Consider the following 144179-nt stretch of genomic DNA (forward strand, 5'->3'; position numbering starts at 1 on the left):
GGAATCAACTTCAGATATTTTATCTGCTTCATTTGTCATGGAAGAAGGGAACAGGCCTAATCTGGCCATCAAACTGCCTGTCAGTCAATTGTCTAATTGATTTAGAGCTTCTGCAAATGGGATAGTGTACAAAAATGACTGTAATTCTTAACTCATACATACATTTTTGTTAACCCTCTTGAATTAAAAGCTGCAGTGGTGTACAGAAGCAAGTCTGCAAAAATTGCATTTATCCCACTATAACTTTCATTAGAGCCCAGAAAAGAAATGCTTCTCTAGTAAGCTAAAGAAATATGTCATCGCGCTTCGTTGAGCATAAACTAAAACATATTAATGTTTAAAATTACAGAAAAAATTCATGTAATAATAAAACTGAATGTTTTTGTTAATTCACGAAAAATGTCTGTTTTTAAATCACTGTTTTGCCAAACTAACAAACTCATTAAGTTAAAAAAAAATGTGTGTAGTAATGAAAAAAGGGAAAGGTTGCTGTTATTTAATTGTTTATCTATCACTTAATTACTTTGTTGTTCTTTGGCACAGTATGAACAACTGTGGAGGTGTTTAAACAGAAAGAAAAGCTACAAAATCTGTGAAAATATAGTCAAAATTCCAAAGTTTATCCTCTCCTTCACATTTCCCAAAGCTGTCCACAGGGCCGATGTTTGTTGGGTCGATTCTGGCCCCCATGCCTTATGTTTTACCCGCCATTACCAACTTTATGCAGAACTATAGAAAATTATAACAGGTTTTAAAGCGTTTGTCTGTCAAATATACAAACTTCAAATGACTACAGTAAAGCCAGCAATGCCTCCTGTTTAATGAATAATAATGACATTTTTGTTTAGCCTTCAAAACACGTGCTGATGATAACCAAACAGGCACGCCACACATGCAGGTTGACGTGTTTTTCACAAAAAGACGAGTATTTTCAAAGAATTGATCCACAAGACTAGAATGAACCAGTTTTTTTATTTCTTTTATTTCTTTATTTTTGTTGTTGCCATCATCCTGTAGGAGCATTTTGTCATCAGTACGTCTCAAACACCGGAAAGTGTGCACACATCTACAATTTTTTTAAATCTTTTTTTTTTAAATACACATACACAGGCAAAGAGGGGGAGGGATATAGGAAGCACAGAAAAACACTGGAAGGGTAGGTGACATCAGGAGGGGAGGTGGGGGGGGGGGGGGGGGGTCTCATAATGGTGAGCAGAGAATATGCTAGAACATTTTTTTATTCTTTTTAAAAAAAAACTTCTAAAAGCTGCAGGTTTGTGGGGTATTATTCCCATTCTTTACCTTCTTTATCTCTGCAAACGTTCAAAAACTTCTTTCAAATGGAATGTTTTCATATAAAGCTTCACACTTAACACTTTTTAAAACAAAATTCGGGGCTTTTACCCACTCAAATACACTACACAACCCAGTCTTTGCAAAAGGAGCAAGGTCACAGGGGCCCGTGTGGTAGAATGCACCCGGGCCATTTTACACCCACACAGAAAAGTCGAAGATCGCTCCAAATAGATCTAATTTATTTATCATTTATTTGCCATGCCAGCATAACAGCATTGTTGTAGCCTAATAAAAACCACAGCGCTAATGTAAAACCAGAAAATAAAAAGAAGAGAGGGTGGAAGGGGCGGCGCAGCCCGACGGCTGACGAGAGAAGAAACTAAAACACAAAAATCTATTGGAAAGCTAGCCTTTTAGCGCCCGACTCGACAGAGCTGCAATGGTTATCCACATTTAAATGCTAATAAGCCAGAGCAGCCACAGGGAACGTACAAAACTGTAAATACTTCCAACTACAGTGACATATATTTTTTATATATTTATATATAAAAAGAAAACAAGAGAACACAAGTTTGTCCAACAATTCAGCACAATTCAGGAAATCCAACAAACGCAACAAAGAAAAGTTCATGTCACACACTTTTCTTTTTTATGTTGTTTTTTTGCAGACATGCTCATCAGCCATTCTTTTGCAGGTCAGTTAAGTCTCTCGCTTATCTTTAAGACTAGCACCTACTGTCTAGTAGCTATATCTTGCATTCAGTACCGTATAAATTCTGAATGGACGTCACGGTCCAACTTGAAATTTTTAGCCCCGTGCGAGTGGGAATGTGTTGGTGTTTTTCAACGCACCAAAGAAAAAGAAGTAAAGATGAACAGAAAAAGGACCAAAGAAAAATCCTGTACAATCGTAAAACCACCTTCTTGAACCACTTGAACCTTGGCATTCAGCTTATCTAAAACAGAAAAGTCCACGTTTGAGTGAATGAGAGGATAAAAAGCAGACCGACAGACGGGGAGTGTCGATGAAGATTTATGAAGAATTCAGTTTTTTTAAATCCCGCTTGGAAGGGCCGGAGGGATCGTTGATTGGATGAGACGGTCAACCAGCTACAACTGTAGGGGTTAGGTTAAACACTGGAAGCTTGTGATGGGAACGATGGGAAAAGGAGGGGTGATGGTGTGGATTTGTATTTTTCTTAAGCAGAGGCAGCTGGCTCATAAGCCCTGCTTGGCCAGGGCAGCGGTGACATCCTGGGCCAGCGTGGAGAGCTGGGGCGACTCCAGGAGGTTGATGCTGCCGGAGGAAGACAGGCGAGGAGAGGTGCCTCCCGTCTCGATGCCAGGGGAGTGGGTGACGATGATTTCCGCACCGTGGTCCACCCGAGCTTTGGCCGAATCCCGGAAATTCAGCTTGTGGCTCTCGATCTGGTGAGCAGGGGAAGACGGTTTAGGTCAGCGCTCTTTTTCCTCTTTAACGTGAACTGACAGTGACATTTGGTATAAAAAGAGGCTTCCTTTTACCATTATGTTCCCGCCTCCAGGAGTGTGGCTGGTGTTCTCCAGAGAGTTGACCTTGGCGTGGGCCTTCTCTTTGAAGTCCAGCTTCACATTGTCGATACGCACATGTCCTCCCCCTGGGAACAGGACAGCAAGGAGGAGAAGAGAAGTGTTAAACCCACGAGGAATCGCTCGCCTGCAGGACATCACTTCTCCTAGGCAATGCTCAGGGCAAAAAAAATCTCAGTCTGCACACTGCACAGCCTGAAAAAGGCACAAGTGCCAGCTTTGACCTGATTTATACAGTTTATATAGTACCATGTAAGACTGGATGCAATATTCAATTTCCTGCTTTGACACTTTCTTGTAAATATCATTGAAATGGTGACATTATGGGGGCAAAACTGAAGCTGTAAGTGGACAGATGACAGATGAAATTAAGAAATATCAATCAGATTATTGCTAAGATTAAAGGAAATACATGTGCTTTTACTAAATCAAAACTAATTTGACCAGAACAGACTTTCGCTCACTGGTGTTATTGGGCCTTGTTTTAAAAAAAAAAAATATGACAAACAGTTTGACATCTTTATGTTGATCTACGTGGAATTTCTGACTCCTTTTGTGCAACCCACAGCCACTGAACTGTGTTGCACTGTAAGTTAAAGACAAGCATGTAATATAAAATAACAATATGTGGATCTGCCTCTATTATAAAATGGATGGTGACCAACTGCATTCTCCAACTGCTAAAAGAGAAAAATTTAAACTTTCGTGCTGTGTGACAGTGGCTTAAATGGTCTTATAATTGTGTAATGTGGTAAAAGACGTTTGGGATCATTTAGAAATCGTCACAGTTTGTCCAGCAGAGCAGCTCTGACTCCATCCGGGCTGCCTGCAGCACATGTAGCAGAGCAGCAGCACAGCTGATAGTTGTGTGGAATCAAGCAGCGTCTTCACATTAAGTTCCTAATAGGATTGGGCAACATGATAAAACCTTCCAACCACCTTCAGTCAGCCCAGAAACCGGCTATTTGTGGAGGAGTATGTGTGCTGCACAAACATTTGTAGCGTTTCAGTGAAAAACTACCAAAATAGAAGAAACTCTAATCCTGGTGCTTTGTTCTACATCAGTTGGACAACAAACTCCATCGGTATTTCTCTACAACTCCCCACAGAATTGACAACAACATTTGATTCTTAAGACTTCAAATTTCCTAAATCAAGAAAATAAAAGCACAAAAGAAATTAGCATCCAGATCTGATGTACTCGACGAGTTGTCAATGTCTCATCAAATTTAGTTATGGAGTACTTTGCTGGTTGCCCTTTTTTAAAAATGTTACAGCATTGTTTGGGATTTTAGTTTGTTGCTTGGTGGTTGTTAGGCAACAAAGACATTAGTATATACCATGCATAATCCAACTCCTGTGGATATATATGAGAGCGCACAGTCCTGAAATTAAAATGATACAATGCTTTTATAAGGAGTTTTAGTTGCATACTACAAATGGGCCATTTTAGCTTGCTGGTCGGAGGTTGCTAGGCAATGTGATGATGTGCTATAGATAAGAACAATCAGGGACCGGGTTTGTTTGCTCAGCTGGAGGTTTCATGGATTACAGTGGATATACATAAAGAGAATTGGAACATATATCAATACTGGAAGGTTTTAATGATCCAACATTTACTATAAAACACAGCATTTGTTACGCTCTAAATGGCACAAAAATCATTTATATCCATAAGGACAAATCAAAATCAGCTAATAGCAACTAGTCTTAGCATTCCTTTAAGAAGAGAGCCTTACATACTTTGTACAAGTAGGTTGCCTTCCTTTTTTCCATACATCATATATACTAGTTAAATGCATGCTGGAGTATTGTTTGGTCTGTGATTTTAGTGTGTTGTTAGATAGTTGCAAAGCAGCATTTAGACATCATAAGTTGCATGCATAATTCAACTGCTGTGGATATAAATTAGATGTTTTTGCCACCAAATTAAAATGATACGAAGCTTTTATAAGGAGTCATAGGTGCATAAATGCTGCAAATGGGCCATTTTAACTCGTTGGTAGTAGAGATGGACCGATCCGATATTAGGTATCGGTATCGGTCCGATACTGACCTAAATTACTGGATCGGATATTGGAGAGAAATAAAAAAATGTAATCCGATCCATTAAATATCAAAAAAGCACTTCACAAAACTTGCGACATGGCATAACTCGGCCCATAACCTTAGCACGTCGGAGCAGTGATCGCGTGATAGAGCGGCTATGGCATGCGAGACCTGTCCGTGGTCTGGTTGAATATTTGTAGCCTCGCTACCAAACCGGCATTTCATCTCTGAGGAAGTGATCCCCGAGAGAAGTAAAGCAAGTGTGTAAGTTCATCTCTGAATGTTTATAAAGCATTCCAGCATTAAGCTTAACAACTGATATATGGAGCGACTGCCACTTCTTGCTGCTACTTCAATCGTGAAACTGCTTAATGATCAGCTGATCGGCTTTTCTGTCGTGACTCCGTCTCTCTTGTTTGTTTTTGGCCCACTTTGCACCAGAAAGAGGAAACCAGCGGCTGAACAACAGCAGCACGTTTAAGCTTGATAAGCTGTTGTTAGAATTTATTTAATATTACTTTCTACACCAGGATCTTTTTCTATGTAGCTGACGCTGGTAACTGTGCAGGGGCGGATCTAGCAAAGTTTAGCCAGGGGGGCCGATAGGGCATGAACAGGGAAAAGGGGGCACAAAGACATACTTTTCTTTCTTATTCTCATTTAAAATGTCGAGCTTTTAATAATTAATTATCTGAATCTTACACCCAAAGTTTTAATATGATGTAAAATGTATAGAAGTCCATTATTGTATAAAGTAACTGTTAAGTCTAATATACACTAGTAAGCTATAGTACTTTTTCCTTTGGGAAGGTACCATCTGTGCAGTCTGCAGTTCTGTTGAAGAAAGATGTTGAATCTATTTAATTATTCTTGAAAAATAATTTATTTCGGTGCGTTTTTTTTCACACTGCATCAAATTAAAGTTGATTACGTCGATTAAGCATCATGAGGTGGAGGGTGGGGGGTGGTTCCCTTTTTTTTTTTTGTGCTGGGAGTTTGCAACCCTATTAGTTAGGTTGCTTACTCTTTAAAATACCAGAATAGGGAGGATGGAGTAGGTTTAAGTTTATTAGATTGATCAGTATTGCTGAACTAGGAAATATTTTGGGTGCAGTGTATTTTTTCCATACAGGTATAACAGAATAGCTTTAGTGTTTTATTTTTTTAAACTTGAGTTTGAACTTATACAAAATGCAGCAAGATATTAAAAAACAGTTTTATTGATTAAAAACACACTATATCGGATTCATATCGGTATCGGCCAATATCCAAATTTATGATATTGGTATCGGTATCGGACATAAAAAAGTGGTATCGTGCCAACTGTAGTTGGTAGGTGGTTGCTAGGCAACATGATGATGGTCATTGTCTGAGATATAGATAAGAACCATTGGGGGCCTAAGGATTTTTTGCTCAACTGGAGATTTCGTGGATTACAGTGAGATATACATGAAGAATATATATCACCAATGTTTTTAAAAGTTTATAGTACGAGTAACTTCTTTCAACAAGGACAATTAAAGATGTGGTAATGACAACTAGTCTCAGAATTCCTTTAAGAAAAGGCCCTTAAACACATTGTACAATAATGTAATTCTCTAAGTTTTTCTAAAAGGCCAGCTGTGGCTGTACAGTACCTGGTCTGTGGTGGATGTTGGAAAAGGAGCCACATTTAGCGGTGACATGGCTCAGGTCGATCTTCTTGGTCTGGATTTGGATCTGCGAGCAGTGGCACATTGCACAAATTCACCTTTAATTGCTTTGAATGTGAATAAAACACAAATAACAGGCATGAAATGCAATGAAATGAAAGCGACAGGTTTCAAAAAGAGAGAAAATGAACGTGGTGAGATGACATGAATCTCTAGACAAAGGCGGTGTGAGTCAATCAACCGCAGTCCACAGAAAAGCCACAGAGAGGCTGATGTCAGATCCCTGGAGGGGAGGTTAACATGAACGCAAGCAGTGACGGTGCAGACATCAAACAAACACAGAACACGGGCGCTACTGTGTGACGCTACGGGGAGCAGGTGCTTCAATTAAACTTTATTGTCCATGGGTGATGTGAATTAGTGCGAGCATTGTAAACAAGAGAAACTGACAGCCTTGCAGGCTGCAGAGGGAAGTGGTTTATGTTATGAAATATATGCACTATGCAGACATGCTGTATGTTGTGGCCCAGGTGAATGCACAAAGATTATACAATTGTAAATGTTTTTGTTTCTGAGACACAAAATACAGCTAATGAAGACGAACACACTCCACGAGGACGGCTCACACACACATCTTAATGTGAAGTGTTATCAAGAACGACAGATCTTGGATGAGATGATTTTCTGCTAAGTCACTCACGTTTCCCCCGCCTGCCGCGTGCTGGATTTTGTCCAGGGAGCCACATTTAGACTTAACGTGGCTAAAGTCCAGCTTAACGCTTGGAATCATGACCTGTGGATGACAGGTTGACTTTTTTCTTTAAAAAAAAAACCCAAACAGACAGAACACACAGGGTCTCTCACACAGCCGTGGAGTCGAGGGGCTTAATAAAAAAAAACCCCTTCCTACTTCCCTGCTTAAAATAATCCTGTAGAGGCGTCCCAGGTTTACATCAGTCTGTCGATGCCCACTTTAACTCGAGTGCGCTTGAATTCAGACTGCATGAAATGGGCTGAAGCCTATGCAGAAATCAAGGCCCTGTTTAGCACCAAGTCTCAAACGTGAAGCGCACGAAAGAGTTTACTTCCCAGTGTGCAACATCCACAATTTTTAAAAATTAAAGAAAAATCAAATCTACCAACAGCTAGCTCTGCAAGCTGCTTTGCAACCCACCTCCACCCCAGTTTCCAGTCTATGCTAACTTTCCTGTTATACACTAAACAGTAAACAGTGCTAACTGAAAAAAAGTAACATAGGCGTGCTACACCTTTGGAAATAAACCCCTTCTCTTTTGCTTGTCCGAAACAACGTATTGGCAGACGGACAGATGACAGACGCGTGAACACATAATAGTAGCATGACAGAGTGCCACGACAGCCCCAGCTGAGAAAAAAGAGAAAGAGAAATAAGAGAAAGAGAGAAAAAAGAGAGAGAGAAAGGCGTACATACATTGCCTCCTTTGGGCGAGTGCTTCAGATTATCCTTGGAGCCACACTTTGGCTGAATATGACTGAAGTCCAGCTTCTCGTGTAAAATGTGAACCTAAAATAAAATTGGATAATTATGATAATAATAAAAAAGAAAAAGAAAACACTGTATGTGCCTCATTTAGATAAGTGTGCAGTGAGGGGTCGGGGTCTGTTTGCGTGCATCATTAGAACTAACAATGCTTTTCTTCGTGGTGGTGTATACAGCTCTGAGAATAGCAGTGATACGAATGTTTAATTCCCACTTTAGTGTCTCTCGCTTTGTCCCTTTGACACTATAGACTTATAATAGACAATAGTCTTCTAGGTTTCTTTACAATCTGACTTCCTTCTAATCGCCCCCTGCTGGTCATTAGAAGGAATGCAGTCTGGCTTCAGTTTCAGAGTCGGCCTTTTATATACAGTCTATAATGACCAGGATAAAAAGGTGCAAGAACCCCAAACAGTGGTGCTACAAACTGCTCGACTCTTATGTTGTAACTGAGACTGCAGTCACGCCCAAGAAATGACCTTCCAAGAATCTTTTACAGAGGACAAATTTGTGTTATTCTCAGAGCTGACCTGGAGGCAGAAATAATCTCACTGGTCAAGTTAAGCCTCACTGTGAGTAAGAAAAACTGAAAGATTGAGTTTCTTTCCTGAGAGATGCTCAGACTGATGCTCAATAAAAAGATCAAGATGTTATAAATATGATGAGGATCAAATCTGCAAATAGAAAACAAGAAAACGTATTTTTCCCCTGCATTAGTAAAAACCCAGCAAACAGTAGTTTTGCTTGTACAGCAAAAATAAAATAAAGTAATAAAAAGGGGGACTGTCTCCACTGAACTGACCTGGATTCTTCCGACAGCTCTGATGTTGATTTATTCCCACGTATAACAACATGTGCTGTGTTTAGAGGTTATCTTTCTCATTCCTTCTGTGGCTGTTTCAGCTCAGAGGTTTCAGCCTTTCTGCAAGGTCGACCAATGACAGAGCGAATGAACTGAACTCAATGACGGCCCTGTTTGGTTTATTTTAAAAACATGAACTAATTATGTAAACTCGGAAAATCACAATACTGAAAACAGAAATACCACATTTACTGTTTTCAGGTCTCTTAAAGTGTTTCTTTAGTTTTGAGTCCAGTCCTTGTACCGGACCATTTTCAGAGGAATGAGCCACTTAACACTGACCCAAGAGTCATTCTAGCTCCTGTAGACTTCAGTCTAAATAGAGTGATTTTGTGTGGAAGAAAAGCTTCTCTGTGAGCAGAAGCTAATATGAAAAGATAGAAAATGGTCCTCTAATGTTTCTGGTCTATATATCTGTCTGCGCTCCTGTGCCGCTCCGCTAAGCCGTGCGTCACCGAGCCTCATTAAAAATTTCTGTCCCTCTGTCAGTTTTCTCCCCAAAGAAGTAAGGAGAGCTGGCAGTGAATCGACTCCACCTCCATATATCACAGGGTTAATGACCTCACCAACACAGCACTGTGGGGACATTAAAATGATCAGTTACACCCCAAAGATTAACAAGGAGATGGTTTCTGTCTCCTATCTGCATGCAGTCCATGTGTTATTTTACGTGTGAGGTACGTCATTGCAAAGGAACATCTCTCAGTTATTCTAACAGCTTGGCCACCTTGAGATCCTCTAAAATTTTTATCTCGTAGGTTCCTAAAAGACATCTTTTTCTGAAAGTCAAGGGTGGATAAAAGGAAGAGAGATGATATATTTTTATGCTGTGACCTTGATGTGACTCCTCCATAGGTAATTCTGCACGCTTGAAATTATTAATACCCAGAGCTGGAAGGGAAAATCCTGCACAGTGACGAAAGCAGCTCCCTCAGGGGCAAATGCTTTTGCAGGCTGGCTGCTCCTTGGAGGCGGTGTTTTCTTAGGAGGAAGGCTTTATGTTACAAAAACAAAACAAAAAAACTTTGGGAGAGCTGAAGGTCACTGGGGAGAAAATTGTTGGGAAAGAAAGAGGAGGAAGACGGAGGAAGAGGGGAAAGGATGCAGCTGATGACGATTCATCCAGACTGATGGAGATGACGGTGGACAGGGAGAGGGCAGAGGACAGTCGGAGGGAGGCAGACACACAGACGGTGGGTTAGAGGCACACCAGACAGTGAGCGAGAGCAAACGCAGAGCATGAGGAGACTATTTGAGCATTTTATGACATCTCTAGAGAGAAAAAGGAGATAAAAACCCATCCTTTTAAAGCTGCCTATTTTTTTTTACTGGTTTGCAGGAGCTGTTTAAGATTTTTCTAAACTCTGATACTCACAGAGCATCCAGTAATACTGAGTCATGATAATAGACAAAAGGATGGATTTAAAAAATCTCTTAAAAATAGTCAAATGTTTTGACTGAGGGAAATAATACAAAGAACGGACAATAATTCAAGTTAAAAACAGCTGTGAAATCGTGATTGGTTTGCAGTTTAAAGTCTTGTGCAGCCTATTTTATTTTAAAATGTGTACTTTACTGCCCCCATGTGGCAGAATTATGTACACACATAATACTTATAAGGACAGAAATCATTAATCTATGGAAATCTGTGCTTTTTCTACCTGCAGATGTTTTCCTGTATTTCTGTGTGCTGCAAAGACAAAAGTCACTCTGTGTCTCAGGGCTGCTTGTTACCTGTCCGCCCTTCGGCTGATGCTTAATGTTGGAGGTGGAGCCGATCTTGGACTTCACATTCTTCAGGTCAGGCAGAGGCTGATTGATGACCTTCAGCTGCCGCTGGACAGAGGATGGAGATTTGGGTGGGGTTCGGATCACTGCCACCTTCTTCTCCTGGAGGACGCTGAAGGACTTGGGCGTGTGGCTGCCCGGGGTGCGCGAGCCGGGCGTGCGGCAGGAGTAGCTAGGGGGCGTGCCGGGTGTGACGGCGGAGGAGCCCGGGGTGGAGGCGCCACTGTGGACTGATCGGGAACGCGCCGAGTCTGTACCTTAAGAGAAGAGAGGGCAGTAATGAGAAGACGAAGGAGGAGGAATGAAAAGAAAACCTTCAAACTATTGGATAGAAAGGAGTGATCCTTCATCTGCTTCTTATGATGATGATGATGGAGGAGAAACACAGCACTGAAAAAGACCTGCTCAGTTTCCACCTAAGCAAACAGCCAAGATCACACACAAGTGTTTGCCCAGGAGCCTGAAAGCACAAACACAGGCAGCTGAATTCATTTAGCTACTGGTGGCTTGTTGCTGCGTTACCGGGGAAGAACCAATAAGATTTTATCCTACATGAGAACAAGGAACACACCTGTTGCTGTGATCCACACCTGCTTTTCTGATAAGATAACTGCAGGGTGGATAAAGCCTATTTAGACACGCTTTATAAATACCTGTTTCCAATGGAAACTAAAGCTTTTTCCCAATTTGTATCACCCTGACCTTTGAACTATGACCTTGAAGCACTAAAATTGGCTTCTATAAGCTGTAAAAACCTGAGATTTTTGGATACATTCATGCAGTGTGTGGTTTTGCACATCTTTATGGCACCATTGTGATGTCATCGTTTGAAAAAATAAAAAGCGTGTCTAATGTCCAAGAGCTTAGGAAAGCCTGGAGGACTATTGCTCAAGAGCACTTTAAAAGAATTACAAAAAAGTCTGGCACCTTGGAAGTAAAATATAAAGAAATGAGGGGTGGCTCAAGACTTTTGCACAGACCTGCAAAGTGTTGTGCTAACATATGAGGTCAATCGATCAGTCTCATGTTCCAGCGGTCCATTGTGGAAGGCACAAACATACTAAATTTACCTTCTTACAAGCAGTTTTTCTGGTCTTAAGGATCACCTGTATCAAACATTACTTCAGCTGCTGTTCTGTGTGATTACCCTCTTTGAATTTCTTGGGGAAATAAATAAATAAAATAAAATCTATTTACTTTTTTGGTACAGTAGAGCTACTCAAAATATGGGACACTGTCTCGATGCATGTGGACGAGAAGTCAAGTCTCACATAAAGGGGGACATCTTCGACCCTTCTCGGAACAGGGCAAGATGGCTTTGTACCAGAGGAGGAGAAAGAGGAGATCCTGGTACAAAACCAGGCAATAAGACAAGTGCATCCACAGACCTGACAAGTTTTCAGCTGGTTGAGCGGTTTGATTAAATGATACCCAGAACAGCTGAATTGTGCTTGTTTATGAAAAGGGTAGTACACACTGCTGAATGAAAACCTCTTTCCGGACACCCAAAAGGCCAGATTCATCGCATTTTAACCATTTGGGTGAGAGTTTTCTGATGATCCAGCCCCATTAAACTTGCATGAGGTAAACAAGGCTGGCCACTGAGAAAGAAACAGAGATATCTGTTGCCATTTGCAACATTTCCAATCCAGTTCATGTTTGTTACACAAAAACAAATATGCTTTTCTTTCAAAATCAAGTGACCCTAAACTTTTGTGCAGATTACTGTCCCTCCCTGAGCCAAGCTCTGCCTGAGGTTTCTTCCTGTTAAAAGAGAGTTTTCCTTCCCACTGTTGCCAAAACCTTTCTCATAGGGGTTCATCTGATCGTTGGGGTTTTCTCTGTATTACTGCAGGGATGAAGGGATGATGCTCTCTTCTATGGAAAATATAAGTCCTTATCTTATAGTTATTAAAGCAAACAAGCATAAATAAACTGTATAAACTAATAAACAGATGTCGATGAAGATGGTGTGAAAGGTCTAAAAGGATCTACTAGGTGTTCTACCTGCCATACTAGGGGCTCTTCCAGACCTGGTGTCCGCTGTTCGGAACGCTTTACAGAAGAAGGGAATAAAAAGGGAAAATCAGGGGTAAAACAGCAGGTGGGAAGTGGAAGGTGTTGGGAGTTAAAGTATAATACAAATAATCTGGTGAGTAAAGAAGCAATTAATCTGGGAAGCAAACAATCTGAAGGTTTTGGACCGTGGAGATTCTTACAGGTTGGCCTGGAGGGGGTGCTGTTGTCCTCCTGTTCAGCAGCCGGGATGTGGCGTGTCAGAGACTTGGCCGGCCTGGGGAGGGATGACTTCTTCTCGGGGCTCCGGTACGCTCTCTCCTGGATTAACAGACACACAGCAGAGTTGAGATGCAGGCTGAGGCATGCACATGCTGGTCACAGCCACCCCTCAACCCTTGCTTTTATCCCCCACCCTCACTTTACCTTCTCCACCCATTTCTTAGACAGAGGTGATGGGCGTGAGCACGCGGAGGAGGGACGGGCCTCGCAGAGCTCCGCCTGTACGAGGGGGCTCCGTTTAAGGCTACAGGCAGAGCCGGGCCGGGGGGGCTCGCGATCAAACCCCCGACGCTGCACTGCCATCTTTAATACAACCGCCCTCGTGGGGCTCTTGACCGTGACCATGACAACAGGGAGGAAAGGCATGCAGGGTAGGTGGAAGATGTTCAGGATGGAAAACAGGCATGACAAGCAGATGGAGAAATGAAAAGTTGAGACAGGATGGAGTAAAAATGCAATGTGTTTATTTGTGGCTCATACACAAACAGTCTGTTTGTGTACGTGTGTGTTTTGATCTAACCGACCATATCTAAGAACATTGTTGTCTTTATAAATATGCCAAATGAACCACATGAACATTGGATTATTATTATTTCTGTTTGGTTTAATAATCTTTAGGAATGAAATGAAAGGAACAAGAAACAGAATTTGGCTGAAATCGTTTGAATGAGCTGCGTCGCTCGTTGCTGCACATCATAAGTGTGTTTTTAATGGTAAAATGTAAAATAATTTTGCACTTTTGATGTCTATACTCACAGATTTTCTCTGTCGAGACTGACACAAGGACAGAAGCAAGCATGCAAGACAAAATGATTATGGAGAGAGAGAAAAGCAGACATGCAAAAAAAGAGAAGAAAGCCCAAAAACAAAACAGAAAATATGAAGACGCCATGGCCTAAAGTCGTACAGAAAATGCACTCACCAGCCACTTTGTTAGATAGAACTTTTCAACTGTTTGTTAATGCAAAAGCAGCAAATTACATTGGAGCAACTCAGTGCATTTAGGTCTGTAGATATGATCAAGCTGCTGAAGCTCAAACTGGGCATCAGAATGGGGATGAAAAGTGATTTAAGTGACTCTAAATGAGGCATGGTTGCTGATTCGATCTAATTTTCCAAGCAACCATCAGTAGTGTTTACAGAGAATGGTCTGAAAAAAGAAAATATCCAGCAAGTGGGTAAAGATGCCTTGTTGATGTTAGAGGTCAGAGGAGAATAGCCAGCCATTTGAGCTTATAGGAAGGCAGTAACCCCAAAATAAAAAGGCACACATGGGAATCACACGGGAATCCAGGTGAGGGGTAGCCAATAAGAAGAAAGCGGTCTTTTAGGGATCAATATTACTGAGAGATGATGAAAACACTCTTGGAATAACCTTAACTTTGTGAGGATTTCAATTGAAAGACAAAAAATAATAAACGTTGACTTGTTATACTTACAGTGGTCCTCTCCCTGGACTGGTGGGCCACACTGAGGGGCTGATGGTGCTCCACACCTGTGAAGCAAACATGTTCATCAGTGTGACACACACAAATGCACATTTGCTGAATACAAGGTGAAAAAGTGGACATATGAGCACATTCATATTACAGAAGCACCTTCTGTACACGTATCACGACATTTCACGTCACCCTCACTTCGCTTGTTGACAGAACACACAACCTTCAAACATGCAGCCATTTTCAGGAGACATACACACGCACACAAGTGTTAAACCAGAGTTATTCAATACCAGTCACAATGAATAACATCATCACTGAGCAGAAAAAAATAAAAGCATGAATTTGAAGCAGAGCGGGAACAAATACTCCATGTTTGACAAAATGAGAAAAAACAAAGCATGTTTAAAGCTTTTAGAAAAATAAAACTGAAAAAGAAACCCAAAGCAGACCAGACATGACAGAACTTTAAAAAATAAATCAGCAGCACATGATGTTTGCCAGCTACACTGCACCTTGCTTGATTCCTCAATGAGCCATCAATGGAGAGAGAGCAAAGACATCAAACGCCACATATCCAAAACTGATTTACATTTGAAAAAATGCTTTAATTATTTGGGTGTTGCTCTCTCTCTATCCACGGCACTGACTCCGGGTGAAAAGTGTTCACCTGTGGCCTTGCGTCTAGCAGAGCCGTGAAGCAGAGCAGGCCTAGGATGTCTGGCCGCCGCTTTGGCTACACCCTTTCGAGACGGGGAATGACTTTGGAGGGCTGACACCTTACTCTGGTCAGCCCTCCTGATGCCTACTAGCAGAGAGGAGAGACAAGGTTATACCGACATGCATACCTCGGTTAGATGACAAGGATTATAAATTTCAGGCGTAAATACAGAATTGGAACCTTTTTTCTTCTTTATCTCCTCTCTTGGTGGATGGTGGCTCAGTACTTTGCGGGATACTTTAGACTCAGTGGTGGCCCTTGATCTGCCGGGGCCCCGTTTAGCGGGTCTGTCCACCACCACAGGCTTATTGGTCGAGCTCTGGGGCTGAGGAAGGGCTTCGATTTGCTCAGTCATAATACTTTTGTCATCATCTGCAGTGGAGAAGGATCAACAGAGGGCTAATTCTCCACGCTCCTTGCTAGCTAGGAGCTAGCTTAGCACAAAAGACACATTTCCAAACAAGTTTTCTGGTGCTAGCAAGTTTTTAAACCAAAATTATTAAACTAAATAAACATTTAAAGGCTTTTAATCTTTTTTTAAACAAGTGATTTATTAACAGGTTTACTCTGGGTACCTTGTGAATCCATCCAGCCACTGTCTGTATCTAGGATGGACACGTCCATGGTGGTTTCATCGTTAGGTGCTTGATCGGTCTGGCTAAGAACATCCGAGGTCTCCTCCTCCACCTTCCTCACCTTCTTTCCATCCTCTTCTTCTATCATTTTATGATCTTCCGTTCCTTCCTTTTCCTCCTTTGTTTCCTCTTTCTTCACCCCTTCGTACTCGTCTGTCTTCCCTTTCACCTTATCTGTGTCTAAGTCCTCTTCTATTTTATCTGCCTCCATGTCTTCTCTGCCTCCTTCCTCTGTTTGCTGTGTCAGCTCGTGGTCAGAGCAGGGAGACAAGTGCGAACTGTCTGTTGCAGGTTCGTCACTGTTTTGGGCGCTGTGACTCCATTCTTCTGCTCCAGACTTTGGATCTTCTTCCAACATCTGGTCATCCACCATCAGTCTCACTTGTTCTGTCTTTTGCTCTTCCTTCCCAGCTTCTTCAGTTTGACTCTTCCTTGTTTCATCCGGCTCTTGGGCTTCTTCCATTATCTCTTGAGGCTCCTCTGCAATCTCAATATCATCTTCCTCCTCTGCTTCTTCATCTATTTGTGCTTGAGGGATAATGATGATCGGAGAAGATATTTGGAGCTTCGGTGAGCCTTTCACCAGACTGCTTTTTTGCTGCTGGTTTTGGTCATTTTTCTCATCTGTGTGCTTTGTAGTAATTAAATCCTGAGCAGTGTTTGAGGTCTGTTGCCCACTTTGGATTGTCTTAGCTTTGTCTGTGCTCTCTTCTAAAGACTGAGATAATCCTGAAGCCAAGTCTTTGTTTGGCATTTCTGGTTCATCACTTCTTTCTTCAGATTCTTTCTGCTCAGGCTTCAGATTTTCTTTGTCTAACTCTGACTGTTTATTATCAACGTTTTCAGATGCTTTTAGCTCTGATGGGTCATCTTTCTGTGCTTTCTCTCCTGCAGTTTGGGTTTCTGATGATGTGTCATCTGGAGACTTGGGGGTTGTTGGAGTTGGAGGAACCTTGGTTCCAGTTTCTGTAGGCGCGAAAGTGAACGAACTGTCTGGTGGGATAGGTGAAGCTTCTCTTGATGGGTCTTTTTCAACATCTACCTCAGGGATAGCTTGAATCTTTATGTTCCCTGGCAACCCAGTCTCCAAACGAAATTCACTCAGTCTGTCTTTTGAAGTAGTCATTGGGATTCTTAGCCGATCCGGTTTTATTCCACTGGTTACAGCTTTTTCAAGGATCAGGTTAGACTTTACTGGTGAGCCTTTCTTTTCTACCACTGGTATTTGAGAGATCACAGGGGTAACCTCTTTGTAATCTTGTTGTTGTATTCCTTTTGAAACATCTTTTGCTTTCAAATCCCCTAGATCCTCCTCTATTTCCCCCTCTACAGAAGGGAAACGCTGGTGTGGAGAATCCCCGGGACTGGGTACATCAGCGGGAGAAGGCATGGGCCCTGAATACTCACTGAAGACACAGTAGCCCACCTCCTCCAGCTGGTTTTCTTGTGAGAAAACACTTGGGGCTTGATCTGTCAAGGCAAGCTTGGCTAAAGAACTTCCCACAAGGGCAGATACATTGGCGGGCACTGACTTTCTTCTCATGTAGTCAACCTCCATCCTCTCCAGGGATGGACGAGGTAGGGCACCAGCCAGGTCCAACATCTCAGAGAGGCTTCCTGATTGTTTAGAACTATCTGTGTGCTTATCATAAGGTAAGGGCTCATCTGCCACGGTGGGGATATTTTCAGGTGTTTCAGTGTTAGTTGGGGTAATGGAGACAGCTGGTGGAAATGTAGGTGGATGGCTCACCACAGATGGAGTTGACGGATAAACCTCTGATTCATCATAGCTTCCACTGATTGGATACAAGCTTCCCATGAAGATCCTTGATTTCTCTTCCTTCACCGTCTGTCCGGCTGAAGACCCAACAGTAATGTTCAAGGAAAGACTTCTTTGTTCCAGTCCCAGTTTACCAGAAGATGTGTTGACATTTTGCTTTTGTTGTTTCTCCATATTCTGCACAATGTTTTCATCATCTCCACTTAATTTTGTCTCTGCCGTTGTGCTGAGCTCATAATAGCTCTGGGTTTGTGGCAACTCTTCTTCTCGACCCTCCATGGATGTGTCAAAGTAGGTTTTTGATCCTGACACGTGTTCTACAAAAACATCCGATCTGTCAAGTTCTGGAGTTGACGTCAGAGTTTCTTGCGAAAGGTCTGTTTTTTGAATATCAGTGAGCAGTGGTGTGTCATGCAATCTACAGTCATTTGCACCATGCTGGTCCTCCTTATTAACCGCCTCAAAAACATCAGTTTTTTCTTTGCTTTCATTCATATTTGACCCTGACTCACTTGGTAAGATAATTCCTGCTTCTTCTTTTTCTTCTGCCATAAGTTCTGATGAGGCCTCTGTCACAACAACTTCTTTTGCTTCTTTTTCTTTAGACTCTGAAAGTAATCTTCTGTCAGTGACCTCTTCCTTCCCACCCTCTCTGTCTTGATTACCCTGCTCTGTTGAGGAAGTGCAGGGGAGAGGTTTCTCTCTATCAGAAAGAAGGGGAGGGCCAGTCGAGGCAGGTTCTTCTCCTTCTGCCTTTGCTCTTTGTTTCTCAGGTGGCGATGGTTCATCTTCCTTCATAGTGGACTCACAAGATGGTTTACTGACTCTCTCTTCTGGCTGGGCTGCGAGTTTGAAGGATACTGTACAACTTTGTGTCGGGTCATGTTAGCTAAAAGCTTTGCTCGCAGCATCCACAAAAGCTAGCCAATACAGTCAAGCCGGCGCCGTCTGCACATAGATACAGTAGCTCTCCATCAAGCAATACACACAGCACAGTGTATTTTGTGGCAGGCCACAACAGCACAGAGGGGGGATCACAGCACCTAATATAGCGTGCAGAACTGGAATGAAGGAATGAGTTGCATGATGTTAGATGACAAGAAGAAAATGATACCCGAACACACTGAATTCCTATTGCAATACAGGAGGATTTATAAAATATGGTCATCAACATGGTGATCAAAATAAGTTACTTTTATTTGATGTATAAATGGTGTTACTGCAATTTCTACTGCAAACATTGGCATACTGTGGATATGAATGAATTGTTACAGTGCACAAATTATAAAACTAATATTTGCAATATAATCTTTATTAAGTTTCACAATAGTGATGAGCAATGAGGGTGAATCTTATTATCCTAAGTGTGTTTTTAGCAACAATAGGAAATTAACTTTTGCTCTGGGATGAAATGAAAACAACAGTGAAACTGAAAGCAGTGATACAACAGACTCAAAATACATTCAGGACTGATTTGTGAGGCACCCATACATGTGGGTACTCTCAGAAACAGCTGCTTCACACACAATTATTCCAGCAAAACCCACATAAAAAATATAAAGAGCGATAATTCTAGCAACAATTACATCTACAAGGCTTTACAGTTTAGACAATGATATTTGCATTTGCAATGTAGCTGGCAATACAAAGGTGCAGAAATGGATTGACTGTAATGTGGTTGATCGGGCGTTCTGATGTCGCTCCGATGGAAAGCAAATGGTAATGTTTTGGATGAAAAAGCACAAACTCAAAATGCTGCCACGTCATTTTGCAACTTCAGGTATTGAAGCGGAAGCTTAAGGATTTCAGAGCAACAAAGCTGCAGGAAGGCTGGCAGCAAAGCCTCAGTTGCATTACAGTTTATTAAGAGTTTTTGAACCCGCTACAGAACACAAGAGGAGCATGCAAAATAGGTTACGGGCAGACGTACACTCACGCTGTACCCTCACACAAACTGTATGCACACACAGAAAACCACACACACCTTTTTGTGATGGGTTGTGATCACCTTGATGACTTCCTCCATTGAGGGCCTCAGGGGTTTGGGCTTGCTGGAAGCCCAAAGCCTGGGGCTCTGTTAAATAATTTGTTTGTTCTAAGAGCAAATCTCTTGGCTGCTCATATGTCACATCCTCTTGGTGACTGTTGAGCTCCTCTGGAGCCTCCTCCTTCTCATCCTGCTGTTGACTGACAACCTCTACTTTATCATCTTTGGGCGGGGAAGGAAGACGCATAGATGAGACATGGAGGATGACAAAACTGGGATTACATGGTTTACAAGATACTTTCAGCTCTGATGGAGATGCATGGGATGCAATCGACAAGACTTCTAGCTTGGTCTTTATAATTAAATACATAATATTTAATGGTTTGCATACTAGATGTAGAAGCGGTTACAGCATCTTACTACAATAGTATATAACAGTATATAACAGGGGTCCCCAATCCCAGTCCACGAGGGCCGGTGTCCCTGCAGATTTTAGATGTGTCCTTGATCCAGCACAGCTGATTTAAATGGATAAATGACCTCCTCAACATGTCTTGAAGTTCTCCAGAGGCCTGGTAATGAACTAATCATGTGATTCATGTTGACCCAGGGTGAGATCTAAAACCTGCAGGGACACCGGCCCTCGTGGACTGGGACCCCTGCTCTAAGCCATCTGTCTTTTTATTCATAGACTGTACGTAAAAGATGGGCATAGCCTCTGTGTCGGAAAAATGCCTTAAAGTTAAGTCGGTATTTGTATTTTGAGGTTATTTAATATAAAAAAAGGGATATTGTACTTATAAATATGCATAGATAAGTTATTATTAAGCTATTAAAAGTACATATGAGTGGGTGCTGGTTTGTGGAAGCTGCCATGTCACCCTGCCATCTTGAATGCAGTTGCTAGGAAGAACGGTTTATATATTTGCCCATAACTGACAATGAGCTGGCTAAAAATAACAACAGCTGGTTATAGGCTAATAAAACTCACACTTTACTTCTGATTAACAGTTTGATTAGGTTCTTACATGGTATGAGAGTTTATTCACTAAATGTCTGAGTCCAACAATGTTACATTCACTTCAAAGAAAGTTTCACTAACAGCAGGTAACAGAGGCTAATAGCAGCTAAGTGAGGCTAACAGCAGCACTCACTAACATAAAATTTCAGGATAGCCTCAATAACTGACCTCAGTATCACTGTCATTGGAGAGAAATGAGCTTCCTTGATTCACTGACCTGTATTGACCTCCTTTCACAAAGTTTTACAGCCTCCTTCAAAGTAAATAAAGCACGATGCCTCTCACCCAGCATTGACAGCTGAGGTAAACAGTGGCCTAACTGCCTACACCATCGGGCGATCTGGTCCGGAGTTGCTTTTGCCGTGTGAGAGCACTTACTACAGGTGAATAGTGCCCAAAGCTTTTGAGGTGACTACAAAATATTAAACTGATTGTTAATTGACTGTATTAGATTTCCTTCTTTTTCCTTATTTATTGCTAAGTGTTGATATTATTCAAGTATCTTAAAATATAGTGTGTACAACATTGCACTTCTTACACACACAGAAGCAGAAACATATCGACCAGCCTCGTCGGTTATGGGGTACAGTCTAATTTTAATATTTTTTATCTGTCTTTGATGACTAAAACATGTTTGTCCTATATCAATCCTTGATTGCAATCTACAATTTACTGAGATCTAGCGGTACAAAGTTTAGATAGTATAACTTTAAACCTGTTGGCCAGAACGGGGCGACTCGTCTAGCAGATGGAACAATAACAACCTTATTTGTCACGTCTTTTACAACCCCAACAGACATTTTCCTGAAGAGTGTGGCGTCTCATGTACTAGCTTCAATTCTTATTGAGTAGAAAAGCCATTTAAAGTCAACATTACACGAAATCAGTGTATGATTAAGCGCGCGACCTCAGAGTCAGATTCATTCTCTCCCACCTCAGGTTTCAAAAAGCTAAGATGGCAGTGACTGAAAAAAAAGCATTACTTCACAAACCAGCTGTCAAAGTAGCTATTTCAATCTTTTTAATACGGTCTATGAGCATATCTCATTATCCCACAGATCTAAATTTCAGACACTGAGTAAAGAAACTAACCCTAAACCATGCAGTGAGACTATACAACGCTACACTTTTGTAATTGCATGCCACATGTCAAGAAGAAACACGCAGATATGTTAAATAGCTGAAAGTCAGACTTGGAAAAAATCAATACACAGAGTGAGATAGGGAACAACAGAGGAGATGCTGAGGGGTGGAAAGCAGACTAATGAAATGAAGGACTCCAGTGGCTGGTAATGTACCATTGCCTGAATGGAGGAAGAGTGTTTGTGTTGCCTAGTCCTTGTGTGCAGGGTTCACGACTCAACTAACTGTTATGTGTTTTAAACCAATGCAGGAGTGTGGACAGGACAGGGCGGCATGCTATGCATGCTCCAAACTCCTTAAAGGTGATATGACGATCAGCTGGCATGCAGACAGAGCACCGTGAAATTAAACGGTAGGGGGAAAAGGAAAGAGAGAGAGGAGGAAGAGGGTGCCCCATCTTTAAATCCTAGGGACAAGTGTGCTTGGGTGTCTTTTAGAGACTTTTGTGCCACTCTCACAGCCATTCACACCGTCAACCTGGATAGCCTGGATTGGCTTTAAGTGTGTATAGGTGTACCTTGTGCCACGGGCCCAATCTGCTCAGCGGATGGAGAGGGGGGAGGGGAGGGAGGCAAATTGGCTGAGTCATCCACTGCGAAGGAGAGAGAGAGAGAGAGACACACACACACACCGGGAAGACAAGACATGGATGGGAGGAAGGAAATGAAGACGATTCACTCTGCTGACCTTATCTCTTTGTGAGGTCTCCCTTTGAATTCAGAGCTTGGCAGGTTGTGTGTGCTTCATGAATGGTAAGTGCTCAGCACAGGACTGGACGCTTTCTCTGAGATTTAATAAGTTGGGCCTTTTGTTTGCTGCCCGTTGAGGATAAATGCAAACAGACTCACTAACTTACCCAAATGATGCAGAGAAACTCTTTTTTTTAAAAACATTTTATTAAGCTTTATAAGGCAGAATACACCCAAGATCAACACATCATAAACTTTCCAAATGTACTTGTTAGACGGTGGCACAAATATCAGTGGTTCTCATTTAAATTCTAACATGGTGTTGTAGCACTGCATTATCTAAATTACAAGCTTATTTCTTGCCTAGTTTTTCTCTGTCTGTTTTAAGGGTTTATTCATTCAGTTTTCTTGGTATTTATTTATTCAGCTCAACTTTTTATGAATGCTTTTAGTAAACAATTTAATTGTTTATTGGCAGCAAACATTGCTGGAACCCTTATATCATGCAGGCGCTGGACCGCAGAGAAGTGGATCTTGATGCTGTTTCCATGTAGATGTAATGCTGTCTGTTTAATGTTGTCTTTTTTTTTTTTTGCAGGCAACTAATTTGGTTGAGAATAGACTTTAAACAATGTATAGTGCTTTGCAAAAGTCTTAAAGCCACCCCTTGTTTCTTTATATTTTGCTCGAATGGAGCCAGACTTAATTTTTATTTTTAAAGGGCTCTTGAACAATAGTTCTCCAGGTTTTCTGAAGGACTTTCAAGTGATTAGTTGGACATTGGCATTTTCAGTCCAGCCGTTGTACCTGACCATTTTAAGAGGAATGTTTTTGTTTGCTAGCCACTTACACTGACCTGTGAATCATTCAAGTATAAAACACTCAAGGAATGAACCAGTTGTATTGTGTCTACATATAACAGACAACTTGGCAAAGAGCCAATTTTAAATTGTATCTTTAGACACTTTGTTACTAGCAGCCTGTCATAAAAACACATAATTTGTTCTCATTTCTTTAGTTGAAACTCTGAAAAATACCAAAGATAACACAGTTTCACATAAAATAGTATTTTTGCACCAACAATGTGATTTCCAAAGAGATTTTGAAAAATTTGCATATCTCATCATGGTGTGCAGTGTGTCCTTAAAAATAATTGAAGAAACTGGGCAAAACAAGAAGTATCAGGCTTAAAAAAACCCAAACCCTAAAATATTGACTATGTTTGGAGGAGGTCAGTAGAGAGGAACGAGAGTGACAGCCGTCTACAGCCATCTGTGAAACACGGTGGAGGCTCTGTCACGGTTTGAGCTGCATGTCAGCCAGTGGTGTTGGAAGTCTTGTCAAAATGTAGACACAGAAAAGTAGCATCAGATTTTGACTGTGCAATACAATCTGGAAACGATCTGATTGGCAGCAGCTTCATCGTTTGATTGACTGGCCTCTCCACAGCCTGGAACTTAACATCATTGAAGCAGTCGATTGGCAAGAGCTTCATTTTCAGCATGACAATGATCTTAAACTCACTGCCAAAATCATAAATGTTAGAAAAGAATAAAGCTGAAGAATAAAGCTGGTCACACCAATATCGACTTTCAAGCTCATTAGAAACTTTACTGCATTTCCATGGATGTTTGGACATTTCAATAATCACTGCACCTATTTCCCATTCTCCTAGTAAAATATAAAGAAAAGAGGCTGGCTCAAGACTTTTTCACAGTATAATAATATACTGCAATTATATAATAATTTAACCCTCCAGTTTTGTGCATTTGCTGATTGCTGATGATGATTATAACTGTTCGAGACAGTTTATCTATAGCCTAGTAGGTTTATAATCATAACTTTTTTGATAACTTTTTTCCCCTTTTTGGCTACTTTCATTTTTTGCTATTTGTTAACTTTTGTGCTCAATTTCAATCCGGTCCACTGCGCTCTTAAATCTTATTGTAATTCTACTTTGTCAGACGAGTTGAGCTGATCCTTCCACTTAACACCGTTTGGGAATCACCAATTTTACACCCACCAAAGAGCCATCACTGTACCTTCCCCAATGTCCTTCTGCCTTTGTTAACACAGCTACAGCAGACTGTCCATGTTCAGCACTCATTCAATCAAAACACTTTCATTTGTTCAAGTGCCTTCATGGGATTGACTGCTCTTGCCCAGCATGATGGAGCCAATCACAATCCTCACAGCTGTAGACCCATCTGGTGGTGTGTGCAGGCACTCCAATCAATGCCATTGATACAACTTTGCATGCACATGCTTTTGCACACACTCGCAAACACACCGCACGCCTACCTGACGTCCCAGGATGCGCAGCCGCCCCGCCCCCGTGGTATCCATTCTCTCTATAGGCTGAGCTGTAGGCGGAGTAGCCATTCTCGCCATTCTCCTGGCCGTTGGAGGCCCAGTGCCCCTCTGGCTGCTGACCGTCTGCCATACCTGCCTGCTGGGAATCCGGGGAGGGGAAGGGTCACCTGTTGTGTCTAAGGGTGGGGGGCGGGAGAAAAGACAACGTATTATATAACAATAATAATAATAAACAGATGAGTCTTGGCAGAGATGAGTCTTTGCTGCAACAATAAGAGGGAGAAAACCCCCTGCGTGGTGAAGGTTACAGAATTGGCCACTAGGGGGAGCACTGTGCTACGCTGATGCTTTACCGGCCGGCCTTTGTCTCAGCATCCACGTGCTGAGACAGGAGGGAGAATATGTGCATCTCATTTGTCATGATTCATTAGTTTCTTTGTTTGGTCTTGCTTTTATCATAAAGGTGTATATGGCAACACCGCCTGATAAAATACATGCCTTCATTGTACGATTATTTGGATTAACCCCCCCTGCCTCCCCCACAGAGTGCAGGGATGGAAAAAAAGCAGGTGATTAGTAAAAAACAAACAAATTCTCTCAATTTTTAATCCAAAATATGTGACACTCTGCTGTAGAGAGGCTATGACACCGTGGTTGAACACACCCTTGATATCCCATAAGGAGGCTGTTACCATGGCAACCACAACGGGCCTTAAGGGTAGTGGGGAGGGGGGGGGGGGGGGGGGGGGCGTCCGGCAGATGGGTTTGACAGGCTCACCCTTTCAGTAGCAAACAAGTGCTCAATATGCACACAAATCTCGGAATATAACACAGCGACCACATTTCCACCAATTACAATAACAAAAAGCTTTGTTGCATTCAAGTACGTGCTGCTGAAGTATCTACGTTTTAATCAAGCCTCACTTAAAGCTATGTTTTACCCTCCAGAGCAAACACATAATGTTGCCTCCCGTGTCTGCCATTCTCCCTAAACAGGATCATTATAAACAAGCAGCTGCAAATTATTTCATCATAACAAACCATCAAGAAGACTCCTTTCTTCTTCCTCTCCCTTCTGAGGCACAACCTTCATGCAGGCAGGGGCCGGTCAGTCAGACTTTCAGCAGAATGTTAATACATCTATTATACCCCCAAACTATGGAATAAAAATAACCATCACGCCAGCGATTGTGTCGCCTCATCCTTACACTCCTTTCCTGTCTCCTTTCCCACCCTGCAGCGTCGCATGATGACAGGCCCGCAGTGATCGGGGCTAATGTCTGCTGCAGTGTGAGGCTCAGACAGAGAGGGAGAGAGAGAGATGAAGAAGGAGTAGAAGGAAGACCTACTGACACTCAAAGATACTAGGCCAAACTGTCTGAGACTAAAAATCTCAGCCCAGGGCTCAGTCTAGTCCCAGCTGTTGCTAAGGAAGAAAACTGGTGCGCTGACAGCCACATGGTGCTCATGGTGGTTCAGAACCGCTCTGACCTGCTTTTAGCTTCTTTTTCAGCAATATTGTGCCACACTTGGCATTCACACATTGTCCCTGCAAAGGATGTCATAAACCCTGGCTGTTTAAATAAAGACGTTGAGTAAAAAAACAGGTTAATTTACAGAGTTTTGGGCCAATTAAAATCTTCAATTAAAGAGTACTGCCTGTTTACAGTACTATTAAATTACACATTGACCTTAGGAGCAGAACATGTATTTTTTCCATACTTCTTAAGGATACTGATAAATAAAATTAAAGCAAAGACATTCAAGAAACGCGTGTGGATTGGTGTGCTTCTAAACAGCATCCAGACATGATCAGGACGACCTGCTGAAGTTTAAACTGAACATCAAAATGAGGAAGAAAGGTGATTTGTTCTCCATTCTGCATCCTCCATTCAACAGTGATCAGTATACAGAGAATGATATGAAAGAGCAAATATCCTGAGGAGAATAGCCAGACTCCTTTCAACGGATAGGATGGTAACAGTAACTCAAGTAATCTCAAGAAGACCACACTGAGTGCCACTCCTGTCAGCTAAGCAGGAAACTGAGGCTACAGTTCACACAGATTTGCCAAAACTACACAACAGAAAATTGGAAAATTGTTGCCTGGTCTGGTGAGTCTCAATTTTTGTGACATTCAGATGTAACTTGATTTAAACAACATAAAAGCATGGATCCATCTTGCCTTATCACGATTCAGGCTGGTGGTGTAATGATGTGGTGGATATTTTCTTGGCACCTTTTGGCCTCCTTATGGCCTCCTTAGTACCAACTGAGCATCCTTTAATTACCACACCCTACCTGAGTATTGTTGCTGACTATGTCCATCCATTTATGTCCACAGTGTACCCATAACACACCCATCAGGTGTCAGAAAGTTCACCGAGTTCACTGTACTCAAATGGCCTCTGCAGTCAGCAGATCTCAGTCTGGTAGAGCACCTTTGGGATGTGGTGGAGATGGAGATTCTCATCATGGATGAGTAGTTGGAAATAACAACTCTGTGATGCTATTACTTTAATATGGTCTTAATATGGTGTTTGGTGAGTGTATAAACAAGCAAATTCTGATTTTTTTAAATCCCCAGATTAGAATTATACTTAATTTATTCTGTGACCTTTGGACTTAAGTAACACTTTATACTGAAGTCACACCAAATTGTCTATTTTTTTCTGTTGTTTGGCTTTGCCAACTCTCCAGACCTTGCTTTCCAGGCACACCCTGTCATCCTCGCACACTTAACATGATTCGACATTGCCCTCTCGCACCGGTTCCCCTTGGTTGTTTACCAGTCTTAGTGTGTTAGAAAGGGATAAAGTCTGCAGTGGCTATTTTCCAACCACAACACCAAAAAATTAGAAGATTAAATGAGGCGTATTCTGCAGTGATGAAAAGCCCTATAACGGTTTTCCTCTCATGTTTCCCACAGCAATCCCTCTCTTTTAAGACACAAGATACTTTAAGAAATACACTCTGCAGGGTTGAACAGACAAAGTGCAACAAAATGAAGTTTGATCTTTATATTTTTAGGCATTTTTTAGATACAATCCTAACAGCAATAGCACAGCATGAGGACCATCACATTTTTCTAATGCTTAGAGGGTTAGCTCAACAGCACTAGGAGTCAAAAGTGATCCGTCAAATTCCATCACATCTCGAGTTTGATGCCTTAAATGAAACGTTCCAGCGTGATCGCTCGCAGAGAAGAAGAAGAGAAGGTGTGGCAGCAAGCCTGAGGCTAATCGGACATGAGTGGGTTTCTCTTCTTCGTCTTTCTTTCCTCTTTTACTGTCATCGTCTCGCGCTCTCATGACCCCCTGCTGCGCTCCTCTCTACCTTCCACCCCCAGCATCTCATCGCACCACCCAAGCTCTAATCCCACCACATTTCCCTCCCTGTCTGCACCTCATCCCCCCTTCCAACCCCACCCCAATCTGGGTCACCCATCATGCCTCCGTAGAGCGCCACTCACATCGGAATGTCACCATCCATTTAGGATGGAGGATGGAATCTCTGGCAGCCTGTCTCAGTAGGCCAACCTGGCCTTAATCCTCTGTGGGAGAGGCCGAGTGTGTGTTTGAATGTGTGTGTGTGTTGGAGAACCTTTGTGTTTGCAGCTAGGATCAGCACGGTCACTAGGTAAGATTTTCTACACCACACTACAGATTAACAGTATCATTTAATCTCTTCTATTTGCTTTTGAGCAGACTAATCTCACGATAGTATCTACTGAATATCTGTATGAAATGAACGTGTTATAGAGATATAGATATTTTATTTATTGTTCGTGTCTTTTTTCAAGCAAATCAGCTTGTTACACGCGCATTGGTGCACTGAATGATGGCTGACTGTCACACTGAACAGAAGAACTGTGAAGTACTAAAGGACAAAAAAGTTTCCCGTGACCTGTAATCAACCCAGAATCCAGTGGCTTCCTCCTCTGGCAGCAGATGGACAGATTATGTTTTGCTGACTCAGCAGAACATGTGGCGGGGGGCTGGGGGGGTATGAAGCGTAATGAGTGCCTTCAGCGAAGTGTGAATGAACTGTGTAAATGCTGGAGAGCAGCACGATGAGCGAGGCACGCGCACACACAAACTCACAGCCGTGAACACGAGGCAGGGGTGATATCCACTCCTTACAGATTAAGTGCCGTAATAACTGGGGTAGAGGTGCCCTGAGATTATATTAGCACCTCTTTCAAAAGCACTGTTTTCTAGATAATGTTGATATTACTCAGTAAAAATACATTAAATATTTTAAATCACGTGATAATAAAACTGTAAAAAAGCTCAAGGTTGTTTGTGTCCTACTTTTTATTTATTAATACTTTAAACAATAACCTGAGTATCAAAAACTAATGTCACCAGCCTTTCTTTTTGCTGTGTTTACATCACTATGTATCTGCATTCCTATCAAATAACTGCTTCAAGAGATCTAAGTGACTGTATCCGGGTCTCCTTCCCTTTCTTTGGTCACAGTCCAGATCTGTCCATGTATCTCCTGCCAAGAAGATGAGCTAGACTCATACATGGTAAAATAAGATTTTTATCGACTCATAAAACTTGACGATTGATGATTACTTAGTTTTTTAAAATGTCTTTTATGTTGCTGCCTCGTGTCTCGGTGCTCTATTTTTTCTCTTCTCTTCTCCATCACACTCTTCCAGTCATGGTGGATGGCTGCCTCTCCCCGAGCTCTTGGGTTTCATGAAGGACTCTTACCTGTTAAAAGGGAGTTCTTCCTCCCCACCGCTGATAAGTTGTTCCTCAAAAGGGATCGTAAAATTGTGGGACTGTGGAATATAACCTCCTTAAACCTCTTTAATTTGTCAGTAATGATTGGGGTTCATATATACAGTTTTACTAATAAACTTTTCAACATGTCCACATACATGTCCCTAAAGAGGACAATATAACAACACTGGATGACTGATTTGACTGATAAGTCCTGTAAGTTTTGAGGTGGAGGCTCCATGGATCAGACTTTTGTCCAGCACGTCATAGATGCTGGATTAGATTGCGATCTGGGGAATTTTTAGGCCATTCCTGAACCATTTTTACTTTGTGGCAGGGTGCATTATCCTGCAGAAAGAGTCCACAACCAGCAGGGAGTACTTTTTCCATGAACTGGTGCACATGGTCTTCAGTGCTTAGATACATAGTTTGTTTTCAAACCATGACACTTGCCGGTCATGTGAGCAATGCACATGAACCCAACTATCCACATGATGTAAAAGAAAACCTGATTCATCAGACGAGGCCATCTTCTTCCATCGTTCATGGTCCGGTTCTGCTGCTCATGTACCCATTGTGGGAACTTGTGGATAGAGGTTAGCATGGGCACTCTGACTGATCTGTGGCTATGCACGTTCTTCTGCAACAAGCTGTGATGAACAATTTGATATGCAGATACTGTGTGCTGGATCAGACCATACGGGCCAGCCTTAGCTGCCCATGTGCATCATTGACCTGTGGCCACCCATGACCCTGTCTCTGGTTCAGTGCTGTTCCTTCCTTGTATCACTTTCAACAGAAACTGATCACTGCAGACTGGGAACACCCAGAGGAGCTGCAGGTTCGGAGATGCTCGGAACGATTCATCTAGCTATCACAATCTGGCCAGTTTGTCAAACTTGCTCAAATCCTTATGCTTGTCGTAATGGTCATAATGTGATGTCTAACTGGTGTATGTAAGTTATACTTGGTAGGTTTTAACTTAACTTTAACTTATTATTACTGTTAGTAATTTCTGAGCTAATTTCCTTGACCCTTCCAAAATTTCTCCAAGCTTGAAAAAAATCCTTTAAATTTGTACATATGTGCATTAGTTAAACACATTGCCTGCTGCAGCTGTCACCAAAACACGATGTAGGCTGAACTGATATGTGTTCATCACACAAACAAACCCATACAGGTGCTTAGTCATCATCATAGTAACCATGACAATATATTCACTTTATGTAATCTAAATGCTCCTCACTCGAAAACAATGACAACAGTAAGTTCATTAATGTGTGCTATGCAGTTCATTTTAAGTAACCCACACCTGCAAACTGATGTTCCCCCTTTTAAGGCAATTCAGGGTTGAGTTTAACTGAAAGCAACTGCTGGCTTTCTGCACCCTTTATTTTCAGCCCCCAACCTCATCACAGCAGTAGATGTTCCCTGGCATGCATCAGCCCCATCCTGCAGTGATGTCATTGTTTCCATGGTGATATAACAGCCAGTGCAACCAGTAGAGGAGTGTGACTTTGACCACGTTATGGATCCACAAAGAGGTCAGCAGAGCCTGCAGGATCCGGGGGGGTCACAAATGGGAGCGGAGCCGTTTAACTCATCAATATCCTGATAGCTGGTTACAGGTTGGGCTCTAGATGTCATTTTAGGCTTTTATGCTGCTGGTGGTGCTAATGGGGGAGGTATTAATTATATATTTTTGCATGTAGACTCTTTAGTTGCTATGACAGTAAGAAAAATACCACACAGCAGGATTTAAAAGAGAAATAAATCAAGAATGTATGCCTTTCATGCTTTGATTACAAAAATAATCAATAAAAGAAAAAGAAAACTTGAGAAAACTCCTAATTTTGTTAATCATCTTGCAACCCTTCCAGTTTAGTCTTGGCTCCTATTGTCGTTTCCCACACCTTTTGCTTTTCAAAAAAGGTTACAGCCAGATTGTTTAGATACATAAGGAACACACATCGAAAGAAAAACAACACAGTCAAGCATAATAAACTGCATGATCAAAAACTGTTTGCTTCTGCAGTATCTTCCCCGGCACATCTGTGTCAGGTGAACCTGTGCATTCAATGGTGTCAGCGTAATTGGCAGAATCACTGCTCCCCTGGTGGAGCCCCTGTTCCAAAATCGACACCTATACTGTATGTTCAACTAAAATTTGCAGCTGCCCAAATGGACAAGCCAGATGCCTTCTGGAGAAAGGTTTTATGGAGAGATGAGACAAAGACTGAGATGCTTGGTCACAATGACCAGAGGTATGTTTGGAGGAGTAAAGGTGAGGCTTTCAAACCCAAGAGATGACTCAGTTCATCTCGGCTGGAGATGGTTTGCTCTGCGCCGAGTCAAACTGGGATATCAGAGAGGAATCGCTGACCTGACGTCAACTGAAATGAAGTTACTGCTCAGAGACATGTAGACGGGGTCTACAGTAAAGATGGTGTAAAAGAAATGAATTCAGCGTCTGAACACCATACAGGTGTTTTTTTTTCTTGTTTTTATGCCACTTCATTTTTTAGTTCTTTTACTTGTTTTTTTTACACTACTTTTTGACTGTTTGTATGTGAAAAGTATTTAATAAATAAATAAACTTACTTAATTACTTACAACACTTGGAGGCTGAGGTACAGCTTTGCCAGGATCCTCAGATACGCACATATCGACAGACAGTTAAAGAAAAGAAAACTATGTGAATTAAAGACAGCGTAACGAAGCCCTATAGCTGTGAAATACATCAAAGCTCGTTTTGGATGTATCTCCTGAAGGCTCAGTGCTAATAATTTCGGGTTTTTTTAGCTTATTATTTCGTTTTTATTATGGTATTAAAGAGTGGAGGCAAATCTCTACCAGCCTACCGTGCCCACCAAGTAGACAGTGGACCATTCATGATCATGAAGAGCTGGAATTACACTTGTGAACTGAATAACTTTCTATTATTGACACATCAAACAAACGGCTGCCAGGACAAACAGGACAACTGTGACATGTTTACACAGCACGAGCTCGCCGCCGTGTTTCTCAAAACTTCCTGTCTGTCAGCCCAAGCCCTCTCTTTATTACCCAAACTGAAGTGAATTTTGATGCCAATTACTGCACTACCGCACTTGTATACACCTACACCTACGCACACAATCTGCTAGAAATCAACTGACACGTACACAAACACCCACCGGCTCACGCAAACAAACACAGCTCAAATGCATCCAGAAGTCGTTGCTTAGGAGCGAGCGCGTTGTTAACACAAGCTAGATATAGAAACAGATGGTTGTGAAATCTCCGTCCTGCCGCTCGCTCTGTCATTTCTCTCTCTGTGACGCCACTCAAACACATATCAGCGGGAAAACACAAGATTAGACTTTCAGCTTAATGACTCCTTTTTGGCATACAAAAATATCCGTCATGACACCAACGCAAACAATCATTTCTCTTCTTTGTGAGCATAATTCCCCCTCTATTATATTTAAATATATATATATATATATATTTGACAATAGTCAAGCTGATCCTCTGGCTGAGTGCAGTTACTTAGAGCTGGCTCCCTGGGCCCCATGAGTCATGGGAAAACTGAGTGTGAAATGTCATGGGGGCATTTGAGCAGAAGTAGTGAATCTGGCAGCAGGTTTCCTGCTTTTGCTTTTTCTTTTCTTTATGTCACTTTAAAAGCTCTCATTAAGCCAGAGTTTATCAGCGATGTCTCTAGTAGGTTACTGTGTCTGATGTGGGCCTGTCTGATCATTACTGTGTTTTCTTTGAAAGTAAAATCTCAGCCCACACAAATATATCAACAACAGTGATCACAAAACGGTGTATAACTGAACACAGTAGTGCAATTTTTAACCAGGTCTTCCCATTAACACCTGACCTGTCCAGAGGGTCAGTCAATGAGCTCGTCAATAGCTTCAATGCTAACATGTTAAATGTAATGGACACTATTGCTCCCATTAAGGTGAAGGTTATCTCTGGAAGGAAAAAGTCTCCATGGAGAAACTCCACACTGGTGAAAAATGAAAAAAGAGAGTGTAGGAAAGCTGAGCGCAGATGGAGAAAAACAAACCTCCAGGTTCATTATGACATTTATAAAGAGAAACTTCACAATTATAATTTACAACTGAGGAATGCAAGGAGGTCCTACTTCTCTGACATCATCACTAAAAACAGCCATAATGCTCGGGTCTTATTTTCTACAGTTGACAGGCTAACAAACCCTCCTGTGTCAGTGGCAGCTGAACTTCATTCGACCATGGCCTGCAATGACTTTGCCAAATTCTTCACAGAAAAAATCCAAAAAATTAGACAAGCAATTGGTACATCAACAGCAGATCCAGGATATGTACTGTGTCCACCAAAAAACTGTTTAAACACCATGAAACAGTTTCAACCTATTAACAGCAAAGACCTGGAGGACATCTTAGGTCAACTGAACTCCTCCTCCTGCTGTTTAGATGTCCTGCCAACAAGTTTTTTCAAAAAGGTCTCAAAGACTTTAGAGTCAGACCTGTTACAGATCGTCAACTTTTCTTTATTATCAGGTGTGTTTCCAGAATCACTAAAAACTGCTGTAATCAAACCTATACTGAAAAAGGACAATCTTGACAAGACACAAATGAACAACTACAGGCCGATCTCAAATCTCCCGTTTTTAAGTAAGATCATTGAAAAAGCAGTTTCTCAACAGCTCAGTTACTTCTTAAAACAGAATAATTGCTACGATGCCTTCCAGTCAGGTTTTAGACAGAATCACAGCACTGAAACTGCTCTGACCAAAGTGTTCAATGACATATGTCTGAATACAGACAGTGGAAAAATGTCAGTCCTAGTTTTACTGGATCTCAGTGCAGCATTTGATACAGTTGACCACAACATATTACTCAAACGACTGGAGAACTGGACAGGTCTTTCAGGAACTGTACTAAACTGGTTCAAAACATACGTAGAAAACAGGAAATACTTTGTATCAATAGGTAACTTCACATCTGAGCAGACAAGTATCACATGTGGAGTTCCCCAAGGTTCCATCTTGGGACCCCTTCTGTTTAACATCTACATGCTCCCACTGGCACAGATTATAAACAACAACAAAATAAACTATCACAGCTATGCAGATGACACACAAATATATATCACAATGTCACCAGGAGACCGAGGCCCTGTACAGGCTCTTGGTAAATGCATTGAGGAAATCAATGACTGGTTGTGCCACAATTTTCTCCAGCTAAACAAAAACAAAACTGAGGTAATAGTCTTTGGCGCCAAAGAAAAACGATTACAGGTCACCAGAGAACTTCAATCTATACATCTAAAAACCACAAACCAGGCGAGAAATTTGGGTGTAGTGATGGATGCAGACCTAAACTTAGAAAAACACATTAAGACAATAACAAAGTCAGCTTACTATCACCTCAAGAATATATCAAGGATAAAAGATCTGATGTCTCAACAGGACCTGGAAAAACTAGTCCATGCATTCATCTTTAGTAGGCTTGATTACTGTAACAGCATCTTTACAGGTCTACCTAAAAAATCAGTCAGACAACTACAGCTCATTCAGAACTCTGCTGCTCGAGTCCTCACTAAGACCAAAAAAGTGGACCACATCAGTCCAGCTCTGAGGTCCTTACACTGGCTGCCTGTCCGTCAGAGGATAGACTTTAAAGTTCTGATGCTGGCCTATAAAGCTCTGAATGGTTTAGGACCAAAATACATCAATGACCTCCTGACCCAGTATGAACCTTCCAGATCCCTCAGGTCATCTGGATCCGGTCTTTTATCAGTTCCCAGAGTCAGAACCAGACACGGAGAAGCTGCATTCAGCTTTTATGCTCCTTATATCTGGAACAAACTCCCAGAAAGCCTCAGCTCAGCTGAAACACTCAGTTTATTTAAATCCAGGTTGAAGACTCACCTGTTCTCAGCTGCATTTGAATAAAGCACCAAATCCACACTTTAAGCTTAAATTTCAAAACTTACATTTAACTACTGATTTTATCTACTGTTCTGATTTTATCTGTTTTGATTTTATATACTGTTGTTTGTTTGTTTGTTTGTTTGTTAATTAGTTAGTTAGTTTATTTGCTTGTTTTATTCAATTTTAAATCATGCTTTTTATTTGTTCTTGTTTCTAATGTCTCTGTAAAGCACTTTGAATCACCTTGTTGTTGAATTGTGCTATACAAATAAACTTGCCTTGCCTTGCCTTGCCTAGGTTTATATGTATATAAGGTGGCTCTGCAGATGGCAGCGATGGTGCGTCATTTTATCTCATGGAGGTAAAATCGGATGGAGCACATTTATTAAGTTGTTCAAGACCAGAGTAGAAAACAACTCATCGCTCTCCGCTGACTTTGTTTTGCATGAAACTGCATCCTTGTCAAACTGAAACATGCTTAGCTGCAGCGTGACATGCAAAAATGAGTTTCATATAAGTTGCTGAACATTATTTCTGTAATATTGTAGGGTCTACACCTACTTCTAAATTGCATTGAGATGCCACTTATAAATTTAAATATCCACTTTTTAAATAAGTGGATAAAGTTCTTTTTAAGTAAAGTTTTTTTTGTTGTTGCTGTAGTTCAGGTTGTATTAGCATGGTATTTATATCATTGAGCCAGCTGTGGGTAACATTATTATGTTCACAAGGGCCCTAGCTGTGTCCTGTATGGAAAAATGTTATGTTTGTAGCCGACTGTTCCCCTATGCCATGCTTTTCAGAGCATGAGTCACTGTGTCTATGTTCTTTGTTCTGAAGTGAAATAACTCATCAGCCATTCATGAATTTATTCAATGTTGTTACTGTAACACCTTTGAAGCTGTGTTTTTAACTAAAATACTGAGAAGAATTCATGTTAAAACTGTGTTGGCTTACCGAAGTTGAAAAGCTGTCGTCGGTGATCAATGAGATAGGAAAGCGACGAGCTGAGGCGTCTTCTCTGTGAGGGAAAAAAAGAATACATGTTAGGACATCATTAAACTGTGGAAAAAAATGTTTAACTTGTAACATCCTTCTCTCTAAAAGAGGAGCTGTGTGTCACTGGGTCAGAAACAAGCCTAAGCTGCTTTAATTCACCAACATCTTTACATTTAAACCTCTGAATCATGTCTAGCTAGTCCTGAATCAAATGAGGGGCATTTTCTACATGACAGCTTTCATTTTGGACTGTGCTTGAAGCAGCCGGGCGGGAGACATGCGTGCGCGCAGCAGCTTAGCTCTGTCACCTGGAGTCTGCCGGCAGCGTTAATCCGATCGTCAGCGTGGCCTTTCCTCTCTTTTAAGCTGCCGCTGATGCACAACAACAAAGCCAGAGATGATCTAATCTATTTACAGTGTCAGCACGTGTGAATATTTTTTGCCTGTCTGGGTGTTTTATTTTCTCATTATGGGCTTGAGTGTCATTGCAAGCATTGTTTTATTGTTGTTGTTATTGTACATGCTTTCTTTTGCAAAACCATATGAAACAAATGGTTTTGTTCTCTAACAAGATCGTACTGTTTGGTTTTCCTTCAAAAAAGCAAGATTTCCTTTTAATCTGTAACTGACTTTGTAGGGTAAGTGGGTTAAGGTGTAGGTTAGCATACGTTAAAAGTGATAATGGGGAAATTTTAGCTAGCTTGGCTCTGGTAAAAGTTGACAAAAACCAACTATCAGCACTTCTAAAGCACAACTCTCATTTCTTGAGAGAAGCAGATGTGGATCAAAAGCACCAAAACTGCAGTTCCTCTAATGGCCACTTGAGGGTGCCCCCAAAGGCGATCAATATCCATTGACGCCCATGTTAAAACTTTACAGCAGAAACAAACATGTTTGGAGACTGACATGAAAAACTCTTTTGGTATCTACTACGAATTTCCCCAAGTACTTTGATAAATTTTCACTATGTAAAGTTCTACAACGTGGTCGCAGTTTTTATGTGGCCAAAAAAAAAAAAATAGAAACAGAAGTCATTAGGATAGCTTCCAATTCAATTGTAGGGATGATAATATTCTAAAGAATAAATCAAAAATAATTATCTTCCACAAACAAGTGATTACAAGAGTGTGCATGCCAAACAGACGCACTCCATGGCGAGCTGCTTTTAAGATTTATCAAATTCTTGGATCGGACCGCTGGGGCTGAGCCAGGGGATGAGTTAAAGCTTAAGTCGGCCATGAAGAAACACAGATTTGCACGTTTGCTCTGCTTTGGGACTGTAAGGAGGCAGAACACAGAGCATCCTGTTAACATTAAAACAGTGTGAAAGGACCGTGGGGGAGTTCTGGAGCCAAAAACAGGCATTCGGAGAGAGACACCGAATGCAACAGAGGGCTGAATGAAGGAGAGAGAGGAGGGGAGAAGAGATTTTCCAAACAGGAAAGGGGGGGGGGGGGGGGAGTTATTAGAGTAGAAAGAATAAGAGGGGAAAAAGTGGGGAAAAGATAACTCACAGAGGAGGAAAGTCAAATATTTCCTTCTTTTTTTTTTTTAAAAGAATGAACATCTCTGCAAGTGACAGAACAATGCCACTGTTATTAATGTTGTCTTGCTCGACAGTAATTTTTTGTGCTTATGCTATTAACCCATGTGGTCATGCTTAACTTATCAGCTTTAGCCTTTAGCTATTAAATTAAACCACAAGGTCTCTTGTAATTTAAGACATTTTCATTCGTCTACTCAGTTGATGCACAGAGTAGGAAATGTATTTACTAATGCCGCTAATGCTTGCTGAAAACTATACTACTATTTTAGCAGTTTAAGGTTATAACCACATGTAAATTGTACAGAAAGCAGATTTTTATTATGAATGTTTAAAGTTTCTGAGTTACAGGTGAACTTTCAGTATTTCCCACGCAAAGACTTTATACTTTCAATTATATGGAAACTCATTTCTGTATGTTTGTTTATATGTCTTTAATGGTTCATCACCATATGCAATCAGATTACTAGTGGATAATCTCCTGGCCCTTATTTTGAAAACCCAGCCCTTGTGATATCCCACCAGTCTGCTTGCTGGACAGGTTCCTGTTGTGGCTGTCCTCTTTATTATTCAGCTGCTTTCCAAGAACCTGGAACTAGCAGAAAACAGTTTTCACACGACTCTTTGTCCTTCCTCTATAGCAGGGGTGGGCAACTCCAGGCCTCAAGGGCCGGTGTCCTGCAGGTTTTAGATGTGTCCTTGATCCAACACAGCTGATTCAAATGGCTAAATTACCTCCTCAACATGTCTTTCATTCTCCACAGGCCTGGTCTGTTGACCCAGGGTGATATCTAAAACCTGCAGGACACCGGCCCTCGAGGCCTGAAGTTGCCCACCCCTGCTCTATAGGAACCTCCTGGATACACCCTTACTAACATCAGAGGTTAAGAATTAAGAGGTTAAGCGTACTGATGATTGATAAGTCTGAGCATCTCTATAAAAGCATTAGTTTTGGCAGTTTGCAGGTCAGTAGCATTCAGGTGTGTGCTAACACAATGCCACAATATTCCCAGGAGTGGACATTTCAGTAAATTCACCATAACATCATAAATTCATAAATACACCCTCAGCTTTCAATTCTGCTCCAGTCAGACCCAGAGATGTTTAAACTCCTCCACTTTGGGCAGCAACTCAGCTATAAATCAGGCGGAAATCCTTGGGCTACAATCCCCGGCTTCCAAAACTACCCTCTGGTACAATGAACATTAAAATTTTAAATATTTTCGCTTATTTTGCTTCAGTTCTATTTTTCTTTAATTAGTTATCCATCTGCATACAGACAGAACCAGATAAAAGGCAGGCAGGCTCTCTGAAGAAAGGCAGAGAAAGAAAAAAAAAAACTAAGATCATACAGGAAGTAATGTCTCTTACAGAGGAGAGCTGCCCAGCCAGGGAGGCTTAGCCAGAAAGAGAAAGGGATGAAGGGAAAGAAAGAAACTGAGAGACGTATAGTTACAGCTCCGTCCAAAAATATCGGGAGCGTGACAGGAATAGAACCGCTGGACTGAGCACCACATGTTTTTAATGGTTACAGTAAATGATCCTGTCTCTCACACAGCAGCTGCCCTGTTTATGAAACCCAAATGTTCCTCAGCACAGTTCGTCATTCTTTTATTTTCAAAAGTGCATCCATCTTCATTACTCATGAGTAATTCATTATTAAGTGCAACTTTTCCTCACTGTAGGATGAAACCAATTAACAGGAGTTGCTTAACTGAGTAAAAAAGTATGTTTTTGGCCTTCTCATGACTGTCTCTTTGTCTCTGCAAAGCACCAGAATCAGCAAACACCCACTGATTTCCCCAGACTGCTTTTTAACAAAAACGATATATCTAAAGAGTTTCTTATCTTATCACCAAACTCATTAATTCAAGCTTTTACAGGATGATAATTTGACATCTTCACAATCTTATCAGTCATCCAAAGCGACTGTCAACCCACCAGCGCATCATCTTCATCGGTTTAAAAACAAACAAAAGAACAAAGTGCAAGGTGGAACAAACACGTCATTACTCATCAGCCCCTGGAAAGGTCGAACACAGATGACTAATAATAATAATAATAATAATGGATACTTTATTGATCCCCATGGGGAAATTACTTGTTTTTCTCTGCATTTGACCCATTCACTCAGTGAAGCAGTGGGCAGCCCACTAAGCAGGCGCCCGGGGAGCAGTGTGTAGGGACGGTACCTTGCTCAGGGGTACCTCAGGGTAGCCGTTAAGTGGATTCGAACCGCCGACCTTCCGATCATGGGGCGACCACTTTACCTACTGAGCTATCCCTGCCCCTAGATACTAGATACTTTTTGTGCATCCTGACATCCAACTTGACCCGCATACGCCTCCCTGGAGGAGGGATTCCAAGTGGGTCAAACAGGGGGCAAACTGAGAGAAGACGGAGGAAGGATGGAGGAAGGCGGAGATGGAGGTCAGAGGGCGACATAATCCACAGATTTTCCCTCTTCATCAGAAATGAGGCAAACAGGAAATTAATACTCATCTTAGTGTCGTGTGAAAGGCCCCGACAAAACCTCGCTCAACTTCTCTGAAATGAGAAGAGGCAAAAAAAATGGCAGAAAGACACTTCCAGAATTATCTGGTTGTGTTTTAATTGAGCAGCCTCTCTGCATTATTGGCAGTTTCTAACTCTGGCAAATGACCTGCAGAGTCTTGGAGATCCAAATCCGAATTTCACACTGAAGCCTTTACAAACATACATTAACTAAAAATCAGTGGAGAAGACACTTGATCTGTCTCACTTGATCAGGTCAATTTCGACATTTCTTCAAAGGCAATTAACTGATCTTAATGCTGAAACCCTGAGAGAAAGCTCACAATGAGCCATACTCTTATCCTATCCTTTGGATGCCAAGAAAACTCATAAATAAGCAGTTTTCCCCATCACAGCGTTCCCCCCTGAGCACAACATTAGCTCCAACCCCTCAACACGAAACCATGGCTCAGCCTGTACACTTCGTCATTTGCAAATCTCAGATAGGCTGCTTAAATTGCATCACTGTGCAAACAGTTGCTGCTGACTCTGCAAGCTTCTTTGCAACCCACTGTCACTTCAGTTCTTTTACTTTTGAAGATGTCTATTGTATTTGCTGATGTAGCTTGTCAGTAATGCTTTACCCACCACCAGGTGGTCCAAGAACAGCATTTCTGCCCCATATAAATTACTGCAGCTGGCACGACCATCCAAAACTAAAGTGGCCTTCATAGAACTCATACATTTTTTGCTTTCTCAACAATGTCACAGATTATGATTAAGTTTAAAGGTTTGGCTGTGGCTCAGAAGGTAAAGCAGGCTATCCACCAATCAGAAGGTTGGAGGGTCGATCCTTGGCCCCTCTAAGTTATGTATCTTTGGGCACCCTGAGTTGCCCCTGATGCATTCGTATGTGAACATTAGATTAAAAGTGCATTAGAGGTGGGAATCACCATACATCCCATGATACGATATTATCACAATACTTAACGCACGATACGATATTATTGCAATTTTTTTTAAATATTTTGCGATATTCAGATTCTGTACATAAAGGTAAACTTTATCAATATTCATTTTATCTAATATCAAAGTCTCACACTCAGTCTTTCTCTCATTTCAGTCAGTTTTATTGTTGACAAACTGAACGGCTTGTATTATAGTCTAGTCCAACTTAACTGAATGCAACCATCTGGTACAATTATAGCTATTCTGAACTATGCAACTTATGAAAACTATGCAGCCCATTCAGCAACTGAATAATTTGAAAGTAAATTAAAACAAAATATAATTTTACATTAAATAAAAAAGTTTTAAACTTAATTAAAATAAAACATGTCTTAAATTAAAATAAGTAAACTGTCATGTTTATTGCTGCCAAAAAAAAGTTAAACACATTTGGACAGTGAAGGAATGTCAGGATTCTTGCTCAGAAAAAGGATCAACATGCTCTGAAGACAGAGTTCTAGTCCCCAAAAACCTTGTTTGCAACAAAATATCGATTTCTGCTGTCCCTGTATCGATACATTATTAGCAAACAAAATATCACGATACTACACAGTATCGATTCCCCCCCCCCCCCCCCCCCCACCCCTATTATGTATAGAAAAAAGCACTTGTATAATGACTGGGTAGCAAACTCTTTATTTTTGAAGCAGGGTTGTTTTAGAGGCAGGTTTTTATTTCTAATCCCTTGTGTTTGAAAAGTACCATCCACTGCAGCAAGATGTTTACTATAATTTCTGCTTCAGAGTTGGACATTTTCACACTGACGTCCATGGGGATTGACTCACTTTCGGAGCTGGCCCCTAGTGGCCATTGGCGGAACTGAAGTTCTTGGAACTTCAGCACTGGCAGATGTGAACACATCACTTAGTAGGTGAAAGGGCAGAATTGTCAGTCCTGTGATGAGTAGATGATCTCACAACATCCACAGAGGTGTCTTTAGAAGAAACACTGACAAGGATTACTTCTATTTTGAAACCACCTCTAATCATTTTCACTCTAGTTTTAAGAACAATCTCAGACAGTTTTTTATGCAAAGCATCCATAAAGCACCTACAGGCCTGTATTTAGTGCCAAGGTTACTGAGGATAATGAGTATGGCTGCCACCTGATGACTTAGTAGCTTCTGCTAAACAGACTCCTACCTCCTCGAGCAAGTGCTAAAGGCTAAATAAAGACTGCACGTTCGTGTTGCTTAGCAATGCTGCTGTACTTTAAATCACTAAAGTGCCACTCGATTCTCCGGTTTTATTTTCAAAACCCACACAAAGATTTTCCTGAAATAATAATGAAAACATGCTGCAGGAAACGTGTTGCTCTATGGTAACAACGTGAGCGCTGAAGCTGCGGTCTGTGTTTGTGGCGTGTTTTGGTTCAAGCTGATGATCCAGACAGATAATTTGACAGAGACTCTCCTCCAAGGTTTTTGCTTCCTCCCTTTTAACTTGGCCATCACCCCCGCTTCCTCATCTATAATTCACACAGGCAACCTACCTCCCTCCCCCCCACACACACAAACCTGTTCATACACAATCCCTCAGGCCACACGCAAACACGGGTATGTTTAATGCATCAAAGTCGCTATAGGAGTTCAAGGTGAAATCCATTCTGTAATATGCGCGGATACTGCACAAAGAAATAATTCAAGACAACTTTACAGGGAGTCTTTAATCCCCAATAAGTACTGCAAACTATGAGATTAGGCTTTGCACTTCTTTAACGTTCCTCTACATCATGTTGGTGTCGATAACCATTTCACATTTGGCATTAAACGCTTACGACTTCTCATTATCTTTCCATCGCCGCTGTGTAATTACCTCAGTGATTCATTTCGCCTTATTCCAATCACGACTCTCCATCTAGTCCTGAACTCTTTTATTCTGCAGGAGACTTGTAATCAGTGCAATCACACAGTGGTAAAGAGAGAGAAGGAAGGTGGCAGTTTTCGAAACTACAGAAGAGGTGAGCATCAGTGATCCCTGTGAAAACTATTAATGACTGTAGCACCAGTTTGGAGATGAAAAGGTGTACCTGAATGTTTTTTCTTTGTTAAGCCACTTAACACTGACCTGTGAATCGTCCAAGCATAAAAAGCCCCTTTTGTTAAAGAAACCATTTCTTTTGTTGAATTTATGGAAAAAAAAATGTCAAAGATTACACAGTTTGACAGGTAAAATAGTATTTTTGCACCAACAAGATGATTCCCAAAGAGCTATTAGTTGAAAACCTGACATATCTCAGCATGGTGTGCAGTGTGTCCTTAAAAATATTTGAGTAAACTGGATGAAATAAGTATTGGACCTAATAAACTATCTATAGCAGATGATCAGTAGCTAAAAGTTATACCCTGGTGAAACAGGAAAAAAAATCCAACAATGACCTGACACAGGACCTGAGAGATGCATCTGGACTTCCAGGTCTGATGGAGTGATGAATCCACATTTTTTGGTTCAAATCATTGGCAGTATGTACAGAGGAGGACAGGAGAGCGGTACAACAGTGAGCGTCTACAGCCATCTGTAAAACATGTTGGAGGGGCTGTCATGGTTTGATGTGCATTTCAGCCAGCGGTGTTGGAGATCTTGTCAAAATTGGTGGAATTATGAACACAGAAAAGTACCATCACTTTTTGATCCACTGTTAAATACAATCTGAAAATCATCTGATTGTCAGCAGCTCAACTTTTCAGCATGACAATGATTGCAAACACACAAATACAGTAAAAGCATGGAGCACTATAATGGATCGGCCTCCCCAGAGCCCAAATCTCAACATTATTGAAGCAGTGTGGGATCTTGTTGACAGAGAACAGAACAAAAGGCAGAAACATCCAAAGAAGAGCTTTGAATGTCCTTCAAGAAGCCTGGAGAACTATTCCTGAAGACGACTTAAAGAAATGACAAGAAAGCTGCCTAAGAGAGTTCAGACTGTGCTGAAGAATAAAGGTGGTCCCACCAAATATTGACTTTCAGGCACATTAGAGTTGTACAAACTCTGTTTTTTGCCTTATATATTGTATTTGCATGTATGTTTGCACATGTTCACAAAATATGAAGAGCACATTACTGCTGTCTTAACTTTATTAATATCAGAGAGAAAAGAAACATAGGAGATGACAGGGAATAAACCAAACAACTGTAGATGGTATCTGTCTTCTACATAAGTCTGCAAACTTGTTTTAGCTTATGACGATTGGACCAAAGCTTCATTACAAGTTTCACATGACTGTGAATTATGAGGTGTGAAAATACAGCATTAGTTTGGCTCTAATTTTAGCATAGGGGGTGTCACAGATAAATTTGTGGGTCATACTATAATTTAGAAAGGCCTTTCTTTTTCTAGTTCACAATTTCATCAGAAATTAATTATTTATCCTGAGACTCTGAATTCCCATTATTCCCAGTAGTGTTTTTTTTACTCTAAATGAGTACTTAAAGTTATTTTTATTAAGAGCCACATACATTAACAAAGTAGTTTATTACGTGCTTTTTAGTGCTTTCAAATGGTCATAAACACAGTCACACAGTCATGTCTAAAGGTGCAATAAGGTGTATTTTTATCCACACTTTTAACTTTGGGTAGATTTTTGTGGGAAATGGTAAAAAGTAAACAGTGAGTGAGAACGAAACTTAAAGGGAGGTCTTAGATGAGTATCCCAGTCAAATTTGTGTATTGTTTGGTTGTTTTCCTGGAATGAATTGCATAATGTGACGTTAGTTATCATCTGACAGCAAAACTTACAGTTATTTGATCTCAGTTAGCTGCTAATGTAACCCAGTGAAACCTGAAATCCACAGCAGGTAGGCTGAAATGTAAAATTTGCTTTAGCTCACACTTAATTAACTTATCAATTTCCTTTGACTTCCCCTACAGTTGTGGTATATCTGCAAACCACTCTGCAACCCACCTTCACCCCAGTTCCTCCTTTTACGCTGCATGACTCAGTGTTCTGTCTTACGTCACTGATGCCAGTTTTGTGTTGTACCCGGGATGTTTGTGTTGCTTCCTGCACAGAGCCAAGCTGCTAAATAAAAATTGCAGAAGGAAATACCGATCTACTTTTGACAGTTCCTGACTGAAACATTTATCTTAAGACGGCAACACAGCCAAAACTCTGTTCTCTCCACTTTCCCTGTGGCTAAACAACAGACTTGTTTTACAGGAAACCAGTAGGAAAGTGTAGACCTGTAAAATCCATGCAAATCTCTCTTTGTCATAATTTGAAATGTTAAAAAGTCACACAGGGAGGTATCACTGTACAGTGTGTGCAGGAGTCAGCCAGAAGAGGACTCAGTGGACCCAAGAGAAGATGCTTTGGAGCAAATTTCACTGGAAAAATAGGGCATCGTGGAATCCAGCTCTTTAAATGCATCCATTAAGTCTGATCCTTGAGTCAGGAGCCCCAGAGAAAAGTAATATCCTGTTTATGACAAGAAACAACAGGAAATGTGGTTTTGATTATTGGATTTAGTTGCTGCAATAGCATGCTATTAGCATGAAAAAGAAGCAAGAAAATTTCCCATGTTTAGACTGACTACAACAAGTAACCGCACAGTAACATGAGCTTTATAATGGATTGGCTCTTTTACTCACTGTTGAAGTACAGCAGAGAAGAGCATAAACACACATGCTTCCTACGTGTAATGCTCTCTGCCCTTCACATGACCTAAAAGCTTAAACATGTGCTCGTAGCACTTTCTCCTCTGTAAAGCAGGAAGGACCAGGTGCGGGTCTTCGTGTCTCCAAGACGACAGCTGCAGTTAACAGCGAGGACAGGTGGCTGAACTGATCTATATGCATTCACAGTATGTATATATGGAGGTTTTTAGTGGCTTTGGAGCATTACAAGCACATTCATCAATCAACACGTTAGCACAGCGCCACCCGAAATGGTGCCCGGAGGCTGCGATTTCATTACTTTCACCCTGAGGAATGCAAAGAGAGTGAAAAACATTTAGGAAGAAGACTGCAGTTGTTACGCAGACATTTCTGGTTAATCCTTGAAGCTTTTTAAAGTTTCCTTGATGGAAATATGCAGCTGAGACATAAGCTAGCCGCCAATGTGAACCTCTGCGATGATAATATACAGGAACTATTTAGTTCTTAGTTTGTGTTATAAAAGCTACTCTGAACATCTTAAATGTCTTAAATGTCGCCCATGACAAATATATATCTACATTACTGTGCAAAAGTCTTGAGCGACACCTAATGTCTTTATATTTTCTTGCACTTGTTTGGGTAAATCACACTTTTATAGCAAAATATAAAGAATATAAAGTGAATTTATAAGTATAAACTAAAACTAAAATAACAAATAAAAAGTGAAATGAGCAAACACAATCTAAAAGTTAACAGAAACTGAATAAAACTGAAAATGGTCATGTAAAGAGTTACATTACAAAACTATTAAACTTTAAACTAATGACTTACGCTGCTTTCTAAATCTGAGCGCATCTGAGGTTAAAAGGAAACTTTAATCTAAGTAAGATTCTGCTCAAGTCACTGAAATGGTCAGAAATTACAAAGCACACGCACACCTGACACCGTTTGAAGCTCAATGCTGTACACATTTAGTCTCTGGGTTTTATTACCTGTTGTTACTAAGCAGCTACCTCACCTTGCTCCTTTTTATCTGCACCCAGACACGTGTCAGAAAAACCTATATGTCCTGTGCTGTCTCGACTGTCTCAGGCTTTCAAATGAGACGTCCTTTTCTCCTGTAATCATCTCATGAGGAGAAGATGAAACTGTCGGAGGTGGTTATTGTTGGGAATAACACTTCTGGTCAATCTGATTGCCCTAAAACTTCAACTAAAGCTGATTAAAAACTGCACCTCTTGAAGCTTCTGTTATTTTTAGCCTTTAACCTCATGCGAACTGAGATGAATTTTGCAAATACATCAAGTTCTGTTTTCTTTAAATCGTCCACTCAACACCCAAACTGACGGGATGCTACCTCATGTCATTGGCCTCCTCTGGGTGTTTTCCACTATGCAGCATCATCCCGCATTCCTCAAATACACTACCAGTCAGTTCACCGGCTCTGCTGCAGTCTTCCCCCCTTCCGCCCCTGAAATGACAAACTGTCTCCTGTGGCTCACCTCCTCTTACAGCTTTGGCATCTAGCGTCATGCACATCAAGTATCACTTGTCAACACTCACTTCAGGGCTTCCTGTCAAAGTCAAGGGACTCCCGTGTTCCTGTCTCCAACACTTTGCCTCTTCAAATTATCCACAGCACGCATTAATCTCTGACAGGGAGGTATAAAAACACTGCAGCCTGAGAGGCAGATGTTGAGAAACGCTGGGCGACTACAGCAGCTCCTGTGCCAGCTGGATAATCAGCCTAGAATTTATCTCCCCCCCTAATGATTAAGAACCTGATTAAGAAGTTCGGAAAAAGTTGCATTTTGTATTGTTAAATACCCGGGCTCAATATCCCTGCAATTTCGGATTAAATCTACAGTTTAGGCATATTTTTTTGCAGTTGAAGATGTCATGAAGAGAAAACAGTGCCTTTCTTTTCTGCGCTTGACTTCGCTGTGGCACCTACATTTATCTCCGCTGACTAACAGCAGCGAGAAGCAGGGTGGTGTTGACTCTTTCTCTCTCCCACTCATTTTGCCCTTCAAGCATGGCAACAGTTGGTTAACTGCCTGCTGTGCCCTATTCCGAAGGCACGGGCTTGGCAGAACCGGAAGAGGGATGCAGGAGGAGGGAGGAGGGGAAAAAAAGGGAAAGAGAGGAGAGGAGGTGCTGGGTGATTGGGGGACAAGCTGTGACCCCAACAACAAGGACAGAAAGAGGGCGCATCCGCCCCCCTCGTCCTGCCCGCCTCAGCCCTGGCTTGTCATCCCAAGTTGGTCCCAGAAAGCAGACAGCTCGCCTGAGAGCTGCCCAGCAACCGTGCGAGCAGACGGAGACAGAGATAGGCGGAGAGAAAAGGGGATTCAGGGAGGGGAGCGAGGGGGCGTCATGCCACTATAGATATGACAGACATTGCGGTGACTTCTAGCACGCAGTTATACATGCGTAACGTTGGCGAGACGGCAGAAACAAAAGTAGGAGGGTGGCACAGCGGTGTGGTGGTTAGCAGCGTTGCCTCACAGCGAGAAGGTTCTGAGTTGCTGTGTGTTTGCCCTGTGATGGACTGGAGACCTGTCCAAGGACTATATACATATAAATATATATACATAAATATGTGAGTCACAGGCCTACGTCCATCTTTCATTTACAGTGAATACTGCAACCTGCCCGAGGCCAACTGTCCACTATAAAAAGTAAGGGAGGAAAAGGCTTCTTACATATAAACACCAGTGCATGCCGTTACACGCCCATGTTACAGTACTGTCTGCCCTGTTGGTGCTGCTGGCAAGAAATACATAGTAGATGTTGTTTAGTTTTAAAAAATACCAGCTCATTTTTGTCAGTTGCTTTGAAGGCGTCATAATTTCTCATGCATAATGCAGTTTTTGTGGGTATAATTCAAATGTTATTGTTGTGAATTTAAAAGGATAGGATGCTTTAATATGTTTTCACAGGTGCATAAATGCTAAAAACAACAGACTGTTGCTCAACGACAGGATGGCTTCATTTTATCTGATATAGATAAGAACCTTCTTGGTCTTAAGATGAACCTGTGTGCCAAGATCGGTTGCTCAACTCTTAATGATATGGGAGGAGTTTGTGGACAAAGAAACAAACCAACACACAGAGAAACAGAGATTTGGTGCATTACGGTGAGATTAAGACTATTAGAAGTTTGTTTAACTACTAAGTGAATATGGAGTGGTTTATTGTCCCCTCGGATGGTGCCACAACACGAAAGAACAAAACAGATAAAAGCAGGAGGCGGAGGAATAAATAGTAGAAAGGACAAAAAGAAAGGAAAAAGAAACAGAAAAGATAGAGTGGGAGAAAAAAAAGGGCGCTACATCGCCACCTGCTCCAAAAGTCGATCGAGCCGTCAGCAAACTTGTGACAGCCAGCTCAGCCGGCGCTGACAGGCAGCGTAATGCATCCCGCGGTCTCGCTCGGCTTGGTGTCGCTCCCACTGAGAAACCACCAACAATCTGTTGGCTATGAGTCGCTAACCGCCAACGGCCGCATGCCATCACAGCTACAGCCTCTAAATAGAACCCAATCAGCATTGTTTCCAAGTGAAATAAAGTATAAAAAAATCAGAAGATCAGGCTTTTATCTCGGTTTCGCACACACAGGCACACAGCAGCAGCAGCAGCTCACCCTGAGTGAACCGTGGTGGCTGAATAATCAGGGGTGTCTAGACGGAGCACGTCACAAAGACTAAAGGTCATCAAACCAGAGGAACAACAGCCCCTGGCTTATCACAGCATCACTTTTTTCATATTCGCCGTCCTTCGAATATGTCAGCAGCAAATATTCTCAATCTGTGCCAAACAAAAGAGAATGATACCCAGGGAGATGCTGATTAGAGATCATACACACAATCAGACAAGGAAGAGGAGAAGAAGAAAGAAAGAAAGCCGGCTCTTTTTCTCTTGAGAATTTTCCTTTTTTCCCCCAGCCTGTATAATACTGAGCATGCACATCATATTTGTAGCTGTAAAAGCAGCTAGAAAGGGACTATATAATATAATACACAGCATCTTACCTGGTGGGGCAGTTATTCCAGCTTTTTGTCTGCAAAGAGGACACAAGGGGGAGGGGGCAAGGCAGCGGCTTCTGCAGAGAAAGAGAGAGGAAAAAGAAAAGAGATGAAGAGGTGAGAAGAGGAGAGAGCAGGAGTCAGAGGGGCAGCGCCACGCAGACGAAGAGATGCCTTTTTGTCAGCAAGCGGAGCTGGCGAGCACGCCGCTGCAGATTACGCACTCCCTCTCATCCACACACACAGAGGACCGGCACACTGCCTCACAAAGATCTCCCCTTCACCAGCACGCACACACACACACATACAGATAGTGCTGCAGACAAGCCAGTGTCTGCATTACATTGGGGTTGGGTGGAGAAAAGGGGAGGGTGGAGATGTACACAAGAAATGTGTGTGTGTCAGGGCTACATTAATTCATCTTTGAAAGGGATATGAAGCTCATCAAACCCCCAGAGGGAATTAAGTTCCAACATAAAAGACCATCTCCATCCAAGAAATTTCCAGAAGTGCGTTTCATTCTCTTCCCTGTTTATCTCAGCCCTACACATTACAAATGCATGAAACATTTTAACATGACAGTATCTGTGTGTGTGTGTGTGTGTGTGTGTGTGTGTGTGTGTGTGTGTGTGTGTGTGTGTGTGTGTGTGTGTATCGTATGTACAAAGGAGGGGTGCAGGGTTTGCCCCTGTGGTGAATAATTGCTCTGTCCTGGTGCTCATTTGCAGGCATGGCCAAGTGCAGCAGCAGCAGCACCGAAACAAAGACAGCGAAGGGGAACTGGAGGGTGAGGGGGGGGATGTCTGTAGACTGCAGAGGCCGGACCAGCAGAGCAGAAGCACACACAGCCCGGTTTCACCAGGCCTCCGACCTCAAACCACATGAAATGAAATATATTTAGAGTGCAGAGGCTAACAATGGTCTCGGGCCAGTAATCCATCACGTGAGCTACTAGAGATGTCAAAGATGTTAATAAATACAGGGATTATGAGCCGAGCGCTGGAGTGGCTAAAAGCCTGAGTGAGTGCAAATTTGAATAATTGGAAGGGTGAGTGGATTTAATGAAACAAACGACAGGTTCAGATTTTTTTCTTGGTCAGAATTTGTCTCACTCAGGTCACCGCAAAAAGAACCAATGACTTCCCATTTATAACGTGACTCTGATATGCGTCATAATTAGGAATTAGCCTCAACCACACACACCTAGAGACTGGTTGGCAACCCCTGGACAACCCCTGGTTGCTAGGGAGTGATGCTTATTCCCTGACCTGAGTGCAGCCAGAACCTCGTAGATTTGAAACAGAAATTTAGGAATTCCTTGACAATGTCACGGTTCTGGGTCAGTTTGACCCAATATTTTGAGTTTATGTTTTGGTTTAATTTTGCATCAGGGATTGTTCTCTTGTGTTAATGATTATGATGTTTATTATTAGAGTTTCATGTTTCTGTTTATTTGTGTTAAGGATTTGTTCTCGGTTGTATCTCACGTTTAGTTTAGTTCAGGTTCCATGTGTCATTCTCTGTCTGTCTCTCAGTGTCAGGTCTGCGTCTTGGTGTAGTGTTCTCGTTTCCTGTTTTATTGTGAAGGTCTGCGCCTCATGTGAGTGTGTTCAGTTTTACCTCTGTCTCGTCTTGTTGATTATTCCCAGCTGTGTCCACCACCTGTGTGTAATTCCCCTGTGTTTCTCTGTGTGTATTTAAGTTTGTGTCCTCTGTCTTTGTAGTTGCTGGTCCGTCTGCGTATCCACCATGTTTCATCCGTGTGTTCCCTGTTGTCATCATCATGTACCATCGTCTTCCTTCCTTCCTTCCTTCCTTTATGTTCAGGTTCGTGTTCTTGTTCTTGCTCTGTAGTTTAGTTGTCCCAGTATAGTTTAGTTCTCCATTTTGCCGTTTGCCTCTCCATATTTTTGTGTTCAATAAATCACCTTCACACCTTCACGACTGCCTGCGCTTGGATCCTCTTTTTCCTTTTCCACATGGCTCTTCTCACTCGCTGTGACAGACAAATAGTTACAGACTTGCTGCAGTGCAGCAGTTTAAGTACAAAATGACAGCCTTGCTATTCAGCCTTTAATAAAGGAACATAACCCAAATACAACCAGTTGCCAACCAGTTGAATTGAGTGTCAAAGACGAGTAACGCTCACCTGCGTAGACAAACTCACACTGACTGCAACAACGTGACAGCCTGTGTTCATAAATTACGTGGCAATTATGTGTGAACCTTCATCAGTGTGAGAGCGACTGCAGTCACTTTGAATCAGACTGTGATTGTTGCCTTCCTCAAGGTAATCTGTGCAATCACCATCCATCCAAAGTGGTTGCCCAGAGGCCAAGAGTGGTTTAACTCTGGGCAGCCAGGCGGTTGCTGGTTTCTGATAGCAAAATATTCAGTTTAATAACGAGGTAGCCACCAGTTGCAAGGAGGTTGCTGCCCCATTTTTACTATAGCGTGACCGAGTCTTTAGCTAGTAATCATGGGAGCGCATTCAAAGACTAAAGACTTGTTCTCATAATATCCAACCGCACATCCATTGCTTCTAATCGCAGACGATAACGTTAGCAACTTGCTAGCAAATATAGGAGCATTTACTGTCTAATGATCTGGAGTTTGTGGAGACCAAGCCTGAGCTAAGCTTACAGTAAACAGTAAACAGTCAATCTTTGATACAGGGTCTTGACTTTGCAATATAAAATCTAAAATGTACAAGTTTACAGTTTCTATAAGATGACCAAAAAAAAAATGCTATAAAAAGTTGATGGTCTTTATTCTGAACATAAGCATTTTTAAAGGACCTGCCCTTTAAGGAGCCAATAAATTAAGCCATTAAAGTAAAACCAGTACAACCACATTGATGTCAAGAGACACTCCCTGACATGATCGCCAAACCTTGGAGGCCAGTGAGGTTGATGTGAAGCTGAATCACAAAGGACAGAGTCATTACGGTTTCCAAAACCACTTTAGAAGTTAGAGGCTGTGCTCCTTCCACATCCTCTCTTAGTCTCCAATGTGAAAAATTATGATATCAGCAATACATACTGGCCACCCTGCTCTCTGAAGATTTTCTATTGGTAATTGAAAAACCAATATCGGTCGACCACAAGCAGAAAGAGCCATCAGCATGAGGCTATAATCAACCTGTCAGCATCGAGGTCTGGATCAAGTTTAAAGAAAACAAATGAGACATTTAAAATGACAGCTGAAAAATAATCTCAGTGTCAAATTAAAATATGAGCTCATATTCAGATTTCACCTCTTCGGGAGGGTTCGGTGCTCATCATGAGCCGAGCAACAAAGCAGATCCGTCAGAGTCTGAAGTCCAGAGAGACGGAAGAGATAAGGAGAAAACTGGATGGATGGAGAGACGAACAGAAGGAATGAAAGATTGGGGGAGGGAGGCTCAGACGTCCCTGTCAACGCCTCCAGCCTTTAAGGAGGTCGTGCCAGCACCGATTAGAGACCAAGCCTGGACCGAAGCTGCAGAGCCAGCTAGCACAGTCCGGTAACATCTAATCTCCCAGAAAGCAGATGTCGGTTGCGCTAACGCCAATATGCCACAGCCGAACTGTCAACAAGACACAGCGACAGGCAGATCACTCGTCATGTTGTTCACCCTGTGTTTAAGCCGCACACGTGGTTGGTAAAACAAATCAGTGCAAACAGACCTCAAATCTGCAGACTGATCCAACATTATGTCGATCTCACTGCACTGTTGGAAGCACAGGTTGGTCAATGAAGGTTGTGTTTGGCTTCTGTAAGGGCAGGGATAGCTCAGTAGGTAGAGTGGTGGCCCCATGATCGGAAGGTCGGGGGTTCGATTCCCCTGAACGGCTACCCTGAGGTACCCCTGAGCAAGGTACCGTCCCTACACACTGCTCCCCGGGTGCCCAGTGGCTGCCCACTGCTTCACTGAGTGAATGGGTTAAATGCAGAGAGGGATTTTCCCCACGGGGACCAATAAAGTACACCTTCTTCTTCTGTAAGACTGGGACAGAGCCAAGTCATCATGATCTGGCTTGGCCGAACTGATCACCGTGACTTCTGTGCAATCACCCCGGGCTCCTTCAGCTAGACGTGGATGATTTGGTCCTGTATGAAGAGCTGCTGGATATCCCTGGACAACACCCAAATCATCACAAGAATAAGGCTGGAAGAAAAGTCTTTTAAATAATGTAATTTCAAGATGTACCTCCTCTGATCGAGTCTCTAACTCTTGCCTTTAAAGCAAACACCTGCCAGATTGGAAGCTGAACGCACACATACACAGACAGGGATGGATTAGCACTTGAGGGAGGTTCTAAAGCAAATCACTGCAGTGTGAACTAATTCAGCATCATCTGCTTCTCCAGGATAGCAACCAGCTGCTGACTATTACTGGAACTGATATATATACAGACTTGCCTGAGTACCATCATAAGATACCCAAAAGATGACAACTCATCTTCTGAAAGTATGAGGAAAAACAAAATGCAGCACTAGCACAAATTACGTTTGGCTGAGCGAGCAAATTTACTGCAGGTGCTTCGAGGACAAAACAGCAGCGATGGCAGCCTCGGTGCTTCAGTGTCATTAGGGCTGTGATTGCGGCTCCATTTTATTTTGTATAACTCGGACTGCTGTAGCTTATGAGAGTGCTGAGAGGAGTTAATATGAATGCAGATATCGATTAAAGATTACAGCGAGTGCTTTGGGAAAATAAGGTCAAACAAGTGTGAGATAAAGGGAATGTGGAAAGCTAATCTTAGGTTTAGATGTTCCATCGATGTTTTCTGACATTTTAAAGGTTATGAGATGAATCAGGATAACAAATGGCAGCTTAAAGAGGCAGAGAAATTTTTTATTACGGCACATCTATAAAGCTGTGTAATGCAACAGCTAAGATGTCTGATGCAACTTGGTCAGACAGATTACATCCATCAAGGCGAGGCTATAATCTCCTGTGATTGGTTGTTTCACTGTCCGGAAACGTTGGAAAGAGGTGGCATAGCAGCTACATGGGTCAGTTTGGAAAATGTTATTTTATTAATCAGGAGTCCTGAAACTGCGATTTTACACCCATGAAATTGCAAGTGGTTCCAACAAGCATCTACTGTAAGGACTGGTTTGTAAAAAAAAAAAAATCAAACAACAGTCTCAAAGCTCTTTGTCCAAGCAAGAGCTCAAACCTCAAAGTCATCAACATTACTTACAAAAAAATGTAACAAACCCACACACTCCAAGGTATTTGTAAAGGCTTTTCAGCTTTGCTTCAACACAAACCTGCACGTTCACTGACTAATGACTGACGCTTTATTAGCAAGTGAGCATATGGTTTGATACTACAGTTAATCCTCTATTTTGAAACGTATAAACTAGTACGATAAAGATGTAAATTACTGAATATGATCCAAAATGAGGGAGTGCACCTATAAACTCAGCAGGATAGTGTTTAGAGAGGTCAAGACAAAAAGTCGTTTGACCATTTTTATTAATTTATCTTTTTTACAGCCACAGCTATCGCCATCTGGTGGCCTTGAGATAAAATGAATCTACATCTACAATATGTTTTATAAGGTCTATGGAGGCAGTTGACACTTGTTCTGTTATTTGTTCTTACAAAATTTATACAAACAGCATTATTTATTCATTGATAAAAATTTCCTCTAGAATGAATGGGAATAGAAGAGTTAAAAATGAAATAGTGGAAATACTTAAGTAAAATCCCAGTAGAGACGAACTCTTATCACAAAGAGAGTCACACTGGGTAAAAGAGTGCAAATTCCTCAATCAGGAGGGGAACTTCACAGTGAAAGAATTTATTTCAATAAGAGAGCAGTGATAATGATTTAGAGACTCTTTTATAGCCTGCCTGGCTCTGGAAGATGATCAGGTAAGTCTTCAGTCAATAACTAATCATAGCAGACACAACAATGCTAAAACCCTCAAGCCCAATCTAAGAGTCCAAGTCTTTTTTAGTATTTTGGCCTGCTTTATAAAAAAACATAAAGGTTGCATTCATATGTTTCCTTGTTTCCTCTTACCATGTTAACTCCACGCTAATACTTTCACCCAGACGTGGACCTAATAATCGCCTGTGCTGGCACAGTAATGGCTGAGGATTGGATCACCGCTAGCATCAGCAGGACGGCGGGAGCAATCTCTTTCCAGCATGAGGCTGACGTCCAATTCAAACAACAACAACTGCTCCATTTAGCTCGAAATAGAGGGAAACACATCGGCATCTGCTTGTTTTGTTGTTTGCTTTAAACAAGTAGTAAATTTGATTTAAGACCGTGGAAATCTAATTACTCAAATCCCTGCTGATTTAACTGTTTAATGGTTAGCAGGAAGTCATCCGTCCCAGAGATCACCAGTAACTTCGTCCACTGAGGATAATTATGATTATTACATTAAAGTCTCTCCTTTTAGTACAATATCAATTTGATTAACTTGCTCAAAGGTTTCTCTGGTTTTGAGTCTCACTCTGCTTCAAATTTGCCTATTGGACAAAAATTTTCTCTCCTATGTTTCTGCCAAGGCATTCACTTATTGATGTTTGCTCTAGGACGCTTTGATGTTAAGAGGTCAAAGGTGACTCTGTTCAGACCAAACATATGAGCTGATCCGCTCCATCCCTTAAGAGCCTTCTGTATATAGACACAACAGCGTGACTCACACAAACACCACTGCGTGACATCTTATCCGAGCCGTGTGCGCTGCAGACAGCATAAGAAGTCATTAGACATCCACTGATTTACCACAAAGACAATTATTCTGCACAATCCTATAGCTCACAAATGTTCCTTGCTTTATATTCATGTCTGGTAACATCCTAATTTCAGATTCCAACTATCTGCACTTCAGTTAAGATTTTTAGGTTACTCTGTTGCTGGTTCACACCATCCATCCATGTTCTGCCATTTCTCTGGGCCTGATATGGAGGGGCATCAGTGTTAGTACAAATGCTAAGACTTCCCTCTTCCCAGCAATAGTTTTCCACCAAGCTCCCTAGCCAGTCGAGAGACATAATCATAGCATGTCCTTGGTCTTCCCCATTCTCTTAGTGTTTGGACATACATTGAAAAAAATCACTCGGAAAGTGTTGAGGACCCAGCCTAGTCAGATACCAAACTACCTTTCCTGGGTGGCCTTCTTTTGCTGTATCTAAGGGTAAGCCTGGAGTCCCTTGAGACGCAGATCATTTCCATCACAACTCTTACCAGTTAGTGAGAGTAGGAAAGTACAGTATGAGTAAAAAATTAAACTTAAAAAAGGGGTTTTCTAAAATTCAGCACAAATTCAGGTCTCTATCAGCATGCTTTGTGGACTTTCCAGTCAGCCTAGGAAACATAATAACATGGTTAAGCTTACAATGACAGCTTCAGTCATCAGCAAAGGTAACTCTACACTTAAAAGCCACAGATTCTGTCAGCAAAATGTTCAATTCAGCTGTTTAAACCTTTAAAACTTCAATCTCAAATTCCAATGCCCTGTTCAGGTCTCCTTGAGGAGCTTGACGTTTGCTCCCCACCTTATTCGCTTAGTCTAAACTCTGCAGTGAAGTACACCAGACACCAGTCAACACTTTAAGGGAAAAAAAGAAAAAAAATCTTGTCCTTCTGTTGAATTTAAGCCTTAACTGCCTAAAAGCTACTTCTGTCACCATCTATGCTTCTATGTAGTCATATATTGCTTTCTGACCTGCAGGAACATTTTCGTAGTTTCAGTGATTTTAATAGCTCTAGTACGGTCTCAACTCGCTGTAGGAGCAGAATGTCTCAGAAAACTGTTCTTTTGTGGTCTTTTTTAGCTGCTACTATAAAGTAGATACTTTATTATCATGAGAAGAGTCAAGCACATAAATACAAGAAACTATCACAGTCAAACAAATGTTTGCTTTTCCTTATATACTGCAGATAGCGGATACTCATATTAAATACCCAAATAACCACATGAGTTTTTAAGACAATGAATTAATTAATAAAACAAATTAATCTCTGTGAGTCAAAAGCTCAGGATGCAGACAGTGTTTTCTACTTTGAATCTGTGACACAAAGGGAAACCAGTGTCTTCATGCATTATTGTATGGAGACGGTGATAAATAGGATGGACACAGTCTGCTAATCGGTTTGTGATTGGATGTAGTCACAGTGGCAGTTACATGCAATCTGTTTGTGATATTACAGTGATGAACTGTGATGAAACAGTGAAAAACAAAAGTCTGTTGTTGTTTATATGCAAAGATATTCACATTAACTTCTTACATTCAGAGTCCAGCCACAAACTCATAGATTTTAACCAGAAATACTAAAAATAGTGACTATAAATAGTGACATAGTTGCTGCAGGATGCCAATTTATCTGCAAATTCAAAAAGGGGCTTGGGAGTCTTGTTTCTTTATTCCAAAGAGATGGGTCACAGACAAGCTGTACTCATCTGAACTGACTGACTCAGATTAATTGCAGCATGCTGGCAATTTGTCTGCATTTATAAATTAGACCAGTCCAATTCAGACCACAGCTGTCTGGACACTGGTTGCCTCTCGCCAGGTGATCTATGCATTCGCCCTGTGAAAGTGATACCCCAGAGGTTGAGGGTGTTGAATGTTCACTCTCTGACCAACCAGTTGGTGGCTGCAACTACTTGCAGTTGGCTGCCAAATGCAAAAAAGTCACATCCAATCACCCAGCCATCACTGATTTTTTTCCAAGTCGTGAGGAGGTTGGCGTCCTATTTTTACTCTGTTGTGACCAAATTGTTTAAGGAAGGTGGCAGGGAGTTAAAATGTGACCCGAAGCATCAAGGAATAAGATAAATAAGGATTCTTTTGAATTGCGACTCTATTAGGGTCCAAAAATAGAAAGAGCTGGCTGATAAGCAAAATCAATCCCCTTTCACATCTGCCTTAAATAATAAAATAAAACATAAAAAATGACCAACAGTGAAGACCAGGCCTTATTGAGCCAATATGAGGGTGAAAATAAAACATATTGACTTGTCAGAGCCAATTATAAAAATCATTATGAACCAAAGACTGACTATCGTCCCAGAGTTACTAATATAATGTGAAAGCTAGGAGGAACAAAACATGAATAAACGAAGGCATGTCGTTCCCAGAGGACCTGTCTAATGGATGGTTACTTCCTGAATGCCTGTTTCATGCTCTGCAACATCAGTTATTCAGTCTAACAAGCTAAATGCTTTAATGGTTGGCATGAAAGCAGATTATTTTTCCCCTTGACAAACAGTAGAACATATCTTCCTCCACAAAGAGGGTGCCATACTCCTTTTACATCCACACACCAGATGAACTGTGATCCATTAATGTCTTAGGAAACTGTTTATTATATTGACACAGTCACCCTATCATTATTCAAAAGGCACAATTGCAAGAAGGTTGGTGAAAAGCTCTTGAGAGCATAAAAGCCTGAGTGGCTTGTCAAAGTGCAGCCGTACTTGTTTGCCGCTGCCAAGAGTAAATAGCAGGCGGTCCATTTGCCAAAAGAGAGCGTCAGACCATCTCAATGACTGGCTTGCCATTCATAACAAAAACCTCAAAATGTGTCCTGTAACTTACAGTGAGTGCGTGGGAATGTCCAGTCCTGTGCAACAGTTGGACCACCACAGGATAACATATCGAGTGTGATGGATTTTTCCCTTTACCACCCAGCAGGAAGGCCTCAGGGGGGTATATATTGTTCCATCATTCACATAATACATGCACACACACACACACTGGCAGGCTAAAGATGGCCTGAGTGCGCTACTCTCGGACTGTCATTCCTCTCAGATATGAGCAGAGCACAGGAAATGCCTCAAATGTGAAATATGCCTCAGAGAGGCCAGTTTAAAACAGAGACGTGATTTGAGGAGAAAGAAAAGAGAGGAAGTGGAGGGGTGGGTGAAGGAGGCTGATGCTAAGACTGTGGGGGGAATTTAGGGGTTACACGCAGTCAAGTGTTTTTATGGACTTAAATAAATTTGTGCCTGTCTGAGGGCGTGTGCCTGCCTTACAATAAATGCTGTATATATTAACTGTCTGCAAGGTTTGTGCGAACACTCTAGCTTGCATGTGCCTGGCTTTACACTAACCACAGGGTGTAGCCGAAGGCTTTGAAGTAGTTCCTACACCGTGGGCTGAACTCTAACACAGGCTACTGTACAAGATCCTGTATTACCCCATGGAAAAATCACAACATGCTCTCTATATTCCCCTTGTAAAACTTCACTAGGCAGAAAAGGCTGAAAAAAGGGCAAAAAATAAAGTATAGGAAAACTGTGCATTTTTAAAAGAAGAGCCAATCACATTTATTTCCAAGCTTGAGATGGTAAATGGACTGTTATGGACTGTAGCTCCTTTCTACTCAGCTGAAAACTTAAAGCACTTTATACTACAAGTCTCATTCACCTTAATTGTATAGTGCTTTGATCTATGCCTAAGCTCTCAGCCTAAGTCACACACTCTCTCACACTCTGATGGAGGCATCAGGGGCAAGTCCGGATTCAATATCTTGCCCAAGGATGCTTCAGCGTGAGGACTGAAGGAGGCAGGGTTTGACTTTACCAATTAATTTTTTGTCTGACCAGAACAGCCAAACCCAAAGATATTTAATTGACTTTATATAAATCATACACTGTTATAAAGAGAGTAAACCTTGTGCATGCTAACAATAGCCAGAATGGCTTCAGGAGGTAAATCTGGATTTCTTCAAATTCAAATTCAAATTTTATTTGTCACACACACACAACCATACACAGTATGACATGGGGGTGAAATGCTTGTAGCTGTACAATGCCCGACCATTAAATGACAGAAGAAAAGTTTTACAATATTTACAAGTTAGTTTACTACAAAATTTACAAATTAACTTAGGAATTTACAGTAAAGAATGTGCAAATAGCAGAAGAGATTATAAAGATTAGAAATTATAGGAATTCTTCTTCTTCTGGTGAGTATTAGGTATGGAGCCTGGCCAGCGACACCCAGCAACCTTTGTGCGTATTACCCGACTGGCTGGCAAGTGATTTCTTGAGGTTACAGTTAGTAGCTACCGTGAAACTTGTCACAAAGAGGTATTCAGTGTTACACCGAGAACATTCTCAGAATATCTTTGATTGCACATTGTCGCAGTTTCCTGTATTGTATAAAGGCAACTTCTTTGATGCTATTCATCATCCAAGCTGAAGTGAAACTTGAAAACATGTGCTGTAGCCCGAAAACGATGAAGGTTCAAGGTTCAAGGTTCTTTATTTGTCACATGCATAGTTATACAAGTATAACACACAGTGAAATGTAGCCTGACACGCTCCTCGACATGTGCAAAAAAATGGGGGTGGGGGGTGGGGGGGGGGGGTGTAGAGGAAGAACATTATATATATATATAGTATATACATTGGGTGAATGTGCAGTAGTAGCATGAATGTTCATCTTTAAATTAAAAGCTGTGCCTTGATGTTGCAACAGATTGATTTGAAAGAGAATGTTCTTTGTTTCTAGTTTGCGTTGCACTTTTCATGGTTTCAATATCATTAGTTTGTAATTATTTAGAGACAAACTGGCATCTTCCATGAAACTACTGGTGACTGTTCGACCTGGAAAGCAATCCCAAAATTTTTAGTGCAGAATCGTATGCTGCTTTGTGACCACTTGTAGCGGAAGGCCACAACCTCCAGTGACTACTCGCCATCTGTTTGGTCTCCTTGCAAACGGTGGTTGCCAGATGGTCACCAACAGTTTTCTATGTCTGTTTGACTGAGCCCATAGCTTATCTGGAAACACAGGCAAATAAGTGACTATGGAATGTAGAAGCAGCTGGCTAACCTTGGCTGGCTTTCTAGCCAATCCTGTCAGAAACCAGATCAGTTTTCGTTTTTCGTCTTTCTGTGATGTGGTAGGAGCTGGTTGTTTGCTAACATTAGCATTAGCCAATGTGGAAGTGCCTTAAACCTGCATTTTAAGCTAATGACGGGGAAGCTTCACTGCTTTCCCAACCCTTTGCTGATGACTTTGGGGGATCAGTCGCTAGTTTGAGGTCAGTTTCAGGAGTTAATTTGATAAATGATGGCCCTTCTTTTGATTAGAAAAAAGTGAATCCACTGCTACTCATATTGGACAGATGACTGTTGAGCACTCAAAAGGCTTTCTTACTGCAAGTTTCATTCTTCCAGTCACACACACACACATTCATACAACATTGTTTATCTATGCTTTGGTTTGCCGTCCTGTTTCTAAACCCTGAGATAACTGACTTCAGGACTCGACTGACAAATAATTGATATCACACTGGCTAGAGCCATCTTGTATCGAGCCAATAGTGCTGCATGCTGTTATTAGCAATGCTGTAGGGGAAGAATGGCATTTAGGCAAAATGCTTACGAGCAAGCATAAATGTCACATCTTTTTGATTTTGCAACAAATTCCACTTGAGTGACATGCCTCACAGAAATCAGTCGATCCGTGAAAGTCTAATCTTTTTTGGGTTTGGCACATTGGCAATTAAAAAGCGCTCGGAGAAATGCTACAAACTGCACCTTAAAGAACTAAACTGCCTGTCACAGCAACCATGCTACCTCAAAGCTCCAAACGTCTCTTGGAGAACATCGGCCTCAGGTGCTCATTTTCCAACTGAAGCCGTCTCTCTCTTCTGCTTTACCTGCAGGGTGTCTGAATGCAGCAAAGCAAGCAAATAATCAAGCAAACAGAACAAAGGTCAGAGATTTTGCACAAGACTTAAAGTGCGCACAGCAAAGGCAAACTAAATGGAAATGAGGGTGGCACAATGAATCAAACGTGCCAAAAGAGGGAAAAGTAACTTCCACTGTTGCTTCCCTTTGTTGCTCTGCATATGCCTTGAGTCTTTTACTAATAATGCAAACTCTCTGTGGATCATTTCAGGGGCAGATTACTAGCAAAGAAAAGTAGACAGAGGTAATTTGTAGCAGGGATGTCCCCATTTCAGAGCCTTTTACTGCTCAGGGGAGATCTAAACCTTGGCTTCCACATGCCATCTGTTCTAAATTAGCACCTACGCAGGGAGCGCTCAGATCTGGGCACCAGTGGTCAGACGCTGAGGTTTAGAGTCCTGAAGCTCCAACAGCACAGGACAGCACTAAGCTACTGGCAGAGAAAGAGTGAGCTCTTCTTTTTTCATGGTTTATATGCAAATAAGCAAGAGCAAATGAGCAGCAGAGGTCGCACAGTTGTTTGGACAACGTACCAAATGACTTCCTGAACAAGTTGCAGTTGAGTGCTGAGCAAGAATAATAAGGCAGATTAAGCACAAACACATAAAATTAAGTACACCAATAATCGATTCAGGAATGACTATTAGCAAGGCTTTTGGTGGACTGAATTATATTTAAGTCCAGATGTTGGCTTGTTTCTTCAGAGAGAAGTATGAGGGAGAGACGATAAGCCCTGCAGAGCTGCTGTGGCGTCCAGGCTTGGAGGAGAGAGGACACATGTGTCACTGAGACTGAGTGAAGAGCGGAAGTTTCTGGAAGTCATCAGGCAGGGCGGAGGGGGCCAGCTGCACAGGGCTTTTACTGCAGTGGAGGAGGATGTCACAGCACAAAAACATCCACACACTTAGCATGGACGCAAGGTCCAATGATATACCGTGTGCATTCAAATATAGCAAATGAACACTCACACGTGCAAAATACTACTTGCTGAAAAACATAAAAATACGTTCTGGGCGAGAGAAAAAACACAGCCCATATCCTGGGCTGGCAGGTCAGCCGCCTGACATGCAAACACGCAGCCATGGTTAACACCAATAAATGACAAACACGTGGAAACACATCTCAGAGTTGGTGTCAACAGCTGTCACGTCTTATGGGGCAACTCTGTCATTCAGGCCGTGCGCAGGGAAACCGCCCTGTCAGTAAAGCGTCCAAGCCTCCCTCCTCCCATCCCCCGCAACAAGAATGAGTCATGGTAGGCGACTCAGGAATTGAGATGATGTTGATTTTTTGGCTGTACTGTATGGGGGGGAAATGCAAGCAACACCCTCATGATAAATGAATAACAATGTGTTATGTTTCGACATCTATTTTTATTGAGAGTAAATCCTGGCGTCTGCCGTGGGGCCATACATGTGGTTTTGCATGTTTTAACCCATTTACTATAAAACAGACCATTTTGAAAACCACTCTGTTCCATTTTAGTGTTGCGGATGCAGCTTTCCCATTGTTCCCAGCAGCTGGTTGTTTTTATGTATATCTGTATGGTATGAAAACTGGTTACTATTTCAAGTGAATGTAATTCTGAATTTATTTTTGCATCAAAAAAACCCTAAAACTCATATTTTACTACAAATTAGCATCCACATTACTGATGGTTCTTTTGTGCTTCTTTTGCTTAAAAAGCACTATGCTTATTTACAGCTCCATATTTTTATTCTGGTACTCTAATAGAGTGGTTTTGTATGATTTACGGTTCAAAATAATCATTTATTGGACTTTGGTGCAACCACTCAGTGCACCCTGAGTTGAACAAGCTGGTTGGAAACATGTTGGAACCAGTGCGGAAACCTGGAAGCTGATATATATTTTGGTCATGTTCCAAAATAAAGTTATTCTGGGAAAGAATTTGTCTGAAACTGAGTAAAATATCAAGATCCAAAATTCCAAGTCCCACTGAAGCTTTTTATTTCTGCTTTTATAAAGAAGACGTGGTTAAAAACAGAGGACTGGTATTAGTATTAAATACTGTTAATAGCCAAAAGAGTAATAATATTAGCAAAAATACAGTTACAAAAAACAAAAAATAACAGATGGACAGTGTTCATGTCATCTATGAAATGGAAAAGTTGGCCTTTAGTCTGAGATCCAGAAGAAACCCGTATACACTAAATAACATTAATGATATATGATGTACCCGATAGGTTTGTTTGGCAGTTTTTTTCTTTTTGCGCATTAAAAATAATAAATAAAAAGAAAAAAATCCAACTTAGCTTCTGCCCCTTTAGGAACACTGTCTTGTGATTGTCTGCTCCTCCTAAACAGCAGCTGGTTGGGGCTTATGTGCCTGGGATGACCACATAAAGGCTGTCTGGTCTCTATGACATCACAAAGAGCTAAGAGTAAGAAAAAAAAGGCCCAAAACTGAGCGTTTCTAGTAGTCTGAAGCCTGAACCTTTGGCTCTCTGGGCTGTGGCAATTCTAGTCTGCTAGGACGCTGAGCAAAACCTCTGCAACCAGCATATATCACCATTAAATCATAAATAATGTGACATCAACAACACGCCCACTTATGTAATACTGTCCAAAGTGTTAACTGCTAGCTTCTATGCTCTTTGAAGCCTGCTAGCTCTGCTAAGAAATTGTCCCCTCATATCCCAATTTACTAACTCCACACTCGACTGTCATGTCACAGCCTGCAGACAGAAAACTTGTGGAAGCTATTCAAATATCTCTTCCCCTATATTTAAGCCGGTATGCGCAGCATTTAATTATTGAGCATTTTATTTAATCATTTTTATCTACTCCACTCACCACAAACTTTCCTTTTTTTTATAACACTCCTCTTTCTCTTTTTTCCTTTTTTTTTGTCACTCCCAAAAGGATAACACGTCTTTGTTTTCATGAGACGAGTCCTTATTGTTGTCATTTAAACAGAGTCACGCATGCCACTTGCAGTGGGAGTACATGGAGTCGGGCAGGGAGGTCACGTCTCTCCAACTGACTTTGCAAACTTTGCACAATGTCGCTGCTGTAGTTTAAAGATGATCAGCCCTTAGAGTCCCCCACCAATGTAAGCACCAATGCCAGTGTATTCATATGAGAAAGTCTGGAAAAGCGTGTGCTATTAAATGAGAAGATATGCAAGGGTTTAGTTGGGGTGTGATTCGAAAAGAGGTTCCAGAATCGTATGCCTGCAGGATTATCGAATCATTTCATCAATGTTGGCACGTTTTATCGACAGCAACAAAGTGCATAACATTGATGTCTAACTCATAGCAGTGAGCTTTCCTATGCTTCACTTCCACTCTGTGCTCAGGACTCGGCGACAGTCACAGTTGCGGTGAAACTGAAAACACGAGCAAGCCTTCACCTGGTTTTAATATTGTGATTGATTGATGTAGTACACCTGAAACTGTGCAGCATGTAAAGTAAAAGCAGCCAGGGAGCTTAACCTTACACTGCAGGCACTTCCACTCTGTCAACATCAACGGCATCGATGTTGACATGGACTGGATGACAACCAACTCAAACGGGTTCTCTTTAAAACTGCATTTTAATAGCAAACATGAGTAGTCAAATTTGTGCTCCCCGTGCGCATTTCCTGTCATCGGGAAGCATCGCAGCAAAGCCTTTCACCTTGAGGTCCTCTAAGTGCACACTATTAGTGTAAGTGATACAAGCAATATTGTGGTTAGAGTGAGAGGAGAAGCAGGGGGAGGTGGTAACATGTTCAGCCCCTTGAGGCTGGAGAAGCAGCCAGATGAGTTGGGGGGTGGGGATGTTGTTGAATGGGAATCAGTTATGAGTTTCCATTAACAAAATAGGATGGAGTGAATACTGAAGATAGAGTTATTAAGATAAAAGAGCACAGGTATAATACACCAGCAGGGTGGGAAGCCAATAATGACTTCCTGCACTTAAGGGGCTCAAGGCTGAGGTCATTCACCATTAACTTTACTTGACATTTGCATGCTTGGAGCCGGCCGTGGCTCAGGATATGTCTCTCTGATTACTTCTGCGGTCTCTGTAGACTCTGATTTGCGAAAGTGTCGAATAACAGAACGTGAAAAGTGGTCTAGTTCATGCCCAGTGAGGGTGTATCTGTCAGGGTTACATCTGAAGTCAAATCCAAGACTCAATCAAGAGTTCTGAATGACCCTTCAAAAATACTGAAAATTGAGTTGACCGGTCTCTTACATTGATCAGACAATAGGTTATGGTACTAAATTTGATTCAAGCAAAGGCTCCACAGTTTAATCTAGACATTATTCTTGTGCACAGCTGGGGACGCTGTGTGGGCTCCGTGTTTGTGTGGGGTTCAGGAGGCTGCCGTTATTACTGCAAAGATAGTACTTTGTTTCCATGACACTGAGATGAGTCACTATGGCTACGGCTCCATTGGGGAACAAAGTCAAATGAATAAGGAAGACCCAAGGACGGCGGTGGTGCTCTTATTGACAGAGAGGTGATGTGTTGGGAAATAAAAGCTTGGTACTCTATGAACTTACAGACGGTGTTAAAATGATGGTGCTTTATCTTTTTGAAGGAAGCTGATACTATTAACCCAGTACTTTTGAATTCTCGCTTATAGCCAAGGTCATAATGAAAAGGCCTGAGTCATTCCCAAGAAATCCGATAACAAAAAAGAAATGAAAATATCATGAAAACAACTGCGAGGTAAAGATTTACCAGTTGTCAACGATGCTTCTGTTTTAAACACAACTGAACACAAACTACAGTAACAATACAATTTATTTACCACACCTATTGTTCGTTTACTTCGGTTGAAGTCAGTTGACAAGTTTGCAAACTTGTAGACTTTCCTGCTGTTTTGTTTCTTTTCACACAGTAAAATCCAAGCGAACTCCAATCGAAACAGTATGTTCTGTCTGTTTACTGACCAGATGTTTGAGGAAGGAGCACAATTAAATACTTTTATATAAATATTTTGAGAACATGGAGAATTTAGATTTCTCAGATAGTTGCTAACCCATGCTTACCCTTGAACATCTATGGTGCCTTGTTGGATCCCAGAATGCAAAGGATACGTTAGCTCAAACTTGCAACTTACACCAGGTGTTGGGTTGGACTTGAACCGCACACAATTTAAACTGACTAAATGTCACAGGTGTGAACCCCCCCCTAAATATGCATATAGGTGATATCTGTACATGCATATAGGTCTCCCAACTGAAGACTAGAATTATTAAGCCAATAGTCTATAGTTATATTTAAAATATTTCATCATCAAATATTTTCATTCAAAATGGTGATTTCCTATTTTTTGTTTAAAAATGATCTAAATGAGTTTCAATTTAAGTGTATGTACCAAATAAAGAATAAGAACAACAAGAAACAGTAACACCATGACAGAAATCACACGCTAAGCTTGAACTCCTGAGTCGCACACAATGCTGTGCAACAGCTGAGTTAATTTATTATTTATTTGCAACAAAAGTGATGATACAATCTTCTGCAGGTGAGTCCATCTGTCAGAAAGAGACACCGAGCACTCGTGTCAGTGCATCATCAGCATTCAGAGCGCCGCAATCACCGGCTCTGCAGCAGAGTGACATCGTCTCCAATTCAGCTGACTGAGTGTCACTTTGGCTTTGCACAGCTAGACACACACATATGCATACCCACACCCACAGTGGCTGGAATTCACACACACACAATCAGCACTGCCACGTGCAGACAGAATGATGCAGGGCAGCATTAGCCAGACCGGGTGTTGTGTTTTCATTACACAGATGTGGATGCAGATTAAAGCGTCTTGTATCTCCAGCTTTGTGGTTCCCAGCACAACTGGTTCACATGTCTTTTGATGGGATGCCACCCAGCACAGGAAATAGCTGGGCCTGAGAACATACGAGCTAAAATAAAGTAAAAATGCACTCCGCGTCTCCCCCAGTTTGAAAAGCACAGAGCTGTGCTGAATTTGTGGTGGGAATACGACAGATAAAGGCTGGTGGAACCAGGACGTTGTGCGTCAACGATCTGAAGGGTTTACTTTCCTGTTTGTATTGGCTAGTTCAGTTTTCATCTGATCTCAGGCTGGGGGAGGCATGAGAGGGGCAGGGTACTCTGTGTGTACTTTCAGAGGCGTTTATCACAGCAGTTATCAGGGCAGCAATGCTTTCAATCATCGCTTATTTACATTTTTTATTTTTATCTGGGGTTCAACGGCTTTTATTGAACTGCACCACCCATTGTTAGTGTGCATTACAGTGGGACAACATGGCTAAGTCGTTTCACTATCTGCCTTCTGAGCAAATGCGTTTTGGCTTAGTTCCGGATGGGGAGTTGGTTCATGCAAAAATAGATGGCCATATAATGTTGAACACAGAATTGCCTTCTAAACACAGGCTACAATCACAAGGAGGAACTTCCAGCCGCGAGTGCCAAAATACACTCTATTATGTCATCCTGGAGATGCAAAATCCAAGCACAGTCCCACACACAGCACCAAGCCGGAGAACTGTTCCCACTCAAACAAGTGGGAGCTAAACTTGAGGCGCTCTAAACTTACGTGTAAATCACATCTGCTTCATTTGATCGGCTAAAAGACCAGCAGCTCTAAGCGGGCCGCGACGGCGCACCGGTGGTGATTAACTCATCAGGCTGGAAGGCTCTTTGATTGAACTTACCAGGGGTAACGCAGAAAATGAGGTCTTTTATCCTAGGGTCCAATGGCCCTGCACAGAATCTGCACACAGGGATCTCTATAGATGATCCCCATGTGGGGAGAAACGGGGTGGGGGGTGGGGGGTTTATAATGCTGCGCCTAGATTAGGGTGAAAGGGAGGCAATCAGCCTGGCAGCCCCTGAGGACACATCAAGCTTGTGGTTTTTCTCTTGGACAGTAAGGCATCATCATGGTAGAAAGCAGATGGCGGAGGATTAGCATCTGAATGTGGGCATGAAGATCCACAGGGGTCCCCCACCCACACCGCTACTCCTCCTCCTCCTGCATCCCCGCAGGGGATAGGTGAGCTGAGAAAAAGACGAGCTCTGGAAGGACAAAATCAATAATTGGAGACCCGTGGTGCGCAGACAAAGGAACCGATGGAAAGCTGGTGGATTTACACAGAGAAGCAGCTAATTACGTTGTCTTCCTCAGAATATTTTTACTGCGGGCTTCCTATAACAATTTCTGGGTGCAGAATCAGAAGGATGCGCAATACAAAAACAAAGCCAGAGATGGCGATCGAGCTCAAAGCTGCCGTAGACATGGTAAAAAAAGAGATAACATCAGGACACATCCCACGTAAAGCTGCTTTTGAAGTTCACGCCTGTGCTGTTTGGACTTGGTCTGAGGGAAAACATGCTGGTATCATCAATGAGCTCTATTTGTAATAAAGCGTTTAAGCTTCACGGCAAGGTAAGCCTACTGAAAGTCATTTTGGCACAACAGAAACAAAAAGAAATGGTAGAAGAAAAGCAGATATGTCTAAAAACATTGTGCAATCTATACCGACTCCATGCACAGCGGGATTTCCCCCCTAAGCTTCAGTAACATAGTAAAATACTACCTCTCAGGCCTCTGCCTGAAAAAATGGCAGGCAGTTTAGATGCAGAGGTAAAACACAGAAGACAGGTTTGCTGCTCCCAATAGACCCAGAACCTGAATGGATTTGCTATAAAACCTTAAAAAAACACAGTGAATGTAAGTTTTACAAGAAAACAGGGGCTATATATGATGTAGAAGGCAAACTATATAAGTATGACTCAAATAATAAATAAAAGGATTGGAAATATGGAAAACCTTTGCAGCCAGTTGCATCATGTACAAATGCTGAATTTCCCCAAAACCTTCTGCCTTCTTCTTATTCTATGTTCTTAGCTACAAGTTTCAAGCACTGCAGACGTGCCATGTGAAACCATGCGGCTCCGATTCTCCAGTTTATTGCCCGTTTATCACCAGATACTGTCAGCAGGCACACTGAGTCAATGGCACCCAGGAATACAAATCTCTCCTTAAGAAAAAAAAATGTCACCCAGCTCATTGTGGTGGAAAACAACAGTCTCCTTCCCGCGAGGGGGGGGCATTCGCAAACATCTGTTGACGCTCCTAAATAAAGCTTAAGTCTCCTTTTTCTGTAGAGATTTATGTTGTTTGATTTAATGAGGTGACCCGAAGTAGTGAAGTCTCCCCATCCCACCTTCAGTAGACGGCACCTTGGGGACAACTCAATGCAGCTGGGCCATTCAAAGTTCAAGATTAGCTGGAATTATGAGGAATTACAATACAAAAAAACAAACAAACAAGCAGATATTCTTAATTTTATTGATGGTACTGCTTGTAGACCAATCAGCGGATTCCCAGATCCAGTTGAAGGTGTGTGGAGGAAAAGAAAGGAACAGCGAGGAAAGGGAACATTATGCTGTGATAAAAAGGACAGAAAGGCTTTTTTCTAGGCTTCTGTCTGTATCTTTTTTTTTTACAAGTCGAGGCAGAGACGCACAGAGGGGCTACACACTCAAAGAGGGTCATTCCTTTGAGGGGCTGGTTTCCATGGCAGGGGTTGCCCTGGTGAGTGGGAAGGGCCTTGATGGTCCCAGTGGAGCAATAGGCCCCTGTCAACAATTCAAATCAATAGAGAGAGTCCAGGTTGGAGGATACATGTGAATAAGGCTACGTTCACACTGCAGGTCTTAATGCTCAATTCCGATTTTTTGATCAAATCCGATTTTTTCGTCTGCTTGTTCACACTACAACTAAAATGCGACAGCAAACACGCTCTAGTGTGAACGCTCAAAGCGGCCCGCATGCGCAAAAGAAGACTTCACACACAACGCGCTCTGTTTAGACCCAGAGCAAACAATATTGTTTGACTGATGGCCCTTAATATAAAGACTTCAAACTTTACGTTTCCCAATTTTTTCTTTAAGTTATTTTGTTATTTACATAATAATGTAGATAACCTAATAATGATCCTTATTGCTGTTTTAGAGAGGAGCGGTGCTTCAAAGGATAGTTACAGATTTCTGTCAGAATCTGCAGATTATGCAGTACAAATAAAATGTTAACGTTTCTCCAACGTTGTCTTCCCAGCAGTTTCACCGATGGCCAGGAAGCGTTCGCGATGTCGTATCGGGCGCTTCTCCGGAGCTGATAATTGGCTTCTGTCTTGTGTCAGTGACGTAAAAGACAGATTTAATGCGACATGACCGTTCAAACAGCAGTCGCTTTCTAAAACATCGGATATGTATCGGATTCAGTACCACATACGAAAGTGACCCAGATCGGATTTGAAAATATCGGATTTGTGCCGTTCACACTGTCATACCATGATCGGATATGGGTCGCATAGGGTCAAAAAAGTCAGATTTGATGCGCTTTCGCCTGGGGTGTGAACGTAGCCTAAGTGTTGCACTAGAGCCTACAGCTTCACTATTAATTGATCTGTCATGTCATATATAGTCAATTTCTTGCCTACAAACATCAGAAAATTTTTACTTTATTTAGTCATTGTGGCTCTAATGCTTTCATTATCTGTTACTGATTTTGACTTTGTCTACAATTGGAAAAACAATATATGTAAATGACTGCTATTGGAGACATTTCCTAAGTGATCCCCTACATGACCTCCTAATAGGTTATTCCTGTCTTTGGTGGGGAGAACAAATAAACACAACTAAGGCTGCATTAACTCTATACCCCTTTAAAGCCTTCCAGGAGTCATGTAACCTTGAACAACTTTTCTGATCTGACCAATATCTGTCATATTTCAGGGCTGCTTATAGGACAAAATGACTAGGAAGTTATTGAGGCCGGTCTCTCCCTATGGAGTTACCTTGGAAACGAATCTAATGGTTGTCAAACCCCGTCTTTTAATTTTTACTGAGGTCTCAAAACTTGCCATTAAGGGTACAGGAGAGATTGTCAAATGCCATTATGGGGGAAAGACTTAAGGTAGTACAAGACTTCCAGGACAATAATGAACTGTACATCAGCGGTCCCCAACCGTTATTGCGCCACGGACTGGTTTATGCCCGACAATATTTTCACGGACCGGCCTGTAAGGTATCGCGGATAAATACAACAAAATAAAACTAGTACCGGTACCGAAAACAAAGAAGATTTATTCATAACACACGTGAAAAGACCCAGGAAAACCGAGTTAACGATAAAAACGATAACAAAATAACGCTGAAAACTGATAAAAACCCTGAAAACCATACATTTCACACCTGAGCCTCAACTCTCGCAGCCCGGTACCAAACGACTCACGGACCGGCACCGGTCCGAGGCCCGGGGGTTGGGGACCGCTGCTGTACATAACACTTTTTAGCCTTTATTATGATAGGACACTAAGGAGTGGTTAAGAAAGCTTGGAGAGAGAGCAGGTTAGGGAGAGACAGAACAAAAAGCCTTGGGCAGATCCAAACCTGGACTTCTGAAATGGTCTTACAGCATATGGTTCACCTGCTCAACCAAATAAGCTATAGTGAAAGACCCCCCCAAAATATTTCTGACCTGAGGAAACCAATCACATGTTTACTAACTAAAAATGCTACAGCTGCGATTACAGCTGCAACTCTAAACTGCGACTCAAGACCCCTCACTTTTCTGAAACGTTAAAAAATGTGCACAATGTTCCTGTTATGAATTCTGTCTCTGTGTTGGGAATTATAACAATAACAGTTATGATTCATTGATGATGTTGTGCTAAATGTGTAAAATAACAAAACTCTTGGTTTCTGCTGCTACCTGATATTCCAAGAATGCAATAAACTGAGATTAGAGACACCTACAAACAGCTGCAAGCGACAAACAAAACGTCAGTTCCAGTAAACGTTTTGTCAAATTATATTTGGTTGACTTGAGTGTCTTATTATTCTGAATCATTAGAGTTGAGCTGTCATTTCACAGACATTTAAATGTATGAAAGATGTGAAAACATAGGAAATCTAACAAAGCCAATGACCATAATGGTGCAATTTCTTTGGCATTATCAGCTTTTCAGGTATTATTGTAATGCATTAATTGACACACAGAGAAGGAAAATGTGATTAGAATTACAAAGTAGCTACCAGGCATCCTGAGGCGGACATGTAAGGCATTATTCATTAAATTATGTACTCCAAAATGTCAAAACAGTGAAAGAAGACGTTAAAATGAGACATAAAAAAGACAAAACCAGTTGTTTTGTCTTGCCAATGGCATAAATTATGTAGTAAAGTAACAAATCTTCATATTCAAGAACAAGAACCAGAGGGTCCTTTTGATTTGGCGTGAAAGCAATTAACAAATTATTAAAATTGCTGATTAATTAATTAATTCAAATACCTGCTTCTAGGGTAAAACTGAGTTATGTGAAGCCAAAGTGGGTTTGCAGAGTCTGATGATTTCATCCTGCATATTTTTCCATCGTCTCTCTGTGGCATGTGTGAGAGAGAGGATGTTAGATATGCTTTTAAGCCTCTCTTCAGACACATTCGGCAGCGGTCACAGTAAAACCCCTTCCTGGATGCTGGCCAGGACGTCCACTACACGCAGTCAGCTGCCCCTTGTTCCAGCAGACTAGTTAAAAACAAGACTCACAAGGAACGAAATGTGCTATCGCCGTAATAATGTCTTCCATCTGTTTTTATGTTTCACACTGGCTTCACAGAGCTCCTCTGTGTGATGCTTCTATGAACTAGGGGGTTTCCATTCATCCAAAATACGACCCTGACAAGCAGACGCACTCAAGCGTGTGCACGCTAACACAGTGAAGAGATGTTCTGGTTTACTTAAGAAGCTTCAAACCCAGAGAAGCAATTTACCCCGAATCCTTGGGGACTTTATTTCCACTACATTACCATCTAATCTTTTCCCTTAATGGATGAACTAAAAAAGAAGAAAAAAAAACACAAAAGAGAAAACATGTTCAAAAAACCTCGAGAAACCCAATAGAGTTGGTATGTTCTAACAATACTCTAACAATGAGCTTCATTCAGTCCTCTAGCACACTTCACTCAGTGTATTAGCCTCCAACTGCAGTCAGTTGGCTGTTTGCAAAAGGATGAGGAGAAAACAATTGAGCTGTTTAGCTTGCACATCTGGAAATCATAAAGGCTCAGCACTAAGTAGCTTAGCTACTACGCTAGGCTAACAAGAGGTCCCCAGCCTATTCGGTAAAAAGCTAAGGCTCATTAGTGGTTTGTTCCCAGTCCGAAAAATCAGACCAGCCTCACATGTAAGCACTGCTGCTCCAGCTGCATCGTTCAGACTACCATTAAGTCCTAAAATAAGTTCTGGTTTTGAAGTGACATAAAATAACCTCACATTGAAAGGCAAAATCCCGCCAATGCTTTTTAAAGACCTTCAAACATGTAAGAAACCAGCAAAGACTCGAGCAGCTTTTCGATCTCTCCAGCAATACTGTAGTCCACTACAATCTGAAGGCTAATATTTGCGTGTAGAATTCTCCAGGTTTAATCTAAAGGGTTGTACAATGTAGCTTCATTAATGTTTTGCATCACTTTCCTCATTTGCTCTTTGTTGTGCTTCAATAAAAAATGTAATTCATTACAGTAGTACATTATATTGTTTTTAAACTGCAAAACCCATAAAAATCCAGCCAAATATTAGCACTTTACTAAAATACAGTGGCAGGACTCAGCTGGTTACATATAGCTGACCTAACATCATCCAGAATATGTCAGCAGGCCAGTTGTGTGCAATTTTGTTTGCCAATTAAGGGTGTAAAACCACAAACAGCAGGTTAAATGTCATAACCCTGTTAACACAGAAACACAGAAACGTCCCTTGACGGCTTTTTGGGAACATGCAACAAGTTTTTGCCTGGAATGTGTTGTTGTCTACAGAAACTGCTCAAAAAAAGACATTTTTACAGTGGATGACCAAGGATCAGGCCTGGTAGGCAGGTTGTATACTTCGTCTTTCAAAAATTCTGAAGAATGTTTTTTTCTGTTTTCTTTACCCAGTCCTTATGTCCTCCTCACAGATTAGCTAACACAAGATCAGAGGGTAGAGCGGCAGCAAATATTAGAGATGCCAATATCTGGGGGAGCAGCCCCTGACTGTAAGAATGCCCTGCATGAGTGTCCTCTCTGTTGAGGGGCAACGTCCGTGAGGAATGAAATATGACACTGGCTGTCAGGGCTCGTTTGGGAAACTAGCGGTGAGCCAGCCATGGTTGGAGCTCCGGGTAGAAGGGCGAACAGGGTGGATGAGTGATTAGAGAGACTACCTTGTAACAAGGAGGTCACAAGATGAAGAATCTGTGTGGTTAAGCTCAATTAACACACACTAGTTTAGACTTTACCAGCTCTTCCTACTACAACTAGACAGCAGATTCTGCATTATTGTTGAATCCAAAAAGCTGTAGGCCTTTTTCTAGGACTGATCACCTCTGCTCCTATCCCACAGCCTAGGTACCCGCTACATCCATCTGTCCTCTGTTGTTACAGCATGCTTCCTGTGCATACAAAGTGTCTCTGACAGCTGTATCTTCTTTTAAAGAGCGGGATACTAGAAACGGCCTTGGTGGACAAGTGCCTACGTCAATGATAAGTTCATTCATTACTGAAAAAAGAATGACGTTCACAATGCTCTTCATCCATGCCTAACAAAAGACTTGTAGGTCCTAATTAACATGGCACACTGCTGAGTGGCAGCCTGTTGAAGCTTTCGTGTGTTTTTCTTGCTTTTTTCAGCATTTCCTTAATCACTTACTCAATTATTCTTAATTACTAATTACTTTACTACTTTACAAATCTTTTTTTCTTGCTTTTGGATTTTTAAACAATTTATATTTGCCAGCTGTGCCAGTTGACAGCACTGCGTACATGCGTGATGCTAATGCTAGAGAAGAAGCAACAGGGCTGCAGAGCTGAAGCTATCATCATGTGGAGTTTAAGGCTACAAGTTGCAAAGTCAATTGACTCCCAGCCTATTCAAAGTATCGTTGGACAGGAAGACTTTGTATAGTGAAAAAAGATGGAGTTCACAGTGATGATGAATAGTAATACCGGAAACGTTCTCTTCATCTCCGAGCATGAAGTAAGGAGAGCCTTCAAAAGAGTGAACACCAGGAAAGCAGCAGGACCAGACGGCATCCCAGGTCGTATCCTAAGAGACTGCGCATACCAGCTAGCTCCTGTGTTCACTGAGATATTCAACATCTCTTTATCTCAGTCGGTGATTCCCACATGCTTCAAAGAGTCCATCATTGTTCCTGTCCCGAAGAAACCCCACCCTGCTTCTCTCAATGACTATCGCCCTGTAGCCCTCACCTCAGTAGTGATGAAGTGTTTTGAACGCCTGGTCAGAGACTTCATCATTTCTTCACTACCAGACACACTGGACCCACTACAGTTCGCTTACCGTCCAAATCGTTCCACAGACGATGCCATCTCTCATCTCCTCCACACATCACTCACTCACTTGGACACTAGAAGGGGGAATTATGTTAAAATGCTCTTCATAGACTACAGCTCTGCATTTAATACCATAATTCCCTCCACACTCACCACCAAGCTGGAGCATCTGGGACTCAGCTCATCTATGTGTCAGTGGATCTCCAACTTCCTAACTGGCAGACCACAGGCAGTAAGGATGGGCGGACATGTCTCAGCCTCCACCACTCTCAGCACTGGAGCCCCCCAGGGGTGTGTTCTGAGCCCCCTGCTGTACTCTTTGTACACATATGACTGTGTGGCCACTACCAGCTCCACCACCATCATCAAGTTTGCTGACGACACCGTCGTGGTGGGCCTGATCTCTGATAACAACGAGACGGCCTACCTGAAGGAGATTAGGAATCTGGAGAACTGGTGCCAGAGGAACAACCTCCTTCTAAACGTCAGTAAGACAAAGGAGCTGATAGTGGACTTCAGCACTAAGCAGGAGAGGAACTACCAGACCCCCGTCATCAACGAGTGCCCAGTGGAGAGAGTGGACAGCTTCAAATACCTCAGAGTTCACATCACGCAGGACCTGTCATGGTCCTGTCACATCAACACCGTGGTGAAAAAGGCCCATCAGCGTCTCTACCACCTCAGACGCTTGAGAGGCTTCCAACTGCCCTCCAAGGTGCTCAGGAACTTTTACTCGTGCACCATAGAGAGCATCCTGACGGGAAACATCTTAACCTGGTTCGGGAACAGCACCATGCAGGACAGACGAGCTCTACAGAGGGTTGTGCGGTCAGCTGAGCGCACCATCCGCTCCGAGCTCCCTGACCTGCACTCAATCTACAGCAGGCGGTGCTGGACCAAGGCCAGGAAGATCATGAAGGACCTCAGCCATCCCAACAACAGACTGTTCTCTCTGTTGAGGTCGGGAAAGCGATTCCGCTCCCTGAAGACCAACACAGAGAGACTGAGGAGGAGCTTCTTCCCGCAGGCGATACGGTCTCTCAATCACACCACCACACAGTACTGACCCACACATATGGTTCTTACACACACACTGGACTTTCTGGACATTGTTTTCACTTCATCACTTAAATCACTTTAAGCATATTTGCACTGCAGAAGACATAATGTGGATTGCACATCACTGGACATTATATTCTTCATTTCCAGTTAATACTTGTACAGCTGCTGGTATTGTGTATTGTGTTTTAAATGGCACTGCACCTTCTTACCTGTCAGAACTCCTTAGTACTTATCGCCCCAGGAGATCTTTGAGGTCAGCCGATCTGATGCTTTTAGATGTTCCCAGGTATAAATTAAAGACAAAGGGAGAGAGGGCGTTTGCTGTGGCTGCACCCAGACTGTGGAACAGTTTACCTCCTCACGTCAGATTCTCCAAAAGCCTAGAAACTTTTAAAACTGCTCTTAAAACTCACCTCTTTTCATTGGCTTTTAGAAAGGTTTAATTTATTTGTTTATTTATTTTTTATTTGATCAGCGAGGTGTTTTACGAAATTGTGTTCTATTGTATTTTTATCTGTATTTACTGTACAGCACTTTGGTCAGCCTTGGTTGTTTTTAAATGTGCTCTATAAATAAACTTGACTTGACTTGACTATATATTTATTTATATTTCTTCATACATTCTTATATAGTTCTATATTGTGTATTTTGTTGTACAGTTATTTTATTTTCAACTTTAATTTATATATTTTATCTTATTCTTCCCAGTTAAATTTACCCTTCATTCTAATTTGTGTTGTACAGTTATTTCATTTTTAACCTTAATTTATATTTTATTCCTTCCTAGTTAAATTTAACCTTTTTAATTTTTCATATTTATTTCCTATCTTATTCATAGCCTTTTCCTTTTTTGTTTTCTTTAGGTCACGAGCAGTTGTCCAAGCATTTCACTACATATCGTACTGTGTATGACTGTGTACGTGACAAATAAAATTTAAATTTGAATTTGATTTGATTTAATAATACTATAAACTTCATGGAAATGTGGCTGAACTTACACTTTACTATAATCATTTACATTATATTAAAGTATACAATACTATTATTATTATTACCATTTTTCCACTTGCTGTAAAAAATAAATTCCCAGATATGGGGAATAAATTAAATATTTTTGTCTCATTTCTATGATCTTTTCTATCACTTGAGTATGTCAAGAAGCTGCATATCAAGTGTGTGTGCACTTGATATGCAGGTCAGTGGGCCGTTTGGTTCTTCTGACGTAGGCGAATTAGATTAGGTCCCTCTCACAGTTGAGACTTAATCACGTACTAAAGCACAGCTCAGCCATCTCCCATTAGACACCTGTGGAACAAAAGGAGCCTCAGACGGGAGCAACAGATATGTCCTGAGACCTTAAACACCTGTGTCTGAGGCACTGAGGTGTACTGCAGTAATCTACTTCACCAACAAGCTAGAATGCACATAAATTCTTGAATAATGAGCAATATCAGAGACTGATCGTGATTCCAGACACAACTCTAATGCAATCGCTTGTCATCAGGAAGGGCCAACGAAGATGATGTGTCTAAATTCCAGTGGAGTGGATGACAGGTCTGTGGTTCCAGGACCTAACCAGAATCAACGATGGGAGATTTACTTAAGGTCACCCAAAGTGGTGCAGGGAGGCGGCTCAGGTTTCCTGGTGGTTATATGAGCAAGAAATGGCTAGATATGGCTTACACACACACACACACACACACACACACACACACACACACACACACACACTACAACTGAAATTTAAAGACGTTAAGAGTGAGCACACACACAAAACCCCAACCTGTCGTGCCCTGATTAAGGTCATTTCTGTCAGTGATTAGACTCAGCCCAATCTGGTCTGACAGAGGCTTGTCCTTACAGGAGAAGCAGGCGAAACTTGATTCACATCTCACCTGCTGTGCTAATGCACTTTGTCAACCTTCATTCGGCCTGAGCCAAGAAACACCTATTCTGTGTCAAACAGGCAAATATGTTTTGCATGTTTATCTGAATCTGCCATTAATGTGAACCTGAATTACACGGGGCTTTAGGAAAAACTCTCGTGAAAACAATCAGTCCATTTCTACTACGTTCCTCTGGCTCATTACTGCTGGTAAAACAAATTCCACTTTTCGTGATCAAATCGAATCTGACTGAACAAGCAACCACAATGCATTAAGCTGAACTTTGGGGGGATCTCAGGTTACCAAGCTTGGACATCCCCAACATGCCAAGGCACTGATTTCCCTCTACATCTCGTCTACAGCCAGGATCTTCTGAGGCAGGAACTGGAATGTCCAAACACACAAACTCTTGAATTCCTTTCCATAAAAGACTGTTTTCACACTTAAAATTCTACAGAGTTCCTGCTTCTCCTCACTGCACTGAGGCTCGGGAGATGCTGAAAGGATGCAGAACTGAAACAGACCCTTTTAGCCTGCAGATTTTCAGATCACTATCTGTGACTGAGCACATATATTTAAGGCTGTAAAACGATATTAGAGTCCGTCAGGGAAGATCCCAGAATATGGTTTTGGCTTTCAGCTGTCATAACAAGGACATTGTTATTAATTTGAGTCACATAAAAGGCTTCCTTCAAACTACATTTTGCTGGTGAGAGGTGGTGGTGGTGCCTATAATGCCAAGTAGACGCTGGGCTACTCCCATCATAACGCATTGACAAATCGGTAATAGCCCGAAAAGGGGGGGGGGGGGGGGGGGGGGGGGGGGGAGAGATGGGGATAACTATAATAATCCACAATTATATTGCACTTATATTTACAGTTTTCCTTTTAAATATCCACTGCAGAAATAGGGGGATCCTTTCCTGCAGTGGATGGCTGCGAGCGGCGCCGGTTTCAGCACCATGCAGGCGTGGACCAGAACAAAAGGCGCAGGATGCAGCAGCGCAGAGAGCCTCGCAGGGACGCAGCGAGACGGTGACAAATGCCGCAAATTAATACCCAGGTTAACACATCTGCCTAACAGCATTTTAAATACAAGTCTCCACTGAAAAGCGACTTTAAAAGGCACGCATTTCAATCCGCCACACTCGCAGATATCCCCCATTCTCTCTAAGAATCACGCACATAACCATAATTAACACCATAACCACACACAGCAGCAGAGGATTAGTGGACAGCGACATTGATGTGCATGACTCTGACTTTTTGTCAAACTTTCCCAGCAGCCGGTGTCGCAATCCTACATCTTAAATTTGCGCATCCGCGCTGCTTTGCGCCATCGTAAAGTCTAATTTCCCCGCACATGACGAAGCAAAGCGATTTGGGTCTTACCTGGAGGTTCAGGCTGCTGAGCGGCACTAATGCCCTTGGATAGGAAGAGAGCTGTGGTGACAATGAGAGCGGTATGGGGCCCTGTGGCCCCTCCCCGTTGCAAATGAAGCTACCGTAAATGCAGAAGTCTGCGCGCAAGGAGGATTATGTGGCTTCAGTATGCGATGATGTAGAATCTGTGCAACATCTTTGTAGTGTAAAAACACAAAAATAAAGAAAACACAACGCAGCTCCTGTAAATACTGACACACGCACATATAGGTATAAAGGTTTGATGTCAGGTCATTGCTAAAGGGCTTTGAGTGATTTGATGCAAAGGGGTCAGCTCTCTGTCTGCAGTGGATGTGAGCGCGGAGCTGAAGCACCGGGGTGTGGCTGTTGCTGAGGGAAGATGGAGAAGAAAAAGGAGAGGCGGGGGTTAGACGAGTGGGGCTATGGGGGGAAATGGGAAGGAGGCAGAGGAGATGGACCAGTGAACACGAGAGCTGTGCAGTAGTATTGCTATACTAATACAGATACCAATAGGCTCAACTTACAAAGGCAGCTTATGTTGATCTCATAAAGCCCACGATTTATCTGACGAATAATCAGCGTTTAACGTAATCGAAACATCTATTTTAGACCTGGAACCTAAATGTGCCTGGCTATAAAGAACTTTGGGTCAACCTCTACTGTTTAAATGCGTTACAGGCTTTAAACGAAACAGTAAAAAAAACAGACTGACTGACAGTTAACACAAAAAGGTGGGGACATCTTTCATAATGAATGTTTGAGGTCTATTTTTTAGTTTTCAAAAACAATAACTTATTTAGAACAATTAAGCAGGATACATATTGAACTTGGAGGACAGAAACAAAGTATCCAGCGATACCAATTATTGGTACAGCATTACCCATATATTTGGATCAATTTGAGCCACCTCTAGTCAACAGCAGATACTCTCACAGTGCCCTCGAGGTGAGGCGTGATGGTCACAGACAATGACATGACTCCATATTTACAAATATACACAAGCTCTGAAACACTGATGCTCCAAAATTCTGAATAAATGTGCAGAAAACGTGGTCACCAGCAAGCCTAAGGTGCAAAAAAACCGAGCTTCAAACTTTGAAGGGATGCTTTGAATCATCAGGTCTAATTCAACAGCCTGCTTTTTTCCACTGCACTGTCATGGGCTCCTCCAGGTTTGAGCAGTCCTTTACTGCCACCTACTGATGGAAGTAAGTCAATGCACTGAAGATGCTGACGCTGCCATATTATTAAGCATAGTATATGCAGCATAAATCAGTGTGGCACTTAAAGCAGACATCTTTATTTTGATGTTTAACTAAAACAACCCATAACTGATGAATTAAGAATGCAAGTATGCACAAATCTGAGTTAATTATAATTAACACTTGCCAGTAATTCATAATTCATGTTTATGTAATGATGCAGACAGTTCCACCCCATTGATCTTAAACCTGCTACAGTCTGTGCTGTATGTAGAGAGACTTGCAGAGTGACATAACTTTCAATAAGCTGTCACTAGATGTTCCCTGAAGCTAACACATCAGGGAACCGTATCCGAAAGATGTTTCTGAAACTTCAGAGGATCTTCGAGAGGTAAAACACCTCCCTGCTTACCTGACCTGCCAGTCTTGAATTCTTAAACTTGGAACATGTGAAAATTTTGTCTTGATTGTAGCTTTTAAGACCTGAAATATATTTTCAGGCCTGAAAATTTCAAAAAGATATATCCTATTTTTAAGAAGTTACGAGGGCTCAAAAATGTTAAAAAAGCTAGGACTTTTTCCAAAAATCTGGGGGATTTTCCATGTACAGAATCTAAAATTGGCATTTAGAGGAGTCTCCCTTCTCAGTCACACTCCATGTCATTTATTTAATTACATTCATGACACTCACAAACAAGAGCTGAGAACCACTGGCACAAAGTTAGTGCTTCATGCACTTTGAATGGCAAATAAATCAATTTACAACAAGTGTCTAGTGTTAAACATTGTTCATGCCGCTTGTAAATTAACTAAGAGTGGCAGATTATGAAAGCAGGCATTTAAGTGCATATTAAAAAACACTGATTTTGAAAAAGAAAACCTCCTATAAGGGAAATTATGTCAGATATCTTTAATCTGATGCAGACTGGCCACATTATCAATGCTAAAACAAGGCATTGCTGACAAACTTAAAGAAAATTCTCTGTATTTCCTGTCATATGTGTACTGTAGCAATGCTGAATGCTAAAATTATTATTATTATGTCCAAAGATTCAACTCATGAGGTCAGTGTATGTCCATCCTTAATATTACATATACAGTCGTGTGAGTGCAGAAGCTCCGCCCACCTGCTGCTCAAAACTTCTCTTTAAAAGGGGCATAAAGGGGAATACAGTGGTTGAACATTTACAGAATTAGAGCAAAGAGCAAACAGTGTTCTTTTATTCCCTTTATCGATCTGAAAATTTCAAGTATAATTAAACCAGTGGACGTACTGGTGTTCACATTCACACTTCCACTGCACGGCTATCACAGCCGAAATAATTCACGTAACGATATGAGTGTAATACCTACAGAAAAAAAAACTAAACTGGAGATCTTTATTGACAGTTTTGTGGGTTTTGTTTTTTAAAAAAAAAAAAAAAAAAAAAAGGTTACAAAAAACGACAACCCAGTTTCACTTCTGGCTGACGATGGTACGGGCGATGAGCTCCTTCATGATCTCGTTGGTTCCTCCGTAGATAGGCTGAACTCGTGAGTCCACAAATGCCCTGAAAACGCAAACATGTTGATGAGCTGGAAAAAAAACCAAAACAATCAAAGCTCTCTGTTGCAATGTTTACGTGATACTAACTTGGCGATGGGGTATTCCCACATGTACCCCCAGCCTCCGTGGAGCTGCAGGCACTGAGTGGCCACTCTGTTCTGGAGGTCAGACGCCCTTCAGATAAGATGAAGTACATCAGCGCGTGACAACAACACAGCTTAGCCTTTAGATCATGAGGTGGTAAACTCCAAAAACTCACCAATACTTGGCCATGGAGGCCGTGGCAGGATCCAGGCTTTTCTCAGCATGGAGCTGAAGGCAGCTATCCAGGAAGGCTCGAACCACACAGATCTCGGTCTTTAGCTCTGCTAGCTTGTGCTGCACAGTCTGTGGAGCGCAAAGACAAAAAACAGATAGTATGATGACTGGGAGGATGATTTGATAAACTGGTCCTCTTTTAATAGGAACTCATCAGGACAGACTATATCCTTACATGAAATATCCTAAAAATATTCACCAAAAGAATTACTATAAAGACCTGAAGGTGAGCGACTGTTTTGCTGAAAGCCTTCCGCTGCATTACATAATTTCTGGTTTCCTCAAACATGAACTCACAGCTCGCTATGGCCATGTCAGCAATCAGCAGACGCTCCTAGAGAAGGGAAAAGGTTGTTTGACGTCAAATGAACCCATGTGAGACGTTATATGCAGATGATGTGTACAAGCACGTGATAAAACATATTTAGGAGTGCCAAAGTACAAAGACGATGAGGCTAAAAATCCAAAGATACATGTCTGTAGGTTCAAGTTATGAATATAAAGATGTTTTAGGCATTTCATTTTGTAAAAATATGGGTGCAGCCAGACTGGATCTCCACCCAGGTTCAAGGTACGGAGAGTTACTCCTTCAGTGGAGGCATTAAATGTTTCTGATATGAACATGCCATAAATGTTGTGTTCACCTGAGGGAGTTCATTCATCAGGTAATAGAAACCTTTGTTGAGTTCTCCTAAGAGGGCATCAGCTGGGAGGCGCACATCCTCGAAGAATAACTCAGCTGTGTCCTTTGAAAGAAGCAGAAACACAAGTGAGAGGATGTAATGAAGTATAAATCCTTAGTAGCACAAATGACAAAGTTCTGTTGTCACTTTTTAGCCTCATGCATTTGTATAAACTGTAATTTACAGTAAAGGTTTGAAATTTAAAGTGCTAAGAGAGTTATATGTGCAATCAAAATTGCCTTTGTTTCTTCAGCTGAACAATCAGAGCAGTCTGATCGTCCCACAGACACAAAAGCTGTTTCAGACAGATACTTCTTTTTGATTTTGAAACACTGAACCAGTTAAACCTACACTTGTAGACCACAAAAAATGATGTAGGGGCACTTCATATATTTCCATGACCCTGGTACCTGGGCTTTCAGGCCAATCTTCTCCAGCTTCCGCCCTTTGTGAAAGCCCTTCATGCCCTCCTCCACCAGGAACAGACTGATCCCGTGTGCTGCCGTCTTCGCCTCTCGGTTGGTCACGGTCACTACCACCACCAGATCTGCCATCCAACCATTTGTAATAAATACCTGAAGAGGTCAGATGGAGTAATATCTATACTGGACTTTAAATGTAATTGAGTGGATACTTTTGAAGTCTTGACTCAGTACCTTGTTGCCGTTGAGGATCCAGTCACTGCCATCCTTCTTGGCATACGTCCTCACACCCTGAAGGTCACTGGAAAAAAATAGAGGAGCTGAGTCGCTGAAGCTACCTGACATTATGTGTGCTGATTTCTTGATGTTACAATCTGTGATTGAGTCCTGACCTGCCTGCTCCTGGCTCAGTCATGGCGATGGCAGCGATACATTTCCCAGCGGTCATCTTTGGGATGAAGTGTTTGATCTGTTCCTTGCTGCCGTAGTTGACGATGTAGGGCATGACGATGTCAGAGTGCAGCGCAAAACCTGGGCCTGTGCAGTTGCAATACATTCTGTAGTGGTGCAGACAGCAGAGATGAGATGAAGGATGAAGAGATAGCTGACTATAAGATCTGGCAAATACACTGGTCATCATCACTAAAGCTACTTTCTTGTGATTGTTTTTTTAAAATGGTATTGAGCAACAGTTCTCCAAGCTTTCTGAAGTGGTAAAATCATACCTGGATAAAAAAAAAAAACAACTGCAGCAATGGATCGATCACATGTCCTCACTTGGAAAAAGCTTAATTCTCTTTCTTGTGTTTTTAAAATCACATCTCAGCTGGAACTCATTGCTAAAATATTTCAGTCTCTCTGAATGTCGGTGAATAGCTTCAGATATAGAACGGTGGTTTGAAGGACAACTCACTGCTCCTCCCATGTGACAGCTGCAGAAAACAGGTCTCCTCCTATGCCACCATGCTCTTCTGCTGTCATTACTCCCAGCAGACCTTGCTCACCAGCCTTTTCCCACACCTCCCTGCTCACCTGACCTGCCTTCTCCCACCTGCAACAAAAAACAGTTGAAGTAAAGCTATTAAAGGCTTATTTTAATAATTCTTGGTAGGTCATCAAACTTCCACCTACTCTTTGTGGTAAGGCACTACTTCCTCTTGGAAGAAGCGCCGCACATTTTGTCTGAAGAGGTCATGGTCCTCATTGAAGATCCGACGGGTCCCGATGTCCATCAGGGATTTGGCGCTAGAGGTCTCAGGTCGGCCTGAGGATGCGGGCTGCCTGAACTCCTCAGACTTATTGTGCTGAAATCTGTGGGGACAGAAATTCAACCATCCGTCACTATACAGCCAGCAAGTGCCTGACCTGGGAGCTCCATGACAAATTAACTCACTCAGCGGTCAGTTTTTGAGGTGACTCGTGGGTAAAAAATGTGAAATCCTGCAAAATAATTAATTGATGCAAATCAATTGCTAAGTGTTAACATTATTCAAATATTTAAAAATATAGAGTGCACAAAAATGAGCGCTTAGCTTACTACAATATGGTTGTCTTATAGAGGTGGGAATCACCATACATCCCACGATACGATATTATCACGATACTTAACGCACGATATGATATTATTGCAATTTTTTAAAATATTTTGCGATATTCAGATTCTGTACATAAAGGTAAACTTTATCAATATTCATTTTATCTAATATCAAAGTCTCGCACTCAGTCTTTCTCTCATTTCAGTCAGTTTTATTGTTGACAAACTGAACGGTTTGTATTACAGTCTAGTCCAACTGAACTGAATGCAACCATCTGGTACAAGTATAGCTATTTATAAAAACTATGCAGCCCATTCAGCAACTGAAGAATTTGAAAGTAAATTAAAACAAAATATAATTTTACATTAAATAAAAAAGTTTTAAACTTAATTAAAATAAAACATGTCTTAAATTAAAATAAGTAAACTGTCATGTTTATTGCTGCCAAAAAAAAAGTTAAACACATTTGGACAGTGTCAGGATTCTTGCTCAGAAAAAGGAGCTGATCAACATGCTCTGAAGTCAGAGTTCCAGTCCACAAAAACTTTTTTTGTAACAAAATATCGATTTCTGCTGTCCCTGTATTGATACATTATTAGCAAACAAAATATCACGATACTACACAGTATCGATCCCACCCACCCCTATTGTCTTATAGTGACTTGAATTGGAAGAGGTAAGAAAACAAACTCCGTTGACTACAATCTACAACCCACTTTAACTACCTCTGCTTTGCTTTTCTTCCCTCGTTGCCACTGTAAATAAGAATGATTTCTTAATGACGCCTTAAATAAAGGTTACACCAACTTTACATGGAATTACATGGATGTACAGCCTTGTCAGATCAGCTTCAGTTGACATCTCTTCAGCACACAGACAGTTTATTTAATATGGGAAGCTTTCAAACTACCTTTAGGCACACTTCAATGTGTGGAGACTTCAATACGATTTAAACAACAACAACTCTCAACCATAACATGTTTTATTTAGATAAAAATGGCCAAACTCGTGTATCTTCAGTTTTAGACTGCTGTAATTTTAAAACGTTCACTAAATTTTGAGATTCTGGTTTCGATTTTCACATTAAAGGTCTCCATGTAAACAATAGGTCACAATAAAGTGTGTCAAAGGTAACCGCACACACACATCATACAGTCCGACCTTCTTCTGTACTATAAAAATGCTCCGCGACTTCTACAGTGAAATATAAAAAATATTACTAATATCATGCAAAGTAAAACTATTTCCTAAAAAAGCGTAAATGTTCCGCTCACAGCTTTGAATGCATTTCTTTGCGCTGATATCGACAGATGCGGCTCCAGCTCACCAGAAACAGCTTTAACTGCGCATTTTTACCTCGCAGAAACTGCAGCGAGCGGCCGTCCTCCTCCAGACACATTTCTCAGTCCGAAAACACAAGTTCCGATTATTCTGTTCGCCAACATATTCGAATCAAAGTACAACTTCACAGGAAAAAGACGAAAAGAGAAAAGATCGTTTGAGCGACACTAGATGGGTCACCGCGTCGTCTTCTTCTTCTACATTTTTATTGGCGGTTGGCAAACAACTGAAAGGTGCATTACCGCCACCAACTGGTATGGAGTGTGGGCTGGAACGTCGCTCAAAACAAACAACCCCCCAAATACTTTCAAACAATTTCCCCTCTTTTAAAAACTGAAACAAGGTCTGATAACTTTTACTTCCAGATTCCTTTTGCAATAAATCAATAAGATCCAGCATCACTCGGTTCGTTTCACGGGTGCCTTTAAATGTGAACGCCTGAGAAGTATGGTTGTTATGTGAGGTGGGTCTCGCTTATGATTGAGTCCAAATAAAGCGGGAATTTGCTTTAAACTACGTTAATATCACAAATACAAACGATTTGTTTAGTCCATAAAATAGGGCTTACCAACTGTCCTCTTCTTTTTGCACTTGTTGACTTGTAAAAGCCTGTATGACATTTTTTATTTCACCATTCATTAACCGCACCGAGAAGACATCATTTAAATATGTTCACGTTTTCTTTAAGCAAACGGTATTATTAAAATTATTCATGACTGGGCCAAGTGTCCTCTTTTTTGGAAATCAAAATATGGTCACCCTACCATAAAAACACCAGCAGAATGAGACCGCTAACTTTTGTCTTCTAGTGATGGGTCGGTCGCGAACGAAATGGCTCTTAGAGCCGACTCTTTGACATGAACGACGCGAGCCGGCTCCTTATCGCCAGTAGTGATGTGTGGATCGATCCTGAAATATCAATTCCTCCGATACCAGTCATTTATGTTCTAGAATTGATCCTCACATTAAAATATCGATATTTTTAGTAATTTAGGGTTAATTTGTAGTTTATCATTAACAGCAACACAGTGGAAAGACCCAGAAAGAGAAATAAGAGTAATATTAAAACTAAGTAGCTGCCGCCATTGTTGGAAACTGGAATTGGCTCGGCTATGAATTCTGAGATATGGTTTTTCAATTTTGTTGTCCAGGTGGAAATTCGGGAGAATGGTGGCTCCGGGATTCTCCCGGAAAAATCAGCAGGGTTGGCATGTATGGTTGTGGCAACATCACTAACCTTGTCAAACACCTCAGAGTAAATCATATCACAGAATATGAGGCGCGTATGTTGAGATGAACTGAAGAGGAGGAGAGGGACAGGTGCTGCTAGGGCGAGACAGACGTTTGTCATGGAGTCCTTTAGTGCTGCAGGCAGGCAAGGTGTTCAAATAGACTTGAGGTTTTTTATTTCTATATGATGAACTCTGCATTATTAAGTGATAAGAACAAGTAATCTGATGTCCTGTAATCATTATGACGCTATAATTTGAGATACAATAAATAAAATACGTTTTTGTACAAAGTATCGTATTGGATCAGTATCGTCGATACCACCCTGAATATTACTTGGTATCGGATCGGAAAGGAAATCAGTGGCATCGCACATCACTAATCGCCAGCTGTGTTTTTTTGTTTTTGTTTTTCTCTCACCCTCTCTCTCGCACTTTTTTCCGCTTCATTCAGCATGTGAGCCTTGTGCTTTATGCTGGGAAGAGGGGGGGAGGGACGGTAGTTACACTCAGTAGCACAGGAACAGAGCAGGAGGGAGAGAAAGAGAGCCAGGGACAACAAGGTCACATTAGAAAGGTATAGTAATCATCCACAACTATTTTCAGTTGCAGATGATAAAGGATTCAGAAAGTTTATTCATGCAGGTCCATATGACAGAGAATATGCATCTTCTTTTTGTTTTCATATTTTAATTTATATTTAATTGTGTTGTGGTTTGCAGTGTTTTGTGTTGTTTCACTTTAAATTTGTAAAAGGAAAAAGCTGAAAATTTAAATAGTTAAAAGTTGAAATGTGAATAGTTGATTTTTGTATTATATGATTTATTTATTACATTTTATGTGGAGTGAATAAATAAAAGTATATTTACGGTGGCCTCTACAGACAAAGCACATACAAACTTCAAATCACGTACGAACCCTGAAGCACGTACGAACCCTGAAGCACGTACAAACTCCAAAACACGTAAACACGTACAAACTCCGAAGCACATAAAAACTCAAAACACGTACAAAAGACAACAGAAGTGCTCCAGGATGGGCAGTGTTGAGCTTTTGTTACGTAGTCGCTACACAAGCCAGCAAGTACCAACGACCGGATTTGGTGTGTGGTAGTAACAGGTAAATGAACTTTTTTTTTTTTTTAATTATTTGACTATATATGAATGCTTGTGTATAAATACACAAACAATACACATATGCTTTCATGCTTTCAATTGTGTAATTTAAGTGATCTAGGTAGCTCTGTTTTGGAAGTTCAGTACTTGCTAGAAATGTGTTTTGGAGTATGTATGTGCCTTTTGGAGTTTATACGTGTTTTCTCTCTAGGGGCCACCGCATATATTTATATATAAACATATATAAATAAAACCACTTTTTTTTTTACATTAGTAATTCCTTTTGTGCATAATTTTATATTGTTGTTAATAATAAATTAATTAAAGCAACAAAACAACCTGAAGAGCCGGTTCTTTTTAGTGAGCCGAACTGAAAGAGCCGGTTCTCTAAAAAGAGCCGGAAATCCCATCACTATTGTCTTCTGTTGATTTGTTGCTCAGCATTTCCACCTATTGCTGGGGGTTATCCTATTGCGAACACACTCATTGCAGTAATTTAGAGTTTAAGGCAATTTTCTGACATTTATGGGCCAAAAAAAGCACGCCAACAGCAGATGGGTTTTAATTAAATAATTGCACGATTTTTTGTGTTATTTCAGAGTAACAAGGCGATTCACACTTTGTGCCCAACAAAAATGTTCCAGGCAAGCGCATCAGCTGCTTTAAGAAACCAAAGACAAACCAAATGATGGAAATCTGGTGGTTTATTTGTCTTTATTTGTTTATTGCATTCTTCCTGTCACATGGTGAAATATAATAAAGAGATAAAATAGCATCTCTAACACCAGCTTCTCATTTAAACACTGTGAAAGATATGGAGTGATCTGTAAAGCACACAGGCAAAAATAGATCAGTTTAAGTTTAATATATCAAAATTTGGTTGACCTAGTTCAAACAGTCCCACAGTAACTGATAATAAAATGCATATAGTTTTCCAATGATAGAGCTTTAACATAATTTGGCTAGCTATATAGCTAGCTACATTTAATTGTTCAATCAGTCTTTTTTCACTGGACCCTAATCATCTGTTTTGAAACATTATTCCATAATTTTAACAAATATTATTTGAGCAGAATAATATATTTTTTTAAAAATTTCTTAATTTTATGTTTATAGCTGCTTAAAGCTATTTTTCTCTCCTTTTTCATCTTTCAGACACACAAAACATAAACCAGATTACTTTAACATTTCTTGTGTGGTTACTTATTTTCTCATTTATTCTCTAACCAGTTCAGCTGGTTGATCTTTGTGACAAACATACCAAACAATGCTGTCAGGTAAACAAACTATGCAGAGCCAGCACTCGTCATTTTTATTTATCTTGGTCTTGGTCGTATTGTTGGACTAGTTAATGGGTATGCCCTCATTGTCATCTGTTGGGATTTTATTTTGAAAGGACATGTCGTGTCATTTTGCAGTGCATCTGTGAGAGTTTAATAAAGTCATGTTGGTGTGTGTATTCCTGTGAAAGCTGATGCCCCACATGTGTTTATTCCTCCGTTTACATCAATAACTAACTCTTATTATCAGGGACTAAAAGTAGTCCTGTTTTTGCCAGAATATAATTGGCGAGCCAGCCAGGGGAGCAGACAGCAATCCAGAAGCTGAGGACCTGGGGGGACTGGGAAGTTGCATATATGAGTGATAAGACACCAAAGAAAAATAAAAGTAAGGAAGAGCTGTTTCTGCTAATTTTTGTTGCATCTGGGTGAAATCAGGCTGGATCTCTACACACGTCAAAGGTACAGAGAGCTGGTCCTTCTGCAGAGGAGGCATTAAGTGTTGCTGATATGAACATGCCATAGATATTGTGTTCACCTAAGGGAGTTCATTCATCAGGTAATAGAAATCTTTGTTGAGTTCTCCAAAGAGGGCATCAGCTGGGAGGCGCACATCCTCGAAGAATAACTCAGCTGTGTCCTTTGAAAGAACCAGAAACACAAGTGAGAGGATGTAATGAAATGAGCACGAAACGAACACTATTAAGCAGTAAACTAGTCAAAACGTAGTAAACTAGTAAACCTAGTAAACTAGTCATTACCACGACCTTATTCTATCCCTGATAAATAAAAAAAGATGCCAAGAAAACCATTCAGAGATGCAGATGAGGACCTGGGCTTTCAGGCCAATCTTCTCCAGCTTCCGCCCTTTGTGAAAGCCCTTTGGAGGAGGCCATGAAATAGAGGAGCTCAGTTGCTGAAGCTACCTGACATTATGTGTGCTGATTTCTTGATGTTATATTTGTGCTTTAGTCCTGACCTGCCTGCTCCTGGCTCAGTCATGGCGATGGCAGCGATACATTTCCCAGCGGTCATCTTTGGGATGAAGTGTTTGATCTGTTCCTTGCTGCCGTAGTTGACGATGTAGGGAATGACGATGTCAGAGTGCATCGCAAAACCTGGGCAGAGATGGACAGGAGGACGCTGCTAATAAAGTTACACAATTACACAGTGAATTCGCGTTATTCGCGTGTATTATTATATTTACAAAATACCACAGTTTTTGTCTTGGACGTATCATTTTATTTTTGTTGTATTTATCCGCGACACCTTAAATATATAGATAGATATAAATATAATCATACAAAGTAAAACTATTTCCCAAAACTGCGTAAATGTTCCGCTCACAGCTCTGAATGCATTTCTTCACACTGATATGGACAGATGCGTCTCCAGCTGACTAGAAACAACTTTAACAGTGCATTTTTACCTCGCAGTAACCGCAGAGACATGCAAACATATTTCTTAGTCCGAAAACAGAAGATCAGATTATTCTGTTTGCCAACATCTTCGAATCAATTAGTCAGTGAATTACTAACAAATACAAATCAACAGTTTCGTCCATTAAAACAGTAGCAGAGTGAGACCTCCAACTCATCATTTATGGGTAGTTTTCTTCTTCTATTGAAGTGTAAGCAAGTGTGTTTGCACAGCATTTCCACCTATTGGTTGGAGTTACAAAACACTACCTGCAGAATTTATCATCTTAAAGGCAATTTTAAGCATAAAGTTTAGTAAAAAATTATAGGCCAAAAAAGTGTTGATGTATGTCTTTTGTCTGAGAAAACATAAAGCATAAAAAAGGCTCCTGCCAGTCATAACACAGTATGGAAGCTTTTTTTTTTTTTTTTTTTTAATGTTTTTTAATTAAACCCAAATGCAAAAAACCAAAAACACTATCAGCAGCTTCATGTATGCACCTTTACTACTACATCACACCACACGGGGGCAGGACTTACACAGGTTAAAACTTGTCTTACTGCACTGAAACACAAGCACCAGAGGCACTGTACATCCTGAGGGATTGTTAACATTAGGAAACATCTAATGCACAGTCCAGAATGGAGATGTTTCATTCAATAATCACACACTTTTTTATGTTATTTCAGTTTAACTAGATGATTCACACTTTTTTGCCCAACAGAAAATGGTCCAGACAAGTGGGCTGGTTTAAGAAACCAAAAACAAACAAGTGAAATCTGGTGGTTTATTGAGCTTTATTGATCTTCTGCAGTACCAGTATGTTCTCAGTATGCTCTTTGACATTAAAAAGGAAAATTGTTGCTGGATGACTGAGAACCTTCACAGACAAAATTGTTACTGTTTCAAAACGACTCAGGTATACCTTCCTCTTAAAAAGTGGAGAAAATCTCATTCAGCTCTCATGAAGTTTCATTTTACAGTCACTGGAAAGATCTTTCAGTGAATGTACAACAACTACATATTAGGACAAGTTTACAATGTAAATTGTTCCATTTTTCCTGTCACATGGTGCAATATAGAGAGATAGAAAAGAACATTTACTCTTTGACTCAAATTAGGCTGATGTCATAGGCACATACAAACAAATATTAATGATCATTCTGTTATAGCATGAATATTGAAAAATAAATCAACAATAATTTTTACTCTAATAAAGAAAAAAATATTTTTAGTGGGGCAAAAGTCAACAATGGCTGAATGGCTTCTTATTTAAATACTGCAAATTATATGTAGCGATCTTTAAAATGCATCGGCAAAAACAGAGCACTTTAACTTTAATATATCAAAATTTGGTTGATCTCTTTTGGGGGAGCATTTGGTGTTTCTGTTCTTTTGTGAGTAATTTATTCAGTTTTACACACACACACACACACACACACACACACACACACACACACACACACACACACACACACAATGTTATGGTTCATTTTTTTCCCCCCACTTTGTTTTTTTCTCTCCCTTTGTATGATTTTTAATGTTTTATGTCCACTTTTAGTGTTGGATCTACATGGACTCTCTGTGATTTTTCGTGCTGGCTGGATCCTTTGAACGTAAAAACAAATGAAGGAACCACTTTGGATCAAATCCAGCTGAAGTCTCAGTTTTAACTGTTACAGTCCATAACCGTTACTTTCTGTGTAACATTCATTTGAATATTAAATAAATTGTATGAATATCTTTCAATATGTAGATATCTAGGAATATCTTATTTTTAGAGAGAACCAATATGACAGAAATATATTTTTGTAAAATTTCAATTTAAAATCTCATATATTGTATGTGTGTTTGGTAAGTAATCTACAGTTAGATTAACCAAATTAACCTTAAATGAGTGCCAATAAAATTAGAATTTTTGTTTTTTTTTAAATAGCTGATAGACACTATTTTATTATTCTTCATTCTGTCTTATTGACTTTATTGTTTTAATGGACTAAAATTATGTTTTATTATATATTGCTAACAATTTTGCTTGTACTGTTAGCTAATAATGTAAATTCTAGTTTTTGTTTCCAATTCAGTAGCTAGCTGCTATAGTATAACTACTATTGAAATCCAATTTATTTAGCTAAAATTTTTTTTAACTGTGTCCAAACTGTTATGTGTTTCCACTATAATGTTAGCTAACAATAGAACTGCTAGCTACATGGAAGTATCCCATAGCTTTTTCATAATTTTAGCTAGCTACCATATTACAGCGATCACCCCAGTATATCTAGGATAGATTTTTAGCTGTTTAATCATTCTTTGCTCACTGTACCCTAATTGTTAAAAAATTGAACAGTTGAACAATTAGACTGTTGTATTGTTATTCCATAATTTTAGCTAATATACATTTTTGCAGAATTATTTACAAACTGATTATTTTAGCTACACATCGGTGTCCATTATTGTTTCATTATGTATATTTAACAATTTTATTGTTTATAGTTACTTGGCTATACTTAAAGCTAATTCTTCAGTTCTTAATTCACTTTCTGACCCTTTTCCTTTTTAAATGTATTTAATAATCTATGCTTTCTTTTTTGGCTCTATCTTATTCATAGCCTTTTGTTAAGCATCAACTTTTTTACATAAATTTCTTCAATCTGAGACCTGCAGTCTACAAAAGCATGTGGGCAATGAAAGATCAAGAATCAACCCAGATGGGATGTACGTTGGAAAAGTTTATTCTCAAATGAAGAGAGTGAAAATAAATACAACTTTTCAGGGAAGGAGGGAGCTCTGGCGCTCTGACCACAACCATTCTCCAGCACCTTTGGCATTGCTGGGCCAGTGATGGCGTGACTGAATGAGGTGGCGGTGGGAATGGAGGGATCTACCCTCACTTGATGAGTGGTCACCCCTTTTCCCCCGTTCCTCACCCCATGTGGTGAGTGGAGACGCGCCCCAGTGGGGGGAAGTAGAGGCCGGGTGATGGAGGTCTACAATGGAGAGGTGATGGCGATGTCCCAAGAGAGGAGGGTGAGAGACGAAATGGAAAAGAAAACAAAATAAACAAAATGAAAAAATGGGCGTGCTTCAACATCCCTTGTACATAGTCCTTGTCTTTCCGTGGTTGGTCTTTGAAACAGTGTAGATGTCACGAACACTGTGGGGCTGTCTGTAGGCGAGCTACAGTTTCTTCAGCACTCTCGCTGCTGGCCTCTTACACAGACATGATGTGCTTGACGAAAGCTGCAGGAAGAAGTTCAAATATTTAGCTTCCTGGAAATTCAAAAAAAAAAAAAAAAAGGAAGTGGAATGGTTTGAAGTCCGGTCTTACCCTCATAGTGCACGCTGCCGTTCTCGTCCTCCTGGCCGGCCATAAGGGCATCAATCTCTGGCTCGCTCATCTTCTCTCCTGTGGATGCACAACGATCCATGTCAGGGATATGTTTCCCATTTCACTCACTATTGCATGCTAAGCAAACTATATGTGTGTGCTTCTAAATTTAGGAGGCTCACCCAGAGTGGACAGCACAATACGCAGCTCAGCACCCATAACTGTGCCATTGCCCTCCTTGTCGAAGACGCGCAGACCCTCAACGTAGTCATCATAGGTTCCCTTGGGTTGAGCGTCGACCTCCTTCAGCATAGGCAAGAAAGCGTCGAAGTTGAGCCTCTTGTTGGCCAAGTCTGTTGATAGCACACCAAATTATTACACATACCATGACACAGACTGCTCTTTTGTGTTAGAAAAAACAGTTTATGTCTCACCGTCAGCAGTTGGGTTGCCCAGAATCTTATTAACGGACCCGTTGGTGGGATTCTGGCCCAGAGCACGCATGATGTCAGCCACCTGGTTGTAGGCCACCTGGCTGTCACCAACTCTGTCAAAGAGACCAAAAGCCTCCTTGAAGTCTGGCCAGGAGGAGAGAAACAAAGTTGAGTACAAGTTCTTCAGGACTTATAGTTAAGACTTCAACAATAAGGAAGAATTAAAACAAAAAAGTCTGCCAGAGTCTTTTTTCTTGTTCCATCCAAATGGTATAATTGATATTATTTTTATGGCATGACATCCATGTTTTCTTTGCTGTGTTAGATCCATCCCCTTTGGATTTCCTACTCTATCTATTACAGTGTTACTACTAGTCATCTATGTCAGTTGCACAGTGCCACAACGTAGAGGAAGATTAAAGACAGTAAAAGCCACATAATTCTGTCATTGTTCTCAGCTAATTGAGAGGGACAGCTGTGAAGAGGAAGGCACCAACTGGGGGCCCAGACAATGGTTGGCTATGTCTGTGAATCCCACCAGGAACTCAAAGTGACCTTTTTGACAGATTAATATGTTCGTGTGGCTTCTGAACAGCAGTTGTACCCTTCCACCACACTCGACCCACCCCGTCCTTCTACATTCCTGCCTCCACTTGCATTTACAGCAACATTGCGTGCAAACTGATACACCCTGACAGAGAAACGCAGGCCATTTAGAGACATAGCGACATGGCCCCCCGTGCAGTCAAAGCCAAGAATGCTGACTGGGCCGTAATTAACACCGTAACTTGGAAAGGAACTTAATGTTAGACATATAGTATAGCTGTACCAGAATGTGCAGAAGCAGCACTAAACAAATAAGCCTGATTGAAAACGTGTTAAAGGTTTGCCTGCAAGTCTAGGATACACAACTGGAAGAGTTTTAACTACACAAAAGTATCCATGTCCAAATGGGGACCCCAATATATCCCATAGGGCATGTTTATAGAGGACATGTCTTTCGGCAGTTAAACAAAAAAGGTATGGGGTGATTCAGATTCTTGTGTAAGCTGATGCCACCAGCACTGCATCTTAAACCCTGACCTAAGGATTAACGCCCCTCCTGAATAAGGACAATGGCGACTTGCAAGACAAGGCTGAGAATAGACATGTCTGAAATCTTTCCCGACAGCTGGAGAAGTTGGTAGAATGGCATGGCGCTCTTCATCCTCTGCTTCCACTTTTCTAGCACTTTAATCAGATTAAAAGTTCATCTAAGTAAGCCTGGAGCTACTCTGAGAGTTTGGTTCGTGTGACAATTGCAAAAGCTAGACGTAAATACCTACCAGCACATTGATTGAGAGGTTGGTGCCTTCATATATGAGGCAAAATTTCTCTTTTTCTTTTTCTTCACTTACCCTCAATCTGGTCCGGTGTGAACTCAGTCTGTCACATTTGAAAAGGCACATTAACAAATACACAAACACACAGAATACAGAGAAATAAAGAAAAACAAAATGAGTATATCCAGCTTATGTAACTGTCCAAAGGATTCTGAACACATGATGGATGCTGAAACTCTAAAACGGCCTCTTTGCATTAGAATATTAGCCTTTTTAGACATTAAACATAGACATGTGAATGCATTCCAAGACTCTAGTCCTGGGTGCCAGTCTTCATTTTGCCTCACTAGCAAAAGTCTCAGTTTTGGGGTCATTATCGAGCTCATATCCAAACCAATTAAAAGGAAAAAAAGGTAACTCCATCAGCAATGCCCCACCCAAAAGGTCCAAAACAGAAGTTCGTACACACCATTTTGGAGAGCAGGAGCTGGAGGAGATGAGAAGCTGAAGTCCCAAGACAGTGTGGTCCTTAGCCATGGTCAAAGCACCCCTCTTATTTATTCCGGGCATGTGATGTCACGTATGCTAATGGGCAGATCAGATGACACATTGGAACATCTTTAACTTTCTTAGGGCAAACGGAAAGGAGAGCTGTACGCCCTCGGAGCAGTGGGAGTAGGCCTTTAGAAGGGGACAGGGCTATTTTTAGAAGGCTGAAAGAACGGTTGCAAGATTTCAAAGAGTCTGTGAATGCATTACAATTTCAACCGAAATGCTTTTGGCAGCATTGACACTTAAGACTTCTCTCCTCTGGAAAGAGATGTACAGCTGGTGAGTGAAAATGCAGAAAACTCAGCTTCCTTGAGGCTCACTTGAGGAGGGCTCCAGGTGTGAGGAGCTCATTTACAGGGTGGTATTTTTAAACAGCCCCACTGCTCCTCCTCTTATGGTTAAATAACAGAACCGGGCAAAAAATCGTTTGAAAAGTTCACTCCATTCAGGCATGTGTTAAAAACATTGACACTGAGTGGCAGATAACCTGAAAACAACAGGTTTTATAACAATTCTAAAGACCTTAAAAAGATCTGCTCTCACAGCGCTACCCTCAGAATAGGACAAGTAACAAATAAATTCATAATGTGCAGATTTGCTGGCTTCAACTAACTAAAAATTGATCAGTTTGTCCATTAATAAATAGGCAAATACACTGGAGCAAAGTTAAGCTTACATAATGTAGGTTATGTTATTAAGAACTACATTCATAGCACAATAAATGACGTTTTTAAAAGTCAATTTCATTTCCATCTTCAGCAGAGCTCTCCATGGTGCTGACAGCGGAACAGAAAGAACCAATAAGATTAATCTTAATAAATGAATTTCTTGATGCATTTTTTGATGTAACAAACTTAATTTAAAAAACTGGAAAAAAATCTAAAATCATTACCTGCGATTCTGCGAAGTGCAGTTTCATTTTTCAAGTTATTTATAGCCCACCTATTACAAATCACAATTTCAAAGCATCAAGGTTATCCTTACTTTATGTAAGTAATAGTAAGTAATCCTCATATACAATTATTACCCAACAGTTTAGATTCATAGATGCATAGAGATTCTTTTTAATCGTTTATCTGTAGAAAGCATTTTAAAATTTTCTTTTATTGTCTGGTGTTTCCACTCTCTGTAGTTTATAAGACCAAACTCGGTTGGCTTTGTAAACATGGGCAGTAAGAGGTCAGCAACAGCATAGTATGTGCCAACTTTGGGAGTCATGAGTGATGGGACGGGGCGAGACATTCACAGAGACGTAACACACAGTCATCATAGTCAAGACAGCAGTACACCAGCTTTGTGAGGACCTCGCGCCCCGAGGTCGTTTATACCTTGTACAACTCTGCTGAACACATCCAGGTGATATTTGTTATGATGTGGGATGACATAGATGTCTTTAATGTCTGTAACTGTGATATTGTTGTTGTGGTTATTTGTCTGACAGTCGCCCCGAAGCACAAATTTCTGAAAGGATAAATAATAAATCTAATTGAATCAATCCATCCATCCTCCCAACTCTAAGTTGTGCTGACATCTGTCCGTCCATCTGTCCGTCCATCTGTCCGTCCATCCGTCCGTCCGTCCGTCCGTCCGTCCATCCATCCATCCAATCCAATCAGTTCAGTTTGGGTAGAATTTGACTCTTGGTTCGAATTAGATAATTAGTTTGGTATCACAGGGCAGAACCACAAATGAAGGTAGGAGATAGTGACCAGACCCTAAAAGTAAACAGTTGGATAGTAGGTAATATAGCATCATAGCAGCTACATGAAACAGGCACAAAGAAGGCAACAAAAAAAAAAACCAATTGAGAAAAGGAGGCAGAAATAGAGACAAGACAGGGAAAATAGAGATAACAGGAGTCTTTGATTGGTTAGAGGCTGTCAGATTCATACGAATCTTTCATTTTTTAAAATAATTTGTTCATTGCTGTCTGTTTAGAGGGACGCCAGTATTGACAGAGTCCTGATATTCGTTGATTTCAGCTGCTCTGCTTTTCTCTTTAAAAAGGCGATTATTGGATTCAAGTCTGACAACATACTAGGACAGGTTGTAGTGTGATTCTGGCAGTTTCCTCATTGTTCTGTTAGGCATCTGCAGACTGGGAGCCATCCTGTCAACCAGCATTTTGGTATATACACAATCTACCAGTCTTCCCAAAACCTTTCACATGGTAATCATCTGTGGACCGCGTGCGCCCAACTTTCAGAAGTCTTCTTTTGGAATTCTTTAGCAAAATTCAATCTTGTAGTTTTCCTTTAAAGAGCCAGCAGTGTTTTTTCGCTTAGGGTGCCGTCCATAGAGGATGGCATTATGCTATGTGTTGTGAGCCATTTCCATTTATAAACCCTGTGCCAAATCTGAAGCGCTAGCTTTCTTAGAGCTAGACTGTGCAAGTAATGCACTGCCCATGGTGTCATTTTAGGAGGTCAGTTGCTGGTTAGCACGATTATTGCTGCAGCTGTGCTTTGACTGACTTTCTGTCGGTGCCCAGTCTTCTTGTATCCTTTTTCCATCCTTAATTTAGATTGTTCAGTTCCTCTGGCAGTTCTTTTTCTATTTGGAACAACACATAGGTCCAAACAACAAGGAGGCTCTGGTGTTCACAGGTCATTTTATAGTCATGTTCATTGGTTCAAATTATGTCAGTGATAACTGGTGTGCTTATTGCTGGTTTGGTTTCTGCCTCAGGGCCTGTATTGTCAGTACAGTCTTTCTGGTATAGTATTGTTCTTATGAAAGTCTACTTGTCAACTTGACAGTACCATTGATACAAACTATTATTTCAAATATAAAATGTTCTGAAAATTTAGAAAGCTGTGAATTTCATAGAAGAAATCTGTTTTGTTTTTTTTTTAGGTTAAATTTATGCTCATCTCTGCTGTCACATACATGTGACTCCACGTGGGTAACAGCCTAGAAGCAGTGATCCCTGTGTGTTAACACTGAGTGTTGTAGAAGGCTCAGGGCAGATTGGTTTAGGTGAGGGAGACTATATATGCCTGCGTGTTTCATTAATATAAACTTATTAATGAAAAATATGCCAATTATGTATAAATACCAGCTACAGTACTGTGCAAAAGTCATTTATAATACTTTGCTTCCAAGGAGCGAGACTTTCTTGCTGTCAGTTGGTGTTGAGCAATAGGTCTCCAGTGCATATGGTGTGCAGGATATCCTTAAAAGATTTGAGGAAACTGGAGTCGAGGACCAAAGCAGAAGTGTCAGGCCTGAAAAATCAACTACAGATGGACAAGATTTAAAAGTCATGTCCTTAAACATCCAAAGAAGAGCTTTGAATGTCCTTCAAGAAGCCTGGAGAACTATTCCTGAAGACGACTTAAAGAAATAACAAGAAAGCCTGCCTAAAATAGTTCAGACTGTACTGAAGAATAAAGGTGGTCACACCAAATATTGACTTTCAAGCTCGATAGAATTGTACAAACTCTGTTTTTGCCTTAAACACCGGGAATTGAGGGATGGAACAAGACTTTTGCACATTACTACATGCTTATGATCTTCCTTAAGTACAACCAGTTGTAAGAATACAGCAGATTTCCATAAACATTTTTTGGCCTTTTGGACAAGTATATATATATATATATATATATACACGATTGTTAAAATAGAATAAATGTTTTCTCTAAAGTAGGTCCAAAAGGAAGGAAAGACACTTATAGTGCTGCTAGGCTGCCTAAGTTGTCATCGTCTATGTAACACAAAGCAATCAGCTGCTGAGCATCAGAACGGACACGTTGGAAGATACTTGTAGGAGCGCGTGAACCACAGTGAAGCACATGCCTTTGGAGACCACTCCCCTCCTGGACAGATGAGCTCTATTTTTACTCTCATTCCCACTGGTGGTATTGAGTTTCTCCTACGCTGCGTTTGCTCTGCGAAGACTGAGGTCTCAAGACTCCCTGGTACAGTAGCCACCTCCCCCTTCACCACCTCCTCCTACCAAGCTGGCCGTGGGTCATAAAGAAGCTCTGGCAGGGAGCTTAAAAAAGAGAGATGGCATTGTGTTGCTGCTTGGTACATGAGCCTTATATGGAAAAGACTGGATTAGATGAGCTAATGGTCCCACAGAGGAAGAAAAAGAGAAAATTCAACTCATTGCAATACAATATTTATCACTTAAAGCCAGTTTAAACCCAAACTTTGCTTGCATACACCAAATGATAATGAAAAAAAAAAAAAAACATCTGATGAGATATAAATACACTGCTAATGAAGTCACCACTGAGTGAACTTTGTGGCTCTCTGCTGCCCCTCTGTGCTTTTTCTTCACCGCTGCACAACATCGACAAACTAGGCAGCTGCGTTACGTCTGGTGCAACGCAACGGAGCATTGCACCAGACATTTCTACACCCAAAAAAGACAATAGAAAACAAAAGCATTTAAACTTACAGAGAGCAGACAGATATATACAGCTAAGTGCTAAAAAAAAATTACAGTCAGCTTTCCCATGTTTTCATTTTAAAATTAGTTCCCTTCCTTTTAGTTCACAGAGCAGGAGTTGCTGGGGCATGCTAGGGAAGCTCACAACCTTGACACGTTTCCAAAACATTAAAATGTATTGTATTGTTAATAACACATGACGTTTCCAGGTGGGAAAAGCAGGAAAAACATGGCACAATGTCTGAATGTTGAATTAAAAGCCAGCCGTCATGACTGCGGTGCCCATGTGTGACAAAGAGCAGAGCGGTGTGGGTCTTCTTATTCAATGATTTCCAGTGTGGGTCTGGGATCATTACCCGCAGACACTTTCTACACCTCAAAGGCCGGGAAGCGGGCGCTCATTGGATGCAGAAGGTCAGCCAGGAAGTAGATGGTTCCTGCCATGCCTGATAAGAAGAAGGGACACTGTTTAGTTAGTTTAGTTTCCGTAGATACACGACCAATAATATGGCCTCCCCAGTCAGCTAGCTGTGGTCTCATGCATGTATCACTTATTCCTATCAGATGAATTATATACTTTACTTATGAGTCATTATGGGTTTTTTTTATACAGTTATATTTGAATGATTACCAAAGCAGGACTTTGAATCGTCTCTAAAACAGACTACCCAGACAGCTGGAGCTGACTGCTGTTGCTAGAGACTGAACTGAACCTCTCCACCATGTTTCTGCTGTTGGGGCAGAAATCCAAAGACTGAAGATTCTGGTATTTTATTTATATGTTTCTCTAATAAAAACACATTCGTCTGTGTGTTGTACACAAATATAACTATAGCATTATCTCATAATTTAATATTGCAGTGGATACATCCACTACCACTGAAAACTGACCTTGGTAAGGCAGCTTATCAGTTTTCTACATTCACTTAGTAACAGAGAATCAGTTTGGTTGATGTAATTATTAGAAAGCTGATATTTGTACCCTTTTTGTTAAACCTGCAACCCTGGCTGCTTTAACACTGCACTGCAGAAAGTATTCACTCACCCATTCAAAATCAGGTGTTCCAAAAGTTTCCATGGCAACAGGTGTATAAAATCAAACACCTAGGCCTGCAGACTGCTTCTAGCAGCTCAGTGACTTCCAGAGTGGTACTGTGATAAGATGGCATGTGTGCAACAAGTCCAGTCGTGAAAGTTCCTCACTACTAAATATTCCACAGTCAGCTGTTAGTGGGATTATAGCAAAATGGAAGCAATTGGGAATGCTAACAACTCAGACATCGAGTGGTAGATGGTAGAGTGCGTTGAAGTGGATGGTGCGCAGAGGTCACCAACGTTTTGCACAGTCAATCGCTACAGACCTCCAAACTTCATGTGGCTTCTGATTAGTTCAAGAACAGTATGGAGAGAGCTTTATGGAATTGGTTTCCACGCTGAGACGTGTTCTCTGGAGTGACGAATCACACTTCTCCATCCACTCTTGGTTGGGCGGTTGCCAGGGGAATGGTACTCCATGAACTTCACTGTGCCAAGTGTAAAGTTTGGTGGAGGGGGGGCCAAGGTGTGGGCTTGTCTTTCAGAAGTTGAGCTTGGCCCCTTGGTTCCCATAAAAAGAAATCTTAATGCTTCAGACTACAAAGACATTTTGACCATGTCATGCTCCTAACTTTGTGGGAACAATTTGGGGATGGACCCTTCCTGTTCCAACGTGACTGCACACCAGTGAACAAAGCAAGGTCCATAAAGACATGGATGTGCACGTTTGGTGTGGAAGAAGTTGACTGGCCTTCACAGAGTGCTGACCTTAACCCGACAGAACAGCTTTGGGATGAATTAGAGCGGAGACTGTGAGCCAGGCCTTCTAGTCCAACATCAGTGTCTGACCTCACAAATGTGCTTCTGGAAGAACGGTCAGTAATTCCCATAAACACTCCTAAACCTGTGGAAAGACTTCCAGGAAGAGTTGAAACTGTTATAGCTGCGAAAGCATGATCTGACATCATATTAAACCCGATGGGTTAAGAATGGGATGTCGCTCAAGTTCATGTGTTTGTGAAGGCAGACGAGTGAATACTTCTGGCAGTACATTGTGCATTTATGTGTGAGGGACAGATGAACATGTGTGAAGCAGCTGGCTGTGATTACAAGTTCATATTTCTTACCACAGAAGCCAATTTAGCTCCTTTCAAAATAATCTTATTCAATTTCCACTGCACTACTCCTGTAATCTCACAGCATGACTCATTTATTTTCACTTGTAATTCTTACTACAATGTAAGCCATGCCTGCAACCTGGCAACAGCAAGTCTTAAATATCTAACAATGTACCAAACCCAGAAAAATGGCATCACTAAAAATGTAGTGCTTAGTTTACCTTGTAATCTGTGACACATGTAACAAAAACTTAAAAAATGCCCTTTTGTGCATAACATGATATTTTTGGAAGGTTGGATCTGCCATTATGCATTACCTTCAAAGAGAGAGAAGGGAGTGTCTGGTGTCCGACATCCATGTTTGCCGTAGTTCATACACCAGTCTGCAAACTGCAGCGAAAGAGAAAGTAATGTTACAACAGTAATGACACTGGACCGCTGATCCGTCTCCGGAGAACAGCGAGCAAATGTCAACAAGTCCTAAAAATCGGGCCCTTCTCTGTGAAATCCGAGCATCTGTCGATGTATCGGATTACGACCACAATGTTGTGCTTGGAGGCAGGCAACACATCTGAAGAGTCTATTTCCATCTATGAATAGATTCATATTAATGAAAGCACATGTGGAACTCTCACCATCTGGAGTGCATCCAAGACCAGCTCGCTAGCGGCTAGCGAGCCACGCTTTGACGCCAACTCACACAGACAGCGACCGACCTGCTGTCAATAAACATAAAAGGCCCTGCCTCTCACATGCCCATCGTTTCTGGAATAATTTTCAATTTTAGGGCTGGCGAGTGACCAACTACGTTCTGATTGGTTAAGCTTTGAACTGAAGTTCAATATGACTTTTGCGTCTCACATCAAAGTCGTTGAGCGTCGAGGGAGGACGCGACAGAGACTCAAAAATGGAATTATAAAAGGACTTCTCGTGGCTTTCTACAAACACATTAAAATTTCAGGGATAAAAAACATCCTGCTCTTATGAGGAACCCCTAGTCATAACTCTACAGCGTCAGACAGTGGAGGCATTAATCAAGCCTTTGGACACTAATTATGATGGATGCACTGCTGGTGCGACGCAATTAATATTTGCGGTTATTTGATCAGACGACTGGCCGCTGCAGCCCAGGAGTGATTACATTATTAAAGAGCTTTTATGTCCTCTCACCATGCAGGCTCTGTACAGGTGCTTCGGATCCTGCGTATGCCGGTACAACGCCAAGAAAGTGTAGGCGTTACCAGCCGCGCCGTGGCACAGGCCGTAGCCCTTTTTCAGCAGGCCGTACCACCACACCACCTCCCCGCACTGCAGAGCGTCGCCCAGGTACTGAGGAACTCTGAAAGCCTGGAATGAGGGACATGTCATCATCTTAACTGTGATAAGCATAAAGCAGATCTTGATTTCTGTGAGATCTGAATTAAAAAAAACCTCCAAGTTAAAAAGAGAACCTCAGCGGTACTGTATAAACGATACCCTCTGTCTCATGTAGCACGATAAGTTAAGAAATACTACAAATAAACTGTTCTGTGGATATGTTCTGTGAGGACGGTTTGTCCTTTAAATGTCATTCATTGGCAATATTATTCAATTTAGACAGAAAAGGGAGAATTTTATGAGATTAAAACATGACTCTACTTCACCACAAGATGGCACTATGAGTCTTTCGATGACCCCTGTGTTTCTCAGACAGTGGTTTTTAACAAAGTACCCCACAGAACCCCTTTAATTTGTCAGTTAGGCTTAGCTAACTGTTTATAACCATCCATAAGTAACAACTTATTTCAACCCTTTACCCGCAGCTTTTAGTGACTATTCCAGTTAACAGCTGCCCACAATGTTTAGTGACTGGTTTGAATAGAATATAATAGAATAGCCTTTATTGTCATTGTACAGAGTACAACGAAATTGGAGTGCCACTCCCTTGGTGCAAGTTTCAATAATAAATATAAATGTAAAATATAAAAAGTACAAAAAAACAATCGTAAGTACTCAAACAATAGTATGTACAATATATACAGGATAGCAGCATTAATATAATGACAGTATGACAGGTGAACTGCTTATCCACCAGTTCACCTAGCTAAAGTACTGTGCAAAAGTCTTGAGCCACCCCTCATTTCATTATATGTTGCTAGGAAATCTGGAAATAGGTGCCGACAAGGAGCAAAATATAATGAGCTGAAAGATGGCTCAAAACTTTTGCACAGTTATGCATTTTAACTATTTAATTTTATGGACAGTTAACAAAAATATTAATGCAGTTTAATCTTTAAATTCATACTTACAGCTAACACATTGTGGGGATTAGAGAAATATTTTGCTGCTATTGTTAATAATCATCATCATTACCATTGCATTAATAATTAATATTGATATTGTATTCAGATGTTTAAACATATTGGTACCCAATTAGCCTTTATTACAGGTGCAGCTATAACCACTTTAAACTGTTGAGTTAAATCAATAATCTTAAATGCTTTTGAATGCTTGTTATAATCTTAAATGTGTATGTGCTGATTCTGTTGGGTTATAAAAGAAAGGCCTAACTCTGAGTACACTCTGTGCCAAAGTAGACAGGAAGCGCAGGCTTTTGCAGAGTGTGCTTGTGAAAGTGGAACTAAAGCAGAGTCTAAGTGTAAGTTACTTTGAGGAGCTGTTGGGAGGATGCTATTTGAATAACCAGGTTATTCATTATTGTCTTTTATACATTTATATCTTTTGATTAAGCTTTTAGTAGAAGTTCTTGATTAAAACATTTATTCAACATATTACAAATATAGTTTCAGTTAGGTTATTATGCACATGAGAATTGGCCTCTCTTCTCATAAGACAAAGTTCGTGTGAGGTCGAGCCACACACGCACACACACACACACACACACGTACACATACACACACTTACACAGCAGTTAGACTCAGGGGTAGGTGAAGGTTCAAATAATATTTTGTAAAAGCTTGCAACTGCAAAATTGTGCCTGCAAAAGAACAGTTTGTTGCAGAATGTGTGCCTGATGTTCCAGACGATAAGCGAGCGTCCGGCAGCGACAGGAAGACACCTGGGATGGAGACAAGGCGATGTTGTTTTGCAAACTGTGTTAAAAGTCATTGTGGTTTTGATTTGACGTATGCATATATTGTATCTGCTTAACGCATGAGGGGGCGTTATAAATTTCCCTGATGGTATAAAAACAACTGATTGTGTATTGTTCGAGAGAGATCGATGCTGATTGTGTAACAGTGTTCATGTCTCCACGCGTGTTCAGTAAAATCATCGTTTGACTCCACCCGGCTGGATCAGTGTTGTTATTTTGGAATTCCTCCTGTATCCCTCCTCAATATTTGAACCCTAACAACATCCATACAACTGCACTTTTATGCATTACTTTTAGCCAACTGCTGACTTTTCTGCTTAACACTGTTCCGGTGAACAGACTAACTAAATGCAGTTTCATGTAGGACCTGGTACACAAACAGACTGAACAGACTCACTGTTTCTTTCTGCAAATGAGTAATCAAATTTTCAAGCTCTCAGTCTTTACCTTGTAGGCCTGCAGGAGCATGTACACGACCCCTGGAGATCCGTGGCACCAGTGCACCAGCAGGTCTCGATCGTCCCCCATGCAGGGAGGGTAGTTTCCCGAGGGGAACTTAAGACGGCAGACGTGGTCGACGCTGGGTTTCACCAGCCTGTGCACGAGCTCCTCCGAGAACACAAAGCCAGGCTGTGAAGGAGGGGTAAGATCAAGTTCAGCGGAGGGAAAAAAAGGTGACAGGTGGCAACTTTGGTAGAGCGTGAGGTACCCTGGAAACAGACAGATTAGCTTCTGCACAAGAGCACTTATTAGAAAGTTAACTTTGGAGCTAGCATAATTAACTTTTTAGATGGCATAACAAATATTTGCAGGCTTGGCTTCTTAAACGAGGAGAGGGATTTGTATGTTTTCTTTGATTCTTAGAACTGAAAATTTAATAACTTCAGCTTTCAGAGTTCTTGGTGCAGCCATAGATCCCTTCGAATGAAAGTGCATACACCGAATTACTGCAAAACCACAGAAAATTATTTCCCATACGGCCTGCACAAGCACAAGACTACTCCACTTGCATCTAAAACCAGGATCCTGTTCCACCTGCATGAGGAAGTAGTAGATGCCAGCCAGGCCGTGGGCGGCCCCCACATACTGCTCCTGGTACCACTCGTACATCAGGGGGCTCTGGTTCTGGACCCGGAACTTCCTACTGAGGTGCTCACCCGATTCCAGCACAGCCTGGGTGATCTGCGGAAAGAAGCAAAAATATAAATTAGTGGAGATAAATGAGAGAAAATGGTTTAAACCTAGAGGTTTCTATGGCAACTGTCGCTCTCACAAAGAAAATACAACAAAATAAAAAACTTTGGACTGAGCGCACTGTTTCTGAATCACCTGTTGGATGTATCCATCTGGAATCCTGTCTTTTCCAAGCTGCTGGTTGATGAAGACCAGTGAGTAGAGGTAGCCCACCCGCCCATACAGCAGCTCGTCTGGCAGCCCGCCCGAACCCTTCACCACCGTCTGGTGGTACTGCATCAGCCTGGTGGAGAGGCACAGGAAGTTTGTGACAGATTTTTTGCACCACTGAACCACATCTTAAAATAGACCTTCTATTTATGACGACCTATAAGCGCGTACAATTAATTATATCATAAATGCGATTCCTGCTCCGGCAGTTAAATGAACTAGATCCGGACCATTAAGCTGGAAATTAAACTGGTCCAATCAGCTCCATTCGAGTGCATTTGATTCATACTGCAGATACTTAATAAAGCTGTAATAGCCTCAATAATACTAAGTGCAGTTGTATTGAAGAAAACATGCTGGCACGCAACACAATGATGTAGGCTATACAAACTGCATATTTTAATGGCTACGGAGGGGGGGTGGGGGGGGTCTAAATTATTAACAGGGACAAAATGTTTCTTTTTGCAGCTCACAGGCTCAGACTGGTGCTCTACGTGTTTCACAACATCATGGAGGAGATCCCCACAGAGGCAGACGTGCCTCTAACCTGTAACAGAAGACTCTCAAGGAGAAGTCTTTCACAGGAGGTGAGGTTTTGCAGGGAAACAATGCTGCAAATGTGAGTGCTAAAGAGCGTTTCAGTAACAGTGGAGTGACGTTACACAGCAAATCCATAAAATAAAAAGCCTTTTTCAGTATTTTCTTTAGTGCATTTGACATTTTTTGGGCCAGGAAAACTATCGCCTGTCAAACAGGAGAAGAAATCTGGCATCAAAACACATTTTCCTAAAGAGAAACCTCCCAAGAAAGGAGAAAACTGCTGCAGACACAGTGGTGGTTACGTAGTACACTTTAATGTACACCTAAATTCATTACTTATACCGACTTATATGAGGCTGACCTGTTGATGCACTCGTCGCTCTCTTGCACTCTCTGAAGGCGATAGAAGACGACAGCAGCCACGGCCAGCGGCCCCGCATCCCCACACAGGAAGGTGACGTCATGGCGCCGGGTCAGGCACTTGAGGCTCTGGGTGACATGCTCGAGAGCTTTGTGAAGGAACGAGGGCTCCCTGAACACATCATGGAGGTGCAGATAGAGCAGGGCGATGCCTTTTAAGACACAATGTTGAAAGTTTGGAAAGCGCCCCAAAATTTTTTCTTAATTTAAAGGTATACTGTATCTTGCAATTAGATGCTAGTAGATTTCAGTCAACTGAGTTTTGTTTTCTTAGCCCTCCCATTTCAATTGCATAATCCTAGCTACCATCGCTGCTTTAGGACAAACAACTCTGGCTGCCATTTATTTGTACTGAATGTATTTGTACTGTTTACCTCAGCTGTCAATGCTATTCAAGACGAAGAACAAGTGTCCACCTTTATTTACTCTGAGAGGCTGTAAAAGTCTAATATGAGTCCATGAGTCCATTAAGCCCCCTTCTGTCTAATGACAGTGATACTGAGGTGAGTTGTTGAGGATATCCTGAACTTTTCCAAGCACTGCTGTTTTTGCTGCTGTTAGCCTCTGCTAGCTGCTGTTAGCAAGCCTTACCAAAATGTTCTTTGAAGCAGCTCTAACATTGTTGTACCTGGACACTTAAACAACTCTTATAAAACTACTGTTTATTGGAGACAAAGTATGATTTTTAGGACACTCAAGCCTAACATTAGCTGGCTTAATGTTGGCTTAGCAAGAAGGTCCAGGGTTTGAATCCACCATCTGGCCGGAGACTTTCTGTGTGGAGTTTGGATGTTCTCTCTGTGTATGCGTGGTCAAAAGACAAGACTGCCCACAGTCCAAAGACATGCAGTTAGTGGAGTTAAGTTAGTGGAGGTTAAAGGTTATGCTAAATGGCACCACGGCACTCGCTCATATGTATTATTAATTAATTAATTAATTACGTTTAGAAGAAGGTATCAGTCTGTTGGAAGACATAATTACACAATAATTCATGTTCATTAGTAGTCCACATAAAAAAAAGAAGGTCTCACTGAAGTAAAGCTGCATACAGGTAAACGGCAGAACAGTCTCACAGCATGTGCACAGTTACGTGCATTTCCCTGCTACTTGACTTATTTATCCCAGCTGTGTAATGCTATCATCACCTGCCCAGCCAGTGTAAGCAGTGCAGTCTCTGGGATCAGCAGACCTAAGCCCATTCTCCATGACACCTAACAGCTCGCTGATCTTGCTGCTCAGCCGCTGGGCAAACTCTGGTGTGAGCTAAGGGTTTAAAAAAATACAAAACAAAAACTGTAAATATCATGGTGGACATGAAAGACATGCTCGCACACTTCTTTTTAATGCATTACCTTTCCCTGAAAGTCAAAAAACGCCTGTGTGGATGCGAGGCTCCCATCATAGTCGGGGTAGGGATTCTTCAAGGCTCTTGTGTCCATTTTCAGAGCCTTGTTACTGCTGCTGCGCTGTTTTTTATTTTATCTGGGTCAGAAAATAATCTGCAGGGAAAAGAGGCAATGTAAAAGCCGCAAGAAGCACAGACGAAGATCGTGTAATAGAAGCAAGACTAAAAATAGCAAATTATCGATCCTGTAACATAGAATATAAAACAACACGGAGCATCGAGCCTGCTAGGCAGAGCTCCACACCCCCACACACCAACTCATGACAGCTAAGCTCAACTACGCTGCTTCTGATTACGCAGCTGAAGCTAGCTGCTAACATTAGCCGCTAGCTGCAAGGTTATGTTGTTATAAAGTAATGAACGACTTTATACCTTCAAATTATGACAGGGTGAGAAAATAAAATAGAAATTTGCACCTTGGTACCTTTGCAAGCGCTGCACTGTTGGTGTTTACTCTTCTTTGTCTTCACTTTTAGCTGACGGTACATCCGCACTGCTTTGCTCACTACTGACACCTCCTGCGGCAGGAGTGGTACTGCAGCTCAGAAACTCAGGGACGTCAAACTCATTTTGTATCGTGGCGTGAGCCACCTACACAGCGCAGTTTGATCTGAAGTGTGCCAGAAACTCCCCTTTCTGTCAGTGTACATGAGGTTAAGTACACATATAATCCCGGAGATATCTTAATATACGAAAAAGAAGTGCAGTTTCAACTCAGTTTCTCAGTTTTTCAACTGATAAAGCTGATCTACTCTATCAGCATGACTCTTTGGGCTTAAATTGTATGAAAGAAATTTGTAAAATTACAAAAAGAAGAAGAAGAAAGCCTCTGGTTGCTCATTGCCTAGACTGTCCTGTAAATATACAAATATTTTTGTTGATTCATTGAAAATGTCCTACTTTTTAAACAGTCTAAAACAGGACTACCAACACTAACAAGGACACTAGCAATAAGCAGAACTAGAAAAAGATGAATCAGGAGGAATAAGGAGGGAGAAATGGTCTCTTCCTGTAACACCATTACCCTTCTGGGGGTTGTGTTGTTGCCTGTCCAGTGCACCAGCTGTCAGATTCATTTTCACCAAAGCTGCTGAAATTGGTTCACAACACTGTGCACTTCCTAACTGGACACACTGAGATCCCTGGAGTTCTTGTGCAGTTTAAATGTACCATAATCCTAGGAGGATCTAACATGCCATGGTGCGTTTATTAAAGGAAAATGATACAGTGAGTTGTGCAGCCTACTTCCACTCCTCGCTTTTAGTTTTAATTACCTCTGCTAAGCTGTGTCCCAGTGCCATTAGATACAGTTTAACTTCACCATGAATTAAGTGGTGATTTATGGCCTGATAAACATCAGTGTTTCTGCAGTCAGAAAACTGCACCAACAACCTTATTTAGGAGTTTAGAGTGACTGTCACACAGGTGTCTAATCCCAGGCATTTCAGCCCATCATCAGATCTTTATGGTAATTGCTCAGTCACAGTCGCCTACGTCAGTGAACCCGCCTCAGCTAATCTTGTCACCTTTTTTGTAATTTTATGATTAAAGACTCCACACTGGTGAGTCTAATGACTTCCAATATAAATAGAAAGGCCTAAATGCATGGGCACGAGGTGTAGCGCAGGTCACACAAACTGCTACCATGGAAACATCATGTGCCACCAATCTGCTCTTGACCTTCTGCAGAGCTCAAACCACATGGTATTATTCCTGTGGATGGTGATGATAATTACTGTAGTCACAGGGAAGTGATATTGATTGGCATTCTGCTGAGCTTCCTAGCATATTCTGACTTATTGCAGAGATAGAAGTTGCCCCCAGATCTGCAGTCTTCTTTTTGTGAGAAGAGGACATTGTTATGGCACGGCGATATTAGAGATTGCAATGGGATGCATCCTCTGAAGGGCTTTGATCGTTCTCGGGTTTAAGACTTTAAAATACATCAAAACTGAATCCTAATTAAACTATAAACCAGCTATGCTAGTCTTACTTCAATAGGTTCCCGCAAGAGTACAGGCGAATGTTCGTACCAACAGTCCTTTGTGACTAAATTTTCAGCCTATTTGATGTTTTTTGATTATGATGCAAATGCTTTTAAGATAACATCAAAGTTTTGCAAGCCTTGAATTGCAGAGTTTTTAGCACTCATCTTAACTTGATGTAACATTTTTTTTCCCGAATCGCTTATCAGCAGGATTGTTTGTTGTCCTTCCCCACCCCCCATTTTGATGACTCATGCGACCTTGTCTTTGAAAAGTGCAAATGAAGCTGACGATTAGATTAGCGCCCGATTTGCTTCAGTCATCACTGTCATTCTTTTGTTTTTCTGTTTACCGCTCTGCTTTTTATGTCTGTGTATGCTCCATTATTTCCTTTCAGTTAGAGAAACTTGGCTCTCCCAGTCATTTCCATATCAATTGACCGGGCTGCAGGTGAAGGCTACTCATGCAGTACAAAGTACAGAGCCTTTGCCCATATACCTCGGGACTGTTTTACCTTGCCTTCGGGGACAAGGAATGGAAATGAGGTTCCGAAATGCGACAAGATTCAGAAGGAGACCTTGGGGCTTGATTAGAGCTTCGCGATGAAAGACACATTATTGAACCGAGTCTCCCTCCCACTGTGCTGCCAGGAGAAATGGCTTCATGGAGGAAAACATTAAATAGATGTGAGATTGATCATTTGTTTGTGTTTCTAGGCCAGAATAACATTCGAGCTGACACCAAATCAGGCACTTAAACCTAATTTTACTGTATCATAATGCTAACATTATTGCTGTGAGCAAGATTTTTCAAGGATAAAGATGATGGAACTGTATATTAGTTCTCATTGGCGGAAAATGTCATTTAAAAAAGAACAAAACCAGCAATATGTTGATTATTGTGTATTTGTATGTGTAGTCAAAGCTGTTATCTCCTTGCCAAAGACTTCAGTGTTCAGCAAGCAACTCGTCAACACTGTCATTGCCAACATCAGCTTTGTAGGATGCTCACTGTGATTTTGATCCCTGTAAACAGATAGCTGTATATGAGTAATGCAGCATCTTTAGCTAAGGGACAGGATTTTAGTAGCAGAAGCTGTTTTTTTCTGCTTGTAGGCTGAGGCTTGTTTGAGCAGGATTTAGCTTCATGCAGGTAAACAGACTATACTTTTTATACAGGAAATTTGGGCATTCTTCTTAGATTCCTATATTGGCTAGTTGGTGCATTAAGTACTTATTTACCAAATAAGTTTAGTGAATTAGCATGCTAACATTAGCTAAATTAGCATAAAGTAGAGAGGAGCTAAATGAGGAGCAAATAACAAACTGCTGTTTTATATAAAAAAACCTATTTTTAACAAATAACAGTTTTCATAAATAGAGAATACTGTAAATGTTGGTAAAAAACTTTAACAGCAAATTAAAAGGTAAAATTTAGGCCTTTTTTTTTAGGTCAATGCTGCAGGGCAACAATTTTACTGCAAAATGACACTGACACTCAGGAACCTTGCTTTAGTACAGGAATATAGCCAGAATACAACAACTTGAGTCAAGTTCCCTATTGCAAGGAGACACATCGCTCATGAGGGCTCATCCCAAACATGAATGTTAATGAGAAAGCCTGGCAGTCTGCACTCTAATTCATACCAAAGGTTTTCTCTTGGGTTGAGTTTGGGATTCTGTGCAGGCCTGTCAAGTTCTCCCACCCAAACCTCACTCATCCATGTCTTTATGGACTGTGTTTTGTGCACAGGTTTGCATTCATGTTGGAACTGGACTTGTTGCACAGGTGGCATCCTTTCATGGACCATGCTGGAATTCACTGAGATCTTGAGAGCGACCCATTCTTTCATAAATGTTTGTAGAAGCAGTCTACATGCCGAGGTGCTTTTATACACCCATGGCCATGGAAGTGATTGGAACACCTGAAATAAATGACTTGGATGAGTGACTGAATACTTTTGGTAGTGTAGTGCATTTAATGTTTTGCTTTACATATACTTGACAAGACAAGCAGTATACACTTATTGCTATTTGTCTAGGACTTGGAGGCAAAACACTTTTAAATAGTGTGTTTTTTTTATCTAGTATGTCTATTTTACTGAGACACACTAGAAGTAATACCTTAGCTCTTTGTTCACAGCTGCTGAATACAATCCAAGTGACCTCGACACAACGTGACAGCCCGACAAACTGAACTTTGGATAATTTCTGATTGATTTACCCAGTCACCCATCACCTCCCTCTCTCACTGCCTCTCTCGGTTTCCCGCCACTCCTTTATATTCACGTGGACGGCCGGCCTGCTGCTACAGTGAGTGAACGCTGCCAGAGGAGAGTCTCTGCAGACTCCAAACTGTGATGCACAAAGTCAACCACTTGACCCCCGGCTGTAGCCTGCAGCGTATTCCTCTACTCGCTCTCCAAAAGAGAGGAAAAATCAAAGATCTTCAGAGACACAAAGAGGCGCTTTCTGTTCTCTGTTGTCCAGCACTGCGGCTAGAGGTTGTGGGTGAATTAAATTCTACTATTCACAATCACTGCTATGCCAGGGGGTGTATTGTGTTAATGCAGAGATGCACAAAGCTTGCTTTAGACATTTATTTTGCCTTTTAAGAGCAGGTTTGGTCACAGTAACAAACACAGCTGTGTGATTATAGGACACTAGCAAAGCTGGATCTTCTTTCCACTCAGTCTGTTGGAAAACATCTTTTTATCACAAAGCCTGGCGGCGATATCTGCTGCACTCGGTCCTTTCAGTGAGCCCGCCTTTGTGATAAATCTTTTTTTGACCCGCAATTTCACCTCCTCTCGATCATAGGTTTAGATACAGCTCCCACAAAGGGGCTGACACAGCACCTGAGAGTATTTCCTTTCACCACCTTCCATTCGCACCTTCCTCATGCAGCAGAAGTTATTTAACCATAGCAAAAGACATGACTAAAACCCTCAATTTGAGGAGTGGTACAAACAGAGGAGGGAAAGCTAGTAGTCCTCCTTTCTCCCTTTTTCCCTCTCTAAGTGGTCGGGATCCATTTCGATCCCGGAGAACGGCCTGACAGCTGAGATAAAGAACATTCTGGTCTCTGACATGCTGCCATGGCCCCATCTGTGGCGGCGCTAAAAATACACGCAGTCTGGTGTCGCCATACCAGTCAACTGTCTAGGAGAGGGAAGGAGGTAAAGGGGGGAGGAAAGAACTGAGAGAAAGAGAGGTGCAGACAGATACAAGTCGAATCATTTGAGATGGAGCAGAGGGAAAAGAGGAACGACTGAAACGAGCGAGAGAAAGATAGAGAGGATTAATGAAAGCAATAGAGAAGAAATAGATAAGGGAGCACAAAGGAGAGCGAGGAGGGTGCTGTGTGCTCACTGTAATATTGCTATCTCAGGAAAGAGACATGAGCAGTGTACACGAGTTATACCACAGTGCTAAACCTCCTGGGCTCATCCAGTACATGACAAGCAAACACAGAGCGGCGAACAGGCAGATATGAAACTCTGTGGATTTGATCCCATTTGAAGAAATATGTAATATAGAACGACTGTGCAGGTCGCAGAGCACCGAGGCACAAGACATAATTAGATAAATTGTGAATGTGTGTGCAGAAATATATGGTCAAGATATGTCTATGACCAAAATTTATCATCATAAACTTGATTTAAATGATAGATGTAGTAATGTGATGTCACTCACTGGTTTCTGGATTACTCATTTTGAAGCTTCGGTGTCTTTTTGTCTTTTGGTGTCACAAGTCACTACATCTGGGCAACTGGCATTCTCGGTTAGGCCCCACACAAGTCTAGAGACCAATTGGAGACTGATTGGCAACCAAAGGTCAAATCGACCAGTTGATGAGTGGTTGCTTGCAGTCGCTAGGAGAATTTGGTAAAAACTATGCTATCAACTAAAGGAAACACGAGGAGAGTTTTTGTGCAGCATGTTCTTAAAAAAAAGTATCTGTATTTTATTTATACAAGGACGACACATATTACCATTGCTACATTCAAGCAAAAGGCAGCTGATGTAATGTACACAGGTTTTTCAGATTTGCAGACTCTTTGCAACTGATTTCACTCAGCAACAGCCTCCAGCAGCCGCTCGCCAGTTGGTTAGGGAATGAAGATTTTTCCCGGTGGACAGGGTGATGATTGCAGAACTGAATTTGAAAGCACTGCAAAGTGGAATTGATGTAAAGGAAAAGGAGTGACTGCAGATCTTTCTTATTGGATGTACCCGTTAACAGTTACACAAACCAACAAACCAACAAGACCTACCTGGCAAACTCTGGTTGCTAGGTAGTGTGTGGTCCTCAACCGCTTGATGAGTGGTTCCTGGAGGTTGCTGTAAGCTGTTGCTGGGTGAAATCGGTCGCAAAGAGTCTGCAAATCTTTGACATTGAAGAATTTGCAAACATGACACAAACTGGAAACCAAGAACAATCGCCTTCAGAGTAAAAGTTGTGCCTTACCTTTGCAACCAACATGATTTACAAGACTTCTACTTTGAAGACAAAATTCCTCTAGTTCTGGCTTTTGCTGCACTTGGTACGTTTTTGCAGACAAGTCTTCCTCTTTTACTCCAAATACTTCAAGATCCAAATGAGAGCGACCAAAGAAATCGCAAGGATTTCAGTGTAGCACTGTCGACATCTTTGTGACCAATTTCTTCTTGTAACAGCAAGCAACCACTTGCCTACTGGTCAGGGAATCCCTAAAGACCAGCGAGTTACCAAATGGTCTCTAGTCCTGTTTGACTGGGGCCTAACTTACTTATTATTTACATAGCCAGCCAGGGTTGTTGGGCTAAAATCTAGCCCAGCCACCATGCACCACGGACATGGAAAACCCACACAGAGACACATATCCACAGAGAAAAGCCCCAGCAGATTGGCATGAACCCAGAAGGCAAGAGTTGAAGAGTTGAAGTCTGACCATTGCATCACCAATAGCCTATGATGTAGAAACAGAAATTCAGAAATGGTACTATCACACAGTTTGTTGAGTATAGTGCCTCCAACTGAAGCAGCTTCAATGTTTACTTCCACTTAAACGTAAGAGGAGAATAAAACTTTATGAAGTTTGCTTGCTAACTGAAAAGGTTTTGCAAATTAAAAAGCAGCAACTTTAATGCAACAACCAAGCGAAACTATCAGCTTCAGCTCTTTTCAACTAATACAAACATTATCATCAGTGACACAGTTTTAATCAAAATGAAATGAATGCAGACAAAGAAAGCTGATTACAGTCCACGCACACAGTTTTACATCCACCCCTCCCTGCCCCCTCTGAAAGTGAGTTATGAAAATTTGATCAGGGTCTTAATCTAAACAGCGCTTGTCTCTGCTTGCACTTTAACGGCAGCCTGCGTGATGAGGGAACAGGCTAATCAGAGAGGCATTTAATGTGTGGATGAAAAGGAGCTGTGGCAGAATGCTGCTGTTTTCCCTGTCAACATCCTCATCGTGGCTCTGCCAGTGTTGCACGTGGAAAGCATGTTTCCCACCTCAGCTTGCTCTTTTACACGCTCATAAAAGGTGCAGCTGTCTTTGGTTGATAGTTGGGGACACGGACAGCTTGTGGTCAGTGTCCACAGTGATACCACCCCACAAACAAACAAACAAACAAACAAACAAACAAACAAACAAACAAACAAACAAACAAACAAACAAACAAACAAACAAACAAACAAACAAACAAACAAACAGTGTTTCATCAACAATTTACACCACTAGGTGGAGTCCTTGCAGCGATTTGGCCTTCTTTGATGTATTTACCCTCATATACTGTAGTCCCTGCTGGTGCTTAGTGTGTGATTGCTTACTTCATCATTGCTATGACCATGGATATCAATTTCCTTCCTTTAAAGAAAATTTGAGCCTATTGTCTGCAGTGACATTAACTCTGTATTTGATTGTTTCTTTTGCCCTCCTCCTTCTTCAGTATTTGGCTGTGCAGGCTAAACCCCATGTACAGCCATGCCGAGTGCCCTCCCTCCCCCCTGATGGTTGATCCTCAGCAACTGGGACTGTTTAGCTTTCCTAATTAGAGAGCAAATGCTAAGCACTTGCACAGCCTCCCTGAGTGGACTTAATAAACAGGATCCTCATTAAAAGGCACCACACTGATGCACAAAAAGACGAGGGCATCCTGAACAACATCCATCGCACCATTGCCATACCACCCACATCCACCCGTGCTCTCTATACTTCTTTTTCTTTGGTTACATACAGGACAAGTAATGGGTGGGGGGAGGGTAAAGAAGGGTTTCGATTCTTGATTTGTGGACAACCTGTTGGTAGCTCAGAGCTGGAGTGATAAAAGCCGTTACACAATAGCTGTAGAAAAAGTACAAGTGAGTGAAACAGGTTGAAGAGGAAAGCAACAGCAGATTCTGACAAAAGCAGCTGATGAGTCACCAGATTTAAAATGAGTGTTTGATGTGTTTTTGTTATACAGGTGAATGCATCATTGTACTTGCAAAAGAGACAAACAGTATGCACTTGCAACCACTGAAGGCTTGGATGTAATTTCAGCGTATTTACAGGTGACATTAAATGTGAACTTATGATAAAATTAACAATATTCATCTACCTCTTGCTGCTCTGTGAGCAGTTAGGCACAGCGCTGCTTTTGAGTTATCCACACTGATGTTCAGCACGTAGCATGTTTATCTATTGTATGCACCACCACCATGCACCTGCCGTTAGCTCTGCAGGTATAATTATCAGATTCTGGTTTGATGACAGTGCTAGAAGTCACATGAAATTTATTATGGCTTCATAATAGGCAGCAAAATCTGGGACTAAACAATGAAGTCAAAATCGGAAAATTGCAATGCCGCAAGTGGCGACTGTAAGCTGAAATAACTTGACTGTGAATGACTTAATCAGTGTAACACACTGTTGTGGAAATGTTTTAGACCACTCTTTTATACAGTGTTTCTTCAGTTTATTGAGATTTGCAGGCATTCGTTCATGCAAAGCTCTCTTAAGGTCCCACTGCATCTGTCAGGTTGAGGAGTTTGACTGGGCCATTGCACTTCTTTTCTTTTCCAGCTATTTGTTTAGAGTTTTGCTGCTGTGCTTGGGATCATTGTCCTGCTGGATGACTAAGTTTGGTCCACGCTTTATCTGTTAAACAGATGGCCTCACACTTGATTCTAGTATACAGAGGAGATTATGGTCAATTCAAGGATTTCCACCCAGGTCCTGTGGCTGCTAAACAAACTCTAATCATCACTCTTCCACTACCGTGCTGGTATGAGGTGTTTGTGCTAATATGTTGTGTTTGGTTTTGGTGCATTATGGCCACACAGCTCCACTTTGGCCTCGTCTATCCAAAATGCATTGTTCCTGAAGTCTTGTGGTTTGTTGAGATGTAACTTTGCAAACCTTAGTTGTGCTTCAATTCAGGTTTTTTATTTTGTATGTTAATAAAATGCAACTTTACAACTAATGAAAGCACCATGCTAATAAAGCCAGAGGTACTTGATAACGGCATTCAGCCCTTTGACCAAATATGGTCAGTTAAGGCTCCAAAAGACCTGAGACTAATAGGTGATTCCGGTGGCCACTTTCATGTTCAATACAAACTCTATTACTTCATGACACTAGTTTAAATAATGACGAATGCCTATAAGCTTGTTCCACCTATGACCCACTGACTTCAAGTCACTACAAAGATCAGAGAGATACCTGAGAATACAATCAAAACTCCACCTTTAGCAGAAAATGTTGCAGTTTCTTTGGATAAAATATCCAAAGAAACTGATGAAGGTTTTAATTTCAGTTGTGTTCATTTCAGGCATGCAGATACTGTAGTTTTGCCGACTTTTGCAGAGTCACCCACTTACAAAACTTATGAGAGCAATGACATGATTGGGAAGCGGCACACGATTCTCATCGTTCTCCACCTCCCTTCTCTTTCGTCCCCCTGCAGAGAAGTTCTTGCTTCTCTGCAGGGTGGCAGGCTCAGACGCTCAGGCTAACCGTCGGTTAACAGGTAGAACTACCCGGAACCCCCTCAGAGAGTTAGAAGACACGCTGAGCTCGTCTCATCACTCAAAATCACATTAGTCCACTGCGCCTGAAAGCATCACAGCAAAAGAAGGGGGGGAGAAAACATCAAAGGCTGTTTACCTTTCTTATTCTCTGAGTTAATTTAGATGCACAACCTATGCGGAAACAGTTTTTATGTTAAATGAGGAACTTTAACATACAGTAGGTTGTGCACAAGCTAGAAACATTGTTTAACAGACAGACTAGAGACAGGATAACTGTATCACTGTAAGGCAAATGTGCATATTTATTGGCCAGTCTCTTGGGATGTACAAGGAGGAAAATACCAGCCATCCCTTTAACCACCCAATATACCAGCTACTATATCAGGTTAAACCACTTGTTAACACAAATATCAACCAATCACATGGCAGCAACTTAATGCATTTTGGTATATGGAAACGTTCAAACTGAGCATCAGAATGGGGAAGCATGGTGACTTAAGTGACTTTGAATGTTACATAGCTGACGTCAGAAACTGCTGATCTCCTGGGGTTTTGGACTTCCAACACTATGCCAGATGCCTAATTCTTTGAGTATTCGCAGCTTTTCATTTCAGCCAACACCTCATAATATTTAACTGTAAAAGCATTATTTTTGAGCAATGTGAGTACTGCATGCCACAGATTGACAATAAAAATGTAGAATAGAGTAAAAACAGCTGATTGGAGACTTTGGCAGAAACCTCTGAAGGAACCTTCTACTTCCTTGACTTTGAAAAATGTTTGTGGGACTAAATACTCCAGGTGCTGTGAATGTGACTAGTAACAGGTCATCTTCACAGTTGGTGAATGCAGAAGGTTTGAGAATGTGACACATCAAAGAAAAAAAAGAAAAAAAAATCCGGATTAACTGTGGAGAAGACAGCAAAATCTTTGATGTGGAAAACAGATAACCAGCTTGTGGGGAACAAGCCGCAACTGAACATCACTACAGATGATCCGGCACCCAAAGAAAAGAGATAAAAACAAAACAAACCAATTCAGCAGACAGTATTGTGAAAGCTGTCTGTCTTAAGGCTTCAGCTGGACCAGGGATGTTAACAGCTTTCAGCGCGATTGAGTCACTGGTGGGGAAAAGTTGTCAAATGCATCAATCATTTGAAGGACTAACATCCTGTGTTTTTCTCAACTTCCTGTAAGCATGAACAGAAGCTACAGCTTGCTTATACGTTCTTATGTGATAGTGTTGATGTGCTCATGTGTGAACTCTTTTTTCTTTTGCACATTTCTTGTATTGTGGCCTATATCCAATCCAACCGGGACGGCCGATTTCTCGACTAGAAACAGATGTGAAGACTAGGAAAAATGATTTGAAAGTGGACATAGAGCTCTGTGCCTCGAATCCCTATTTTGATATTTGTCAGCAAACCAGCGACAAGGCCATAGTAACCGAAGCGTGTTTTCTGAAAAAGCCTGTGTCTTGTCGTAGCTGCATGACTCATGCTGAGCTGCCATGCAGACTGCCCTTTGCCTCCCCCCCTCTCTTCTGTGCCTCCTCTCATCTCTGGTCCATCTCTCTCTGCATCCCCACCACCCTCTCCCGCCTCCCCTCTCCTCCCAACCGTGCTTAAATCTTTTGAAGCGCAGATGTGGGCTGACAGTGGTTATTTCTTATCACGCCACGACAGTTTTATGTGTCACAAGCGCTCAATACACATTGGATAGAAGCAGTACAGGGTCATTATGAATCCCAACACCTTGGCGGGGCGTTCGAGACCTGGCCATCCCGGGACCTGCCAATACTGTCATGTTTTATACTCATCCCTCCCACAACCCCACACACTTGGGGTTTGTGTGCTCACGAAGCCTTGTCTGTCCAGGGGAGGTTTCACGGGGTTACAGCCACCAGCTATAGCCATTCCCAGCACATTGCCCTCTCCAAAGCTGGAGGGTCAGCGTCAGAGCCCTTGGCGTAAACAACACAAAAGGGGCAAAGTAGTAATGCATAGAGAGCACAGCCTTCTGTGCTACCCAATGATCTTTTGGCTGACTGAACATTCAAAATCACAGAGAATCTTAATAGTAAACACTTTCTGGAAGTGCTGATAAAGCAAGGGAAGGGCCATTATACAAGAAAGTTAACAGCACAGCTTACCGGCTGAATGCTTTAATTTTGTTTAAAACACACTACAAAATTAAAGGCTTGGAGGTCTAATGCTGTTTAAGCAGGCCTGTTGAGGCTCTGCAAATCCCAGCTGGCCACAACAGGCTGCAACTCACAAATGAGCATTTCCTCGACTCGTAGACAGAAATACAACTGTGTATGAAATACTTTCTAAGCTGATCTGTTCAGCAAAGCATTTAGCATTACAAACAGTGTTTACTTTCTGCTCTGTGCTTAAACATGGACACCATTAAAATGTTTACATGTGCTGCAAAAGCTAAAAAATGAGGATTTTGGAAGGGAACTTTGGAGTGGAAAACCAAATTGAGCGAGTAATTAGATCAATTAAGACCTCAGTCAAGTGGAACTAAAGCAGCAAAAAGAAGTGGATACACAATGGTTTGGAAAAATCGATGAATATTTCTTGTCTATATTCTATGCAATGACTCGCTGTGCTCTTCTTTTTTCTCTTTTCTTTAATTTCACTCTCTGACATGGTTCCCCCCTGTCTGAACATCATTCTCCTGGAGATCTTTTCCTTCTTAAAGGGCGTTCTTCCACCCCACCATCACCAGGTGCTGGCTCACATAGAATTGTCTAATTTCTGGTATTTTCTCTTTAATACTTCAAGGTCTTTACCTGACAATATTATGTGAAGGACTAAAATATCATGCTTTTCTCAACTTCAAATAGGCATAAATGGAAGCTGGAGCTTGTTTATTTGGTATTATGTTATGTTGTTTTCTTGTTAAAGTGTATCATTTTGAGAAAAATACTAACTCATTTAGAATTAAAAGACAGCAACATGTCTTAAAAACTTAGAACAGTGGCAGCAAAAAGGCTGGAAAAGTGGTACCTAAAAGGAAAGAGCTGGAGGAACATCTGGCAGCTAATGAGGAACTGGCTGCAGATCACTAACATGATTTGGTATAAAAAGAGCATCTTAGACAGGCAGCATTTAACAAAGCTGACAATGGGCAGACGTTCTACAGAAAACTACACATAGTCTACACACTGTAGAACAATTTCATAAAAGTATTTCTCAGCTTTTTTTTTCATCATCTACAGTAAACAAAAATTAAAACATCCTAAAATTGTGTAGAAACCTCTGTGCGAAAAACGAAAAGGGCAAAAATCAGTGTTGGGTGCGAGCTCATTCAAAACGGACTGAAGCAAGGTGGAAAACTGTTATGTGCTCTGAAAAATGTAAATTTGAAACATGGACACCATGACTCTATTCAACACTCCCCATGACTCTATTCAACACTCCCCATGACTCTATTCAGAGGTGTGAATAGAGTCATGGACACCATGACTCTATTCACACCTCTGATGCTTTGGGGTGCATTTGTGACTATGGAATTTGCAGCTTTTTCACTGAAGGCCTTGCATGTTTCAGCAAGACAATGCTAAAGTGCATCCTGCATCTATTAGCAGCTTGGCTTCAGAGTAGAAAAGTCCGGATGCTGAACTGTCTTGCTTGTCGTTCAGACCTTCCACCACCTGAAAACGTTCGGAGCATCGTGAAATGAAAACTGCAACAAAGAAGACCCAGGACCGTTGTGCAGCTGGAATCTTATATCAGATGTGTTTTCCATAAAATGAAGTACGTAAATCATTGCCTTCTGCTTTTCTTTACACTCTACGCAGCATCCTGATGCTTGTGGAATCTTTTTCCACATCTGTCCACATGAAAATGCAGTCTGATGTAGGCACTCACTTTTGACACTGCAAGAGAAAATTTTTACTTTTCAATGGTGAAAATATTCACAAACACACACACATGTACACACTTCCTGCTCCATATTAAGCAGACAATTCCTTCCCAGTAAAAGAAACGATCCATCCACTGAGCCCCAAACCCAGCCAGGGCACATAAGTGCACTCAATGTCCCTGATTCCAATTTGGAGCCGCTTCGGCACACAAAGAGACACTACTTATGATACATGTCGGCCTCTCCGACTGTGGAGATCTAATATCCACTGCGAGTCATCATCTGTGGAGGGAAAAACAGCAACCGTTTTCTTTCTATTTGGCTGCAGGTACATTGAAGTGCATTAAATTCCCATTAGGGGACCTTAGCTCTGTGTTTTCACCCGTGGTGGCTGACTAATGGGAGAATGAGGCCGGGATGAATCCGTCATGGTTTAGCTGCACCAATGGTGGCGATAGCTTGGCCCCGGTGAGCGCATCCACAATAGGGCCTCTGCTTTGCTCAAAGACTGCTATTGATCTGCTAGTGGCTGGGAATCAGAGCGACGTGGAGGGAATCATAAGGCTGGCGGTTCGCTCTTTGCCTAGGCTCCACACAACCTCCCACCTGCAGAGAGAGGGATCCCCGCTAGCAGTCCAGCCCCCAGCCAGAGGTGCTTCATCTACACATTGTCCTGAAGTCTGCCCGTTTTTCTCACATAATTTACTCCTGCTGTTGCTTTTCTCCCAGATTAGGTCGAAAGGAACAGTAGAGGAAGAAGTGTGATCGGTATAGGTTGTTAAATCAAAATAATGCTGTTGTGTTGTTGTGTTTTTTTTCCACATTAAATGCAATCAAGTTTGCTAAAAATGTGACCTTTTTTACACAGACTGCGTATAAAAGATGGATGTCGCCAGCAGCATAAGGAACCATATTTAGATGGGACTGTGGTGTGCTAGGTAATCTATAGACTTTATAGGTCACAGACACACATGGTGGGTAATTACTGTGCACAAACTCACAGTTGCACTAATTTCCCAAATTATTTGTTGACTAATTAAAAAGTGCTACAAAAAGGTAGCAAGACAACAAATGTCCAGTCTAGTGACTCAAAGCAGTCATGGTCAGGATTTGGCTATAGTCACCTGTGTCTTTAAGCCCTGGCAATCAAAATAGTTCTGAAAAAGATTCACCCCAGTTGTTCTAAAAAATGAAATTATCATGCTACCAACACTTTTCTTTGTAGCACATAGCATGCTGTAAATGTGGTTATTTCTTCTGCAAAGCTCCGTACTTTAACAGGGAATCCTATGGGGGTTGAGTCACTTTTGAACCCAGTTTTTAAGGTACTGCAGTTTATGGCAAATGTGTACTGGCCTACATTTTCAGGTGGGAAGATAGTACCTCTTTCATTTTTTGTGGCTCTTCAATATGTTTAAAAGTGTTTTTATACTTTTTCGCAGAGAACACAACAAGCTTGAATTATTAAATCAACAGTAAAAAAAAAGCTCAATCACTTCTGGACTTTGACTGGAGACGAAGAAGGGGTGGAGATTAAAAGATCGGAGAGGTTTGAAGGACCTCGGAGAAATGGCTTTAAAATCAATGCTGCGTTTGACCGTTAACCTCTGGAGAGACCTGCAGGCACACACACAGAGAGAGAGAGAGATGTAGCAATGAAAATGTGTGGGAGAAGATACTGCTAATGACAGAATTTATTGTACAGAACGGTGCAAAAGTCTTGAGCCACCCTCGTTTCTTTTCATTTTGCTTACAAGGAGCCAGACTTTCTTATAATGTTTTAAAGTCCTCAATACAATGCGTTCAAGGTGCAGATGTCAATAGCGTTTTGTTCTTGATAGTCAAAATCTGGCTTGTACTACAAGAAAAAAGCCAGTGTTCCTGGAGGTTTTTTTTAAGTGGCAGGTAATTTCAAATGCAACTTTTGAATCGTTGTTTAGCGTTTCAGATCAGATTATATATATCAGGTGTCAGATCTAGTTGAATTATGTTTTCCTGATGTTTTGCAAGAGAAGCTGAAGGATACTAATTCTTGGCTGTGTTGTTCCTGGCCAGTGTTTGATTACATAAAGGGCAGCAGACATCAGTTTATATTTAAGTGATACTGATTCACTTCATAGTGTTAAGGGGTCACACGGATTGTGCAACATCTTCCTGTAAGTTGTTGGATTCATTTGGCTAAATCCACAAAGAGCCATGAATATCAGAGCAGCAGTAGCTTATCACAGCATGTACGCAAAGGAAAATCTATTGTGGCTCATGGAACCAGCTCCCAGTTTGGATTCAGGAGAAAGATACCGTCTCTACTTTTAAGCTTCGGCTCAAAACGTTCCTTTTTGATAAAGAATATAGTTAGGGCTGGTTCAGGTGACCGGGAATCCTCCCTTAGTCACGCTTTCTTCACCTAACCCCAGCCGGTCACAGCAGATGGCCGCCCCTCCCTGAGTCTGGTTCTGCTGGAAGTTTTTTCTTTTCAAAAGGGAGTTTTTCTTTCCCACTTTCGCCAACTGCTTGCTCACAGGATATCGTTTGATTGTTAAGGTTTCACTCTGTTATTGTTGAGTCTTTACCTTACAATAAAACCAACAGTTTTGGTGCTATATAAATAAAAGTAAACTGAATCTAATTTTCCCTGTGCTATGCTGTAACACCTGATCTTGGGCCTCCAATTCCTTTAACCCTCCTTTAACCCTTGACTGTGTGTCAGGGCTTAAAACCAGCAATAACACCAGAGACCCCCAAGACTTTTTTTGCCTAGTGTCAGTGGGAGGCACTGACATGAGATGGTGATATTCTCGATGACCAGCAGAAGCATTCATCACTTTTCATATTTGGAAATTATGTCCTAAAATATTCTGTACTATGCTGTAGTTAACACTAATACATTGAAAAACATATATAAAGTGAGTCAGTGGTGAAAAAGGGAAACGTTGTCTACTCCTATGCAACAAATAAAGGATATATAAAATGAAGATTACTGTTTTCCTTGCTGCTACTACCAATTTACTCCCAGTAGCACCTTTAGGAAAAAGGTACACGTAAATATCTGCTTTCCAGGAGAGCATGAACACATATATCACGTACCACAGACGCTTTGAATGCCAACAATGATTTAACACAGATTTTCGAGATGTATTAATAGGAATAAGTGGCTTGGGGTTTTGCGCTGTACTCATCATGTCGGTTAATTTGGCAGAAGAGGGTGAGCTATGTGACAGGTAAACTCTCATTCATTTTCCTGAGTAAATAGCAACCTGCCAGAACTGAGATGTTTTCCCACAGAGCGCAGACAAACTGCAAAAGGCTTCTAAATTTATCTCAAGTCTCCCAATGCGGCTTGTTATAAAGAAAGAATTTAACAAGCATGTTTATAGTTGTGTTTATGTGGAGTCTGAACCCGCAGCGATCCCCCTTCACAAATAAATATTAAAACACAGGTGTCGCATTAGGTAATAACTTGCATTTACCTGCTGAATAACATCCTCAGTTGCTGAGGAGTAGCAGCTCTCACAGCTCGGCTCTGTGGGAGCTCCTTTCGTCACAAGCACCAGCTCACCCAATTATGCCTTTTTCATGCAAGCTGACCAAACGCACATCACAGCATGGGAAACGGTGATGTTACAGCAAAACAGATCTACTCATTAGTCATTGTGTCTCAGCGCAGCCTGCTTTGTCCACTCTGTTTTCTTTCTTTCTTTCATTTTTTTTTAAATCACCTCATGTTTCCAGCTTAGTGCTGAGTCCAACCTGACCCCTTCATTAATAATGAGCAAGAATGGGGTGCGGTCCTGCCAAGCGCTCCTGGCTGTCGGCATGTATGTGTGTGCGTGCTGCCGACTGCTCGCTTGAAATGCAGAAATGGGTCCTGAGGATGTCTACGGACTCGAGCAGAGAGTGAGGGTCCAGCATCATTAGAGGAAGGGATTAGCAAACAGGAGAAGAAATATTTCAAAGAGGCAGAAAGAGCCTTGCATTTCACAAAGCCTTTTGAAGAGCCTCGCAATTGTGTAAAAGAACATAATCCAGGGTAACAGGTGGAAAAAGAGAGGGGCTTTGTTTTTTTGCTAAGAGTTAAATGAAATAACCCCTCATTTGTGTGTGCTACATGTTACCCATGTCATAATAATTTTAACAAGGTTGCTATAATTCGGACTTTGAATCTCATGTAGATAATTATAACGTAAAGAATGAATGTTTAGAAAGTAGCATGGCGGTGGATTTTATTATAATTAGCTGCACAACGGTATAATATAGATCAGTGGCTCTATGTTATATTGCTATATTATAATGTATTGGCTTCTTGCTGTTTGAATGACTGCCATCTTGTGGTCACAGTTGGTCGGACGCAGGTTTAAGTCTGAGTGTGATTAATATTATTGTGTCTGTGGATTAACCGCTCGTCTCTGGTGGGAAACTGATGGGAGATAAGCAGTTTATAGTTCTGCTTTCACTGGTCTTAGATCAGTTAGGATCTGAGTTTTGTGTGGAAACAGCAAGTAAACGAACACTCTTTGATTTATCATCCTAACAGACGTTCTCAACTATGTTGGCCAACATGTAGGATGAAGGACACCTGTCATAACTCCTTTAGGATGCTAGCAAAGTGAACATTCAGAACCACCACCTTCAGAGTAGCATCTATGAGAAATCATGAGGTTCAACCAGCAGTTTTGCTGGCAAACCACACTTTTAATATCCCTGTAGATACTGAAAGGGAACCACATCACAAATTAAAGCCTTTTTATTTAACTGTGTTTTCCTCTATTAATACATTTTAATATACAATTCAATCCAATATACTTTATGTAACACCAAATCACAACAGTCACCTCAAGGCACTTAATATTGTGAGGTAAAGACACTACAGTAATACAGAGAAAACCCCAACAATCATACAAACATGAGTAAGCACTTTGGTGACAGTGGGAAGAAAAACCTCCCTTTTAAGAGGAAGAAACCTGCATCAGAACCAGGCTCAGGGAAATGGAAACATGTTCTATTTTTGTTGTTCTATTTTTCTGAGCTCATTGAAGACTTTGTTTATGTTTCTTTTACAAATATATGTTCCCTGAAGATGATTGAAGATGACAATTAAATAATAATTAAGATTATTAATATTAATCTAATAATTGAAAATCGATTACTAAATAAATGTGTGTTTCTTATTGTCTTATAGTGTTTCTTATTATTATGAGTATCTACCTGAAACCCACCCTAAAAACAGTGACAGGGCACTGAAAGAATAATTTTTCTCCAGTTGGTTTAACTTGTTTTTCTGATAAAACCTGATACTATATTTACCTTTTAAAATATAAAGACTTTACTGTCGGAAAAACGTGACTAAATATACAGAAAGAATACAAGAGCTGAGGAGACTGTAGCTCATGCTCTTGTCCCTCCTCGACTCTTTTGTCAAAGCACGGCAGCTGACATCCCGTCTCCCACGTGGGGACACAGACAACGAAGTGCCAATGAAAGCGAGGCATGTTGATACAAAAGCCTCTCGACCTCGAGAAGCCTCGTTCCTTCTCTCAGAGGGAGCCATTGTCCACAGATGTGCGTGTCCATCACAAGCCTCTGCAAGCTATTCTTTTCCTCCCATAATGATAATCATATTGCAAGAAAAGTTGCACCGAACCACAGCTTGCTTTTGGATAGAAGCTTCTGAAATGGGATTGGGATAGATCTTGGATTATTCATAGACCACTTCTTTCTTAATCGTACTTATCGGTTTTTAAAAATGTATTTTTCAGGAATAAGCAATAAGAAAATCCATGAATGGTGCTAAAAAAAAGTTAAAATGTATACACAGAGGCACTAAATAAAGCAATGAATTAGTATTTAAATTTGGACCTGTTTAAAGTCCTCGCATCCATAAACTGATGGGAGGGGGAAAAGCCTTTGCAGACACTTCATGAATTCTGATGATCTGTTTTTCATTTCAGACGTATTGATGCTGCCAGACAGGATAATAATCCAGTTCTGTGTTAAGTTAAAACTGATTTGCCAGAAAAGAATGGGACAAAAACCTTGTTGCTGCAGAGAAAGCAAGTTTATAGATAGATAGATAATAGTGTTTAACCCTAACCCTGATTCTGAATATAATCTCTTCTAAGGTGTAAACCTCAATGGGAAATCACAAAAGTGTGCACACAAACAGAAAACTCAAAATAACAAATGTCTAAAGAATAACAGCCCCCCACAAACTATCTCACTCAAGCTATAATCTGCCTTTGGAGAGCCGTGGTCCAGTGTACTCTGACTCCGTCAGCTGTGATTGTCCCTGCTTATCTAATTGAGGACACTCTAAAATATTTTTCACCCCTCTCAAAGACTTTACCTCTCCTCCCAGTAATTCTGTCAGTTGGGCTGCACAGACGCTTCACTGACTTAAACCCGCAATGCTTTTAGAGCTCAACAATAAAATCCATCACAATAGAAATACCCTTCTGTATATTTTCGCTCAGACCTGATGCTCAATTAAATTTCGGCTCACATCGCTGCACCGTGAGTCCTACAGGTGTTTTCAGATATCTTTCAATTTAATCAGGAACATCAGCAGCTGCAGCCGAAAATTATATTTTCAAGGTAATTCATTTCAAAACAAATTTAGATGTGTGATGGTGACTAACAAATATAGAGCACCGGAGAATTTATAAGTACGAGGTGCTTGCAGGGTATTCAGAATCAGAATCAGAATACTTTATTGATCCATGTAGCCCCAAAATGCAGTATTCCTGAAAAATAAAAAACATTTAAAATGTTGTAAGTTTTTTATTTTTGTCATTAAGACAGGATGTCTCAGGATGACCGAGGGGTCTACTTGTGTGTGTTCAAGGACAGGCAGCATTACCTCAATGTTTTGTAAAATGATGCTTCTGTCGTCCCCCCCATGACTTGAATACGTAATAAAAACAAAAACAGTTTTAACAATATACACATTCACTAATTCTCTGGCTGTCTTTACGTTTGTTTGTCCGCATACTCCCCCTACACGATCAGGAACTGAGCAGCAAAATTTAGCCCACAGAGACATCTTAGCTTTTTGTCTAGATCAGAAATTGTGATGTCACTGGGTTACTTAGCAACCACCTACCAATGGACTAAAATGACCCACCTATATAACCCTGTAAAAGAACTGTGTCATTTTCAGTTCACGACAATAACATCTAATTTATTTCCACTAAATGTGAATTTTATTGTGCTTATTTTTATCACTTATGACTAACTTTGCTCCTCCCCTTTGTGAGTGTGGACGCTTCATCTCTTTGCTCTTGAATGCTTTGCTTCTTATATTGATTTTTATGCTGATTTTTTCCCTTTTTTCTGTGTGAGCTTACCTGCGATAACTTCTGGACACTTGTAGATCATTAGGACTAGAGTGTTCTTAACAGAAACAGCAACATTTTATGGTTACCTTGTCCTCAGCGCTCCGTGTGTCTGTGGCCTAGACACAGCTGAAGCCTGATTACAGCGTCTGGGCACCGAGCAGCCTCAATAGCCTGGAAAGGTGCTAACCGCTAGGCTAACTAGCAACAAGATGCCTTCCCTCTCCACAGATGACTACCACAGCCTCCTGCAGAAGATTGCAGTACTGGAGACAAAAATTCATCGCTTAGAAGTAAACGTGGAGGTAAATGGACTGTGTGGAAATGAAACAACCTTGCCTTTGATTCAAAACAATGGCGATGAGCAAGCTAGTACACAGCTAAGGAGCACAGATAACATGACCAAGAAAGTAGACTCTGTGCATTATTATAAATCCTCAAGTGATAATCCCCCCTTAGACTGTCTTGGTGCAAAACCAAGACATAAATCATGTCTCCTGGAAGGGGGAGGACGTATCACAGGCAGGGCACAGCGAGCTGAAATCTCTGAAACCGACTGGCCTTCACTTCCTACGAGACAGAGAAGCTCTTCTACCCCTGTATACGGGAGGAAACAGGACTGGACAACCGTGAATAGGAAGGTTAACAACAAACCTCCAAAACAACTGAATGTGAAACTGCAGAACAGATTTGCTCCACTATCAAAGGACCCTGGATCTATATCGGACAACCATCCATCTAAAAGCAGCGAAATAAGGTCTGAAAATCTGTTGAAAAGTGAAAGGCCACAGGGAAAGCTAAAGGCTAGGCCTGAAACTCTGATTGTGGGTGACTCTGCCGTAAAGGATGTACAAAAGATGTGCGGTAAGAACACTAAAGTCCTCTGCTTTCCTAACGATATGGTCAACAACCTGAAGGAGAGAATTCTTCAAATTGCAGATGAATATCCAACTGTGACAAACATTGTTCTGCATACAGGGTCAAACGATGTGTCCAAACAACAGTCGGAGGTTCTGAAACGGGACTTTACTGGATTATTAAATACTGTAAACTCTCTGAATGCAGCTGTATTCATCAGTGGACCTGTACCGCCGGTCAGAGGAGGAGACGAGAGATTCAGCAGGTTGTTTACACTGAATAAATGGCTTATATCAGCATGTGCTGACCACTCAGTGCATTTTATCGACAAATTTTTTGGGAACGCAGGCATCTGTTCAAAGCAAATGGATTTAATTTTAACAAGTCAGGGGTGAAACTGTTCACCTCCAACTTGTTTTATTCCATACGTCATCCATCCGTGCTTGGTGCCAAGGCTGAGATAAACGAGGAGTTATCTCATAAAGAGGAACAAACAGTACTCCAAGAACAGACAAAGCCCAGCAGAAACCTTGAGGAGGAGCTCCATTTGCCCCCACCCGGGAAGAGCCTCAGAAAGGAGAGACATCCATGGCATCTGAGGAAGAGCCTCAGAAAGGAGAGACATCTAAGGCAAGAAGAGGGGTCCCTATTTGCCTCCAACTCTCTCAACAACACCAACGACCAGGACAAGGGACCACGACCTTCCCCAGTCCCCCAAACCCCTGACAGGCCATAACCCTCCTCCCCCTCCCTTTCTCCCTCCTCCCCACACCTGAAATTCACTGAGGAGATGATGGAGCGGGTCAATGCTGGGCTCAGATCTACCCCCCGTCCCAATCCCTTTTTGTCCCCCATAAACCCCCCACCAGAGCGGCCAAAGGTTCGCCATCGAGCCCCACCCTCAACAGAGCAATCGAAGTCACATTGCCCAGCCTCGCCCCCCTTAGTTCCTCTTCATGCCCTGTCTCCGCAGTCTGATGCGTGATGTGTGAAGGGTCCGGGCTGTGAGGATTATGGCAGTGATGACTTTTCCCAGGAGAAGCTGGGACCCTGTTTACTAGAAGGTTTTAAAATTTCTGTACTTTTAGGTGACAGGAGACATGTGGCCTGGTCAAAACACAGAGAGCTGCACTCTAAAAGATCTTTAAACATAGTAAACATACCTTGTGTGCCACAGACTGCTCCCAAACACGAGGGGACAAGTAATACCTCTAAAACACTTAAGTTGGCTTTATTAAACATTAGATCTCTAGCTGGGAAAACATTTTTAATTAATGATTTAATCACTGAGCACAGCCTTGATTTTATGTTTTTAACTGAAACTTGGTTGGACCAAAGTAACAGTGGAGCTGTTCTCATCGAGACGACCCCTCCTAACTACAGTTTTATCAGTGAGGTCAGGGCGAGCAGGAGAGGAGGAGGGGTTGCTGTCTTATTTAATGAATCATTTCAATGTAAGCAGCTATCTCCTGGAAGTTTTCAGTCTTTTGAATATGTGGCTTTACAGCTGAAGGCCCCATCCAAAGTTGTGTTTCTTAATGTTTACAGGCCTCCCAAATACTGCACAGACTTTTTTAATGACCTCAGTGAACTGCTGTCTGTGATCTGTGTTGATTTTGACTGTGTAATTATTGCTGGGGATTTTAACATTCATGTGGACAACCCTCAGGACAAAGGGACTAAAGACCTGAGTAACACTCTGGGCAACTTTGGGCTGACTCAGCATGTAACAGAGGCCACACATAATAGAGGACACACTCTTGACCTACTGATCTCCAAAGGCCTGAGCATTTCAAAGGTTACTGTGTCTGATGTGGGCCTGTCTGATCATTACTGTGTTTTCTTTGAAAGTAAAATCTCAGCCCACACAAATATATCAACAACAGTGATCACAAAACGGTGTATAACTGAACACAGTAGTGCAATTTTTAACCAGGTCTTCCCATTAACACCTGACCTGTCCAGAGGGTCAGTCAATGAGCTCGTCAATAGCTTCAATGCTAACATGTTAAATGTAATGGACACTATTGCTCCCATTAAGGTGAAGGTTATCTCTGGAAGGAAAAAGTCTCCATGGAGAAACTCCACACTGGTGAAAAAAGAAAAAAGAGAGTGTAGGAAAGCTGAGCGCAGATGGAGAAAAACAAACCTCCAGGTTCATTATGACATTTATAAAGAGAAACTTCACAATTATAATTTACAACTGAGGAATGCAAGGAGGTCCTACTTCTCTGACATCATCACTAAAAACAGCCATAATGCTCGGGTCTTATTTTCTACAGTTGACAGGCTAACAAACCCCCCTGTGTCAGTGGCAGCTGAACTTCATTCGACCATGGCCTTCAATGACTTTGCCAAATTCTTCACTGAAAAAATCCAAAAAATTAGACAAGCAATTGGTACATCAACAGCAGATCCAGGATATGTACTGTGTCCACCAAAAAACTGTTTAAACACCATGAAACAGTTTCAACCTATTAACAGCAAAGACCTGGAGGACATCTTAGGTCAACTGAACTCCTCCTCCTGCTGTTTAGATGTCCTGCCAACAAGTTTTTTCAAAAAGGTCTCAAAGACTTTAGAGTCAGACCTGTTACAGATCGTCAACTTTTCTTTATTATCAGGTGTGTTTCCAGAATCACTAAAAACTGCTGTAATCAAACCTATACTGAAAAAGGACAATCTTGACAAGACACAAATGAACAACTACAGGCCGATCTCAAATCTCCCGTTTTTAAGTAAGATCATTGAAAAAGCAGTTTCTCAACAGCTCAGTTACTTCTTAAAACAGAATAATTGCTACGATGCCTTCCAGTCAGGTTTTAGACAGAACCACAGCACTGAAACCGCTCTGACCAAAGTGTTTAATGACATATGTCTGAATACAGACAGTGGAAAAATGTCAGTCCTAGTTTTACTGGATCTCAGTGCAGCATTTGATACAGTTGACCACAACATATTACTCAAACGACTGGAGAACTGGACAGGTCTTTCAGGAACTGTACTAAACTGGTTCAAAACATACGTAGAAAACAGGAAATACTTTGTATCAATAGGTAACTTCACATCTGAGCAGACTAGTATCACATGTGGAGTTCCCCAAGGTTCCATCTTGGGACCCCTTCTGTTTAACATTTACATGCTCCCACTGGCACAGATTATAAACAACAACAAAATAAACTATCACAGCTATGCAGATTACACACAAATATATATCACAATGTCACCAGGAGACCGAGGCCCTGTACAGGCTCTTGGTAAATGCATTGAGGAAATCAATGACTGGTTGTGCCACAATTTTCTCCAGCTAAACAAAAACAAAACTGAGGTAATAGTCTTTGGCGCCAAAGAAAAACGATTACAGGTCACCAGAGAACTTCAATCTATACATCTAAAAACCACAAACCAGGCGAGAAATTTGGGTGTAGTGATGGATGCAGATCTAAACTTAGAAAAACACATTAAGACAATAACAAAGTCAGCTTACTATCACCTCAAGAATATATCAAGGATAAAAGATCTGATGTCTCAACAGGACCTGGAAAAACTAGTCCATGCATTCATCTTTAGTAGGCTTGATTACTGTAACAGCATCTTTACAGGTCTACCTAAAAAATCAGTCAGACAACTACAGCTCATTCAGAACTCTGCTGCTCAAGTCCTCACTAAGACCAAAAAAGTGGACCACATCAGTCCAGCTCTGAGGTCCTTACACTGGCTGCCTGTCCGTCAGAGGATAGACTTTAAAGTTCTGATGCTGGCCTATAAAGCTCTGAATGGTTTAGGACCAAAATACATCAATGACCTCCTGACCCAGTATGAACCATCCAGATCCCTCAGGTCATCTGGATCCGGTCTTTTATCAGTTCCCAGAGTCAGAACCAGACACGGAGAAGCTGCATTCAGCTTTTATGCTCCTTATATCTGGAACAAACTCCCAGAAAGCCTCAGATCAGCTGAAACACTCAGTTTATTTAAATCCAGGTTGAAGACTCACCTGTTCTCAGCTGCATTTGAATAAAGCACCAAATCCACACTTTAAGCTTAAATTTCAAAACTTACATTTAACTACTGATTTTATCTACTGTTCTGATTTTATCTGTGTGCTGGTGTAGTTCTTCTTCCCACCAGCAAGAGTCGCTACAGTTCTTTCATGCCAAGATTTGTTTGTTATTAGCTGTAGAGTTAGTAATGCAGCACACTTTGAGAAAAGACTGACTCAGCATGTTGTTCAGATAAACATCTGCATCCATCCTCTTCGTTGTTTTACAGAAAGCATCGCTTGTGAGTATTTAAGTTGAACAAGAGTTAATGCAACTATATTGGCTATTATTTATGCACTTTTATGGTTAAAGGTGTACTGTATTCAGATTTACTTTCTTTCCAATGTTAGCTAGTTTAGCCAACTGATTTGCATTATCGTGTGAATATATAGGCTGAATATTGCTTATTTCTTCTGTTTGTAGTTTCACTCTGTTGATAATTGAAGGCAGCGTCAATAAAAGGGACGATACACCTGTCAGTTGTCGAGGAGTTTATCTATCTGCATAACTGTATCCAGTGTAGCAGTGAGGGCAGAATAGTGAAAAAGCGTCCTTCTACAAGACAACCTTTGGATGTTATGTCAACTCAGCTACATCAACCATGTCTGAAGCAAGACACGATAAAGCATCATCTGTCCGTTCAGAGAAATCATATGGGTCAAAAGGTACAAGTAGGTCATCTGCCAGTATGGCCGCCCTAAACGCTCGAGCCAAAGCTGAAGCAGCACGCAAAAGAGCTGAATACGCTAAAAAGGAAATCGAAATGCAAGTTAAGAAAGCAGAGCTTAAAGTAGAGGAAACCCGTCTAGAGGCCACATTACAAGCCCTCCAACAAGAACGTGACGCGGAAGCGGCACACGCCGAAGCAATAGTTTTTGAAACAGCAGTCAATGATCTTGAAGAAGAACACGTGAGTGTACCTCAAAGGGTTGACACTTTGGAACGCACCTTTAACTATGTGAAAGACCAGCTCATCATCAAAGACAGCACAAGCCCAATTGGCCATACCGAGTATAATTCAATGCCTGCACCAAATGTCACATTCCTCACGCCAAAACAAGAGCCAACCAGGTCGGACACCTTAAAGGAATATGTCCTTCAACCTCTGAGTACTGACAAAGGAGAAAACGTTTCCCAGTCTCCGAAATTAATGCAGAAAATGTCACCAGGTACTTCACCGAGATTTGAACATAAGGTGAGCATGCAACAAGGAAACATTTCTGACATAGCCAGGTTTCTTGCAAGACGCGACTTACTCACCGGTGGCCTCCGAAGGTTCAGTGACAAGGCAGGAGATTACTGGGGATGGAAATCTTCGTTTGAGAATGCAATTTGTGACTTAAACCTAACGGCCAGTGAGGAACTGGATTTGCTGATTAAATGGCTTGGCACAGAATCAGTGCAATATGCATATCGTTTAAGAGCTGTGCATATTAACAATCCCTCTGAAGGACTTGCTAAGGTGTGGGAAAGATTAAATGAGTGCTACGGCTCCCCCGAAGCTATAGAGAACGCACTGCTCGACAGATTGGACCGTTTCCCAAAAATCTCATACAAAGATCCACAACTGTTGAGAGAACTACAGGACCTGCTCCTAGAAATAGATGCCGCAAAGAGTGAAGGTTACATTCCAGGTCTACTCTACCTCGATACAGCGAGAGGCATTAATCCAGTGGTGGAAAAACTCCCCTATGCTATGCAAGAAAAATGGATGAACTATGGTTCTAAATACAAAGAGGACCATTGCGTGTCATTTCCACCATTCTCTGCATTTGTGGCCTTCATCAGTAGAGAAGCAAAAATGCGCAACGACCCCAGCTTTAGGCAGTCTGTGCCGCCTCCTCCTGCCCTTTCAAAGACGAATAAACTTTACGAAAAACACGCTAAAAGAGAACCTATCTCAGTCATCAGAACCGAAGTTGTCAGTACGGAGCCGAAATCAACTCCTACAAACATTGAGGACCCAAATAAGGAATGTCCTATCCACAAAAGACCTCATGCTCTCAAAAAATGCAGAGCATTCAGGGAAATGCCACTGGAGGAGCGAAAGGCCTATCTCAAGAAAAACATGATATGCTTCAGATGCTGTGCTTCTACAAACCACCAGGCAAAGACATGTAAGTCAGAAATACATTGTACAGAATGTGATTCAAAATTACACATTACAGCTCTTCATCCGGGACTGGCATCAACGACTACTGCGACAGCTACTATTGCAGAGCCGGTAACAGTTGACGGCGGGGAGCGCAATGCAGCACGGCCCACAGCTATCTCGACATGCACACAAGTATGTGGAAGTGAATTTGAAAGTCACTCATGTGCCAAGATCTGCCTTGTGTTCATTTACCCAAAGAACTCACCTGAAAAGAAACTTAAGGCCTATGCCATCCTAGACGACCAAAGCAACAGGTCACTCGCAAAATCATCGGTTTTTGACACATTTGGCATCACAAGAAACTCATTTCCATATAAATTGAGAACCTGTGCTGGATTGGAGGAAGTGACAGGGAGGAGAGCTTTTAACTTCATTGTGGAATCGGCAGATTGCACGTCACGTCTTGAGCTCCAGACACTTATCGAGTGTGATATGCTACCCGACAATCGCAGTGAGATTCCCACAGCTGAAGCTGCTCGAAACCACACCCACCTTCAGGAAATCGCAACCGAAATCCCGGCTCTCGACCAGAGTGCTCAGATCCTGCTGCTCATTGGAAGGGACGTTATTCAAGCACACAAAGTTCTTGACCAGCGCAATGGACCTCCAAATGCGCCATTTGCACAGAAGCTAGCTCTTGGATGGGTGATCATTGGCAACGTTTGCCTGGGTGGAGCTCACAAACCCGTGCGTGCTAACATTTTCAAAACGAACATCTTAGACAATGGTCGTCCAAGTCACTTCCTTCCATGCAAAAATGCCATTCAGGTAAAGGAAAGTTTCAACTCGCAAGGCTACAGCAAGGTCAACACCCCAATGCGAAGAAAGCACTCTTCGATTGGAGAAACAGTTTTCAAACAAACAAGTTTGGACGAGAGCCTCGGCTACTCACAGGAGGAAAGGGCCTTTTTACAGATAATGGATAAGGAAGTCTACCAGGACAGTGCTAACAGTTGGGTCGCGCCACTACCTTTTCGTTCACCCAGGCCACAGCTGCCGAACAATAAGCGGCAGGCTATGCAACGCCTTACATCGGTACGCCACATGCTGAACAAATGCCCTCAGGTAAAAGGTCAGTTTACAGACTTTATGCAAACTTTGTTTGACAATGGCCACGCTGAGATAGTGCCACCACTCACTAAAGAAGAAGAGTGCTGGTACCTCCCCTTCTTCGGCGTGTACCACCCGCGCAAACCGGAACAAATACGCATTGTCTTCGACTCAAGCGCACAACACAATGGAGTATCCCTCAACGATGTTCTTCTTACTGGGCCCAACCTCAACAATAGCTTGTTGGGTGTGTTGATGCGACTCCGTGAAGAAAAGGTGGCAGTCACAGCCGATATCAAACAAATGTTCCATTGCTTCGTGGTCAGGGAGGACCACCGGAACTTTTTGAGATTCCTCTGGCACCAAAACAATGACATGGATCAACCGATCGTGGAATACAGAATGACTGTACATGTCTTTGGCAACAGCCCGTCGCCCGCGGTTGCAACTTACGGACTCAGAAGGGCATCAGAGGACCAAGACAAGCAAGACATCACTACACAACATCTGGTGGAACGACATTTTTACGTAGATGATTGTCTTGCCTCCTTCCAATCAAGTACTGATGCCATTGTTGTTATGCAAAACGCTCAAGACACTATGGCTTCATCTAATCTGAGGCTACACAAGATTGCATCCAATGACGTGGACGTAATGAAGGCATTCCACAAAAACGATCTAGCCAAAGGTCTAAAAGACCTCGACTTAGGAGCTGACATTCCACCTATGCAAAGAAGCCTTGGAATAAGCTGGGACATTGCAACAGACAAATTCACGTTTCAAGTGTCCACTGCTGAGAAGCCCTATACCCGCAGAGGGGTACTTTCAGTTGTCAACAGTCTGTTTGACCCTCTCGGGTTTGCAGCTCCGGTCAGCATCAAAGGCAGAGCTCTCCTTAGAGAACTTTCCACAGACATATGTCAATGGGATGATCCACTCCCAGAAAAGTTGCTCCAAGAGTGGAGTGCATGGAAAGAGTCCCTGAAACTTCTCGAAGAAGTCAGAATACCGAGAATGTACACCTCTATATCCTTCAATGGTGCAGAAAAAAGGGAGCTCTGTATATTCTGTGACGCGTCTACAAAAGCTATCGCTGCAGTAGCCTATGTCAAGCTAACAGACTCAGAAGGCAACAATGAACTGGGATTCATGTTTGGCAAAGCAAAACTCGCACCGCAGCAAGAAATAACAATCCCCAGGCTCGAGCTATGTGCAGCTGTTCTTGCTGTCGAGATTGCTGACATTATCACAGAGGAAATTGATGTTCCCTTCCATTCTACAAGATTTTTCACAGACAGCAGAGTGGTACTTGGATACATACAGAATGAATCCAGACGATTCTACGTCTATGTATGCAATCGCGTACAGAGGATTCGAAAATCGTCCAACCCAGAGCAGTGGAACTACGTTCCAACAGAGCTTAACCCGGCCGACATAGCTTCAAGATTAATCCCAGCTAGTGCACTCTCATCAAGCACATGGCTCAAAGGACCAGATTACCTACTGAGATCAACCCCTGAAGTGACTAAACATACCTTTGAACTAGTCAATCCTGAATCAGATCCTGAGATCCGTCCAACAGTGACATCACTTTCAACCAATGTCGTGGCTTCTTTCCTCGAAACGAGACGATTTGCGTCTTTCTCTACTTGGGGGTCACTGTTGAGAGCAATAGCAAGGCTCATTCATATTGCAAGGTGTTACAGGAATAGCACTCCCCCAAAAGGGTGTCATGGCTGGCATATCTGCAAAAGTCTTAGTCCAGAAGATTACAGTAAGGCAAAGAGCGTTGTTCTGAGTGGTCTTCAACACGAGGTTTACCCTGACATCTTCACATGTCTTCAAGCCCAAAAAGACATTCCAAAACAGAGCCTTCTCAGAAAACTCTCTCCTTTCAAAGACAATGCAGACTGTCTCAGGGTTGGTGGTCGCCTTTCACAAGCCAGCATGGAAAGCGACGAAGCACACCCCATTATCATCCCAGGCAACCACCATTTAACTACTTTACTAATCCGACACTACCACCAACAGGTGCAGCACCAGGGGCGCCATTTCACAGAGGGAGCCATGAGATCCGCTGGCTTCTGGATTGTTGGTGGGAAACGGAGCATCAGTTCAGTCATCCACCACTGTGTAATTTGCCGCAAGCTCAGGTGGAACACAGAAACGCAAAAAATGTTAGACTTACCCATCGATCGTGTGACAGTCTGCCCCCCGTTCACTTACGTCGGAGTTGACGTCTTTGGACCGTGGACAATAAGCTCTCGGAGAACAAGAGGAGGCCTTGCTAGCAGCAAACGCTGGGCCGTCA

The 144179-nt window shown here is 41.5% G+C and overlaps 4 protein-coding genes across 5 annotated transcripts; all 4 read right to left on the minus strand.

The window, feature by feature from the left end:
• Nucleotides 1-959: 959 nt before the first annotated feature.
• Nucleotides 960-81492, minus strand: LOC308394426 (uncharacterized protein). Its single transcript, XM_080878756.1, has 17 exons — nt 81418-81492; nt 50081-50151; nt 36366-36429; nt 24750-24937; nt 22277-22351; nt 15769-18450; nt 15374-15565; nt 15143-15280; nt 14473-14528; nt 12955-13072; nt 12743-12790; nt 10682-10992; nt 8017-8109; nt 7267-7359; nt 6552-6633; nt 2821-2933; nt 960-2724 (listed from the first exon to the last, which is right to left on the minus strand). The coding sequence occupies exons 4-17, from the start codon at nt 24889-24891 to the stop codon at nt 2515-2517; spliced, it is 4353 nt and encodes a 1450-aa protein (XP_080734882.1). The 5' UTR covers nt 24892-24937; nt 36366-36429; nt 50081-50151; nt 81418-81492; the 3' UTR covers nt 960-2514.
• A 2552-nt stretch (nt 81493-84044) lies between these two features.
• Nucleotides 84045-88670, minus strand: acadl (acyl-CoA dehydrogenase long chain). Its single transcript, XM_080877220.1, has 11 exons — nt 88492-88670; nt 86732-86911; nt 86514-86651; nt 85993-86157; nt 85835-85901; nt 85589-85753; nt 85140-85241; nt 84716-84829; nt 84437-84564; nt 84265-84351; nt 84045-84181 (listed from the first exon to the last, which is right to left on the minus strand). Exons 1-11 carry the CDS (start codon nt 88578-88580, stop codon nt 84088-84090), a joined length of 1329 nt encoding a protein of 442 aa, XP_080733346.1. The 5' UTR covers nt 88581-88670; the 3' UTR covers nt 84045-84087.
• Nucleotides 88671-96233: 7563 nt separating this feature from the next.
• On the minus strand, nt 96234-99197 carry mylz3 (myosin, light polypeptide 3, skeletal muscle). The gene is made up of 6 exons (XM_080878013.1): nt 99073-99197; nt 98679-98706; nt 97282-97425; nt 97030-97200; nt 96848-96925; nt 96234-96759 (listed from the first exon to the last, which is right to left on the minus strand). Exons 1-6 carry the CDS (start codon nt 99073-99075, stop codon nt 96731-96733), a joined length of 453 nt encoding a protein of 150 aa, XP_080734139.1. The 5' UTR covers nt 99076-99197; the 3' UTR covers nt 96234-96730.
• Nucleotides 99198-103264: 4067 nt separating this feature from the next.
• Nucleotides 103265-113098, minus strand: lancl1 (LanC antibiotic synthetase component C-like 1 (bacterial)). Of its 2 annotated transcripts, none has more exons than XM_080877422.1 (10): nt 112995-113098; nt 112518-112664; nt 112311-112428; nt 111107-111317; nt 110131-110278; nt 109837-109983; nt 109249-109431; nt 106878-107054; nt 106025-106097; nt 103265-104000 (listed from the first exon to the last, which is right to left on the minus strand). In XM_080877422.1, exons 2-10 carry the CDS (start codon nt 112602-112604, stop codon nt 103924-103926), a joined length of 1221 nt encoding a protein of 406 aa, XP_080733548.1. In that variant the 5' UTR covers nt 112605-112664; nt 112995-113098; the 3' UTR covers nt 103265-103923. The 2 variants fall into 2 exon arrangements, with proteins under 2 accessions (XP_080733548.1, XP_080733549.1); XM_080877423.1 differs by having other exon boundaries at nt 112987-113056.
• Nucleotides 113099-144179: the final 31081 nt, after the last annotated feature.

Source organism: Rhamphochromis sp. 'chilingali' (assembly GCF_963969265.1).
Source record: "Rhamphochromis sp. 'chilingali' genome assembly, chromosome: 3".
In the NCBI taxonomy this organism is placed as follows: Eukaryota; Metazoa; Chordata; class Actinopteri; order Cichliformes; family Cichlidae; genus Rhamphochromis; species Rhamphochromis sp. 'chilingali'.

Excerpts from the sequence above, each read along its gene's own strand:
- lancl1 (XM_080877422.1), bottom strand. The coding sequence starts at position 112,604 with ATGGACACAAGAGCCTTGAAGAATCCCTACCCCGACTATGATGGGAGC. Across the intron at positions 111,318-112,310 it reads TGCTTACACTGGCTGGGCAG|GCATCGCCCTGCTCTATCTG; the intron begins GTGATGATAGCA and ends GTGTCTTAAAAG. Across the intron at positions 110,279-111,106 it reads AGCGACGAGTGCATCAACAG|GCTGATGCAGTACCACCAGA; the intron begins GTCAGCCTCATA and ends CCTCTCCACCAG.
- acadl (XM_080877220.1), bottom strand. The coding sequence starts at position 88,580 with ATGTTGGCGAACAGAATAATCGGAACTTGTGTTTTCGGACTGAGAAAT. Across the intron at positions 86,158-86,513 it reads GCTGTCACATGGGAGGAGCA|AATGTATTGCAACTGCACAG; the intron begins GTGAGTTGTCCT and ends GCACCACTACAG. Across the intron at positions 84,830-85,139 it reads TGATGAATGAACTCCCTCAG|GAGCGTCTGCTGATTGCTGA; the intron begins GTGAACACAACA and ends TCCCTTCTCTAG.
- LOC308394426 (XM_080878756.1), bottom strand. The coding sequence starts at position 24,891 with ATGGCAGACGGTCAGCAGCCAGAGGGGCACTGGGCCTCCAACGGCCAG. Across the intron at positions 22,352-24,749 it reads TGCGCATCCTGGGACGTCAG|TGGATGACTCAGCCAATTTG; the intron begins GTAGGCGTGCGG and ends TCTCCTTCGCAG. Across the intron at positions 12,791-12,954 it reads CACCCCCTCCAGGCCAACCT|CGTTCCGAACAGCGGACACC; the intron begins GTAAGAATCTCC and ends TCTTCTGTAAAG.
- mylz3 (XM_080878013.1), bottom strand. Across the intron at positions 97,201-97,281 it reads GGGCAACCCAACTGCTGACG|ACTTGGCCAACAAGAGGCTC; the intron begins GTGAGACATAAA and ends TGCTATCAACAG. Across the intron at positions 96,926-97,029 it reads TATTGTGCTGTCCACTCTGG|GAGAGAAGATGAGCGAGCCA; the intron begins GTGAGCCTCCTA and ends GTGCATCCACAG.